The sequence below is a fragment of the Arachis ipaensis genome, chromosome B7 (assembly GCF_059453495.1).
Source record: "Arachis ipaensis isolate K30076 ecotype BB chromosome B7, ASM5945349v1, whole genome shotgun sequence".
NCBI classification, from domain to species: Eukaryota; Viridiplantae; Streptophyta; class Magnoliopsida; order Fabales; family Fabaceae; genus Arachis; species Arachis ipaensis.
Window position 1 is genome coordinate 96,405,225 of NC_142442.1, and position 144,179 is coordinate 96,549,403.

Below are 144,179 nucleotides of genomic sequence, written 5' to 3' on the forward strand. Positions count from 1 at the left end.
TTTCACCCACTTGAATGGTGTGTTGGATGGCGGTTTGGGGAGGGTGACCTCCCCACACTTAGATAATGCAAGGTCTACTTCATTAAGCTCTTCTTTAGTTGTTTCCACCTCTTTGCAAGCTTCTTCAATTTCAACATTTTCCCTTTTTTCACTTGGCTTGGTGTTGTCTTCAAGAACTTCATCTTGCCTAATGGGAGGTGATTCAATTTTGGATAGGAATTCATTGAGGAATGAATCCATCTCTTGATCAACCTCTTCATATTCTTCAATTTCGATATACACCAATTCAACTTTTTCCTCTTGGTAGCTCTCGTCCGATTCACTCTCTTTCTCATTGCTCACTAAGAGTATGGGAGGTTGTGCACATTCTTCTATAGTTTCAACTTCATGTCAAATGGAAGAGGATTCTATTGTAGAGAGAAATTCATCCATGATTGAATCCATCTCTTGATAAACCTCTTCCAAGTCTCCAATGACGATATGCCTTAGAGGTTGCGCACCCTCTTCAACATCAATATCAAGCTTCATGGAAGAGTGCTCCATGATGCTACATTCCCTTGGACTTTCAACATCTCCTAAGTCTTCAACCACTTCTTCCTTTTCTTCAATGATCATCGGCTCCCCCAATTTCTCTAGTACAAAATAACATCCCTCATTTCCCACCGGAGTTTCCAACCTCCCCTTCATGCTATGCTCTTCAATTGATTCTTCACATGTGGCTCTGGGAGCACCTTGAGTAGTCAAGCATTGGTAGGCTAAGGTATGCACTACCTTGGTCAAGTTAGTCACAAACTCTAGGATGTTCCTTTGCATATCTGCTTGTCCTTGAAGTAGCAAAGTGAGAGAGTCATCCATTGGGGCTTGGGGTGGATAGGAGGGTTTATCATTTTGGAGGGAGGGTTCATAGTAGGAAGGTGGTTCTTCTTGGTAAGGGTATGAAGATGGTGTGCATTGAGGTGGTTCTTCATAGTAGTCATGATAAGGTTGTGGTGGTTCCAAAGGTTCTTGCTCATAATGGTCATAAGAATATGGTAGGGGTGATTGGTTATGTGATGGATATGGATCATAGGAAGGTGTTTGGTAATGAGAGGCTTGTGAGAATGGTTGAGGTTCATGTTGAGGATAAGAGTCATAGGCATATGATGATGGTAGTTGATTATCACAAAAAGAGTCACCATAGCCATTGAATTGACATACATTAGGATGGTGATTATACCTATAAGTATCTGGAGGTTGTTGCCAATAGGAGTGATCAATTCCTTGAGGCTCCTTCCATCTTTGTTGGTTCCATCCATAATGAGTGTCATTATTGAAGTTCACATTTTCTATAACACAATTAGAACCAAACTCATAGCCAAAGTGAGAATTCACAGTGACAAGAGAAAATATGAAACAAAAACTAACTAGAAATAATGAAACAAAATCCTACAAATAGCAAAGCTATTTACAATATTCACAAATATACAATAATCAATAACACAACACGATTGCAATTCCCCGACAACGGCGCCATTTTGATGATATGACTTTTGTGTGGTCTAGAATTTCACAAATGAAATCTCGTTCAATATAGTTTCTAAACCAACAATAGTCCCTTCATACAAAAATTGTGTTTGTCACAAGTAACAAACCCCTAAATTTATAAACTGAAGTATTGAACCTCGGGTCGTTCTCCCTAGGAATTACAATAAAGTGTTCTTGTTATTGGTTATGGAGTATGTTTGGGGTTTTTTTGAGATTTTGGGCAAGAAGTATAAATGGCAAAGAAAATAAACTAACAACTAACAAAGCTCTTGGCTAGATATGAGAACTAGAAGTCCTATCCTAGTTATCTTCCTCAATTGTGATCATAAATTGTCCATTGCTACCACTTAGTTAACCTCTAACCATGGAGGAAAGTCAAGTGGATGAATCAACTTGATTCCACAAGTCCTAGCTGTAACGACCCAATTTTCAGTACGCCTAGGACATACCAGAAACTGAGTGCTACCAATTTGTCATCCTATATATTATCTATTATTTATTATATGAGCCTGATTCATTGTTAAAAGCGTAGTTAGTTAGCGAGGTAGTTTTTTTTTTTGAAAACATTTGGATTAATAGACGGAATCATTCATAATCAACTCACAGCTGATAATAGATAAAACAGTTATAAGCAACCACACATAAATACATCACAAGTAGCTAGCAACATTCAGTTATCCAGCCTTTATTAGAGTATAGACCTTTAGTTAGAACACCCCTAGGTATAGCTAGATAATAACTATATACATATACATACATATAACATCCCAGGTCCTGACCTGTTCAAGAGGTCCCTAGGCTGGCACCTAGGCTAGCCTAGACTCTATACTCACCTAGTCCCTCTAAACTACTAAAGCGAGGGAATGTACATTCTAAGTCTTCACAACTCAAGTCAGGTGGAACGTCATCAAAAGATAGAACATCATCTGCTACTCCTCTGCACGATCAGACTTTTCCACAGGACGTCTCTCTGGTACCTCATGAAGTATCCACAAAATAGGAATCTCGTACACATGATTTAGGTTAAAGTGCACATACGAAGGGGTGCAGACGTTGGCTGGTCTCACAGTATTTACATATAATCAGAGAACGATATTCACCCTAGACTCAGAAGACTATCTAGAGCAGAATCCTCTTCTTGCGAACGGTCATCAGCGAACTATGGTAAGGTACTCTTACTTCCATCTGAAGGGGGAAGGGAGAGAGAAGGGGTAAGAACTGGGGAGTTCTTAGTAGGGACGGGATTATTAATTACGTTCATTAATTCTATGTTGTTTAGCAGACTATTAGCAGAATACAAGGATGCAGTAATTAGAAAACACAGATAAGTAGAGAAGATAGAGAAAATAGATAGCAGAACACAAACAGAAGAATACAAGAAAATATCACAAGCGCAGAGAATGGAATACAAACAAGGAAAGCATACATTCATACCACAAACATAACAAAGGAAATGCGCAACCAAGTATGATGCATGTCTAGCCCTAGTGCGGGTAATGAGCTCATCTGTCAGTTACTAACCCACTCCCGACGTTATCCAGCAACCTCTGTCTGGATAAGGCTTTCCTATTGGCTATACCCCTGTGTATAGAAAATAACCCCTCTGCCACCACAGGGTCCACTACACGCAGGAAATAACACATCTGCCACTGCAGGGATGTACGCCGACACACCTTCTGTATACAGAAAATAACCCCTCTGCCACTACAGAAATGGAACAGGTGGTCACGGTACTTCTGTAGCAGGAAATAACCCCTCTGCCTTACAGAAATAAAATATGGATCTGTACCGTAGGAAAGAGTTCTCAGTGATCACACCATTATCTATCTGACTGCCTCACTGCAGCAGATGATCATACAAGTATATCTGGAGTTGCCTTAACGCAACAAATAAATAAACACATCTCTTAGGTTGCCTCAAGCAACAAATAAATATCTCTTGGGTTGCCTCAAGCAACAAATCATCACATAATCATTCTCATTATCATCATTCATCATCATTCTCATTATTCATCATCATTTTCACGTTTTTATGCAGTACCTCTTTCTTTCTCTGTTCAATCATACTGTACAAACTTTACATCTTTCACTTTTACAACATCTTAATTCAAAGCATTTCTCTTTATCACATTACTCTTTTCTCTTTGTCTTTTTACTTTGCTCTGATTACTCTTTTCTCTGTTTACTCTGCTCTGGTTACTCTGTTCTCTGTGTTTCTTTACTCTGCTCTGATTTCTCTGTTTAACGTATGTATTTAAAGCTTATGTAAATTTCGGTATGAATAGTTAGTCTGTCCCAAGTATAGGTTCATTAAGTCTATACTGAAACAGTTTAACTTTTCATATAATACCTAACCCTATTCGCAATTCCAGGACTAACTATGTTGCCCTAGTTCGTTCACTAGTCTCTGTCTGTTTTTCTGTCATTAAAACTTTACAGACTTTTTCTTCGATTTTTATCTTTTCTTCAACTTTTTATCTTTTATTTATCTTTGGCTCACTAATATGTTTTTACCAATCCCTAAGTGTTTTATGAAGGTAATTATGAGATTCTACGCTTAAAGTTATCTTTCTAAAGCTTTTACAGAAAACTGCCTTTTCTGCATTATTTTATAATTTTTATTAAAATATTATTTTTAATTAAATATTATTATTTAATATTTTATTTTTTTATTATTTTATCATGAAATTTTCGAAAATTAACTTAACTTTTACTTTTAACCTTTAAAATTCACTTTTTACCACCCGTAACTTTTAATATTTCTACTTTTACCACCCTAACTTTCAGAAATTACCAAATAACCCTCCAAACACCAAATTAATTACTTCCTTGCCCTTATATGAATCAAAAATGTGTTCTTCATTGTTCTTCATCACACTCAAAGTGTTCTTCATGTTCTTCATAAATTCTTCAGATTCTTTCTCTGTTTTTACCCGTTTTTCAGTCTTTTCAGCAACCGATTTTTACTATAATTCATAATAAATTAGCAGCCACTAAAACCCCATCTTTTCTACATGATTTCAACACATATTGAACCCCAATTTAAGCTTAGGGTTTTGTTTTTCCAGCTGCCCAAGAACATGAACTTTAAAGCTTGAATTTCATCAAATTTCATCAAAATTTCACCAAATTTTCACCAAGAATCAATCATATAAGCAACCAATTTTTAACACATCCAATTTATACAACATTCACAAAACTCAAACACAAATAATCAAGATTAATTTCGTGACACCCTACCTGGTTTTGCTGCTCCTAATTCGGTTAAACTTTCAGGTGGTCCTTAAGCACTTTTTCCTCCTAAATCACATCAAGAACAACTTTAAATCCAAAAACTCTCGACTGACCAAATCTCACTCAGTATGTTAGGAAGAGATATCTAACCTTAGACTTGCAGGAAATTCACGTTTCTTTGCCCTCAAGTCAAGTTAAGCATGATTCCTAAGGAAGAACATCAAGAAAACACATGTTTAAGCATGTTTCCTTGAAAACCGAATTGAAATGGGAGGGAGACAGCTATCTCACCTTATTTCCATCCTTGATAAGTTACATGGTTATGTAGAGGAAGAAGAGAGGATCATTTTGGTGAAATCGGAGTTTTGATTTGAGTTTTAGTTCAGAAGAAATCATGCTTTGAATATTAAGTGTTCATGAAAGTTTCTTTCTTTTCTCTCTTGTTATTTTCGGCCAAAATGATGAAATGAGACAGCCTTGGAGGTCTTGGGGGTGTAAGGTGAGTTGTGATTGGTTGGCTTGGAGGTGGATTAAAATAATATTAAAATATCTCTGGTGTACAACTACTAAAACTAGGTGTATCGGAAAACTCGTAAAAACATCTCTAAAAATTATTTTCTGAGCTACTAGCATAAATGACACTAGTAACATATTTATTATGAGAATAGTACATGTATAATGAGGCCTTAGCATTGCTAAATTCATCAGAGAGTGTTGGTGCTAAGCTGCACCAGTAAACCGTAAACCCGGTTAAACCGATTTTCTGTTCTTAACTAAAACTGACCAGGTAACCTTATAATATTATTCAAGAAGCTTCTAATACTAATATAATGATAATATCATCCTATTATCTCTCTTCTCTCATAAATCGAGTCCGGTTCGTCAAACTGAGACTATTTACAAAAAACCAAATCAAAACTTCTAACCGATATGGTTCAAAAACCAAGTTCTTCGTGACCGCGTTATCGAGATTGTCTCGAAAAAGGTTCTAACTTAAAGATGACATAATGACAATGAGGATTGAGATACTTGATGATATATCAAAGGTTTTCCCCTTACTGATCTTCTGGAGAAATCCGTACTTTTAGAAAAGATTTCGCGTTCTCGAAAACCGGGATTGTTACATTCTACCCTCCTAAAAGAAAATTTTGCCCTCAAAATTTCAGTTACCTGAAAATAGATAAGAGTAATCAGCTCTCATCTTATCTTCCAATTCCCAAGTGTGCTCTTCTTCTCTTCTTGGTTCCCATGCTACTTTGACTAAGCGAACACTCTTGCCTCTTAGCTGCTTATCACTTCTTTCTATGATCTGAACTGGTGATGCTTGATATGTCAAATCATTTTATAACTGTACTGTTTCTGGTTGTGAAACGTGACTATCATCAGGAACATATTTCTTAAGTTGTGAGACATAAAAAAAAAGCATCATGAAGGTTTGATAAATAAGGAGGAAGGGCTATTTGATAAGCTACTAGACCGACTCTTTTAAGTATTTGGAAAGGTTCTATGTATCGTGGGTTAAGCTTCTTAGTCTTAAGGACTCTACCTATTCCAATAATCGAAGTTACTTCTAGAAAGACATGATCTCCCTCACTAAGCTCTAAGGGTCTACGTCTATTATTGGCATAGCTCTTTTGACGGCTCTGTGCGGTCTGGATCTTCTGGCGAATCCCCTTTATCTTCTCAGTAGTTTCTTGCAATAAGTCTGGACCTAAGACACTAGCTTCTCCGTCATCATTCCAACACAATGGTGTCTGACATCTCCTTCCGTAGAGAGCTTCATATGGTGCCATCCCGATACTTTGTTGGTAACTGTTGTTGTAAACGAACTCGACCAATGGCAAATACCTATCCCAACTGCCCTGGTTATCCATCACACAAGATCTTAACATGTCTTCTAATGTCTGGATTGTTCGCTCTGATTGTCCGTCTATCTGAGGATGGTATGCTGTACTCATATGCATTTTTGTTCCTAAAACTTTCTGGAAAGCTCCCCAGAATCTGGAAGTAAACCTCGGATCTCGATCTGAAACAATTGACGAAGGTATCCCGTGCAATTGTACGATTTCTTGAATATATAGCCGTGCTAGCCTTTCTAAAGTATAAGAAAATGTGTTGATTCTGTTAACCTGTCCACAATCTCCCAAATAGCATCGTGTTCTGTTGAGGTCCTTGGCAATCCCGTGACAAAATCCATAGTGATCTGCTCCTATTTCCATTATGGTATTTCCAAGGGTTGCAGGGTTTCTGACGGTTTCTGGTGTTCCAACTTCACCTTCTGGTAGGTTAAACATTTTGAGACATAATCAGCTACCTCTTTCTTCAAGCCCGGCTACCAGAACATTTGTTTCAAATTCTTGATACATCTTTATTACTCTAGGATGCATAGAAAATATACTTTGATGAGCTTCTGCAAGAATCCTTTGCCGCAAATCTCCAGAGCTAGGCACATAAATTCTGTTCTTATATCTCCAGAGGCTGCTATAATCTAGTCTTACAGCTTCTGGTTCCTTTACTTTCATCCGTCTCAGCATCGTCATCATTTCTGAATCATGTGCTTGTGCTTGCTGAATCCTAATCTTAAAATCTGGTCTTATATGCAATTGGGCCAAACGGACTCCACTTGACGTCTCAGTCATAGCCAACTTAAGGTCCTCAAATTCCGCGAGTAACTTTTCTTCCTTTATCATCATCCAATAGATATTCAAATTCTTCCTGCTCAAAGCGTCTGCCACCATGTTCGCTTTTCCAGGGTGATAACTTAACTTAAAATCATAGTCCTTCAGGAACTCCATCCACCTTCGCTGTCGCATATTAAAATCCTTCTGGTCAAAGATATACTTTAAACTTTTGTGGTCAGAGAAAACTTCTAGTTGAGCGCCATACAAATAGTGTCTCCAAATCTTCAGAGCAAACACTACTGCAGCCAACTCCAAGTCATGCATCGGATAATTTCGTTCATGAGGTATCAGCTGCTGGGAAGCATAAGCCACCACATTTTTGTCTTGGATCAGCACACATCCAAGTCCTTTATGAGAGGCGTCACAGTATACTTCAAAAGGTATCTGCGGGTCGGGTAGTACTAATACAGGTGCAGTTGTTAACTTCTCCTTAAGCATCTTGAAACTTCTATCACACTCATCCGTCCAAACGAACGAAACTTCATTTCGTGTAAGGTAAGTCAGAGGTAAGGCTATCTGTGAAAACCCTTTAATAAACCTCCGGTAATATCCAGCAAGTCCGAGAAAACTCTGAACTTCTGTAACGATCGTAGGTGGTTCCCATTGCACTACTGCTTCAATTTTTGAAGGATCCACTACAATTCCTCCCTGTGATTTAACATGTCCCAAAAATGCCACCTTCTCTGTCCAGAACTCGCACTTTGATAGTTTAGCATATAACTTCCGAGTCCTTAGTATCTGCAATACAGTCCTTAGATGCTCTTCATGCTCTCTTTCTGTCTTCGAATAGATGAGAATATCGTCTATGAAGACTACTATGAACTGATCAAGGTACGGACGGAAAATACGATTCATGTAATCCACGAAAATTGCAGGAGCATTAGTTAGTCCAAATGACATAACCGTATACTCATAGTGACCATATCGAGTTCTAAATGCAGTCTTCGGTATATCTGACTCTTTCACTCGAATCTAGTGATAGCCCGATCGCAAATCAATCTTCGAAAACACAGTTGCACCTTTTAACTGATCCATCAAATCATCTATTCATGGAAGTGGGTACTTGTTCTTGATAGTAACTTTATTTAACTGTCGGTAATCTACACAAAGTCACATTCTACCATCCTTCTACTTTACTAGCAAGACCGGAGCTCCCCAAGGTGATGCGCTGGGACGAATAATTTTTTTTTCCAAGTAGCTCATTCAACTGCTTCTTCAACTCTGCAAGTTCCAGTGGTGACATCCGGTACGGTGCTATGGAAATCGGTCCGGTTCCAGGTACAAGTTCAATGCTTAATTCTATCTCTTGCTGAGGAGGAAACTCAGGTATGTCATCCAGAAAAATATCAGGAAATTCCTTCACCACTTGGATTCGTTCTAAGCTTAGTTCACTATCATTCGAGCTAGCCGCTAACAGAACGTACCCCTCACAATCACTCCCGTCTAATGCAACTCTTACAGAATTCCGATATAAAGTATGAGACAGAAATGGTTTAATATCTAAACTATCAGATGGAATAACAGCAGTTCTTTCATAGCAATCAAGGAAAACATGATACTTAGATAACCAATCTAACCCTAGAATAACCTCTAAACCACATAGAGGCAAACAGATTAGATCATGTATAAAAGTTCTGTTCCTAATAGTGAATGGTACTTGCAGGCACACTAAACTAGTCAAGGCATTTTGGGATGAAGGTGTATGGACAATCAGATCAAAGTTCAACTCAGAGAAATCTAGTCCCAACTCACGAGCAACAGTTAAAGAAACAAAGGAATGCGATGCACCCGAGTCATACAGTACAATTAGAAATTGATCTTTGACAATACACTGACCTTGGATCAGGGCGTCTGATTGTATAGCATCATCAGCAGTCATGGCAAACACTCGACCTTGTTGCTGGGTGATGGTAATTTTTGTTGAAAAACAAATTTTCCAAAACACCTAAAACTCAACGGCAAGTGTACCGAGTCGTATCAAGTAGTAAAACTCACTTAGAGTGAGGTCGATCCCACAGGGATTGATGGATCAAGCAACTTTAGTGGGTGATTAGTTTAGTCAAGCTAACATTGAGTGAATTGAGTGAAAATTTGAGAACAGAATGTAAAGTGCAGAGAATTTAAAGTTGCAGAAAGTAAATGTGCAGAAATTATAAAGTGCAGTAAGTAAAATTGGACAGAAACTTAAAGAGCAAGAAATGTAAATTGCAAGAATCTTAAATGACAAGAAATGTAAATTGCATGAAATATAAAGGGGAGTGGGTGCTGGAAATTAAAATTCAACAGGAAAGGGTAAATAGCAATCAAACAGAGAAGTAAAAGATGCAAAATCATGCAACAGATCTAAACAGAAAAGTAAAATGCCTTGAAGAATTTAAAAACAGAAAAGCAATGCTTAATTTGCAGCAATTTAAAAGTGGTTCAAGATCTCAGGAGTGGAAGAGACTAGAAAACAAGTCTAGATCTCAAATCCTTCCTTGATCCAACAAGACAATTACAAAAGAAATATGGAGAAGTAAATTGTAGAAGAAGAACAAGAGAAGTTGCAGATGGAGAATGAAAACAGAATTTCTTCTAATCTCAATCCAAAATTTCAAAACAAACAAGAAAACTAAGAAAGAAAGCGAAATGAAAGCTAAAGAGTGCACAACTCCCTATTGGAGCTAGCCTCCTCTTTTAATCGAGCTGGAATAGATGCCTTTATATAGGCTTTACAAAATGAAAATGAGATTGAAAGACAAATTACAATTAAATGAAATTCCTAATCTAATTGATCCTTGTGCCTTTGAGTGATGATGTGGGCTTTGCTTGCTTTGGATTTGAGGAGAAATGGGTTTGGTTGGCCTTGATTCAATTTGGAGAGGAATTGAATTTAAATGAAATTTTAGTTGAATTTTTGGCCCATGTGAAAGTTGCCATCAGGGGAATGCTCAGCTCACAAATTGAGCTGAGCATTGGTGCCTTGGTGAAGAATTGTTGCACGCTGCCCTCCCTGGACCGTGTCATGGTGCGCGCTCATGCTCCCTTGGCCCGTGTCATGATGCTTGCTTTGCACCAAGGAGTAGCGCTCAGCACTCCAAGTGAGTTGAGCATTGGAGCTTCCAAGGGGAGGTCTCAAGTTCAAGCCTTGGTGAAAGCATTTGGGGAGCAATTTCCTTGCATTTTCTTGAGTGGGAGCCCGATAAAGCTCAGCTCACAAAGTGAACTGAGCGCTCCTTGCTTGCTTTCCTTGTTTTTCCTTGTGTCTCCCCCTTCGAACCTTGGTGGAAGCATTGACTGATTTTTTTGCTTGTTTTTAGCCCTTAAAGATGCATCTCGTTCGTGCCCCAATTTCATGCCAAATATGGATTCCCATACATCGTTGGAAAGCTCTGAATGTCAGCTTTCCAACGCAACTGGAAGCACATCAATCGGACATCTGTAGCTCAAGTTATAGCCCTTTGAAGGAGGCATGATCATGCTCTGAGCGCCCATATTTTAACTTAGCCAAAATTTTGCTTTCCAAGCTCATTTTGCACTCTTGTAGCGCTCTGCTCACCTTGTGAGCTGAGCTTTGTGCTGATTGCCTATTTTCCTTTTACTTGGTCATGGGCCACGCTTTTTAGGCCACGCTTTCTTCTTTTCTTTTTTTCTTCACCTACAATTAATCAAAACAACCAATCAAAGTATCACCAAATTCACAAGGTTTATAAATCATTAAAAATCAATTAAATTTAGCTTAAACCTCATGATTTAGCATCAATTACATGGTAGTTGTTTGATTCAAAGAAGTCATGCATTTTCATTCCAAATTGCTTTCTTATGATGCAAGAAAGTGCATAAAACCTAATAAAAACAAAGAAAAAAGCATAGAAAAACAGGGATATGATGACATGTCATCACAACACCAAACTTAAACCTTGCTTGTCCCCAAGCAAGAAAAGAATCATGCGTTAAAGATTGACAATCCAAGGTAAGAAGAGTAGCAACTCAATTTTCATGGTAAGCTAGTTTTCTAAGCATGCTATAATCACAAAAGAAATGTAAATGATTGATTCTTCCATCTAGCTCAATTTGTGAAATCTTTCTCTTATATTTCTTCCTTGAAACAAGCTTTTGATTTTTTTTATTTAGCTTCTCCTTTTGGGTGCTTTGCCCCATGAGTTGATAACAAAGCTACAACTTCTAAATGCTTTGTTTTCAAGTATTACCACTTGATACATAAGCACCACAAGCATTTGATTAGAGGACTTCATTAAGCTCATTTTTCTTTTCTTTTCTTGACTCTCTAATCATTGATGCTCAGAGCCTTGAGCTTTGAGGGAGTGCTTTTGCACTTTGAGCCTAACCTTGACTTCTAAGTGTTTTGTTTTCAAGCATTTGGCTTGATACATAAACACCACAAGTACTTAGCAAATAAATTGCCATTGGTACTCAGAGCCTTCAGCTTTCTCATTCTTTCCCTTTTTCTTTTCTTGCTTTATTTGCTTTTTCAAGGTTTTCATGATTTTCAAAAGATTTCACAAAATTTCCTAGATGAAAACTTCAATTAAATAAAATCCAATGCAATTGAGCAACAATTAATCATACTAGCTATCCAATACTTGTATGCACATGCTAAATTCTTCTTTAATTCCTTGTTTGTTTATGATCATGATACTTTACTGCTTTAGGCTTTACAAAACTCAAGTTGGTAGTCATAATGGCATGGCAACATGTTACAAATCATCATTCAAGCTATGCTTATTCATACCACACATGCATACAGAGAATATAAAGACAATCATACAAAATAAAGTGCTGGAAACAAAGGAGAGGAAAAGGAACTTTACAACCTTATAGTCCATCTTCTCTATTGTTGTCATTTTCCTCTTATTCTTCCCTTTCTCTTGCCAAACTCAGAATGCTTGCTCATCCTCAAGCAACAATTAGAACAATGGCTATGGGGCTAAGATGGATCATGAATGTCTTATACAATGAAATGTTAGTAGCACATGTGTTTTAAGCAAGCAAAATTAAAGATAACAATCAAGGCACAAGAGACAGAGACATTTTGATTGCATAGATAAGAGGGTGTGCACAATACATTGCATAAAGAATAAGTGGCACACCAAACTTAGTGTGACACTTTCACTTGGAATCAATGCAAGTATCAGTAAAGATTTGAAGCAAATTGTGTTGCATAGCAACACCAAACTTAGAATGCAATCCTATGTCCATTTATTTGAATTAAAACCAAGCAAATGAAACTGTTATTTATTAAGTACAATCACCAAGCCAAGAATCTGTCATGAATAAGGCTCTCTTGGTAATGTATTAACAAACACAGTAAAGAAGCAAACTAAAATGAAAGCATTAAAAACAAAGAATTAACTAAAGTAAACAGACTAACAAAATATCAAACCAAAAGAAAATTAACACCGCAAAGACATTTGGTTATGCAGACAAGTGGTGTTGCTGAATGATTTGCATAGAAAAATAGGTGGCACACCAAACTTAGAATCTTGGTGTGTCACTTTCATTTTTTGATTTGATGCAATCATCCAAAAAGATTGAAAACAATGTGTTGCATGGCAACACCAAACTTAGAATGTAACCATATGCCAATTTATTGAATTTAAACAAAGCAAAGAAAGAAAACAAAGCAAGGAAGAGAAACATTACCTACTGTTGGCATGTTGTTCTTCACTTTCTTCCTCTTCTTCCAATTTGTTAAGAGGAATGACCTCAAGAGAGGAGAAGATTCAGCTATTGCCCCCTGTCTTGGTTTCCTCTCAGCAAGCTTTCTTTTGTACATGGCTTGACTGAGCTTGCTTGCTAGTGGTTTAGGGGTTGGATTGCTTGTGGTTGACCTCCTCTTGAATGTTGTCCTTGGTATTTTGGTCACAATCCTCTTCTCGGTGCTTTTGTTAATTGCCTTCACATCCTTGAATTCAAGACATGGTTGCTGTGTGATTTTTGGAGTGTTTCCTTCATTAAGGGCCTCTTGAACTGGTGGTTCCATGAGCCCTTCCTTCATGTGATTTTCTACTTCACTTGAGATTGGACGTCCTTGATTGTCCTCCTAAATTTCTTGTTCTTCCACTTCCTCTCCAACAAATTGGTCTTCATTTTCCTTGCTTAGTGGATCTGAGCATTTCCCCATGTTCTCCAATTGCTCATCCATCTTCTGAAGACGGATTTCTTGTTCTCTCCAGGATTGTTGTTGTTCCTCCATGAGTTGTTCTTGTCTTTTCAACAATTCTCTGGATTTTTGAAGGGGATCTTCATTTTGCTCTTCCACCTTCTCCCTTGCACTTAACAATTGGTTTACCAGCACTTCTATGTTTTCGAATGAATTCTCTTGCTCGTTCCAAGATATTTGTGCCTCCCTCTCATATTTTTCAAACATGATCTCAAGCTTTGAGAGGCCTTGGTTCGTGGAAGTTTGTGTTGAGGCATATTTAGGTGATGAAGAATTTTCAAATGTAGAAATGGGAGGTGAGGTTGGACAATCTCTTATGTGAGTTGACTGCTCAGAATTTGCAGTTTTTTGGTAATACTCCCAGCCACCATTGGAATAATGACTTGAATCATTTTGTGGTGGAGGAAAATATCCCATATGATTTTCTTTCTCATCTTTTGGTTCTGAAGCATGGCTCCATGAATTGGAGAGCCCAGAATTTGAAGTTTCTTGGTGATATTCCCAACCATCATTAGAGATTGGTGATGGTGGGTGATATCCCATAAAATTTGTTTGATCATAAGATGAGTTGAACTCCATTTGAATTTCGTAAAACACAACACCAATGAAAATTGAAATTACTCATATCAGAGATGAGAATTTCTTAGTAAGGCAAAAACTCAAACACCTTGGTTTCACTTTAAAACAGAGAACAAAAATAAAAAAATTGCTTAATCTAGACTTCTCACCCACTTAATCATTGTTGATCTAATCAATCCCCGACAACGGCGCCAAAAACTTGACGGTATTTTTTGTGGAAAAACAAATTTTCCAAAACACCTAAAACTCAACGGCAAGTGTACCGAGTCGTATCAAGTAGTAAAACTCACTTAGAGTGAGGTCGATCCCACAGGGATTGATGGATCAAGCAACTTTAGTGGGTGATTAGTTTAGTCAAGCTAACATTGAGTGAATTGAGTGAAAATTTGAGAACAGAATGTAAAGTGCAAAGAATTTAAAGTTGCAGAAAGTAAATGTGCAGAAATTATAAAGTGCAGTAAGTAAAATTGGACAGAAACTTAAAGAGCAAGAAATGTAAATTGCAAGAATCTTAAATGACAAGAAATGTAAATTGCATGAAATATAAAGGGGAGTGGGTGCTGGAAATTAAAATTCAACAGGAAAGGGTAAATAGCAATCAAACAGAGAAGTAAAAGATGCAAAATCATGCAACAGATCTAAATAGAAAAAGTAAAATGCCTTGAAGAATTTAAAAACAGAAAAGCAATGCTTAATTTGCAGCAATTTAAAAGTGGTTCAAGATCTCAGGAGTGGAAGAGACTAGAAAACAAGTCTAGATCTCAAATCCTTCCTTGATCCAACAAGAACAATTACAAAAGAAATATGGAGAAGTAAATTGTAGAAGAAGAACAAGAGAAGTTGCAGATGGAGAATGAAAATAGAATTTCTTCCAATCTCAATCCAAAATTTCAAATCAGACAAGAAAACTAAGAAAGAAAGCGAAATGAAAACTAAAGAGTGCACAACTCCCTATTGGAGCTAGCCTCCTCTTTTAATCGAGTTGGAATAGATGCCTTTATATAGGCTTTACAAAATGAAAATGAGATTGAAAGACAAATTATAATTAAATGAAATTTCTAATCTAATTGATCCTTGTGCCTTTGAGTGATGATGTGGGCTTTGCTTACTTTGGATTTGAGGAGAAATGGGTTTGGTTGGCCTTGATTCAATTTGGAGAGGAATTGAATTTAAATGAAATTTTAGTTGAATTTTTGGCCCATGTGAAAATTGCCATCAGGGGAATGCTCAGCTCACAAAGTGAGCTGAGCATTGGTGCCTTGGTGAAGAATTGTTGTGCGCTGCCCTCCCTAGACCGTGTCATGGTGCGCGCTCATGCTCCCTTGGCCCGTGTCATGATGCTTGCTTTGCACCAAGGAGTAGCGCTCAGCTCTCCAAGTGAGTTGAGCATTGGAGCTTCCAAGGGGAGGTCTCAAGTTCAAGCCTTGGTGAAAGTATTTGGGGAGCAATTTCCTTGCATTTTCTTGAGTGGGAGCCCGATAAAGCTCAGCTCACAAAGTGAACTGAGCGCTCCTTGCTTGCTTTCCTTGTTTTTCCTTGTGTCTCCCCCTTCGAACCTTGGTGGAAGCATTGACTGATTTTTTTGCTTATTTTTGGCCCTTAAAGATGCATCTCGTTCGTGCCCCAATTTCATGCCAAATATGGATTCCCATACATCGTTGGAAAGCTCTGAATGTCATCTTTCCAAAGCAACTGGAAGCACATCAATCGGACATCTGTAGCTCAAGTTATAGCCCTTTGAAGGAGGCATGATCATGCTCTGAGCACCCATATTTTAACTTAGCCAAAATTTTGCTTTCCAAGCTCATTTTGCACTCTTGTAGCGCTCTGCTCACCTTGTGAGCTGAGCTTTGTGCTGATTGCCTATTTTCCTTTTACTTGGTCATGGGCCATGCTTTTTAGGCCACGCTTTCTTCTTTTCTTTTTTTCTTCACCTACAATTAATCAAAATAACCAATCAAAGTATCACCAAATTCACAAGGTTTATAAATCATTAAAAATCAATTAAATTTAGCTTAAACCTCATGATTTAGCATCAATTACATGGTAGTTGTTTGATTCAAAGAAGTCATGCATTTTCATTCCAAATTGCTTTCTTATGATGCAAGAAAGTGCATAAAACCTAATAAAAACAAAGAAAAAAGCATAGAAAAACAGGGATATGATGACATGTCATCACTGGGTTCGCACTAGATTCTGAAAAAACTTTCTTTGGTACATCCTAGCTGTGTGTCCAGATTCCTCACAAGTAAAATAAGCATTCGTTCCTTACAGCATCCAAATATAACATAACCATAACCATGGAGATCATAACAGCTATGAGGATAGCTGTGCCTCGCATCGATTCGTCATTCGGAACTCGATTAAACTATGTCTATTCGCAGTCATTAAGGTCCTATCCGCACCAAAAAATCAACATTAAAGTGATCAGTCTTAATATTTCAAGTAAGGCACGAACATTCCCAAAATGAGCACTCATAGACATTCATGCCAAATGTATCTTAAAGATACCCTAATGGCGTGAGACACACAAGCAGATTATGTAATGAAGCATAGTCAGTCCACTCCCCAGGCTCTACTGGGAACGAACTGCTCTGATACCAAATTGTAACGACCCAATTTTCAGTACGCCTAGGACATACCAGAAACTGAGTGCTACCAATTTTTCATCTTATATATTATCTATTATTTATTATATGAGCCTGATTCATTGTTAAAAGCGTAGTTAGTTAGCGAGGTACTTTTTTTTTTTTGAAAATATTTGGATTAATAGACGGAATCATTCATAATCAACTCACAGCTGATAACAGATAAAACAGTTATAAGAAACCACACATAAATACACCACAAGTAGCTAGCAACATTCAGTTATCCAGCCTTTATTAGAGTATAGACCTTTAGTTAGAACACCCCTAGGTATAGCTAGATAATAACTATATACATATACATACATACAACATCCCAGGTCCTGACCTGTTCAAGAGGTCCCTAGGCTGGCAGCTAGGCTAGCCTAGACTCTATACTCACCTAGTCCCTCTAAACTACTAAAGCGAGGGAAAGTATGTTCTAAGTCTTCACAACTCAAGTCAGGTGGAACGTCATCAAAAGATAGAACATCATCTGCTACTCCTCTGCATGATCAGACTTTTCCACAGGACGTCTCTCTGGTACCTCATGAAGTATCCACAAAATAGGAATCTCGTACACAGGATTTAGGTTAAAGTGCGCATACGAAGGGGTGCAGATGTTGGCTGGTCTCACAGTATTTACATATAATCAGAGAACGATATTCACCCTAGACTCAGAAGACTATCTAGAGCAGAATCCTCTTCTTGCGAACGGTCATCAGCGAACTATGGTAAGGTACTCTTACTTCCATCTGAAGGGGGAAGGGAGAGAGAAGGGGAAAGAATTGGGGAGTTCTTAGTAGGGTCGGGGTTATTAGTTACGTTCATTAATTCTATGTTGTTTAGCAGACTATTAGCAGAATACAAGGCAGCAGTAATTAGAAAACACAGATAAGTAGAGAAAATAGAGAAAATAGATAGCAGAACACAAACAGAAGAATACAAGAAAATATCACAAGCGCAGAGAATGGAATACAAACAAGGAAATCATACATTCATACCACAAACATAACAAAGGAAATGCGCAACCAAGTATGATGCATGTCTAGCCCTAGTACGGGTAATGAGCTCATCTGTCGGTTACTAACCTGCTCCCGACGTTTTCCAGCAACCTCTGTCTGGATAAGGCTTTCCTATTGGCTATACCCTTGTGTACAGGAAATAACCCCTCTGCCACCACAGGGTCCACTGCACGCAGGAAATAACACATCTGCCACTGTAGGGATGTACGCCGACACACCTTCTGTATACAGGAAATAACCCGTCTACCACTACAGAAATAGAACAGGTGGTCACAGTACTTCTGTAGCAGGAAATAACCCCTCTGCCTTACAGAAATAAAATATGGATCTGTACCGTAGGAAAGCATTCTCAGTGATCACACCATTATCTATATGACTGCCTCACTGTAGCAGATGATCATACAAGTATATCTGGAGTTGCCTTAACACAACAAATGAATAAACACATCTCTTGGGTTGCCTCAAGCAACAAATAAATTTCTCTTGGGTTGCCTCAAGCAACAAATCATCACATAATCATTCTCATTATCATCATTCATCATCATTCTCATTATTCATCATCATTTTCCCGTTTTTATGCAGTACCTCTTTCTTTCTCTGTTCAATCATACTAAACAAACTTTACATCTTTCACTTTTACAACATCTTAATTCAAAGCATTTCTCTTTATCACATTACTCTTTTCTCTTTGTCTTTTTACTTTGCTCTGATTACTCTTTTCTCTGTATCCCTTTACTCTGCTCTGGTGACTCTGTTCTCTGTGTTTATTTACTCTGCTCTGATTTCTCTGTTTAACATATGTATTTAAAGCTTATGTAAATTTCGGTATGAATAGTTAATCTGTCCCAAGTATAGGTTCATTAAGTCTATACTGAAACAGTTTAACTTTTCATATAATACCTAACCCTATTCGCAATTCCAGGACTAACTATGTTGCCCTAGTTCGTTCACTAGTCTCTGTCTGTTTTTCTGTCATTAAAACTTTACAGACTTTTTCTTCGATTTTTATCTTTTCTTCAACTTTTTATCTTTTATTTATCTTTGGCTCACTAATATGTTTTTACCACTCCCTAAGTATTTTATGAAGGTAATTATGAGATTCTGCGCTTAAAGTTGTCTTTCTAAAGCATTTACAGAAAACTGCCTTTTCTGCATTATTTTATTATTTTTATTAAAATATTATTTTTAATTAAATATTATTATTTAATATTTTATTATTTTTTTATTTTATCATTAAATTTTCGAAAATTAATTTAACTTTTATTTTTAACCTTTAAAATTAACTTTTTACCACCCGTAACTTTTAATATTTCTACTTTTACCACCCTAACTTCCAGAAATTACCAAATAACCCCCCAAACACCAAATTAATTACTTCCTTGCCCTTTTATGAATCAAAAAGGTGTTCTTTATTGTTCTTCATCACACTCAAAGTGTTCTTCATGTTCTTCATAAATTCTTCAGATTCTTTCTCTGTTTTTACCCGTTTTTCAGTCTTTTCAGCAACCGATTTTTACTATAATTCATAATAAATTAGCAGCCACTAAAACCCCATCTTTTCTACATGATTTCAACACAAATTGAACCTCAATTTAAGCTTAGGGTTTTGTTTTTCCAGCTGCCCAAGAACATGAACTTTCAAGCTTGAATTTCATTAAACTTCATCAAAATTTCACCAAATTTTCACCAAGAATCAATCATATAAGCAACCAATTTTTAGCACAGCCAATTTATAAAACATTCACACAACTCAAACACAAATAATCAAGATTAATTTTGTGACACCCTACCTGGTTTTGCTGCTCCTAATTCGGTTAAACTTTCAGATGGTCCTTAACCACTTTTTCCACCTAAATCACATCAAGAACAACTTTAAATCCAAAAGCTCTCAACTGACCAAATCTCACTCAGTATTTTAGGAAGAGATATCTCACCTTAGCCTTGCTGGAAATTCACGTTTCTTGGCCCTCAAGTCATGTTAAGCATGATTCCTAAGGAAGAACATCAAGAAAACACATGTTTAAGCATGTTTCCTTGAAAACCGAATTGAAATGGGAGGGAGACAGCTATCTCACCTTATTTCCATCCTTGATAAGTTACATGGTTATGTAGAGGAAGAAGAGAGGATCATTTTGGTGAAATCGGAGTTTTGATTTGAGTTTTAGTTCAGAAGAAATCAAGCTTTGAAGATTAAGTGTTCATGAAAGTTTCTTTCTTTTCTCTCTTGTTATTTTCGGCCAAAATGATGAAATGAGACATCCTTGGAGGTCTTGGGGGTGTAAGGTGAGTTGTGATTGGTTGGATTGGAGGTGGATTAAAATAATATTAAAATATCTCTGGTGTACAACTACTAAAACTAGGTGTATCGAAACACTCGTAAAAATATCTCTAAAAATTATTTTCTGAGCTACTAGCATAAATGACACTAGTAACATATTTATTATTAGAATAGTACATGTATAATGAGGCCTTAGCATTGCTAAATTCTTCAGAGAAAGTTGGTGCTAAGCTGCACCAGTAAACCGTAAACCCGGTTAAACCGATTTTCTGTTTTTAACTAAAACTGACCAGGTAACCTTATAATATTATTCAAGAAGCTTCTAATACTAATATAATGATAATATTATCCTGTTATCTCTCTTCTCTCATAAATCGAGTACGGTTCGTCAAACTGAGACTATTTACAAAAAAACAAATCAAAACTTCTAACCGATATGGTTCAAAAACCAGGTTCTTCGTGACCGCGTTATCGAGCTTGTCTCGGAAAAGGTTCTAACTTAAAGATGACATAATGACAATGAGGATTGAGATACTTGATGATATATCAAAGGTTTTCCCCTTACTGATCTTCCGGAGAAATCTGTACTTTCAGAAAAGATTTCGCGTTCTCGAAAACCGGGGTTGTTACACTAGCCAACTCCCAAGGGAAAGACTAGCTTTAGTGGTATCCAAATCAATTAGCAACTTCTAATTATCAATCAACAAAGGAATTAGATAACTCAAGCGTCACTAATTACTCTACCAAAGCCAAGAGGAATAAAATCTACACTAAAATCCAACCAAGCATTTCATCAAACACTTGGAAGGTATTAAGGAAAAGCATAGTAAATGGATAACAACAATAAATTCTAACAACAATTATTGTAAGAAATCAATAACAACAATCAAAAGGAACACAATTATTATGAATTACCTCAAATTGCATTAAAACAAAATAGAATGAACAAAAAGTAGATCTACAAACAAAATGGGAGAAAGTAATGACAACAATGGAGGAATGATAAATGTAACAACAAGAAATTAAGAAGAAGAAGTAGAAGAAAGCATGAATTGAAACCTTGATCTAAGAACTAAACCTAATCCTAATCCTAATTCTAGAGAGAAGTGAGAGCTTCTCTCTCTAAAACTAAACTAAACTAGCCTAATGTGTGTGTGTATGTATGAATTCCCCCCAATCCTTCAATCCCTGGTCCTTTTGACTGTTTTCCCGCCAAAATTCCAGCTTCAAATGGGTCCAGAAACCCTTCAAAATCGCCAGGCACGAGTTTCATTAAAGAAATCACGTGCAGACTGCGACTCGTACGCGCATATCACGCGTACATATCCCTGGTCTATTTCGCGTGGTGCGCGCATGCGTCCTTAGCTGGGATTAATTCTTTGGCTTTTTATGCTTCTCTCCACTTGCATGCTTCCTTCCTCACTTCTTGGATCCATTCCTAGCCTTTTTTTCAACCTGAGATCACTAGTAAACACATCAAGGTATCTTATGGAATCAAGGAAGAATTAAAATTATCAAATTAAAGGCTTAGAAAGCACGTTTTTACACTTAAGCACAAATAAGGGAGAGATCACAAAGTCATGCTAATTCATTGGCTAAATGTGAGAAAAGGTTAGCAAAATGCTCTAAATCCAACACAAGATAAACCCTACATATGGGGTTTATCAACCCATGATGGCTGCTTCTATTGGCAAACTTTGTATGTCCAGACACGCTTTGTTGAATCTTTCCATGTAGTTGTGAAGACTTTCCCGATCTCCTTGCTTGATCCATAATAGGCTCGGGGCGTGTTTGGCTTTGTCCTTCTGGATGGAGAATCTGGCAAGGAATTTTTTGGCTAAGTCGTCAAAACTTGTGATGGATCTAGGAGGCAAACTGTCAAACCACTTATTTCTGTCTTTGTTAGGGTAGTTGGTGTGAGAAATCGTGATTCACACTTTTCACATCTTCGCACAACTAACCAGCAAGTGCACTGGGTCGTCTAAGTAATAAACCTTACGTGAGTAAGGGTCGATCGCACAGAGATTGTCGGCTTGAAGTAAGCCATGGTCATCCTTATAAATCTCAGTCAGGCGAATTCAAATGGTTATGAGGTTTTGATAATTAAAAGATAAATAAAACATAAAATAAAATAAAGTTACTTATGTAATTCACTGGTGGGAATTTTAGATAAGCGTATAGAGATGCTTTGTTGCTACTGAACCTCTGCTTTCCTATTAACTTCTTCCAACCATGCGTTACTTCCTTCCATGGCAAGCTGTGGGATCCTCTCAGTGAAAATGGTCCTCTACGGTTTCTGCACGGCTAACCAACTGTCGGATTTTTCGTCTCGAATGAAAAATACCAGGTACAGCTACCGCATGGCTACTCATCTGTTGGTTCCCGCTAGTGTCGTTATAGGATCCATTGATCCTTTTGCATACTGTCACTTGCGCCCAATATTCGTAGGTTTGAAGTTGGTCATAGTCATCCCTTCCCGGATCCTACTCGGAATACCACAGACAAGGTTTAGACTTTTCGGATCCCAGGAATGCTGCCAATGATTCTAGCCTATACCACGAAGATAATAATCTCACAGACTCGGTCCGTGTATTAGATACCCAAGAGAATATACTCCGACTGTCGTCCAATGACTATGTTGAACATCATGTAGACCTCTTTGTGGTTGTCAGGCACGCGGATCTTGGCTAAGCGAGTAATGAAGATTGGGTGATTGTCACGGGTCACCCCTTCATTCTGACTTAACTGAATTAAGTACGAGAGTATATCTTGGAGAAGAAGTAGGCATGAATTGAATAGAAAAACAATAGTACTTTCATTAATTCATGAAGAACAGCAGAGCTCCACACCTTAATCTATAGGGTGTAGAAACTCCACCGTAGAAAATACATAAGTGGAAAAGGTCTAGGCATGGCCGTGAGGCCAGCCTCCAAAATGTAAACAATGGTCTCAGCTCCAAAGTATGAAAACTCGATACAAATATAATAGTAAAAAGTGCTATCTATACTAAACTAGTTACTAGGGATTACAGAAAATGAGTAACTAAGTGCAGATAGTGTAGAAATCCACTTCCGGTGCCCATTTGGTGTGTGCTTGGGCGATGCATTGAAGCTTTTTCGTGCGTAGGCTGTTGCTGAAGTTAAACGCCAGCTTTGGTGCCAGTTTGGGCGTTTAACCCCAATTCTGGTGCCAGTTTGGGCGTTTTACGCCAAGATGTTTTAGGCTGGCTTTGGACGCCAGTTTGGGCCATCAAATCTCGGATAAAGTATGGACTATTATATATTACTGGAAAGCCCAGGATGTCCACTTTCTAACGCAAATGAGAGCGTGTCAATTGGGCTTCTGTAGCACCAGAAAAATCTATTTCGAGTGCAGCAGGGTCAGAATCCAACAGCATCTACAGTCCCTTTTCAACCTCTGAATCAGATTTTTGCTCAGGTACCTCAATTTCAGCCAGAAAATACTTGAAATCACAGAAAAACACACAAACTCATAGTAAAGTCCAGAAATGTGATTTTTGAATAAAAACTAATAAAAAGTAACTAAAACATACTAAAAACTATGTCAAAACAATGCCAAAAAGGGTATAAATTATCCGCTCATCACAACACCAAACTTAAATTATTGCTTGTCCCAAGCAACTAAAAACAAAATAGGATAAAATGAAAAGAATATACAATGAATTCTAAATATCAATGAATCTCATTTCCAATTACATGAGTGTGGCTAGTAGCCTTTTTGCTTCTGAACAGTTTTGGCATCTCACTTTATCCTTTGAAGTTCAGAATGATTGGCATCCGTAGGAACTCAGAATTCAGATAGTGTTATTGATTCTCTTAGTTCAGTATGTTAATTCTTGAACGTAGCTACTTTATGAGTCTTGGCCTTGGCCCTAAGCATTTTGTTTTCCAGTATTACCACCGGATACATAAATGCCACAGACACATAACTGGGTAAACCTTTTCAGATTGTGACTCAGCTTTGCTAGAGTCCCCAGTTAGAGGTGCCCAGAGCTCTTAAGCACACTCTTTTTGCTTTGGGCCACGACTTTAACTGCTCAGTCTCAAGCTTTTCACTTGACACCTTCACGCCACAAGCACATGGTTAGAGACAGCTTGGTTTAGCCGCTTAGGCCAGGATTTTATTCCTTTAGGCCCTCCTATCTATTAATGCTCAAATCCTTGGATCCTTTTTACCCTTGCCTTTTGGTTTAAAGGGTTATTGGCTTTTTCTGCTTGCTTTCTCTTTTTTTTTCTTTTTCTTTATATTTTTTTTGCAAGCTTTTCACTGCTTTTTCTTGCTTCAAGAATCAATGAGTTTTGCACACCCTCTAGGAGTTTTGCACTCTAATCACCATGAGTTCCCCATGCTCATTCTTCACTGTTGTGACTCCTGACTTTTTCAGAACCACCTGTATTGGGCTAACCCATTCACTATCCAAGATTAGATAGATGATGTCGGCTTCAAGCAGTCTGGTCACTTCCTTCTTGACAACTTTTAAAATGGTGGGGTTCAACCACCTTTGAGGTCGATGGATGGGCCTTGATCCCTCCTCTAAAAATATGCGGTGCTCACATTTTTGAGGGCTGATTCCTACTATGTCTGCCAAACTCCACCTAATAGCCTTCTTGTGCCTTCTCAGCACACTAAGCAGCTGCTCCTCTTTATGGGAAGTAAGTTCCTTTGCAATTATAACTGGGAGCTTCTGATTATCCTCAAGATAAGCATATTAAAGGTGGGGTGGAAGCGGCTTCGACCCCATTTTCAGCTCATGGCTTGGTACTTGATCATCCAGAAATATTAGAGGTGGCAAGGTGTCTTCAGTATGCTCAGAGGGTTTTCCCACACTTGCACCTTGCTCCTTGTGCATCTCTTCTACTGCCTCTTGGTTAACTTCAGCCATAGTCTCATTAATAATGTCACACTGGAAGATGGAGTGATCTTCCGGTGGTTGTTTCATAGCTTCGTCCAAGTTGAAGCTCACTGCTCTTTCGTTTATCTCAAAAGAATAGGTACCTGAGAAGGCATCCAGCTTAAACCACGAAGTCTTCAAAAATGGCCTTCCAAGCAAGATGGATGAAGGTCTCCCTGAGTCATTAGGGGGCATCTCCAGAATATAGAAGTCAATAGAAAACATTAGCCCATTAATGCTCACCAGGACGTCCTCCGCAATGCCAACCACTGAGATTATACTTTTATCTACCAAAATAAAACGTGCTGCCGACCTTTTCAAGGGAGGGAGACTCAAAGCATCATATACAGATAATGGCATAATACTAACCTATGGACCTAAATCACACATGCAATCAAAAAATTGTATACCCCCTATAGTAGAAGTTACCATGCACGGACCGGGATCACCACATTTTTCCGGTATAGCACCCATTAAAGCAGAAATAGAGCTACCTAAAGGAATAGTTTCTAAATCATGTGTTTTATCCTTATTCATGCATAAATCTTTTAGAAACTTAGCATACTTAGGTACCTGGCGAATAACATCAAAAAGGGGAATAGTTACTTCAACCTTTTTGAAGATCTCCACCATCTTGGGGTCTAGCTCCAATTGCTTCTTACTCCTCCTAGCAAGGTGTGGAAAAGGGATGGGTGATGAATGAAATTTGCCCGATGGTCTAGATTTCTTCTTATAGAAAAGAATTACTTCGTTGTAAGCATATCTCCAAACCAACAAACAATTCTCACATAAAAAATTTTGGTTGTCACATGTACAAACCCCAAATAAGAATTAACCGGAGTATTTGGACTCCGGGTCGTCTCACAAGGAATTGCAATAAAGTGAATGATTATTGGCTATGAAGGAACAAAGGGGTATGATTGATAAAGGGGTAAGGAAGTAAATGGACAAGAATTTAAATGACAAGAAGAGTAAATCATGCAAGTAACTAAAGAAAACAAGTAATAAAGGGAGACATTCAAGGAAAAGATTAGGAATATAGGCTTTCTATCCTAGTCATGCAATGATAAACAAGAATTTATCTTATTACGTCATCCCCGAAGATGGAGGAAGGTATCATGTTATCCTCATACTCGAAGAAAGTCTAATAAGACTAGCTAATCTCAATCCAAAAGTCCTAATCACCTACTAATTGAATTAGCAAGAGATTAGAGTCAATGGAAATCATACTAGCTAACAACTCTAGATCACCAACATAAGTTGGGTTTTCATGACTCAAGATTGCCTAATTACTCTTTCAAAGCCAAGAATGCTCAAAATCTACTCTAACATCCAACCAAGCATTTTGTCAAACACTTGGAAGGCATAAAAGGAAAGCATAATAAATGACAAGAAATATTAAAATCTACCAACAACCAATTGCAAAGAAAGTAAATCAACAACTTAATTCATCAATGACATAAACATCAACATCAAATTGCATTAAATGTAAACTAAATCCAACATGAGTTCATCATCACAAAAGAGTGTAAAATGAGAAATTAACATGACAATTAAGAAAATCAAGATGTAGAAAAGGGAAATTATAGAAGAAACAAGATGAGATCAAGGAATTAAACATGGATCTATGTCAATTTAACCTAATCTTAACCTAATTCTAGAGAGAAGAGGGAGCTTCTCTCTCTAGAAACTACTCTACATGATGCTAACACTTCAAACAATTGCTCTCCCTTTTCCCAAGCTTGAATTCTGCATGAAATAGCATTAGAAATGAGTTGGGGTAGGCCCAAAGTTCTTCAAAAATTGACCCCAGCGATTTCATCTTTAGTGGGCCACGATCAGCATCGACACGCACGTGTACATGGCGCGTGCGCGCCCCTAAACACGAAGCAACATATAACAAATTTATATCATTTCAAGCACCGGATGTTAGCTTTCCAATGCAACTAGAACCGCCTCATTTGGATCTTTGTAGCTCAAGTTATGGTCGATTGAGTGCGAAGAGGTCAAGCTTGACAGCTTTATGGTTCCTTCATTTCTTCATGAGTTCTCCCACTTTGCATGCTTTTTCTTCATTCCTTCCATCCAATACTTGCCTTATGAACCTGAAATCATTCAATAAACACATCAAGGCATCGAATGGAATTAAAGTGAATTAAAATCACCAATTTTAGGGCCTAAAAAGCATATTTTTACACTTAAGCACAAATCAAGGGAGAATTGCAAAACCATGCTATTTCATTGAATAAATGTGGGAAAACGTGATAAAGTCCCCCAAATTAAGCACAAGATAAACCACAAAATTGGGGTTTATCGAATCTCTCCACACTTAAACTAAGCATGATCATGCTAAAATCAAGAAAGAAGCAAAGGGTATCAACATTTATTCAATGCAAATTAACTACATGCAGCTATCTATCTAAATGCAATCTGTCTACATGAATGCATCTACTTGGTTAAAACAATCAATTCCCAAGAATACATATACAAGTACAAGGGCTAAAGCCAATAACAATCAAATCAACCCACAATTGAATTGAATCATTGAAAGATTTTACAAACTTGCAAGAAAAGATGATCGTGGGTGGAAACATGTAATTGAGCGATCGAACCCTCACCGGATCTGTATCCGCTCTAGGCACTCAAGTGTATGGGGTTGATTCACTCAATTTTCCCCTAAATTATGCTTTTCAAGATTTGTTTTTCATCTAACAATCAACAATTATTTCATGCATGCATATAAATATCATGAGGACTTTCACATAGGTTGTAATGGGGCTACGGTAAAGGTAGGATGCATAGGGTCAAGTGAGCTTGAAATTCGAATCTTTGATTAACTTAAACTTCCCACCTAATCTATGACAACCTATACAATTCTAAACAAACCTAGCTATCCATTCTTCACTTTTTCACACACTCATGCATTCTCTTTTTTATCACCACCCATATGCATTGACTTTTATTGAACCTTGCTTTGGAGAATTTTTGTCCCCTTTTTATTGTAATTCTTTTTCTTTGTGTATATATATATATATTTTCTTTTATTATTCTATATATTTTTTTTCAAACTAAATATATACAAGAACATCAATGCATGTGGTTTACATATGATTAAAACATGAGTATGTACCCAATTTCCAAGATTTTTCAACAAAAATATAAACACACTTTTATCTCTGCCCAATGTACCCAACTTTTCCAAAATCAAGTAATGAACACTCTCACTAGTCTAAGCTAATCAAAGATCCAAATTAAGGACATTTATTATTTTTCACTTAGGCTTGTAATATGCTACAATTAAGAACAAATGGGTTAAGCATAGGCTCAAAATTGGCTAACAATGGAAGATAAAAGGTAGGCTATTTGGGTAAGTGAGCTATTTGAACAATGGCCTCAATCATGTAAATGCATGTATACACAAAATAATGGACATAAAGAATCAAACAAATCAAAGATTATAATCATAGGAAGAGAATAATGTACACAAGAATGAAAATAAGTGGTTATATATGATGTAACCACACAGTTAAGGCTCAAAACTCACATGCTTGTGTTCTTAGCTAAAAAATCATGTTCCACAAAGTATATAATTCAAGCAAGTTCTAAAAAAAATTTTTTTTTCAATCAATTGGGGTGCCCTATAGATAAAATCCTTGGAAAATATCATGATTTTGACTATGCTTAATATATACATATGCAAAATAAGAAAATGCAACTAAAAATCCTAAAATAAAATACAAAAGTATTGGGATTAGAAACTTGTTACCCAAAAACGCCGAGTGGTCGGACGACCTCCCCACACTTAAAAGTTTACACTGTCCTCGGTGCATCCAAAGATGAGCAAGGGGGTACGGCGACTTTCCGAGTTGCCACCTTCATCTGGTAGGTCAACCGGTGTTGCGTGTTCTTTCTTCCGCTTCCATTTTTGCTTTTGGTGTATCAATCAAGAAAAATAAAATGAACACTGTAAGATGAGAAAATACAAAAGCAGGGAAGCGTGAATTATTGGAATGAGGTAAATCACTAGAATTGAGTGGGTGAATTGGGGTGACATTAATGAAAAATAGGTGTGTGGGTTCTAAAATTGCGCGTGGTTTAGAACACACACACACGCTAGTATAAAAAGCTATGTCACATTTACACAAAAGAAAGCATACACTTCACTCATTCTAGTGTGCTTGAGATACTTTAAAAGAATTGTAGGTTAGGGCAACCAAACAAGTAGAGAAGAAGCATAAAAGCATTCAAGCAATTAATCAAGCCATTGTGAAATTGGATAGTGCATGGACATTAATTGATGTTTAAGTGAATTTGGTGAACAAAATGGTTTAAAGAGCTCACACATCAAACAATGACACTTATTGAAGTTGTTGCAACACCTAAGTGACATAGAGGTGGAACACATGGATGCTATGAAACTTAAGAAAAAGGATATAGAAGTCAAAAATCAATCACATAGCAAGCATGGTCCACAAAGCTTAGAAAGCTCAAAGATATGTCGCTAGGTAAGCTTTCGGTCCAATTTCAAAACTCTACAATCTCAATGTATGAAATAAGTGATGTGAATAAGGTAAACCATAAACAAGCATCACCTAAAAAAATGCAATGATAATATACAATTGCCTAACAATAGATGATGAATGCATGGTAGCCAAAACATGCAATTCAAAGAGGTAAGATGCATGAAGGCAATGTAACAAGTACTTCGTATTCAAAAGTGTTGAACATGAAAAATTCCAAACCAAGTAACCAAATACAACCTCAACAAAGAAATCCAACAAGTACAATTAACAATAATGATGTTAAACTAACATCCTATCAGCAAGCAGCACCAGTAAACAGTAAACAAGATTAGTAATCCATCACTTATAATGGAAAACAAAAGTTAAACGAAAATTAAACTAACTAAAAGAAATAGTGTTACATGATATTTGGTAGTGTTGGATGATGTTTGAAGGGTGAAAAGAAAAGAAGAGAAGAGAAAAGAAGGAAAGAAATGGAAATAGGAGAAGAAAAGAAGGTGAGTGAAACAGGGCAATCCACGCGTCGCGTCACGTGCGCGTAAGCGTGGATTGATGAAATGGAAGCGACGCGTACGCGTGCATGGCAAAGCAGAGAGTCGGCGCGGACGCGCAAGGTACGTGTGCACGTGTCTTGGGGCACAAAGTTGGAACACTTCAGGCACAACTTTCGGGTGAATGTATGGGAAGTGGGAAAATCAATCCACGCATAAGCATGCATGACGCGTGCGCGTGGATGGTCGAAATTGCTTGATTCACGTGTACACGTGAAGCACACGTGCACGTGGATGGTGCTCTGTTTTTCAAAAGTTTTCTATGTTTTTGCACCAAACCAAGCATTCCAAACCTCCAAACAACTACCAAAACACCACAAAACCTTATTTAACACACTAAACTACCAAATAAACTTAACAAATCAATCAAAACATGAAATTAAACCTATTTTGCCAATATGTACAAAAGAGAAAAATGAAAGGATATTACCATGGTGGGGTGTCTCCCACCTAGCACTTTTGTTTATTGTCCTTAAGTTGGACTTATGGGGAGCTCCTCATCAAGGTGGCTTGTGCTTGAACCCATCCTTGAACATCCACCAATGCTTGGACTTCCATTGTGCTTCATCATTCAAGGTTAATAACCCCAAGCTTTGATGGAGTTCTTCACAAACCATAGGCTCCCAAAGTTTATCTTCCTTGTACGATATGGGATCCCACACTTTGTTTTCACACTCGTCCTTGCGTTGATCATGGTGATTTCCTCCGGGTGGCAAGTGAGATGAATTCTCATGAAGGCACCAAACTACCCTCCTAGATCCATCCAATTGAGCACTAGTCCAACCCTTGCTCCTTGAAGCTTCAACCATAATGAGCCTAGACTTACAACGCCAACCACTAAACATCCTCCTTTTATGCTTAATTCCACAAAGCGCCCTAAGTTGGCCATCCGTTTCAAGCAAACCACATTCAAGTGGGATTACAAAGCTAAGAGTTAGAAGTTTTACCCACTCAAATGAACGATTAGATGACAACCTAGGTGGAGGAGTTCCCAATGATCTTTACAAGGTGCGCTCTACTCCCGTCCATCCTCTCTTAGAGGCTTCCACCACCTGGCAAGGTTTTTCAAGCTTTACCTCTTACCAAGCTTCCTCAAGTTAAAGTTCTTCTTCTTCACCAATGTCCTCTAGCTCTTCCCCATCACTCAAATCATAAATAGGAGGTTGAGTAAAATCTACCTCATCATCAATTCCAAGTATGGAGGGGAAGGATTCCTCAAACTCAAAAGGATCATATGTTGATACGAAATCATCATAAATAGGAGGGCCGATTGATTGGAACACTTCTTCCAATTCTTTAATCACATTATGTCTTGGAGGTTGTGCACTCTCCTCCTTAACACTAATTTCGCACTCCATGGAAGAAGGCTTTTCAATTTGTACTTCCTCTATGTACTCCACATATCCTAAGGATCCGACCACTACTTCCTCTTGTTCAATAATCTCTACCTTCTCCTTTTGTTGCATTTCTTACTTTAACTCCTCTTCTTCACCTTGGAGCTTCAAGTTCACTCCCTCACTAAGCTCCTTGGTTGCTTCTTCACATTCCACAATGGAAGTGCCTTGATCGCATAGGCTTAGGCGGGATGAGACTATGTTGCCAATGGATTCTACAATGATAGCCATTTTTGCTCTTAACTCCTCAAATTTCTTTTCATCCCCCTCTTGTTGCCTTAAGATATGAGATTCAAGATCCCTTAATTCTAGCATAAAGGCTTCATCGGAGGGTTGTGGTGGAAGAGAGGGTTCATTGTTTGAGGGAAAGGTATTATAGTCGAAAGGTGGTTCATATTGGTTAAATTCTTGAGGTGGTGTGTGTGTACTTTGTGGTTCTTGGGAGTATTGGTGTTGGAATGGTGGTGGCTCTAAGTATGGTTCATACGGTGGTTGGTATGGTGGGTATGGGTAAGGATCATGTGGAGGTGAATGGTGGTACGAGGCTTGTGAGTATGGTTGTTGAGGGCTATGTTAAGGGAAAAGGGTCATATGTATGTGGTGGTTGTTGTAAGACCCGGTTAATTAACGGCTAATTAACCCATAAATGAGAATTTATTCTAGAAAGCCAAAAATGTTATTTTTATGGCTTAATATGATAGAGGAGATTGAGACAAGAATTTCAGTACCAATTTTATAGAAATCGGACCAAGATTGGACCGAACGGGCCAAACCGGTCCAACTGGACCCAAAGTGGGCCCTTGGCCCAACTAAACTAAACCAAAACCCTAGTTTTCAGCACTCTCTCTCTTCACAACACTCTCATTCACGCTGAAATGGTGGAGAGGAAGGGAAGAACACTCTCTCAAGTTCTATCTCTCACTTGATCTTCAAACCACCATAACTTTTGATCTAGAGCTCCGATTGCCGCACCGTTTACGGCCACACGTTCACTGCAGAGAGCTCTACAAAACCCATACAATCAATTTTGAGGTAAGCCACGTTTTTCTCTTCGAAATTCCAGCCCTTGTTTTCGAGTTTCATGGGTAAAATGTTGAGATTTTGGGTTCTTTGATGTTATAGGACCCAACTCTCTTGAAGGAGAAGGTTAATCTTGTCTCCTTGGACCTTGGGTGTGGTAAGATTCTCAATCCTAGTGTAATTTGTTGTTCTATGATGTTTGGGTATTGAGATGTTGTGTATGGGTATGATGATTGTGGCTTAGGTTGTGTATATGTGAATATTGGAGCTTGATTGGTGATTTTGGAAAGCTTGGAAGAGGGTTTTGTGTGATAAAATCTGTTCTTGGATGTATTGAGACCTTGAGAGCTTGTGGACAAGTGGTTTGGAAGTGCTCCGGTTGAGTGTGGGAAATCGGCTAAGGTATGGTTTCGGTTTCTCGTATCTAATATGTAATGTGGTAGGAAATACTTAGGCTAGAGGCCCTAAGATAGGCATTAAATTGTTGATGTTGTAGAATGGTTGAGATATATGATGTGATCATATATGTGATTATGAATATTGATGCCTTGATTGTGTGATATATGAGAAAGTGCATGTTGCGATATATGCTTGATGAATGATTAAGGTTGAATTGGTGGGTGGTACCATATCGATGGTGAGTATGATGTTGATTATGTATAATGATGGATGATTGGAAATGGTATTATTGGAAATTAGCATGAGGGAGGATGTATGACATGATATTGTGTTTGTCCTTTAGCGATTTGATTGAGAAGTGTTAAAAGGGGTTGGATGATGATTTTGGAAAATTTGGTAAAATGTCACTGTGTGAGTTGAGGATGGCTTGAGGTTGATTTTGGTACATTTTGACTGATTTCAAAGAAAAGGGATGAAATTGGCATGTTTTGATTGATTTTGAAAAGAGTTGAAAGTGGCTTGTTTTGAAAATGGCACTTTATGGTTTTGTATGAAAACATGGTTTTTGGGCATACTTTTTCGGGACATAACATGGACTACAGATCTCTGATTTGTGCCAAATCTATTTAGAAATGAAATTGGATCCGGGATGTCCATGCTGTTTGAAGAACGGGTGAAAAACGATTTAAAATGAGAAAGTTATGTCCGTCGGAAGATTGGAGGTTGAATCTGTGAATTCTGCAGCTTTTAACTTAGAAAATTTTTAGCAAAATGACCCCCCGCGCGTAGGCGCACTTGGCGCGTACGCACCGTTCTTCGAGAAAACACTATCCACGCGTGCGCGTGGTATGCACGGGCGCGTCGATGCACTGCACCAAATGCCCAGCTATTTCCCGAGAGTTGTGCCAGAGTTGTGCCAGTTTTGTGCCTGGGGCGCAAGAGCACCCACGCGTACGCGTGGTTGATCCTTGCACGTCGTTTGGCTATTCTTCAACCCACGCGTCTGCGCGTATGACGCTTGCGCGTCGATGAGATTTTGTGGCCATCCACGTGTGCGCGTGGAGTGCGCGTACGCGTGGCCCTGTTTTCATCCCAAAGTTGATTTTTCAGTTTTAAAAGCCAAATTTCATACTTCTAAGCCTCCGATCTCACCACTTATGTCTTGAATCATTATGATATGCCTAGCATGAGAAAAAGGGCTAGTGAATGTGGTAACTTGCGAGTGAAGCAAGGAGAAAAAATGAATGATCATTGAGGATCAAAGATGATTATGTGAGATACGGAGGATGGCGGTGGAAGTGCTTGTTGTGCCATGGGCCGAAGGGCCGTAATTGTTAATGAATTGGCTGGTTATGGATTTAACCGTGAGCCGGATGGCTAGATTATTGCCGTGTTACGGCGGAGCCATGATTATGGCTAAGTATGAATGCATATATGCTGTTGAATGAATTGTGAATGTTTGCACTTCCACCATCGGAGATGAGGGTTTCCCTGGGAGGAAGCAGTGGCTAGCCACCACATGCTCCAGGTTGAGACTCGAAGCTCTTTTGACCCTATGTCGTAAGTGTGATCGGGCACTGTGAAAGGCCCGGATGAGCTCGCCACCGTATATATTCACCAGTGAGGGTGATGGATATGGATTATTATTATGATCAAGTTTATGATGAGTATAACTCGAGTTGGGGATGCGCGATAGAGGGACAGTCCAAGGTTAGCTACCAGGACTTGTCGGGTTGGCTCTATAACCGACAGATGATATCATCAGCCACTAAGGACAGGCATGCATCATAAGCATACTACATGAATTGTTTGAGATTGCCTATTTGACTGCATATTACTTGCTAATTGTCTAAATGCCTTATTCGTTCCTATTTGTAAATCTCTTGTCTGATATAACTGTGTTTGCTATATTATACTCCTGCTGGTGGTTGGGAGGTTTGAAGGAATTGGAAAGGGAAGTATTAGTTAGACTGAAGAATCTTTAGTCAGTTGCCACTTATGGTTTAGCTTGTTTATAAGCTTTGATATTATCTGGAGGAAGTTCTAGGATTGCCTTCGGCTTTCCTCTATTATTATGTATTATATATGTGGAAGCTGTTACCGTGCTGGGGACCTCTGGTTCTCACCCATGCGGATTTTGTGGTTTTCAGTTGCAGGACGCAAGGCTTCTCGTTAAGGAATGCTGGAGACTTCTGAATTAGCGAAGACCCTTGTTCTCGGGACTCTGTTTTGATTTTTGATTTCTCTTAGATATTTTTATCTCCATTAAATAATACAAACTGTGATGACTCCTTCTAGAGGGGATTTTGGAGAATAGGTTTCTGTATTTGTGTTCCTTTGGGTTTCCTTTGGGGTTTTCCTTATTTTATTATATGTATATTGCTATGCTCGGACCGGTTATCTTCGCAGCCAGATTTTGAGTCTTAATATTCTTGTTTTTGACACTCTTTGTATATATATAATCTCGCGTTAACTTATCCCTGTTTGTTACGTTATCGATCGGAGTGTTGCACGTTCGAATTTCGGTTTTTGTTTACCCCTTTTTCTACAAAGGCTCCTAGTTATAATCAATTATTCATACTACTATACATACTAAATTTTTGTTTTAGAGGTCGTAATACCTTGCCATCTCTGAATTATGGCTTAAGCATAAGACTCTGTATGGTAGGGTGTTACATTATGGTATCAGAGCAGTTCGTTCCTATAGAGCCTGAGGGACAGACTGACTATGCTTCTGTGCATTCTCTGTATGTGTGTTATGTGCTGTTAGTATATCTGCTTGATATAATTGGCATAAACATTCATGAGCATGCATTTGGGACTTTGAAGCACTAGACTTCCGATATTGAGACTGATCAACTTAATATCGATTATTTGGTGTGTATAGGGACCAGATGGCGCCTCGTGGATGCGGTAGAGGCCGTGAGAGAGGTCATATGAATGCTCGTGCACCGGAGATTAACCCTAATAACCCTGTGAACTTTATGACTGTATTGGAGAACATGGCTGCTGCTATGCAAGCCACTGCTGAGGCTCTAGGTCAACAGATGAACAACCATGGTAATGACGGAGGTGGAGTTTAGGGTCCGATGACACTGGCAAACTTTTTGAAGGTTAATCCACCTAAGTTCAAGGGAACCACTAGCCCGACTGAGGCCGATACATGGTTTCAGGCCATGGAACGAGCATTGCAAGCGCAGGTGGTACCTAAAGGACAGCGAGTGGAGTTCGCTACCTATTTGCTCACAGGGGAAGCGTCGCATTGGTGGCAAAGAATCCGACGCCTCCTACAGCAGGGTGATGATTATATCACCTGGGATGTCTTCCAAGAGGAGTTCTATAAGAAGTACTTTCCGACTTCTGCCAGGACGGCCAAGGAGCTTGAATTGTTGCAACTGAAGCAGGGTACTATGTCCGTATCTGAGGATACTGACAAGTTTGAGGAGCTGTTCAGATTCTCTTGTATGTGTCAAGGGACTCCGGTGGAATATGAGGAATGGAAGTGTGTTAAGTACGAAGGAGGACTCCGGAGCGATATTTTCGGTTCGGTGGGGCCAATGGAGATTAGGACTTTCTCCGAGTTGGTGAACAAGTGTAGGGTTGCTGAAGAGTGTGTGAAGAGGGCAACCACTGAGAAAGGCAGTCACAAAGGATCATTTCCACAGAACCGAGGGAAGAGCTTTGCACCTAGAGGTCCGCCTTTCAAAAGGGGAGGTTCTTTTAGGAGGCCCAACAACAACTACTCCCAAGGGAAAAGGTTTGGGAAACAGCCTCAGAATGATCAAGCTTGTACTAGGTGTGGGAGTCACCACCCGGGAGTACCATGCAAGGCCAGATGGGGTTTGTGCTACAATTGTGGAAAGGCGGGGCATAGAGCCGCAAATTGTCCGGAGAAGCAGAAACAAGGTGCTGGGAAAGCACAACAGACTGGTCGGGTGTTCACCACCTCAGTTGTGGGTGCAGAGGGATCTGAGACACTCATTCGAGGTAACTGTGAAATGGCTGGTCAAACTTTAAATGCTTTATTTGATTCAAGAGCATCGCATTCATTCATCGCATTTGAGAAAGCCCATGAGTTAGGATTGAAGATCGTAACCTTAGGTTACAACCTAAAAGTATATAAAGCTACCCATGAAGCCATGATAACTAGGCTAGGATGCCCGAAAGTTTCATTTAGGTTCAAACAGTATGATTTTGTCCATAATTTAATCTGCTTACCAATGATCGATCTTGATCTTATTTTGGGATTGGACTGGTTATCTAAGAACCATGTCCTGCTTGATTGTTCTACAAAGTCGGTGTACTTTATGCCGGAGGATATAGAAGGGCCGATCGTGGTAAATAATTATTACTTGAATTCGATGATGGTGAACTGTTCTGGAATCGAATGTCAGGGTATCCTGTTGTTAACCGCGGGTGTTTCGGGTGATGACCAAAGGTTCGATCAGATTCCGATAGTGTGTGAGTTTCCGGAAGTGTTTCCCGATGATTTTGAGGAATTTTCACCTAACCGAGAGGTCGATTTTGCTATTGAATTGGTGCCTAGGGTGGGACCAATCTCAAGTGCTCCTTATAGGATGTCACCGTTAGAGATGGCCGAGCTAAAGTCTCAGTTAGAGGAATTGTTGGGTAAGAACTTTATCCGGCCAAGTGTTTTCCCGTGGGGTGCTCCAGTGTTACTGGTAAAGAAGAAAGATGGAAGTATGCGACTCTGTGTGGATTACAGGCAGCTGAACAAGGTCACCATAAAGAATAAGTACCCATTTCAAGGATTGATGATCTCATGGATCAGTTACAAGGAGCTGGGGTTTTCTCCAAGATCGATTTGCGATCCGGTTATCACCAGATAAGGGTGAGGGGTGAGGATATCCCTAAAACCACTTTCCAGACTCGTTATGGTCATTACGAGTACACTGTAATGTCCTTTGGGTTGACGAACGCTCCTGCAGTATTTATGGATTACATGAATAGAGTATTCCGTCCGTTTCTGGATAAATTCGTTGTTGTCTTCATTGACGACATACTAATTTACTCCAAGACTGAAGAGGAGCATGCGGAACACTTGCGGACCGTGTTGCAGATTTTAAAGGAGAAGAAACTCTATGCGAAACTGTCTAAGTGTGAGTTCTGGAAGAGTGAGGTGAAGTTTTTGGGTCACGTGGTGAGTAAGAAGGGAATAGCCGTAGATCCAACTAAGGTGGAAGCTGTGATGGATTGGAGGCAACCAACCACAGTAACCGAGATAAGGAGTTTTCTGGGTTTAGCTGGCTATTATCGAAGGTTCATCAAAGGATTTTCGCAATTAGCCTTGCCGTTGACAAAATTAACCCACAAAGAAACTCCGTTTGTTTGGACTCCTGAGTGCGAGGAGAGCTTTCAGACATTGAAGGAAAAGTTGACCACTGCACCTGTGTTAATGTTACCTGAGCCGAACGAGCCTTTTGAGGTGTACTGTGATGCCTCGTTAAAGGGTCTAGGATGCGTGCTGATGCAGCATCATAATGTGGTGGCGTATGCCTCACGACAGTTGAGACCTCATGAAGTTAGTTACCCTACGCACGATTTGGAACTCGCTGCGGTCGTGTTTGCCTTGAAGGTGTGGAGGCATTATCTCTATGGGGTTAAGTTCCAAGTCTTCTCCGATCACAAGAGCTTGAAATATCTCTTTGATCAGAAAGAGCTTAATATGAGGCAAAGGAGGTGGATGGAATTATTGAAGGACTACGACTTTGAGTTGAATTACCATCCGGGAAAGGCGAATGTAGTGGCGGATGCGTTAAGTCGGAAGTCGTTATATGCGGCTTGGATGATGCTTCAAGAGGAGAAGTTGCTCAAGGGATTCAAGAGCCTAAAAATTGGTGCTCGAGAAGTATCTGGAACTTTGTGTTTGAGCCGATTAGAAATCTCGAGTGATTTTAAGTCTGAGCTCCTAAAGGCTCATTAAAATGATGAAGCGTTATGGAAGGTGTTACCAGCTATCGAGCAAGGAAAACAGTGGAGAGTGTCGGAAGAAAAAGATGGGTTATTGGTATGCGAAATTGTTACTCTGAGGTTGTAAAATTTGTTGTTCGTTCTCTCCCTGGTAATGGCGCCAACAAACTGGTGCACAATACCATGGTCCAAACATAACTTCACAACTTCGCACAACTAACCAGCAAGTGCACTGGGTCGTCCAAGTAATAAAACCTTACGTGAGTAAGGGTCGATCCCACGGAGATTGTTGGTATGAAGCAAGCTATGGTCACCTTGTTAATCTCAGTCAGGCGGATATCAAATGGTTATGGAGTTTTTGAATAATAATAATAAATAAACAGAAAATAAAGATAGAAATACTTATGTAATTCATTGGTGAGAATTTCAGATAAGTGTATAGAGATGCTTTCGTTCCTCTGAACATCTGCTTTCCTGCTGTCTTCATCCAATCCTTCCTACTCCTTTCCATGGCAAGCTTTCTGTAAGGGCATCACCGTTGTCAATGGCTACATCCCATCCTCTCTGTGAAAATGGTCCAAATGCTCTGTCATGGCATGGCTAATCATCTGGAGGTTCTCGATCATACTGGAATTGGATTTACTATCCTTTTGCGTCTGTCACCACGCCCAGCACTCGCGAGTTTGAAGTTCGTCACAGCCATCCCTTCCCAGATCCTACTCGGAATACCACAGACAAGGTTTAGACTTTCTGGATCTCAGGAATGGCCATCCATGGGTTCTAACTTATACCACGAAGATACTAATAACTCGGACTCGGTCCCCTGTATTAGATATCTAAAAGATACTCATTCTAGCTTGGTTGCATGTAGAACGGAAGTGTTTGTCAGGCATGCGTTCATAAGTGAGAATGATGATGAGCGTCACATAATCATCACATTCATCATGTTCTTGGGTGTGAATGGATATCTTAGAAGCGGAATAAGTTGAATTGAATAGAAAATAGTAGTACTTTGCATTAAATCATGAGGAACAGCAGAGCTCCACACCTTAATCTATGGAGTGCAGAAACTCTACCGTTTGAAAATACATAAGTAATAATGGTCCAGGCATGGCCGAATGGCCAGCCCCCATGAAAGTCTAAGATAGCATAAAACTGATCAAAGATCTCTAATAAAATAGTAAAAAGTCCTATTTATACTAAACTAGTTACTAGGGTTTACAGAAGTAAGTAACTGATGCATAAATCCACTCTCGGAGCCCACTTGGTGTGTGCTTGGGCTGAGCTTGAATTTTACACGTGAAGAGGTCATTCTTGGAGTTGAACGCCAGTTTGTAACGTGTTTCTGGCGTTCAACTCTGGTTTGTGACGTGTTTCTAGCATTTAACTCCAGACTGCAGCATAAAAATGGTGTTCAATGCCCTTTTGCGTCGTCTAAACTCGGGCAAAGTATGGACTATTTTATATTGCTGGAAAGCCCTGGATGTCTACTTTCCAACGCCGTTGAGAGTGCGCCATTTGGAGTTCTTTATCTCCAGAAAATCCACTTTGAGTGCAGGGAGGTCAGAATCCAACAGCATCAGCAGTCCTCCTTCAACCTCTGAATCTGATTTTTGCTCAAGTCCCTCAATTTCAGCCAGAAAATACCTGAAATCACAGAAAAACACACAAACTCATAGTAAAGTCCAGAAATGTGAATTTAACATAAAAACTAATAAAAACATCCCTAAAATTAACTAGATCCTACAAAAAACATACTAAAAACAATGCCAAAAAGCGTATAAATTATCCGCTCATCACAACACCAAACTTAAATTGTTGCGTGTCCCCAAGCAACTGAAAATCAAATAGGATAAAAAGAAGAGAATATACTATAAATTCCAATATATCAATGAAACATAGCTCCAATCAGATGAGCGGGACTTGTAGCTTTTTGCCTCTTGAATAGTTTTGGCATCTCACTTTATCCATTGAAGTTCAGAATGATTGGCATCTATAGGAACTCAGAGTTCAGATAGTGTTATTGATTCTCCTAGTTCAGTATGTTGATTCTTGAACACAACTACTTTATGAATCTTGGCCGTGGCCCTAAGCACTTTGTTTTCCAGTATTACCATCGGATACATAAATGCCACAGACACATAACTGGGTGAACCTTTTCAGATTGTGACTCAGCTTTGCTAAAGTCCCCAATTAGAGGTGTCCAGGGTTCTTAAGCACACTCTTTTTTTTGCCTTGGACCTTGACTTTAACCGCTCAATCTCAAGTTTTCACTTGACACCTTCACGCCACAAGCACATGGTTAGGGACAGCTTGGTTTAGCCGCTTAGGCCAGGATTTTATTCCTTTAGGCCCTCCTATCTACTGATGCTCAAAGCCTTGGGATCCTTTTTATTTATCCTTGCCTTTTGGTTTTAAGGGTTATTGGCTTTTTGCTCTTGCCTTTTGGTTTTAAGAGCTTTTGGCTTTTTCTGCTTGCTTTTGTTTTTTACTTTTTTTTTTGCCATTTTTTTTCTGCAAGCTTTGTATTCACTGCTTTTTCTTGCTTCAAGAATCATTTTTATGATTTTTCAGATTATCAAATAACATGTCTCCTGTTCATCATTCTTTCAAGAGCCAACATATTTAACATTCTTAAACAACAACTTTAAAAGACATATGCACTGTTCAAGCATTCATTCAGAAAACAAAAAATATTGTCACCACATCAATATAATTAAACTAAATTCAAGGATAAATTCGAAACATATGTACTTCTTGTTCTTTTGAATTAAAACATTTTTCATTTAAGAGAGGTGATGGATTCATATTCACTACTTTAAGGCATAGACACTTAGATACTAATGATCATGTAATAAAGACACAAACATAGATAAACACTTAACATAAAGAAAACGAAAAACAAAAAATTTGAGAACAAGGAATGAGTCCACCTTAGTGATGGTGGCGTTTCCTTCTTGAGGAACCAATGATGTCCTTGAGCTCTTCTATGTCTCTTCCTTGTCTTTGTTGCTCCTCCCTCATTGCTCTTGGATCTTCTCTAATTTCATGAAGGATGATGGAGTGCTCTTGATGTTCCACCCTTAGTTGCTCCCAATAATTGTGTGGAGGAAAATGTATCCCCTGAGGTATCTCAGGGATCTCTTGATTTGCAGTCAAATGTTCCACCATTGAGCTATATACCCTTGAGATAAATCTCTCCATCTCCTATGACTTGGAGATGGAAGCTTTTGTCTTCCATTTCCTCTTTCTAGAGGTTTCTCTGGCCTTAGGTGCCATCAATAGTTATGGAAAAACAAAAAAGCTTTTGCTTTTACCACACCAAACTTAGAATATTGCTCGCCCTCGAGCAAGAGAAGAAAGAAAAGAAGAAGAAGATATGGAGGAGATGGAGGGATGTGTGTATTCGGCTATATGGGTGGGCTTGGGTGGGAAAGAGATTTTGACTTTTGAAGGTAGGTGGGGTGTATGGATGTGAGTGGTGAAGGGGTAATAGGGAAGAGTGTTTATTGGGAAGAGAGGATGAATATCGAGAAGTGGCAAGAATATGAGTGGAGGTAGGTAGGGATCCTGTGGTGTCCACAGATCCTGAGGTGTCAAGGATTTACATCCCTTCACCAATTAGGCATGTAAAATGCCTTTGCATGCAATTCTGGCGTTTAAACGCCGAATTGATGCTTGTTCTGGGCGTTCAACGCCCAGATGTAGCATGTTTCTAGCGCTGAGCGCCAGTTCTATGCTTGTTTCTGGCGTTCAGCGCCAGCTTTCCTCAGTGTGCATTCCTGGCGTCTGAATGGAAGGATGCTGGTTGTTTTGGGCGTTCAACGCCAGATCCATGCTCTGTTCTGGTGTTGAACACCAGCCAGATGCTCCTTACTGGCATTTAAACGCCAGTAAATCCTTCCTCTAGGGTGTGATTTTTCTTCTGCTATTTTTGATTCTGTTTTCAATTTTTGTATTTATTTTGTGACTCCACATGATCATGAACCTAATAAAACATGAAAGAACAATGAAAATAAAAATAAAATTAGATAAATAAAAATTGGGTTGCCTCCCAACAAGCGCTTCTTTAATGTCAATAGCTTGACAGTGGGCTCTCATGGAGCCACACAGGTGATCAGGTCAATTTTGTAGACTCCCAACACCAAACTTAGAGTTTGGATATGGGAGTTCAACACCAAACTTAGAGTTTGGCTGAGGCCTCCCAACACCAAACTTAGAGTTTGACTAAGGGGGCTTTAGTTAACTCTGTACTGAGAGAAGTTTACTGTGCCTCTTTTCCATGTTTACAGAAGGATGTCCTTGAGTTTTAAACACAAGGGAGTCCTTATTCAATTGAAGGACTAGTTCACCTCTGTTAACATCAATCACAGCTCTTGTTGTAGCTAGGAAGGGTCTTCCAAAGATGATGGATTCATCCTCATCCTTTCCAGTATCCAGGATTATGAAATCAATAGGGATGTAAAGGCCTTCAACCTTTACTAACACATCCTCTACTTGTCCATAAGCATCTTTTCTTGAGTTGTCTGCCATCTCTAATGAGATTTTAGTAGCTTGCACCTCAAAGATTCCCAGTTTCTCCATTATAGAGAGTGGCATGAGGTTTATTCCTGACCCAAGGTCACATAGAGCCTTCTCAAAGGTCATGGTGCCTATGGTACAAGGTATTAGGAACTTTCCAGGACCCTGTTTCTTCTAAGGCAATCTCAGTTGATCCAATGCACTTAGTTCATTGGTGAACAGGGGAGGTTCATCTCCCCAAGTCTCATTACCAAATAAATTGGCATTCAGCTTCATGATTGCACCAAGGAACTTGGCAACTTGGTCTTCAGTAACATCCTCATTCTCTTCAGAAGAGGAATACTCATCAGAGCTCATGAATGGCATAAGGAGGTTTAATGAAATCTCTATGGTATCTAGATGAGTCTCAGATTCATTTGGTTCCTCAGAGGGAAACTCCTTATTGATCACTGGACGTTGATAAACCCATATTTCATGAGTTCTTTTGTGCTTAATTAGAGTGATTTATTCAACTCTTCACCTACTTATTCACATTAATTGCATGGTTTTACTTTCCCTTCCTTATTATGTCATGCTGTGGAAAGCATGTTTCCTAAGCTTTAAAAATTAATTATTTTTAATTACCTTTATTTCCATTCGATGCCGTGATTAGTGTGTTGAGTAGTTCCAGATTTTCTAAGGCAAAATGACTTAAAGGATGAAAAAGGAAACATACTAAAATGGAAGGAGAAAGCAAAACGGAGCTTTAAAGAAACTGGTATCCACGCGATCGCATGGATGACGCGATCGCGTGCCAAGCACGAATCAGCAGCGACGCGGCCGCATGACTGATGCGACCGCGCGTCTTAAGCAGAACGCATATGACGCGGTCGCATGACTGACGCGACCGCGTGACAAGGAAAAGCTCCGAATGATGCGACCGCGTGACCCACGCGGACGCGTGACAGAGGCCACGCACCAGAAATTACAGAATACGCCCCCAGCGAATTCTGAAGCCCTTTTTGGCCCAGATCCAAGTACAGACAGCATAGACCAGAGGTTATAAAGTGTGGGAATGCTTCCATTCAAAGGGAGCTCACATATTTTTACCTTTCAATGATTTAGATTTAGTTGAGAGGGAGATCTTCTCTCTCTCTCTTTTAGGATTTAGGATTTCTTCTTGTTTTAAGAGTAACTCTGGATCCCAGGTTCTATGTTCTTTTAGTATTACTTCTATTTATTTATTCCAACATTTGAATTGATTATTATAATTTGATTTATGAATTCTCTCATGTTACAGACTGTTATTTGAATTAATGATAATTGAGGTATTTTCAGTTTATGATTGTTCTCTTTGATTTAAGTTACCATTGCTTCCCATCTAAGGACTTCTTTATCATTCCAACAATTTTACTTTTCCCCTTTTGGTTCTGGTTAAGAATTTAGTAACTCAACAGTTATTAAACTCAGCATAATTAATAATCATTATCTTACTAATTGAGCTGAACTTAAATAATCCCAACCTTTTCTGAGGAAATAATTAGGATTCGAAAATCAATTTAATTAGTCCCTTGACTTTCCTTTGCCCTGGTGAAGGTTGACCAAGTGGAGTTTAGATTCAACTTTCATTATTGTTGAGAGAGATAACTAAGTTGGACCTCTAATTTCTCTACCCTGCTAAAAGTTGCTTTACAGTTATTATTTATTCTTAATTGCCATTTAATTCACTCGTCATTTAAATTACTTGCTTCTCACCTTCTAAACCCCGATTACAACCTTTATAGCCAATAATAAGAACATACTTCCTCGCAGTTCCTTGAGAAGACGACCCGAGGTTTGAATACTCGGTTAACAATTTTTAAAGGGGTTTGTTACTTGTGACACCCAACACGTTTGTGCAAAGGGATTTTTTGCCGGTTTAGAAACTATATCTGTAACAACCCTGATTTTCGAGTATATGAGATCTTTTCTGAAAGTACGGATTTCTCCGGAAGATCAGTAAAGGGAACACCTCTGCTATATCATCAAGCATCTCAATCCTCATTATCATTATGTCATCCTTAAGCTAGAACCTCCTTTGAGGCAAGCTCGATAATGCAATCGCGAAGAACCTAGTTTTTGAAACGTATCGGTTGGCAGTTTTGATTCTGATTTTCGTAAATAGTCTCTGTTTGACGAACCGGACTCGATTCTTGAGAGGAGAGAGATAATAGTATAATATTATCATTATATTAGTATTAGAAAATTCTTGAATGGCATTATAAGGTTACCTGGTCTGTTTTTGTTAAAAACTGAAAATCGGTTTAACCGGGTTTACGGTTTACTGGTGCAGCTTAGCACCAGCACTCTCTGATGACTTTAGCAATGCTAAGGCCTCATTATAATGTTCTATTCTCATAATAAATATGTTACTAGTGTTATTTATGCTAGTAGCTCAGAAAATAATTTTTAGAGATGTTTTTACGAGTGTTCCGATACACCTAGTTTTAGTAGTTGTACACCAGAGATATTTTAATATTATTTTAATCCACCTCCAATCCAACCAATCACAACTCACCTTACACCCCCAAGACCTCCAAGGATGTCTCATATCATCATTTTGGCCGAAAATAACAAGAGAGAAAAGAGAGAAACTTTTATGAACACTTAATCTTCAAAGCTTGATTTCTTCTGAACTAAAACTCAAATCAAAACTCCGTTTTGACCAAAATGATCCTCTCTTCTTCCTCTACATAACCATGTGATTTATCAAGGCTGGAAATAAGGTGAGATGGCTGTCTCCCTCCCATTTCAATTCGGTTTTCAAGGAAAACCATGCAAAACATGTGTTTTCTTGATGTTCTTCCTTAGGAATCATGCTTAACTTGACTTGAGGGCCAAGAAACGTGAATTTCCAGCAAGTCTAAGGTGAGATATCTCTTCCTAACATACTGAGTGAGATTTGGTCAGTTGAGAGTTTTTGGATTTAAAGTTGTTCTTGATGTGATTTAGGAGGAAAAAGTGCTTAAGGACCACCTGAAAGTTTAACCAAATTAGGAGCAGCAAAACCAGGTAGGGATTGACGAATTTAATCTTGATTGATTGTGTTTGAGTTGTGTGATTATGATATGGTTTGGTTATGCTTGAAATTGATTGTTTATATGAGTAATTCTTGTTGAAATTTTGGTGAAAATTTGATGAAATTTGATGATATTCAACTTTGAATTTGTGTTCTTCATGGCTGCTGGAAAAACGAACCCTAGACCTTAAATTGGGGTTCAATTTGTGTTAAAATCATGTAGAAAAGATGGGGTTTTAGTGGCTGCAAATTTATTTTGAATTATGGTAAAAATCGGTTGCTAAAAAGACTGAAAAACGGGTAAAAATAGAGAAAGAATCTGAAGAATATACGAAGAACACGAAGAACACTTTGAGTGTGATGAAGAACAACGAAGAACACCTTTTTGATTCATAAAAGGGCAAGGAAGTAATTAATTTGGTGTTTGGGGGGTTATTTAGTAATTTCTGAAAGTTAGGGTGGTAAAAGTAGAAATATTAAAAGTTACGGGTGGTAAAAAGTGAATTTTAAAGGTTAAAGGTTAAAGTAAAGTTAATTTTCGAAAATATATTAATAAAATAATAAATAATAATAAAATATTAAATAATAATATTTAATTAAAAATAATATTTTAATAAAAATAATGAAATAATGCGAAAAAGGCAGTTTTCTGTAAAAGCTTTAGAAAGACAACTTTAAGCGCGGAATCTCATAATTACCTTCATAAAACACTTAGGGAGTGGTAAAAACATATTAGTGAGGCAAAGATAAATAAAAGATAAAAAGTTGAAGAAAAGATAAAAATCGAAGAAAAAGTCTGTAAAGTTTTAACAACAGAGAAACAGAAAGAGACTAGTGAACGAACTAGGGCAACATAGTTAGTTCTTGATTTGCGAATAGGGTTAGGTATTATATGAAAAGTTAAACTGTTTCAGTATAGACTTAATGAACCTATACTTGGGACAGGCGAACTATTCATACCGAAATTTACATAAGCTTTAAATACATACGTTAAATAGAGAAATCAGAGCAGAGTAAAGAAACACAGAGAACAGAGTAACCAGAGCAAAATAAAGCGATACAGAGAAAAGAGTAATCAGAGTAAAGTAAAAAGACAAAGAGAAAAGAGTAATGTGATAATGAGAATGATTATGTGATGATTTGTTGCTTGAGGCAACCCAAGAGATGTGTTTATTCATTTGTTGCGTTAAGGCAACTCCAGATATACTTGTATGATCATCTGCTGCAGTGAGGCAGTCAGATAGATAAGGGTGTGATCACTGAGAAACGCTTTCATACGGTACAGATCCATATTTTATTTCTGTAAGGCAGAGGGGTTATTTCCTGCTACAGAAGTACCGTGACCACCTGTTCCATTTCTGTAGTGGCAGAAGGGTTATTTCCTGTATACAGAAGGTGTGTCGGCGTACATCCCTGCAGTGGCAGATGTGTTATTTCCTGTGTGCAGTGGACCCTGTGGTGGCAGAGGGGTTATTTCCTGTACACAGGGGTATAGCCAACAGGAAAGCCATATCCGGCTAGTAATGCTGGGTTACGTCGGGAGCGGGTAGAAACCGACAAATGAGCTCATTACCTGCACTAGGGCTAGACATGCATCATACTTGGTTGCGCATTTCCTTTGTTATGTTTGTGGTATGAATGTATGCTTTCCTTGTTTGTATTCCATTCTCTGCACTTGTGATATTTTCTTGTATTCTTCTGTTTGTGTTCTGCTATCTATTTTCTCTATCTTCTCTACTTATCTGTGTTTTCTAATTACTGCTTCCTTGTATTCTGCTAATAGTCTTCTAAACAACATAGAATTAATGAACGTAAATAATAACCCCGACCCTACTAAGAACTCCCCAGTTCTTACCCCTTCTCTCTCCCTTTCCCCTTCAGATGGAAGTAAGAGTCCCTTTCCGTAGTTCGCTGACGATTGTACGCAAAAAGGGATTCCGCTCTAGGCAGTCTTCTGAGTCTAGGGTGAATATCGTTCTCTGATTATATGTATAACTGTGAGACCAGGCAACGTCTGCACCCCCATTCGTATGCATACTTTAACCTAAATCCTGTGTACGAGATTCCTATTGTGTGGCTACTTCATGAGGTACCAGAGAGACGTCCTGTGGAAAAGTCTGATCGTACAGAGGAGTAGCAGATGATGTTCTATCTTTTGATGACGTTCCACCTGACTTGATTTGTGAAGACTTAGAACGTACTTTCCCTCGCTTTAGTAGTTTAGAGGGACTAGGTGAGTATAGAGTCTAGGCTAGCCTAGGTGCCAGCTTAGAGACCTTTGAACAGGTCAGGACCTGGGATGTTGTATGTATGTATATGTATAAAGTTATTATCTAGCTATATCTAGGGGTGTTCTAACTAAAGGTCTATACTCTAATAAAAGCTAGATAACTGAATGTTGCTAGCTACTCGTGATGTATTTATGTGTGGTTGTTTATAACTGTTTTATCTGTTATTACTTGTGAATTGATTTTGAGTGATTCCGTCTATTAATCCAAATGTTTTCAAAAAAAAAAAATACACCTCACAAATTAACTACGCGTTTAACAACGAATCAGGCTCATATGATAAATAATAGATAATAATTAGGGAGACAAATTGGTAGCGCTCAGTTTCCGGTATGATCTAGACATATTGAAAATTGGGTCGTTACAATATCTACAACGCAACCGTTTCTATGAATTTCTTTACTGGTAGAAAACCCGACGTCAAAATGCACCGTTGCCGGGGAATTGCTAACGTGTGCCTTATTATTGGTTATTGTAAATATTTTTCTTTTGCTTGTTTATTTACTTTTGTTTTTCCTTTTTTATCTTTATTTGCTACTATGAACTCTCACCCCTCTCGCTTTGAGTTTGGTTCTAATATTATTAAAGGAAATAGAAGTTACAGCAGGAATGTGCATCAAGGTCAGACCAATCAAGGATGGATGGATCCAAGAGGATCTAATCAACCCTTTTGGCAGCAACACCCTCCGAGATATCCTGGACAGAGACCATTCTACCGTGCATACCCAACTAAGACATGGTGGACAACCTTGTAATTACCAACAAGCCCCACCCCGTGCATATGAACCATCTTTTCAACATAACCTCGAACCACCACACTCACAAGCTTTTCTTCACCATTCGCCATCATATGATCCTTCCTTACCCCAATACCAATCCAATCGTTCCCAATCATCACCACTTTCCTTTGTATCATGTCCAAGTCTGGCAAACCGCAAAGCAAAGGATCGCCTAAGGGAAACAGTAATTAAATTTTAAACAACCATTCAACAACTGGAGCAAGCACTAATTCAATGGGTCACTAGGAGCTCAAATATAAAAGGATCAACCACAGCTCCATGTGGATCCGATGAAGAGCGTAGCATGAAAGAAATATTAGAGACTCCAGTGGACAAGACAGAGAATGAATTCGTACTAGAACAAGTGGAAGAAGCTGTCATTGTTCAAGAAGAAGAGTTGGTTGAAGATCTAGGCGATGCTGAACTTCCTTGGGAATCCAGAATTGAGGAAAACTCCATCCAAGATGCCACAGTTAATGCTAAGGAGGATACCGTACAATCTCCAAGGCAAGTCGTTTACGAAGAATCAGACGGAATAATCCAAGAAGCAAATTTCCTTGATGATGATAGTCACAAGTCTAGTTCTCCTAGTGATGAACTTGCGTCCGCAAGTGAATTCTCTGAGATCGAAGAATCTTCCCCAAGTGAATATGAAAGTGATGCGGAGGTAGATTTCTCTCAACCTCTAATCTATAACTCGAGCGATGAGGAAGACATAGAAGACTTTGACCAGGATACAGATACAATTGAAGATCTTTGCAAGGAAGTGGAAGAATTCACAGAAGAACACAAGGAAACGGAACTTGCAGAACCACCAAAAACACCTATCCCAAGGCCATTACCACCCAATACAAGCTTCAAGTGGGTACAATTCTTAACTTATAATTTTACTTATTCACTTGAATATGGTTTGCTTGAAACAGATGGCCAACTCAGAGCTCTCTGCGGCTTTAAGAGTAAGAGGGAATTGGCTCGTACTCAGAACTGGTACACCAGGTTCAATAAGGTTCCACGCTTCACCTCGAAGTACACGGATTGGTATCATGCTCAATTGCATGGATCACGGAGAACGTTTGGTCGCCACGGTGAGATTCTACTTTTTAACCCGCCCGAATGGAAACTTGCAAATCAAAACGAAGGCGAATCTAAAAACACAGCTTGGGATCATGGATTATATTCTGACATTCATCATCCCGGGAGGCTGAATATCGGTTTGAAGCTGCTCAGAAGCTTTACATGCCTAGTTTGGGACCCCGGAGGCTATTGGCATTCCAAGCACTGGTGGAGATTTTTGGACGAATTTAAACACAAGCCACCATAACAGGATACTCTTCCAATGTCCAACTTAAGGACTTTAACAAAAAGTGCTAGGTGGGAGACAACCCACCATGGTATGGTCGCCTCTTTTTCAACTTATTTATTGTTAATTGCTTTCATTTTTCCTTTTTCATTTTAATTTATTAAACCTGGAATCATGCATAGCATTCATGTCCATCACTGCATCCTGTATTTTTCAGTTAAAAAAAAAATGGGTGCACGACGCGACCGCATGCCCCATGCGATCGCATCATATCGCGAAAAACACCACCCATGCGACCGCATGACTCACGTGGCCGCGTGATATATATATCGGTGTAAGGATCCAACGAACAGAAAGTTGGGCTGGAATCGTGTGGCCCTTGTGCGTTTCGCACAAATTAGCCCACGCGATCGCATGCCGCATGTGATCGCGTCACTTACCAAATACCAATCCCACGCGACCGCGTTAGCGACGCGATCGCGTCGCATGGATTGCACATCACCCCAAAAGGAGATAGAGAGTTGCGCTAAAACGGCGCTGGAGTCGTGTGTTTAGCACAACTTCCAGCAACGCGATCGCGCGACCCATGCGATCGCGTCACCCTTCTTTCCTCCCTCTCATGCGATCGCGCACCCCACGCGATCGCGTCACTCCCGTTCTCATCCCAACCACGCGACCGCGTGCCCCACGCGACCGCGTGCCCCACGCGGCCGCGTGGATTCGAAAATATAACCCCCCCAGCCCGCGAACCCTATCAATCGCGAGCCCCCTCTCACCCCCAACCCTCTTCTCCCTCTCTGCTCCCTCTCCCTCCAACCACCACCCAGCACCACCCAGCCGCCACCGCCGGCCACCCAGACGCCGCCGCCACCCCGTACGCCGCCGCTCCAACCCCCTCCCCTCCCTTCTTCTCCCTTCCTCCTCTCCCCTCCCCTCTCCGCCACTGCCTCCGCGACCCCCCCACCACCGGCACCCAGCCGCGCCCCCTCCCTCTCCGCCATCCAACCACACCCCCCTTCTTCTATCACCAACCCAAAACCCTCGCCGCCACTGCCCCCTCAGCCACCACCGCGTCGCCGTGCACCACCATCGTGCCGGACGCCGCCGCCGCCACCTTCTTCCCTGTTCCACCTCTTCCGCTTACCAGGTTCCGCAACACGCAACCTTTTTATCCGTTCGTCACTTTTCTGTATTTTTTATTCCGTTTATATTCATAATTAGGATAGCTAGACTTGCATGTTGTAGTGGATTTTTAGGTTGTTAGGTAGCTTAGGCTATGGTTAGTGGATCTAGGTCTGTTTACTTGCACTGTTCTTACTTCTGTTTTATCCTATATGCAAATCTGTTGCTGCTATAATCATGTTTCATATGCTGCTTTCTTGTATGTTGCTGCTGTTTACATTGAGTTTTTATGTTTATTTTATATCTATGTACATGCAGCTTGATTTTTTGAATTCATATGAACTGATATCATTGCTGTTTATTTTCCGGGACAATCCAATTTTAGCCGGAATGCTGCCCAAATTTTTTGAAAATTGTTTTCATTCTAGTTTTGGTTTGGCAACTCTATTTTACTCTACCTCCCCCAAACCATTTCATGAATGCTACGGGCCACTTTCTTATCCTCTTTTGCTTTTCTGGTTCATCACATGCATTTGTGATTCACTGATTCCAATTTCTGATTTCTTTATTTCTATTCGAATCAGCATCACCCTGTTTTCTTTATTCAATTATGAGTACTTCTATTCTTACCTGTGAATCCTTGTTATATGGAATTTTTCTATGCCACTTACCTTCCTAACTCACTAATTTTAATTTACTAATTTCTTTTTCAAATCCTAACCATACTAACCCTTTTGATCTCTTTTCTGATTATTTTCACTTTCCTCTAACTTTCTAACCATGGCATATTGCTTATTTTTTTTTCCATTTAACATAAATTCAATCACATTTCATATACTCATTTTCCTTATTTTATTTCTCCTTTGCCACTTGAAGTTTCCTTTGTTTAGACTGCCTATTTGCTTTCCTATTTTTTTATCCATTCCTGGTTTTCTGTTTTTCAGGATGTCTACCTCACAGAGGAAAGGTAAAGGCAAGGCTACTGGCAAGCGTAAGAGAGGAGATTCCTCCCAGTCCATCATTTCTCTAATGCACGATTCCTCATGGCGGGAGAAGAATTTCACACAGCAGGAAAAAGCTGACCAGCTGCTCCCTTCGACTGATCCTATAAAATTTGCAAACCGGTACTGTGAGCTGAAATACCCGACTTTTGCAAATTCCAGAAATCTATACCTGGAACGTACCTTGAAGATTCCAGAAGCCCTCCAGCAATACACTACTGAGAAAATCAAGCAAAGGGGTTGGTTCTTTCTGGAGAGATCACTGACAGAGGTCAATGCATCTTGGGTCTGGGAATTTTATTGCAACTACTACCTTACTATCCTAGATGCAGTGAACCTGAGTGGAAAGCAAATTCTGGTCACTGAGGAGGCCATAGAGACCATTCTCCAGCTCCCAGCCAAGTCCGATCAGCCAGATGGTTTTGCACAGGCTGAGGAGGACATGGGCCATATGCAGTTTGATTGGGATGCTGTGAAGGCAAGGATAGCTCTCGACCTTGCTGTTCCTTGGGAGATGGGTCAGAACCCCACTATGCCTAGAGGGATCAAGAGAGTGTACTTAAATGATGAGGCTTGGCTATGGCATCAGATCTTGAGTAATTTTGTGATGCCGAGTACTCACGAGACGGAGATCCCGGCTACCATGATCACCCTCCTTTGGTGTGTGCTGGAGGGTAAGGACATTTATCTGCCTCGTTTTATCCGGCATTATATAGCCTGGGCCCACGTCCGAGGCACCCTCCCCTTTCCTTACCTGGTTACACGGCTAGGCCGTCAGGCTGATGTGCCTTGGGAGGATGCCGATGAGTGACCACCAGCAGCGGACTGCAGGAAGATCATCCAGCACAGGAGGAACTTCCTTGTCTTGGGCTACAGACCACCACCTGTCACTGCTACTGATGAGACAGCCCTTCCGTCTGCTGGACCCTCTTCATCCACAGCTGCCCCAGCTGCCACTGCTGCCACCACTGCACCTCCACCCGCCTCTGCGCCAGTTTATCGCCTCGTACACCGTCTTTTCTGCCAGCTTGATCAGATGGAGCGCCGTAACAGGCGCCGGTATGAGAGATTGGAGCGCCGCAGCAGGCGACGCTATTCCCATCTGAAGCTGATGATCAGACAGGGCGCCGACATCCCCTCCGAGCCCGGCACCCCTTCAGAGCCATCAGAGGAGGAGGAGGATGAGCACGAGCAGGAGACTCATTTCCAGGCGGAGACTCATCAGCAGGCAGCCACAGAGCAGACTGCCTCGCATCAGGAGGTTATGCCCCAGATTGAGGCTGCAGCTCCGGAGATCCCGATCTAGTCAGTCTCCCCTTTACAGCAGCCAGACTCTCAGCCCACCACCGCCAGAGAGACCCCAGTAACCATCCCTACCAGTGATGACACTCCTTCATACCCGGCTTGATTGAGCATCGAGGACGATGCTTCATTTTAAGTGTGGGGAGGTCGCCATCTCTGGCGTTTATTTTGGTGAACTACTACATACTTTTTCTTTTATTTTGGATGTTTTTCTGTATTTTTCTCTTTTTCTTTTATTGTTATTTTTTGAGTACCTATGCATTGCTACTTGTGTATTTTACTCTATTTTCTGCATTTTGCATTTTTTTTGTTCATATTTGAGTTATTTAGTTTATTTTAGTTATTTAGTTTAGTTTGCAATTCTGATTTATTAGTGGATTAATTAGTATAGTTTACCCTTTTTAGCATAAGACAATATAGTTTAAATAAAAAAAAATATACAAAAAGGAAGTAAACTATAAACTTTAACAGAATCAAAACAACCCACACCTTGTATATATAGCATTACATGTTAGTTGACAACATTTCATCAAGGAGGAACATTAAAACTTTAAAAGCTACCCTAAATAATTTTTTTTAAGAGAATAATGGGAATTTTTAACTAAACCTGCATACAATATATAAATGATATATGATGCTTGAGTTAGAGAACACACAGCCTGTGAGTCTTGAGCTTAAATTGTATGGTTGCATTCAAACCATAATTTCATTTCCGTGTGTTACATTTCTTTTTATTCTGATGTTATTTCCTTTGCTTTAATCTATATGTCCAATTATAGAATATAGAATAGATAAATACCAAGAGAATGATTGAGGCCATCATTTGATTTTAGCTCACTCACCCCCAAATTAGCCTGCCTTTTACATCACCCTTGTTAGCCCCCTTGAGCCTATTAAAACCCCTTTATTCTATTTAGCCAAATTACTAGCCATAAGCAGAAAAACAAAAGAAAATCCCAAGTGAATCCTTGGCTAGCTTAAGATAGAAAATCATGAATAGAGTTAAATGTGGGAAACCTTTTGGGAACATGGATGATAGAACCAAAAAGGTAGAAAAAGTAAAAAGGAATAAAATAAAATTTGGGAAGTATGCTCATGAGAAAATCTAAGTGATTTAATTATCATGTGCATTAAAAAAAAGTTATTTTTCAGCATCTAAATAAGAGGGAATACAAAAAGGAAATTCCCCAATGAAAATAATGCACATGGAATAAAAAAATAAATTAAAAAGTGAAACATGAGCATGTAACAATAAGTGGGAAATATGGGAAAATAGGTAAAGAAATTTTATTTTACTAAATATGTATGTTAGGTGAGATCTTAGTCTAATTAAGGATTCACTTATTAGCTCACTTAGCCTTATACATATATCCTTACCCTTTGCCTTGACCCCATTACAACCTTAATTAAAGACCTCATGACTTTTTGGTATGACTATATTCTATAATTGTTGATTGGTTAGATGAAAAACAAAGTTATAGAAAGTAAGAATAAAAAGAAAAATAGAGTGAATAAACCCAATAAACACTGAGTGACTAGAGAGTAAACACAAAATCCAGTGAGGGTTCTATAACTCATCAACATATATCTGTGTTTATATTTACTAATTGTTTTGCAAGTTTGTACAAAGTTTTCTTTCCCATCTCATTTGCTAAAATGCTTTATTATTTAAGGGTTAGCTATATATATATATACATAACTCCTTGAGAATGTAAATTAACTTAGCTACATGTAAGCTTTATATATGAGTAGATGAACTAGAATTGCATGACCCATTAGGTAGATGCATTTAGCATAGGTTGCATTTCATAACATTCCATCACTTTAACCTTAATTATTTACCTTGGATTTAGCATGAGGACATGCTAGTGTTTAAGTGTGGGGAGGTTGATAAACCCATATTTCATGAGTTCTTTTGTGCTTAATTAGAGTGATTTATTCAACTCTTCACCTACTTATTCACATTAATTGCATGGTTTTACTTTCCCTTCCTTATTATGTCATGCTGTGAAAAGCATGTTTCCTAAGCTTTAAAAATTAATTATTTTTAATTACCTTTATTTCTATTCGATGCCGTGATTAGTATGTTGAGTAGTTCCAGATTTTCTAAGGCAGAATGACTTAAAGGATGAAAAAGGAAACATACTAAAATGGAAGGAGAAAGCAAAACGAAGCTTTAAAGAAACTGGTATCCACGCGATCGCATGGATGACGCGATCGCGTGCCAAGCACGAATCAGCAGCGACGCGGCCGCATGACTGACGCGACTGCGTGACAAGGAAAAGCTCCGTATGACGCGACCGCGTGACCCACGCGGACGCGTGACAGAGGCCACGCACCAGAAATTACAGAATACGCCGCCAGCGAATTCTAAAGCCCTTTTTGGCCCAGATCCAAGTACAGACAGCATAGACCAGAGGTTATAAAGTGTGGGAATGCTTCCATTCAAAGGGAGCTCGCATATTTTTACCTTTCAATGATTTAGATTTAGTTGAGAGGGAGATCTTCTGTCTCTCTCTTTTAGGATTTAGGATTTTTTCTTGTTTTAAGAGTAACTCTGGATCCCAGGTTCAATGTTCTTTTAGTATTACTTCTATTTATTTATTCCAACATTTGAATTGATTATTATAATTTGATTTATGAATTCTCTCATGTTACAGACTGTTATTTGAATTAATGATAATTGAGGTATTTTCAGTTTATGATTGTTCTCTTTGATTTAAGTTACCATTGCTTCCCATCTAAGGACCTCTTTATCATTCCAGCAATTTTGCTTTTCCCCTTTTGGTTCTGGTTAAGAATTTAGTAACTCAACAGTTATTAAACTCAGCATAATTGATAATCGTTATCTTACTAATTGAGCTGAACTTAAATAATCCCAACCTTTTCTGAGGAAATAATTAGGATTCGAAAATCAATTTAATTAGTCCCTTGACTTTCCTTTGCCCTGGTGAAGGTTGACCAAGTGGAGTTTAGATTCAACTTTCATTATTGTTGAGAGAGATAACTAAGTTGGACCTCTAATTTCTCTACCCTGCTAAAAGTTGCTTTACAGTTATTATTTATTCTTAATTGCCATTTAATTCACTCGTCATTTAAATTACTTGCTTCTCACCTTCTAAACCCCGATTACAACCTTTATAGCCAATAATAAGAACATACTTCCTCGCAGTTCCTTGAGAAGATGACCCGAGGTTTGAATACTCGGTTAACAATTTTTAAAGGGGTTTGTTACTTGTGACACCCAACACGTTTGTGCGAAGGGATTTTTGCCGGTTTAGAAACTATATCTACAACGCAACCATTTCTATGAATTTCTTTACTGGTAGAAAACCCGACGTCAGACGTCCCAGGAGGTCTTTCTCCTTGGGATTCATGTCCTCCCCTTCCTCCTTGGATTCGGCCATGATGGTTATATCAATGGCCTTGCACTCTCCTTTTGGATTTTCTTCTGTATTGCTTGGGAGAGCACTAGGAGGGGTTTCAGTGATCTTCTTACTCAGCTAGCCCACTTGTGCCTCCAAATTTCTAATGGAGGACCTTGTTTCATTCATGAAACTTAGAGTGGCCTTAGATAGATCAGAGACTAAGTTTGCTAAATTAGAGGTATTTTGTTCAGAGTTCTCTGTCTGTTGGTGAGTGTATGATGGAAAAGGCTTGTTATTGCTAAACCTGTTTCTTCCACCATTATTAAAGCCTTGTTGAGGCTTTTGTTGATCCTTCTATTAGAGATTTGGGTGATTTCTCCATGAGGGATTATAGGTGTTTCCATATGGTTCACCCATGTAATTCACCTCTGCTATTGCAGGGTTCTCAGGATCATAAGCTTCTTCTTCTTCAGAAGATGCCTCTTGAGTACTATTGGATGCAGCTTGCATTCCATTCAGACTCTGAGAAATCATATTGACATGCTGAGTCAATATTTTGTTCTGAGCCAATATGGCATTCAGAGTATCAATTTCAAGAACTCCCTTCCTTTGAGGCGTCCCATTACTTACAGGATTCCTCTCAGAAGTGTACATAAACTGGTTGTTAGCAACCATGTCAATGAGTTCTTGAGCTTCTGTAGGCATTTTCTTTAGGTGAATGGATCCACCTGCCGAAGTATCCAATGACATCTTAGCTAATTCAGACAGATCATCATAGAATATATCCAGAATGGTCCATTCTGAAAGCATGTCAGAAGGACACTTTTTGGTCAGTTGCTTGTATCTCTCCCAAGCTTCATAGAGGGATTCACCTTCTTTCTGTCTGAAGGTTTGAACATCCACTCTAAGCTTACTAAGCTTTTGAGGAGGAAAGAACTTGGCTAAGAAAGCCGTGACCAGCTTATCCCAAGAGTTCAAGCTATCTTTAGGTTGAGAATCCAACCATATTCTAGCTCTGTCTCTCACAGCAAAAGGGAAAAGCATGAGCCTGTAGACTTCAGGATCTACTCCATTAGTCTTAACAGTGTCACATATCTGCAAGAATTTAGTTAAGAACTGAAAGGGATCTTCAGATGGAAGTCCATGAAACTTGCAATTTTGTTGCATCAGAGAAACTAATTGAGGTTTAAGCTCAAAATTGTTTGCTCCAATGGTAGGAATGGAGATGCTTCTTCCATGTAAATTGGAATTAGGTGCAGTAAAGCCACCAAGCATCTTCCTTGCATTATTATTATTTTCGGCTGCCATCTCCTCTTCCTTTTCGAAAATTTCTGTAAGGGTGTCTCTGGATTGTTGTATTTTAGCTTCTCTTAGTTTCCTCTTCAGAGTCCTTTCAGGTTCAGGATCTGCTTCAACAAGAATATTCTTGTCCTTGCTCCTGCTTATATGAAAGAGAAGGGAACAGAAAAATAATAATAGGGATCCTTTTTACCACAGTATAGAGGTTCCCTTGTTGTGAGTAGAAGAAAATAAGAGTAGAAGAGAAATGAAAGGAGAATCCAAACAGAAGGGTGAGGAGAGCAGAGATATGAGATGCAGAGAAGTGTTAGTAAATGAATAAATAAATAGAAGAAGAAGGGAGGTGAGAGGATTTTCGAAAATTAAAAATTAAAATTTAGAGTTAAATTTCGAAAATAATTTTTGAAAAAGGGTTAATGATTTTCGAAAAATAAAATCAAAAATTAAAATAATTAGTTAATTAAAAAGAAATTTTGAAAAAAAGGAAAGTATTTTCGAAAATTAGAGGTGAAAAGTTAGTTGGGCAGTCTTACTAAAGATAAGAAACAAACAATCAATTAGTTAGTTGAAGGAGATTTGAAATTCAAATTTTTTTTTAAAAAATAAGAAGATAAGAAGTTAGAAAAGATATTTGAAAAAGATATGATATGAAGAGGTATGATTAAAAAGATATGATTTTGAAAAAGATAAGATAAAAAGATATTTTTGAAAAGATATGATTGAAATTAGTTTTGAAAAAGATTTGATTTTTAAAATCACAATTAATGACTTGATTCACAAGAAATCACAAGACATGATTCTAGAACTTAAAGTTTGAATCTTTCTTAACAAGTAAGTAACAAACTTGAAATTTTTGAATCAAAACATTAATTATTGATGATATTTTCGAAAATATGATATAAAATTAAGAAAAAGATTTTTGAAAAATATTTTTAAAATTTTTTAAAATAATTAAGAAAATTGAAAAAGATATGATTTTTGAAAAAGATTTTGAGAAAGATAAGATTTTTAAATTGAAAATTTGATTTGACTCATAAGAAACAACTAAATTTTAAAAAGGGAAAGGTATTTTTTTTATTTTTGAATTTTTTAATGATGAAAGAGAAAAACATGAAAAAGACTCACAACATCAAAATTATGAATCAAAACATGTGATGCATGCAAGAACACTATGAATGTCAAGATGAACACCAAGAACACTTTGAAGATCATGATGAACATCAAGAACTTATTTTTGAAAAATTTTTAAGAAAAGAAAAACATGTAAGACACCAAACTTAGAAATTTTTAATGCTTAGACAATATGAATGCAGGAATGCATATGAAAAACACTATACAACACAAAACAATATAATATGAAGATCAATCAAGAAGGTTTATCAAGAACAACTTGAAGATCATGATGAATGCAATGCATGAATGCATTTTTTTCGAAAAGTGCAAATGGAGATGCAATTGACACCAAACTTACAATTGACTCAAGACCAAACAAGAAACACAAAATTATTTTTGATTTTTTTTTATTTTATTAATTTTTTTTGGATTTTTGTATATTTTTTTTCGAAAAATATATAGGAAAAAAAATAAGAAATTCAAAAATTTTTTTAATAAGAATTCCAGGAATCTTTCAATGTTAGCCTAAAGCTCCAATCCAAGGGTTAGACATGGCTTACTAGCTAGCCAAGCTTTAGAAGATACAAGTCAGGCATATAACAGCTGATACTTCATCCAACTTCATATACATGTCTTTTATGTTGACAAGTGGAAGCCTCAATCCAAAACAATTTGGATATGGCTTTATAGCCAGCCAGGCTTCAACATGTTACCATGAAACTCTAGAATTCATTCTTAAAAATTTTGAATAATTTTTGAAAACAAAGGAAAAATTTTTTTTTTGAAAGATTTTGAAAACAAATTTTTTTTTTTGAAAATAAAACAAAGAAAATTACCTAATCTGAGCAACAAGATGAACCGTCAGTTGTCCAAACTCGAACAATCCCTGGCAACGGCGCCAAAAACTTGGTATGCGAAATTGTTACTCTGAGGTTGTAAAATTTGTTGTTCGTTCTCTCCCTGGTAATGGCGCCAACAAACTGGTGCACAATACCATGGTCCAAACATAACTTCACAACTTCGCACAACTAACCAGCAAGTGCACTGGGTCATCCAAGTAATAAAACCTTACGTGAGTAAGGGTCGATCCCACGGAGATTGTTGGTATGAAGCAAGCTATGGTCACCTTGTTAATCTCAGTCAGGCGAATATCAAATGGTTATGGAGTTTTCGAATATTAATAATAAATAAACAGAAAATAAATATAGAAATACTTATGTAATTCATTGGTGAGAATTTCAGATAAGTGTATAGAGATGCTTTCGTTCCTCTGAACCTCTGCTTTCATGCTGTCTTCATCCAATCCTTCCTACTCCTTTCCATGGCAAGCTTTCTGTAAGGGCATCACCGTTGTCAATGGCTACATCCCATCCTCTCTGTCAAAATGGTCCAAATGCTCTGTCACGGCATGGCTAATCATCTGGAGGTTCTCGATCATACTGGAATAGGATTTACTATCCTTTTGCGTCTGTCACCACGCCCAGCACTCGCGAGTTTGAAGTTCGTCACAGCCATCCCTTCCCAGATCCTACTCGGAATACCACAGACAAGGTTTAGACTTTCTGGATCTCAGGAATGGCCATCCATGGGTTCTAACTTATACAACGAAGATACTAATAACTCAGACTTGGTCCCCTGTATTAGATATCTAAGAGATACTCATTCTAGCTTGGTTGCATGTAGAACGGAAGTGTTTGTCAGGCACACGTTCATAAGTGAGAATGATGATGAGTGTCACATAATCATCACATTCATCATGTTCTTGGCTGCGAATGGATATCTTAGAAGCGGAATAAGTTGAATTGAATAGAAAATAGTAGTACTTTACATTAAATCATGAGGAACAGCAGAGCTCCACACCTTAATCTATGGAGTGCAGAAACTCTACCATTTGAAAATACATAAGTGATAATGGTCCAGGCATGGCCGAATGGCCAGCCCCCATGAAAGTCTAAGATAGCATAAAACTGATCAAAGATCCCTAATACAATAGGCAAAAGTCCTATTTATACTAAACTAGTTACTAGGGTTTACAGAAGTAAGTAATTGATGCATAAATCCACTTCGGGGCCCACTTGGTGAAAACCCTAGTAACAATTGCAAAACCATGCTATGTCATTAAATAAATGTGGGAAAAGGTGATAAAGTCCCCCAAATTAAGCACAAGATAAATCACAAAATCAGGGTTTATCAATGGGAATGGCTTCTCTCACAGCATGATCTTCCTTAAATACTCCATTCCTTGGTTGAGCAACTTCTTCTTCAATCGCATCATGTACCTCATCCTCTTCTTCAACATCTTCTATCTCAACAACATCTTCAACTTGAATGTCTTCTCTTGAGCTTGGCTCCTCGGGACTCCTCTCTTGTAATATGGTTTCAGACCTCAAAGTGATGGCATTAATTCCAGCCTTGGGATTGGGTAAAGGTTGAGAGGGAAGTGCACTAGAGCTTGAAGGTTGATTGTTCGGGGTAGAAGGTGGTTCTATGCAGGATATAAGAGCTTGTAGAGTAGAGGTAAGACCGGTGATGCTAGAGTTAATTCTATTCTGAAGGTCTTTTTGTCCTTGCACAATAGAGCGAAGCATCTCATCATTAGAAGAAGAAGGAGGGTAGGTGATTTGAGGGGCTTGTGATTGGTTGTTTTGAGGCGCTTGAGCTTGCGTTTGTTGACGTGTTCGGTAACTTTGGCCTTGGTTCTGCTATTGGTAGGGACGATTTTGTTGATACCAGTTCTGCTGATAGTTGTTGTTGTTCCACCTCTGATTTCCACCATTGTCTCTGCCTCCTTGATTGTAGTTATCCCTCTATCCTTGGTTGGAATTATCTCTCCATCCTTGGTTGGGTTTGTCTCTCCATCCTTGGTTAGAGTTGTCTTGCCAACCTTCGTTGTAGTTGCCACCTTGGTTATAATTACCGCCTTGTTGATAGTACCCTTGATTCGGGCGGTTGTAATAAGGGTTGGTGGCCGCCAAGGTGTTATCCTCTTGTTGGAGTTGTGGACATTCATCCGTGTAGTGAGAATAGCAAGCGCATATTCCACACATTCTCTGAGGGACCAACTGTTGACATGGTTGTTGTGGAGGGGGCTGAGATTGTTGTTGATTGAGCTGGAGCTGCTTCAGTATATTGGTCATCTCTTCCAGAGTCTTGGTGAGAGCAACAGTCTCACTACTAGAGGAAACCTCCGTAATAGCCTTGGGATGGTTGTTCCTATGCCTTGCATTTCGGGTAGACTTAGCCAGATCGGTGATCAGTTGCCACGCTTCTGTCACCGTCTTGTACTTCGTCAGATAGCCATTACTTGCAGCATCTAAGATGGTCTAGTCTTGAGGCTACATGCCTTGGCAGAAATAGCTAATCAACACCTTGTATAGAGTCTCTGATTCGCCTTGGATGATGCAGGAAATTTTCTTCCTCAGTCTATCTCCAACCTCTGCTGGAAAGAACTTGTCCAGGAATTCTCTTCTGAGCAAGTCCCAATTAGTAACAATAGCTTCCAGTTGAGTGTAGAACCACTCCCGTGCCTTTCCCTTAGGCAGTAGATTAATCAATGCAGTCTTCAGTTCAAAATCCGTAGCCAAATTCGGATGATGCGCTTGATATGGTTGCAGTGTAAAGTCCAGAGCTCCTGCTTCCTGGAGAGTAATCCTTCTAGGCTCTGCCATAGTACCTGCACTTAAATAAACAAAATCAGTTGAAGAGGAGCCAGTTTCTTCCTCAAATAACACTTCAAACTCAGCTTCAGCTAAGACTAGTGAATTGGTAGAAACCCCTTCACCACCATCGGAAGCTAACCGATGCCGAGCTCGCCTAATACGTGAAATAGTTTTTTCAATATTGGGATCAAATGCGGCTAAGCTCGGATCCGGTAATGAACGCGTCATTCAACGGAAGAATCATAGAGCTCATGGTAATAAAATATAATAAGAAAATTAAATTATAAAACTACTACTAATAAATAGAAAACACACCAATAAAAGAATAAAAATAAAATAAAAAAATGAAATTATGTAAATATAAAAATATTTACACCAACCAATAATTTAGCACACTGTTGCAACTCCTCGGCAACAGCGCCAAAAATTGACGGGTGGAAAAATGTCGGTTAAGAAATTCTAGTAAAAACTGCGTTGTGAGTACAGTCTTAACCGACGAAATCCCCACTGTCAATTTAGAAGATGTCACAATTTAAGAATTAAATATTGGGAGTATAATTCCCAGGTCGTTTCCCAAAGAGTTGACACAGAGGTGTAAATTATTGATCAGGAATTTTCTGAGAAATTTTTAAGGCTGAGAACGGGAAAATAAATACCAAAAATTCAAGCAGTGAATAATAGCAAGAGGTGTTATGTATTTGAAATAGAAGGCCTTGGCTAAAAGAAGATTAATTAGAGTTTCTATCCTTGTTGACTTTCCCAAGCATAATAGTAAAAGGTTGTTACTTTCACTCAGTTATCCTCATGCAGTTGCAAAGGAAGGTTAAGTGGTTATACTAACTCTGATTCACAAGTCCTAATCCCTTCCTAGGAAAGGATTAGAGTTAGCGAAAAGTGAGTTAGCCAGTAGTTTCCAATTACAGATTAATATTTGAGTTTTTCAACTCAAGGGGTCCCAATTAATCAACTCCCAAGCCAAGTTGAGAGTTTTAAATCATAACATGAATGCCATTTTCAATCAACATGGAATAAAAATAAATATGAGACATGGCAATTAAAATAAATTATAAAAGACAATTTTAGTGCTGATAATTAATTGAAGGAAATCAAACATGAAATGAAATTAAATGTAAAAATTGTTCATTGCATTAATAAATTCTAAAATCAATAATATCCATATATGACCACGAGCAAATTAAATGGAAAACAAAAGAGTAAAGTATTAGAAAAGCAAACTATAATGATGGAGACATTAATCGAAGGTAGTAACTCTCTCAATATCCAATCCAAAAGCATAAAACTAAAAATCTAAGAATGCGAAGAACCCTAGAAGAAGTAGTGTTTTTTTCTCTAGAATTTCCAAAAACTAAAAAAACTAAAGTGAAAGTGAATATGTCTTGAGTCTCTGCTTGCCCCCTGGCTCTAGTTTATATTTCTGGGTCGAAAACTGGGTCCAAAATCAGCCCAAAATCGCCCCCTGCGAGTTCTGATCAGTGCAGTACTTGACGCACGTCATGCGTATGCGTCAGTCACGTGTACGCGTCGCTGGGCTTCTGCGCTTGTCATGCGTACGCGTCAGTTGTAACACCCTAATTAGCATAAGCTCTACCTCGCATCGTAAAGCCAAGGTTAATCAGAGGTTACGAAAGTTCTAAGCTCATACATAATATACATAGAAGGAATAGTATAATCTAGAAGCCCAATGAAAGATATAGCTCAAATTTTAGATTTCAAAAGTGCAAAACGTACTAACGAAGCTACTATCTTAAGGCACAAAAAACAGATAAGATACAACAAAAGATAAGTATATAATATCATAGGAAACTAGCCACGGCTCATAGAGTTTAAGCCGGCTAGCCATATACAAGTATACAGAACCATACAGAAACTTGACAGTTTAAAAACAACTTATACAAGTTTTTCTCTCGTAATACAAGCCTCTAGGCAAAGACAAAATACAAAAAGAGAGATGTATTTATAAGATAAACCAAAAAGACTTCAAAAGAATCCAAGATCCTCCGCTTCTGTCACCATCCAAAGCAACTCACCGAGGTGGGTTGCGACCTGCATCTGAAAAACACAACAGAAATATGGTATGAGAACTAGAGGTTCTCAGTATGGTAACAGTCCCCAGTGATGTAGGATATAAGACCCCAGAACGCCAAAAGCAATCTTAGACTTCATATCCATCACAAGATTTCAAACTTAAAGCATTCTAGTTAGACGATTAAATTTTGAGTGATAAGCAGCAAGGAAATGTAAATGACATGAAAGAAAAAAAAAGCAATAAAGTGCAAGAAAGTAAATGGCATGGAAAGTAAGTACAAGAAAGTAAAGTGCTGGAAATGTAAAGTGCAGAAAATGAAAATAGCCATAAAGTAAATAAAAGAAAGAAAGATAAAATGAACATCGGGATCAAGAGATATTGCATTCTCCGGATTAATTGATTTCATCTCATCTTCAATCATGCAACTCATTGACCTCTTGGCAATCATGATTGATTGAACCCCAATTCCTTGGTGACTCGATCTATTAAATCATGATCAATAGCCAATTCCTTGGTCAAATTGCTCATGAGAAGAGATGAAGAATGGTCCCTGATTATACCATACATCATCATAGGTGCAAGTAGAGGGAGGATTATATGTCACCATATCCAAACACCAAAACCCAGATTCTACTCAAGTGTGAGAAGGGATTTCTAGCATGGTTTCATGTTTCCTTTTCCAAGATTCCCATGAAACCCATTTTGCATTCAACCTCTTTTCCAAGATGATTGAACACTAACATTAAAACAAAATTCCTTCTAGCAAATCAAATAGAAGATGAAAAGAAGATGAAGAATAAAAACAATCAATCCATTGAAAAATAATAGAGCTCTCTTTCCCAATGGAAAGAGTTAGTAATTCATAACTAAAACATATTTACAAAAGTAAGAAAGAAAAGAAAGGAAGCTGATGGTGAACAGAGAGGGTCCGAAGACTCCCCCAATCCAACATACCTAATTCTATGAAACTAAGGCCTTTAAATAGGCTCTTCTAAATTACAAACTTAAATGAAATTAAAAGCAAATTACAATGAAATGAAAATAAACTATTCTAGATGCTTCCTATGGCCTTGATTGATTGATAAGTGTGGCTTAAATGACAGTTGGAGTGGGCTTGATTAATGGTTGGGGGCTGCAGGGAGAAGTTGGCGTGTGGTTTCAAGTGCCACTCCCACTTGATTTTTCACTTTGGATTATGACCCACTTTGAATGCTGAATAGATGGAGTTTTTTGGGCCTCAAATTGAATGTCCACTATAAAGTATTATATATTGTTGAAAATTCATGGATGTTAGCTTTCCAACGCCTTTGGAATCAACTCATTTGGACCTTTGTAACTCAAGTTATGCCCATTTGAAAGTGAAGAGGTCAGTCTGTCAAGTACCCCAGCGTACAACGCCCACTCTCTGGCGTGCCACGCCCATATGTTATGAAACTGGCGTGCCATGCCCACTCTTTGGTGTGCCATACCTTCAATGATGCACAAAATCTTCCTCTCTAGCCATTAGAACTGGCGTGCCACGCCCAGAACCTGGCGTGCCACGCCCATTATAAAAATAGAACTAGCATGCAACACTTTCAATATCAAGTGGCACGCCCAACTTTTGCAATGCCGAAATAATGGCCTTTTTTACCTCTATTTTTAATGTCCATTGATGCGCGGAAATTTGCGTCTCAACAAATTTGCTTTCGGCAAGTGCACCGGATTGTCGTCAAGTAAAAACTCACTGTAGAGTGAGGTCGAATCCCACAAGGATTGGTTGGTTGATCAATGTTAATTGGAGAATTATACTAGTTGAGGGAAACCAGAATTTAATTGGGATTGCAGAAAGTAAAATTAGCGGGAAACTTAAATTGCAAGAAAGTAAATGACAGAAATTAAATTGCAGGAAATTAAATGACAGAATCTTAAATTGCTGGAAAGTAAATGGGAATGGGGAATTAGCATGAAATGAAAGAAGCAGAATATAAAAGAATGGGTAGATCAGAGATGGGGATTCATTGGGTTCAGGAGATGTATAATTCTTCGGATCAAATTTATTTTCATCACTTCCGCAATCAATGCATTCATTGATCTCGTTGGCAATCTAAGTGATTAGACCCCACTTCCTTGGAAATCTAATCTCTCTAAGCATGAACAATTGCCCAATTCCTTGATTTAAGTGTTCATAGGAAGAGATGAAGTTTGGTCACTGATTATACCATACAAATTCATAGATTAAAGTATTGGTAGGATTACATGTAACTATATCCATCCAACCCCCAACCTAATCCAATGTGAGAAAGCAATTCTAGCATAATCTCCTCATTCCTCTCCCAAGGTTCCGAGGAAATCCAATTATGAATAGCTTCTTTCCCAAGATAACTATCCAATTGGATGAAGATCGAAAGCTTTCTAGTAAAATCAAGAGAAAACAAAGAAGAAGATGAATGAAAACTAATATTGATCCATTGAATTTACACAGAGCTCCCTAACCCAATGAAAGTGGTTAGTTGTTCATAGCTCAATTCAATTTACAAAGAAAAGAAAATGCAGAAAAGTAAGAAAGTACAAAAGGAAAAATTGCAGAAAAACAAACTACATCAAACTAAAGGAAAAATTTCAGAGGAAATGAAAATCAGGGTCTGAACCACCAGAGCCCCTTCAGGGCCTCCCGGGAGTTCCTCTAATCTTCAACAATTCTTCTATTTATAAACATCTTCTCATCTTCAATTGGATCAAGTATTTGGATGTGGGCCTTGGCATTGATTGAAGCAATGAGGAATGATTCTTAGTGATGGGCATTGGCAACTAACCTTCATATTTTGTATAGGTGCAATTTGGAATTGAATTGGCTTTAACGTTGGTGATCATGTTTGAGGGCAAACGTTGAATCAAATGCCGCTTCGAAAATTCAGTTTTGCTTGCTGTCATTGGTGTTTGACTCAACGTTGGAGGGCCAACGTTCTGCTATTCACGTGTACGCATGACCTACTCATATGCGTGAATGGTCAAATTTGCCATTTCACGCGTGCGCGTGGTTGGGCTGAAAAAGTATGTTCACGCGTACGCGTCATTGACGTGTACGCGTCGATACAAAATTTCCAACTCCCATTTTTGAAATCTTATCGCGGACGTTGGAGTCTAGCATTTGAGGCAACATTGGCCACCAACGTTCACACATCCACGCGTGCGCGTCACCTACGCTTGCCCGTGGATGCTAAATTCTCAAATTCCAAATCTGAATGTTTCACATCAAGCCTTGAGACGTCACTTTGTCCTCTTGTCAACGTTGCCAATTTGATACCCACTATAGACTATTATATATGGTTGGAAAGATCTGACTGTCAGCTTTCCAACCCAACTGGAATCACTTCCATTGGACATCTCAACTCAAGGTATACTCCTTTGAAGGGGATAGGGTCATTGGCGTCGGTGTGCAACGTTGGAGGCAACGTTGGACCTCCAACATTTACACCAACGTTGGGAATATTGCCAGATTCGGAAGCTCAAACATGATGTCCACTCCATACTATTATATATTATTGGAAATCCCTGAATGTCGACTTTCCAATGCCGTTAGAAGTACATCATTTGGAACTCCACAGCTCGAGGTATACTCCATCGAAGGTGCAGAGGTCAGCTGGCCTTACTACAGGTTGGTACCATGTTCCTATATGCACTTTTCGGGGCAGTTTTCTCCCTCAATTTTAGTGTCACCATGTATTTCCATATATTCTTTGAACACTCTCGATTCCTACTTTCCAATGCTTTTGGAATCACCTCATTTGAAGCTCTGTAGCTCAAGTTATTCTTGTTGGAAGTATACCCCTTCAGGCTGTGGGGAGCAACATTTCCAGCAACGTTGGAGCACCAACTTTGGCTCCAACGTTGCTTCCCTTTGCCTCCTTTCATGGCTTTCTTGTTGCCTTTTTGCCTTTCCTTTTCTTAGGTTCCTTTCCACCTATCATCAACCAAACAAATACATCAAAGCTTTGCTATAGTCATAAGAATTTGCCTCATTCTTAGCACACAAGTAATTATGGCATAAATCTCATGAAAATGCACAAAATTAACAATGTTTGATTGAATCAAGACAAGCATGAATTTCTCATCCAAATACTTACTTATTGCCAAAGAAATGCATGAAACTACTCTAAAACAAACTAAAAATGGCTTGTGAAACTAGCCAAGATGCCCTGGCATTACAACACCAAACTTAAATCTTACTTGTCCTCAAGCAAGTGATAGAACATGAAAATACAAGAGATACAAGTCCTTATTCAGAGAATTCAAATCCTTGGTTCATGGAGTTTCATGCATGGCAACTTAGGTTCATGTTCATGCTGGTTTCTAGGCTCTCATATGCTCTTGAACTCTCAGTCTATTGCCTTCTATGAGACTCTTATTCTTGATCTTTAACTTCTCTATTTTTATTTTCTTTTCTTCTTTAGAGCTTATTGCTTTCTATAGCTAAGTGTTCTGTGTTGAGACAACTCTTTAGGATAGGCTTTCAGCCAACACTCCCAAACCAGTTGGTTCAAGGTGCTAGGTGTTGAAACACCCCTAAGGACTTAATTACCCAAGTCTCTCCTCAGAACATACACACCACAGGCACATGGTTTGTTATTTTCATTCCTTAGACCTTGGTGTCCAGCACCTCTTTGGATTGCTAAATGTTTTGTGACAAGGTTGCTCTTGATAGTGGACTTTCAGTTGACAATCCCAAGTTAGTTAACCCAAGTTGTCAAGTGATGAAGCACTCCTAAGAACTTACTCATCCAAGCAGATCCTTGCACAAAAACACCACAGACACATGCCTTAAGATCCAAACTATTGGTGCCTAGCTTTATTTCCTTCTCTTTTCTTTATTTTTCATTCTCTTTTTCTCTTTTTAGGATCTTTATTAATTCATTTAAGTCTCATAGAATAAACTTCAAGATCATAATTCAAGAGATATCTTAGCCCTTCACCTTATTGATGAACCAACTTAGCTAATAAATACCACCACAACACTAGGACTTTATTCTGCACATTGGATTTCACTCTTGTCTTTCACAGCAAATTCTCATAAACTCTTTTATTAAGCTCAAGGACACAGCATACAATTCAAGCATAGTGAAAATAAAGCAGGTACTTAGACTAGCAGCCCAAAATTAACAATAAGCAAGACAAACAAAGTGTAAAGGTTTATGAAAACAGGATACAATCATACTTCCAATTTAAGCACTACAAATCTGAGACAGTTAAGTACAATACAACCTCTTGGTGTCTTCTTGTTTCTTTTTTGTCATCATTATCCATAACTTTTGCATCCTTCTTTGTCTCCTTGGATGATGGTGCATAGTTTTTTCCAAGAGATTGATTGAATTCCTGTAAAATGATTGGAAATTACTTGTTCCCCAAGCACTTGAAAAACAGTTAGCATGCATGCATGTATGCTTGTGAATTCCTGAACTCAATTTGGTGTGTGAACACCAAACTTAGTTCCTTGCCTAATGTAGCAAATTGAATACATGTAGAAACCTCACATGCTTTTATTAAGAAAACAACTATGAACTAGAGAAAAACAAACTAGGAACTAGAAATTAAACTATTGTTAAGTAGTTTCCCTGATTGGTTGGAGCTAGTGACTAGTCATGCTGAGGGTTACAATGTGTTCTTTAATGAAATCTTTGGTGGAACACCAAACTTAGAATTACACATTCACCCTTGAATTGTTTTGGTGTGGAACACCAAACTTAGCTCCTTGCAATATAGAGAGATATACTTAACTCTTTTATTGAAACAACTATGAAAAGAAACTACCTCTGGTTGGGTTGCCTCCAAACAAGCGCTCTTTTAATGTCATTAGCTTGACATTTTGGTCATGAATTTCTTCCTCTTCTTCCAGTTTATTAAGAGGAATGACCTCCAGTGGAAAAAGGAGTCAGTTGATGCCCGTTGTTGTGAGTGCTTCCTTCCAGCAAGCTTTTTTTTGTGATTGCCCTGAGAGAACTTGCTTGTTGGATCAGGAGTTGGATTGTTCTTTGACCTTCTCTTCTTCATGGATATGGTCCCCTGTTTCTCGGTCACAATCCCCATTTTGGTGCTTGTTTCTATTGCCTTCACATCTTTGATCTCAGAACTTGGGTGTTGTTGGACAATTCGAGCATCTTTTTCATCAAGAGCTTCTTGAATTGGTGGCTCACTTGGTACAAGGATCTCTTTCACTTGCTCTATCAATTCCTTAATTTCACCCTCATTAAGCACTTCTCCACTCCTTAGACTGATGGCATGATATTCTTCCCCTAGCCAAGGGAAGACATTGGTTGATTCCTCAACAAAATATTGTGCCAATTGTCTCATTTGCTCTTCCTGATTTCTCCTTGAGATCTCCACATCTTCAATCACCTCTCTTATATTTTGCACTAAAAACTCACTGAGTTGGGCAATGAAGCGGTATCTCTTGGAGAGTTCTTCTATTGCAACTTCTAGGAGATTTTGTGGAGGTGCATTGGTTGGACAATTATGGGATGTTAGTCCTTGATACATGGGGTATGCAACATTAAAATCCCTTCCCAAGTCAAAATTTCTACAGTTGTCATAATAATATGAACTATATTGTGGCTCTGGGAAGTACCCCATTTCAGCTTCTTGATGCTCCCACCCACCATGAGCATAATAACTTGAATCATTCTGTGGTGGTGGAAAGTTTCCCCTGAAATTTGATTGACCGACATATGATGGATGCTCCTTTTTTTCCTGCAAAAAGCTTTGTCTCAAATAATAATCACCAAAAGACATTGGAGTTTCCATAGTGAGGCAATATCACAAACAGCTAGTGGTTAGTGTGGTAACAAGTGAATGAGCAAAGAAAACTAACTAAAATTGCAGAAATTAGCAGCAACAAACTGAAAGAAAGACTAATTAACAAAGAAAAAGAAAAATTGCTCAATCTAGTTATCCTCCAATTCAATAATTGTCAATACAAAACCAATCCTCGGCAACGGCGCCATAAACTTGATGCACGAGAATTTGCCTCTCAACAAATTTCCTTCCAGCAAGTGCACCGGATTGTCGTCAAGTAAAAACTCACTATAGAGTGAGGTCGAATCCCACAGGGATTGGTTGGTTGATCAATGTTAATTGGAGAATTATACTAGTTGAGCGAAATCAGAATTTAATTGGGATTGCAGAAAGTAAAATTGGCGAGAAACTCAAATTGCAAGAAAGTAAATGGCAGAAATTAAATTGCAGGAAATTAAATGACAGAATCTTAAATTGCTAGAAAGTAAATAGGAATGGGGAATTAGCAGGAAATGAAAGAAGCAGAATATAAAAGAATGGGTAAATCAGAGATGGGGATTCATTGGGTTCAGGAGATGTATATTTCTCCGGATCAAATTCATTTTCATCTCTTCCGCAATCAATGCATTCATTGATCTCCTTGGCAATCTTAAGTGATTAGACCCCAATTCCTTAGTAATCTAATCTCTCTAAGCATGAACAATTGCCCAATTCCTTGATTTAAGTGCTTGGTGCACGGAATTGTGATCACACCTTTCACAACTCCAGTACAACTAACCAGCAAGTGCACTGGGTTGTCCAAGTAACACCTTACGTGAGTAAGCGTCGATCCCACGGAGATTGTCGGCTTGAAGCAAGCTATGGTCATCCTGTAAATCTTAGTCAGGCAGATTCAAAAAGTTATGAGGTTTTGATAATTAAAGGATAAATAAGACATAAAATAAAATAAAGATACTTATGTAATTTATTCGTGGGAATTTCAGATAAGTGTTTGGAGATGCTTTGTTGCTTCTGAACCTTTGCTTTCCTATCATCTTCATCGAATCATGCGTGCTCCCTTCCATGGCAAGCTATATGTTGGTGGATCACCATTGTCAATGGCTACCATCCGTCCTCTCGGATGAAAAATACCACGTACGATTTCTGCACGGTTAATCAACTGTCGGATTTCTCGTCTCGGATGAAAAATACCAGGCACAGCTACCGCACGGCTAATCATCTGTCAGTTCCCACTTGTGTCGGAATAGGATCTCTCTATCCTTTTGCACACACTATCACTGCGCCCAACATTCATGAGTTTGAAGCTCGTCACGGTCATCCCGTCCCAGATCCTACTCGGAATACCACAGACAAGGTTTAGACTTTCCAGATCTCTAAAATGCTGCCAATTGGTTCTAGCCTTTATCACGAAGGTTCTAATCTCACGGATTCGAATGCTCTGTTGTTAGGAGAGGCAAGTCAAATCCGTGAATCAGAGACATAAGCGATTATACTCTAGCTGTCGTCCAATGACTACGTTGAACATCACGGATTCGAATGCTCTGTTGGCTAAGTGAGTAATGAAGATAGTGGGTGATTGTCACGGGTCACCCCTCCATTCTGACGTAACTGAGTTAAGTACGAGAATATATCTTGGAGAAGAAGTAAGTGTGAATTGAAAGAGAAACAATAGTACTTGCATTAATTCATGAAGAACAGCAGAGCTCCGCACCTTAATCTATGAGGTGTAGAAACTCCACTATTAGAAAATACATAAGAGAAAAAGGTTTAGGCATGGCCGAATGGCCAGCCTCCCTAAAATGATCCAAAAGTCCAAAAGATCTCCCATACAATAGTAAAAAGTGCTATTTATCCTAAAGTAGTTACTAAGGATTACAGAGAATAAGTAACTAAGTGCAGATAGTGCAGAAATCCACTTTCGGGGCCCACTTGGTATGTGCTTGTGCTGAGCATTGAGCTTTAGATGTGCATAGGCCTTTTCTAGAGTTAAACGCCAGCTTGGATGCCAATTTGGGCGTTTAACTTCAGTTCTGGTGCCAGTTCCAGAAAATGGTCTCTGGCTGGCGTTTAAATGCCAGTTTGGGCCATTAAATCTCATGAAAAGTATGGAATATTATACATTGCTGAAAAGCCCAGGATGTCTACTTTCCAACGCAATTAAGAGCGCGCCAATTGAGCTTCTGTAACTCTAGAAAATTCACTTCGAGTGCAAGAGGGTCAGAATCCAACAGCATCTGCAGTCCTTTCTCAGCCTCTGAATCAGACTTTTGCTCAGGTCCCTCAATTTCAACCATAAAATACTTGAAATTACAAAAAAATAGACAAACTCATAGTAAAGTCCAGAAATGTGATTTTTGCATAAAAACTAATAAATATATAATATAAAGTAACTAAAACAAACTAAAAACTATGTAAAAATAATACCAAAAAGTTTATAAAAATTATCTGCTCATCAGTGCTCATGGGAAGAGATGAAGTTTGGTCACTGATTATACCACACAAATTCATAGATCAAAGTATTGGTAGGATTACATGTCACTATATCCATCCAACCCCCAACCTAATCCAATGTGAGAAAGCAATTCTAGCATGATCTCCTCATTCCTTTCCCAAGGTTCCGAGGAGATCCAATTATGAACAGCTTCTTTCCCAATATAACTATCCAATTAGATGAAGACCGAAAGCTTTGTAGTAAAATCAAGAGAAAACAAAGAAGAATATGAATGAAAACTAATATTGATCCATTGAATTTACACAGAGCTCCCTAACCCAATGAAAGTGGTTAGTTGTTCATAGCTCAATTCAATTTACAAAGAAAAGAAAATGCAGAAAAATAAGAAAGTATAAAAGGAAAAATTGCAGAAAAAGAAAGTACATCAAACAAAAGGAAAAATTGAAGAGGAAATAAAAATCAGGGTCTGAACCCCCAGAGCCCCTTCAGGGCCTCCCGAGATCTCCTCTAATCTTCAACAATTCTTCTATTTCTCATCTTCAATTGGATCAAGTATTTGGATGTGGGCCTTGGCCTTGATTGAAGCAATGAGGAATGATTCTTAGTGATGGGCATTGGCAACTAACTTTCATATTCTGTACAGGTGCAATTTGGAATTGAATTGGCTTTAACGTTGGTGATCACGTTTGAGGGCAAACGTTGAATCAAACGCCGCTTCGAAAATTCAATTATGCTTTCTGTCATTGGTGTTTGACTCAATGTTAGAGGGCCAACGTTCTGCTATTCATGTGTACGCATGACCTACCCATACGCGTGAATGGTCAAATTTGCCATTTCACGTGAGCGCGTGCCGTACGCGTGCGCGTGGTTGGAAAGTAATACCTTACGTGAGTAAGGGTCGAATCCCACAGAGATTGTTGGTTTGAAGCAATCTATGGTTATCTTGTAAATCTTAGTCAGGAAGTCAATTATGTTTATCAATTGAATTGTGAGTAACCAGTAGAGCATAAATTAAAAGTTACTTGTTGTGCAGTAATGGAGAATATGTTGGAGTTTTGGAGATGCTTTGTCTTCTGAATCTCTGCTTTCCTCTGTCTTCTTGTTCACGCACGCACGTCCCCCTATGGCAAGCTGTGTGTTGGTGGATCACCGTTGTCAATGGCTACCTTCCATCCTTCCAGTGAAAACTACGCTCACGCGCTCTGTCACAGCACGGCTAATCACCGGTTGGTTCTCGATCCGGTTGGAATAGGATTTACTATCCTTTTGCGTCTGTCACTAACGCCCAGCCTTCAAGAGTTTGAAGCTCGTCACAGTCATTCAATCCTTGAATCCTACTCGGAATACCACAGACAAGGTTTAGACTTTCCGGATTCTCATGAATGCTGCCATCAGTTCTAGCTTATACCACGGAGATTCTGATTAAGGAATCTAAGAGATACTCATTCAATCGTATATAGAACGGAGGTGGTTGTCAGGCACACGTTCATGATTTGAGGAGGGTGATGAGTGTCACAGCTCATCACCTCCATCACAGTTAAGCGCGAATGAACATCTTAGATAGGAACAAGCGTGTTTGAATGGAAAACAGAAACACTTGCATTAATTCATCGAGACACAGCAGAGCTCCTCACCCCCAACAATGGGGTTTAGAGACTCATGCCGTCAGAGAATACAAAGTTTAGATCTGAAAATGTCATGAGATACAAAATAAGTCTCTAAAAGTTGTTTAAATACTAAACTAGTAGCCTAGGGTTACAAAATATGAGTGGACTATGATGGATGATGCAGAGATCCACTTCTGGGGCCCACTTGGTGTGCTGGGGCCCACTTGGTGTGTGCTGGGGCTGAGACTTTAAGCAATTCACGTGCGGAGGCCATTTGTGGAGTTGAACGCCAGTTTTTATGCTAGTTTGGGCGTTCAACTCCAGTTTTTGATCCTTTTCTGGCGCTGGACGCCAGAATTGGGCAGAGAACTGGCGTTGAACGCCAGTTTACGTCGTCTATCCTTGTGCAAAGTATGAACTATTATATATTGCTGGAAAGCCCTGGATGTCTACTTTCCAACGCAATTGGAAGCATGCCATTTCGAGTTCTGTAGCTCCCGAAAATCCACTTTGAGTGCAGGGAGGTCAGAATCCAACAGCATCAGCAGTCCTTTTTCAGCCTGAATCAGAATTTTGCTCAGCTCCTTCAATTTCAGCCAGAAAAATACCTGAAATTATAGAAAAATACACAACTCATAGTAAAGTCCAGAAATATGAATTTTTCCTAAAAACTACTAGGAATAGACTAAAAACTAACTAAAACATACTCTAAACTATATGAAATTATCCCTAAAAAGCGTATAAAATATCCGCTCATCAGCCTTCTGATAGGAAGGATTCATACCGGTTTGGAATTCTACAAAAAAATTTTGTTGTTAGTATAGTCCAAACCTAGTCAATCCTCAAATCAAATTAAATTTGAGTTGTCACAAGTACAAACCCCAATAAGAATTAACCGAAGTATTTAGACTCTGGGTTGTCTCACAAAAAATTGCAATGAAGTGGTCAATTATTGTCTATGAAAGGACAAGGGTTTTTGTTGATAAAAGGGGTGATAAAATAGATGACAATAAAAGTAAAGAGAGCAATTAAAGTAAGCAATTAATAAAGAGAGACATTCATGGTAAGGATTGAGATCATAGGCTTTCCATCCTAATCACTAATAACAATAATTAACAAGAATTTATCATATTTCGTCATCTCCAATATTGGAAGAAGGTGTAAGGTATCTTCCATGAGAGAATGTCAAACAAGACTAGCTAATCTTAATCCTAATGTCCCAATCAACTCACTAATTAAATTAGCAAGAGATTAGAGTCAATGGAATTAATATTAACTAACAACTCTAGATCACCAATCTAAATTGGGTTTTCATGACTCAAGATTACCTAATTACTCTTTCCAAACCAAGAATGCTAAAGGTCTACTCTAAAGCCCAACCAAGCATTTTGTCAAACACTTGGTGGGTACAAAAGGAAAGCATGGCAAAAGTACAAGAAAGATAAATCTACCAACTACCAATTACAAGAAAAGTAAATTCATAAATCAATTATCAATAAAGGAAACATCAAACATCAAATTTCATTAAATGTAAACCAAATCCAACATAGAACATTCATGAACATAAAAGAAACATGAGAGTAAAATTAACACTATAAACCATGAGAATGAAAGTGTAGAAGCAAGAAATTGTAAAGAAAATAAGATGAAATCAATAATCAAAACCTAAATTGCTCCCCCTAAGATGGAATTAAGCCTAAGAACCCAAATTCTAAAGAGAATAGGGAGCTTCTCTCTCTAGAAACTAACCTACATGATGCTAAGCTACAAAACAATTGCTCCCCCTTTGCTTGGACTTCAATTTTACTGGAAATACACTCAGAAACAACTTGGATTTGGGCCTGGGCAGCTCAGAAATCGCCCCCAGTGTTTTGCCTTTAAGTGGGTCACGTGCGAGTATCAGCGCATATGCGCCATGTGCGTGTGCGCGTTGATTGGCTGTTTCTTTATCCGCGCATACGCGTCATGTACGCGTGCGCATCTCTATGCGAAGTCACTTCTGCGCGCATGCCTTGTACGTTTACGCGTCAATCGATGCATTCCCAATTGTTGTTTCCTCGTGCATTCTCTACTTTGTATGCTTTTCCTCTCATTTCTTCCATCCAATACTTGCCTTATGATCCTGAAATCACTCAACAAACACATCAAGGCATCGAATGGAATTAAAGTGAATTAAAATCACCAATTTAAGGGCCTAAAAAGCATGTTTTTACACTTAAGCATAATTAAAGGGAGAATTACAAAACCATGCTATTTCATTGAATAAATATGGGAAAAGGTGATAAAATACCCTAAAATAAGCACAAGATAAACCATGAAATTGGGATTTATCAAATCTCCCCACACTTAAACTAAACATGTCCTCATGCTAAAATCAAGAAAGAAGCAAAGGGGTATCAACATTTATTCAATGAAAACTAACTAAATGCAATCTATCTATATGCAATCTCTCTTCATGAAATCTATCTACATGAATGCATCCACTTGGTCAAAATAAATCAATTTCCAAGAATACATATACAACCACAAGGGCTAAGGCAATAGCAAACAACTCAACCCACAATTGAATTGAATCATTGAAAGATGTTACAAACTTGCAAGAAAAGATAACCATGGATGGAAACATGTAATTGAGCGATCGAACCCTCGCCGGATGTGTATCCGCTCTAGGCAATCAAATGTATGGGGTTGATTCACTCAATTCTCCCCTAATCATGCTTTTCGAGATTTGTTTCTCATCTAACAATCAACAATTACTTCATGAATGCACACAATTATCATGAGGACTTTTTAATAGGTTGTAATGGGGGTAGGGTCAAGGTAGGATGCATATGGTCAAGTGAGCTTGAAATTCGAATCTTTGATTAACTTAAACTTCCCACCTAACCTATGACAACTTATACAATTCTAAACAAACCTAACTACCCATTCTTCACTTTCACACACACTCATGTATTCTCTTTTTGATCACCACACATATGCATTGACTCTTATTGAACTTCACTTTTGGGCATTTTTGGTCCCCTTTTTACTGCTTTTCTTTTTTTTTCTATATTTTTTCTTTTTCTTCTTATATATATATATATATTGTTTTTTTTTTCTCTTTTTTTTAACTAAAATATATACAAGAACATCAATGCATATGGTTTACACATGATTAATACATGAGTATGTACCCAATTCCGAAGATTTTTCAACAAAAACGTAAACACACTTTTATCTCTACCCAATGTTCCCAACTTTCCCAAAATCAAATGATGAGCACACTCACTAGCCTAAGCTAATCAAAGATCCAAATTAAGGACATTTATTATTTTTCACTCAGGCTTGTAATGTGCTACAATTAAGAACAAATGGGTTAAGCATAGGTTCAAATTGGCTAACAATGGAAGATAAAAGGTAGGCTATTTGGTTAAGTGAGCTATTTAAACGATGGCTTCAATCATATAAATGCATGTGTACACAAAGTAATAGACATAAAGAATCAAACAAATCAAAGATTACACTCATAGGAAGAGAATAATGCACACAAGAATGAAAATAAGTGGTTATAGGATGTAAGCACACAATTAAGGCTCAAAACTCGCATGCTTATGTTCTTTGCTCAAAACATGATCCACAAAGTGTATAATTCAAGCAAGTCCTAAAATATTTTTTCAACCAATTGGGGTGGTGCCCTAGAAATGGATTTCTTGGAAATTTTCATCATATTGACTAAGCTTATTCTAATGCAAGGTTGTGATTTAGAAAACTAAGAAAAAAATTTCTTGGTTTACCCCTTTTCCAATCAAAGAAGAATTCATATGCAAAGAGGATCAACTAGGTTTCAACAATCCACAACATTTTTCCAATTCACAACTAAAAGGGCTAAAACAACTATATAATAAAAATCCAACCAAAATATGGACTGTATACAATCTAAGGTGTATATTGCGACAACTAAGATAAAGTAATCCCAAGATAACAAATATATACAATAATCTCAGAGTAATCTCAAAGATAAAGTGCAAAATGAAATAAAGTAGCAGAGATTAGAAGATAAATATCTGAAAGTTCACCACACATGTGCTATCCACCGGTCACGAACGGTGACCTCCCCACACTTTAAGATGAAGCATCGTCCTCGATGCTACTGTTGAAGCACGGGCTGGGGGTCAACAGGCGCGTCGGCCTGTGGCTCAGGCTGATGCTGTGGCTGTGGGTCCTCAGGGAGCTGCTGAACCTCTGTGGTGGCCTGTGTCTCTGGGGGTGCCTCCTGCTGAGTCAAATCCTCAACATGCTCCTCCTCCTAATCCTGCTCATCGGAGGCGGGAGAGTCTGGAAGAGGAGGTAGCTCAATGCCCTGTGATACAAATACCTGGTCTATGCGATTGAGACGTCGCATGATACGACACTCGCTGCGCTCTATGAAGCGAGATAGGTGCTGTACAAGCAGGTATGTAGGCTCAAGTGCTGGTGGTGGTGGCAAAGGTGCTGCGGCTGCTGAAGCAGATGAGGTTCCTACTGCTACTATGGAAGATGAAGGCTGAGCTGCCTCCACCACTGCTCTAGATCGAGAACGGCGTCTGGGTTGAGGCTTCTCGTACACCCACCCACCCCACGGAATAGTAGCCTCATTATCATCGTGATCTGGGGGTGGTGGTGTCACGTCATCGTCCCTCCAAGGGACATCGGCTAGCTTAATCATGTTGGTGACCAATGTAGGAAATGGTAGTAGGCCACGGATATGTGCTCGCCACATGCTCTGCCTGATCAACCAGGGAAAGTCTACCCCTTTCCCCTCCATGACACAGCCAATCAGAACCAGCATATCCATCGGAATCTCGAAAAAATGAGTGGTGGGCAGGACATAATGGGCGAATATCTGCTGCCAAGTCCTAGCCTCTCTCGATAGATAAGTGAATAGCATCCCCTTGGGCTTCTTGTTGCTAGAATCCATCACCCAAGGGGCGTCCGATATGGCAATCACGCGCTTTAATGCCTCATAATCAAAGGTCATGCAGTGGATAGCTATCTCTACCTGCTGATAGGTGCATGTGTCACCAGTACGAGGTCAGCAAAGCAATGCCTCCACAATAGCTGCCTCAGTAATCAAGACCTTCATACCCCGTAGGTGGACTGAATCAAGAGTTACGCGAAAGAAGTTCCAGTAGAACTCCTTCACCCACGAAGTGTTTATCCTTCCCAAATCCCTATCAACAAAGTCTAAGCCCAATTCCAGAATACGGGTATTGATGGCACGTCTCACGTCGTTGGGAGGGACCAATTTCTTCTTAACGTTTAGATTCATCTTCCGATATTTAGGGAAGCGAAGCTCACAGTAGAGATTGGGAAACTTGGTTGGGTCGGTGGATGGTAGCATCTGATTCTCTTTATCCACGTCATTCAGCGGATTCTTAGCATAGTTGGCATAAGGGGAAGGGGTAGAGGCTTTAGAGCGCTTTCTCTTCTTTGAGGTAGTAGCTATGGCTTTTTCTTTATCCGACATCCTGAAAATAGATGTGATATGATATGAGCAATCAGCCAAGTAGATGTATAGCACTCAAGGTAAGACATATTCATGAAGTGAGTGAAGAAAAGAGAATTCTTGGAATGCAAGTAACAAAATTCAAAGGTCTAACAAGGCCACAAACCAAGAATTCAAGTCACAATTGCACAATGCTTTGTGTATTAAGCTCAAGAAACGCCATACCCAAAAGAATGATCAAAAGAGTGAAGTTAAAAACCAAAAAGAGAAGTTAGTTGGTTAATCAAGTTAGAAGTTAGAAAGCTGGATCAAAGATTAGTGGTACGACGGTTCTTAGCTCAATTCAAAAGAAAAGCACAAAGTATGGAGAATAAGCATACTCACATCCATGAGAAATATGCAGTCATTGATGATGAAATATGAAATATTTGCATAGAAGCATATAAATGGGAAGTAAATCATCAATCAATGTCATGGTCACGCAGTTTTGCAATAATTGGTGTTGAAAGAGTAAAATATGCATTAGTGTAACCGAAGGCAACTTGAAAACTATTTTGAGTTAAAAAGGATTGCACTAGTGAATGCACCAAACATTGCAAGTGAATGAACCATATTTAAGGAGTTCAAGTTAAGGTCAATCGGTAAGCTCAGTTTGAGTCCAAAGTCATTTGACTTAACTTGAATCATGAAAGCACATGAAGTTTCAAATTAGTAAGTTAGGCAAGGTATTATTTGTCACAGAAATTCGACAAACAACACCTTGAACTCACTATGTCAATGCATATCACGGAAATGCCAACCATAGTATCCTAAGAATTGAACTTGTTAAAGTCAGGCAAAACTCAATTTGAAAAGTGTCAAAATCAAGTCTTAGGTTGCAAGTTAAAAACAAAACAATTTTCTAGAAATTTGGGCAGCATTCCGGCAGTAAAGCGGATGTTCCCAGATAGCATAAAGCAGCGAAAACAGGTATATAAATCCAGAAATGCAGAAGCATGACATGAGCATGGATTACGTATAGTAGGGCAGTACCAAACATAGTCAAATAATGAAATTTAGCAAGCACCAGTCAAACTCAACATAGCAGTAAAACAGAACATACAAAACAGAGCATGCCACTCATCATTCAGCATGTAACATTTGAACAAGTAAACACAAACGGTGCACTTATCAGGCCTAGAATCTTCTAACCATATCCTAACTACCTAACAGCATATATCTCTATCTAACCTAACATGCAAGGATACCTAATTAACTAATCTACTCTAATCATTAAACAAAACTAATAAAACAAAGTAGAAACAGGGCAATAGGAAACCTAGAAACAGGGCAGAAGGAATGAACCACGAAATGAAAAGGGAAGGTGAATGCGCGTAACTGGTTGATGCGGGCATGGGCGCGGACGCATACGGTGCGCGTCTGCTCGGGAGAGTTGGGCCAGAGGCACAAAAGTGGCCCAGAGTTGGCATAACTCTCGAGTCTTTGGCCTGGGATGCAAAAACGCATCGACGCGCACGCGCACTGTGTGCTTGCGCGTGGATGAGTTGGGCGATGATGGGACACGGAGGCTCCAGGTGCACCTACGTGTGGTTAGGGAAACACAAAGGGACGCAGACGCGCCATGTACGCATCCGCGTGGCTTAAAGCCCAGAGTTGGCCCAAAAGTGGCACAACTCTCTGGTCCTTGACCCGGAGAGCGCGAAATGCACAACCGGCACGTGCGCGCACTATGCGCTTGCGCATGGCTTCTCTCTCTCTTCTTTTCTTTTTTTTTTTCTTCAAAAGCACCAAGAGCTCAAAATCCTTCTATCCTTCTCTAAGACTCAAAAACCAGCTAAAATGGAAAACCAACCATATTTTTGAAATTTTTGAGGATTTTCCAAATGATTGGAGGAAACTTGCAATCCAAGCAAAAACTCAAATTCAAAGAATTATTCTTATTTAAAGCATAGAATGTATAAACAACTTAGCTAGCAGGGCAAAATATACTAAGGGGGTAAGGAAGCTATATACAATGGAACCCAATTCATTCATTCATTATATCTACAAGAGAATGGAAAGAGTTTACCATGGTGGGGTGTCTCCCACCAAGAACTTTTAGTTTAAATCCTTAAGTTGGACATTTGGGAGACTTCTTGTCAAGGTGGTTTATGCTTGTATTCATCCTTGAACCTCCAAGAGTGCTTGTCCTTCAATCGGTCGTCATAAGTTCCAACCATCTTCACCAAGCTTGGGTGAGGTTCTCTCCAAGATATGAGCTCCCAAAATTGGTTTTCATGTTGTGATCCAGGGTCCCATATCTTATCTTCGCACCCATCTTCTAGTTGATCGCCTTGATTCCGTCCGGGTGACAAGAAAGCCGAATTCTCATGAAAGCACCAAACTACCCTCCTAGACCCATTTAATTGAGCACTACACCAATCCATGCTCTTCAATTTTGAGCTTCTGACCATAATGAGTCTAGATTTACAACGCCAACCACTAAACATCCTTCTCTTTCGCTTAATTCCACAAAGCGCCCTAAGTTGGCCATCCGTCTCAAGCAAACCAAATTCAAGTGGAATAATAAAGATAAGAATTAGAAGTTTTACCCACTCAAATGAAAGATTGGATGGCAACCTAGGTGGAGGGTGATGACAAGTCATCTTAGCCTAGTTTCACTAGCCTTTTTCTTTTGTTTTCAATTGAATTATGCACTTTCTTGAGCCATAAGCAAGCCAATTGGGTAGATTTTCATGCTTCCTTTGATTTAATCAACCATAGATGAATTAATGCAATTTCATGAGGTTTTATGCTATAATTGTCACATATTATGAAAGAATGAATATCTCATGATTTTGAGCATAGCTTTGATGTGTTTGGTTGATTAATGATAGGTGAAGAAAGCTTGGAGAAAGGTTGAAGCAAGAAGGAATGGCTAGGAGGAAGAGAGGACAAAAAGTTTGAGCAAAAGTTTGCCTCAAACGTTAGCTCAAACTTTTGGAGTAATTGAAAACGAACCAGGGAGCAAAAAGCTTGACCAAAAGTTTGCCTCAAACTTTTGGGCAAACTTTTGGGCAAAAAGCTAGAGCAAAAGTTTGCCTCAAACTTTTGTTCAAACTTTTGGGCAAAAAGCTTGAGCAAAAGTTTGCCTCAAACTTTTTGGCAAACTTTTGGCATCACAAATCAACACCCTGGAGAGCAAAAGTTTGCGCCAACGTTTGCCTCAAACTTTTTGGCAAACGTTGGCGCATGAACAACACACCCTGGAGAGCAAAAGTTTGCGCCAACGTTTGCCTCAAACTTTTTGGCAAACGTTGGCGCCATGAGTGTGCAAGGGGAGGCCAACGTTTGAGCAAAAGTTTGACCCCAAACTTTTGCCCAAACGTTGGTAGCAGCAAAATAGGGTGGCTGATGTGAAAAGTTTGAGTAAAAGTTTGCCTCAAACTTTTACTCAAACTTTTACTCAAGCTTTCATGATTCCAAACCCGGTTCACTTCGGTTCTTCTCCAAACTCCAAGAGCAATCAACCAAGGCCTTTATCAACCCAATTCCATCAAGAGCAAAGGCCCAATTGAAGGCTTGAAGACCATTTGAAGAGAGTGTATAAATAGCATAGGATTTAAGTTTTTCAGAGAGCTTTCCTTTTAGTTTTCATAGGAGCTTTCTTTTCGGCTTTGATTGGGTAGTTTTGTAGAGAGCTCACTTTTACATTCGAGCATTGTTATTTTAATTCAAGAGAATTGGGGAGGAGAATTGATCTCTCTTCTTCCTTGTTCTTGCCCAGCACTCTTTAATTTTCTTGCTTCGGATCTTGGGTGGAGAATTGAAGAACTTCTGTTTCAATCTCACCTTGGGATCTTGTTTAATTTTCTGCTTAATTGAATTTCAGTTTCTGTTACTTGCTCTCTCATCTACTTTCTCTGTAATTTACATTTCCTTTGCAATTACTCTTGTTGGATCTAGGAAGGCGTTGAGATCTAGACTTGGTTATCTAGTCTCTTGAGTCCTGAGATCTGGATTTCCCATTTTCAATTCTCTGTTCACTGCTTTCAAGCTCATTTACATTTCTGTTTTAAGATCCGGTTCAATTCAAGTCATCCTTTACTTCTCTGCTTGTTGCAATTTTACTTTTCTTTGTTTAATTTCTGCAAATCCAATTCCCAATTCCCTTTACAATTCAAGCCATTTACATTTCTTGCACTTTAAGATTCTGCAATTTACATTTCTTGCGTTCTAAGTTTCTGCCATTTAATTTCTTGTTCTTTAAGATTCAGCACTTTAAATTTCAGTTCTCTTTAATTTCATGCAATTTACCCATTCCCTTTACTTTCTATGCAATTTAAATTCTGCAAATCATAAATCTCTCAACCAAATCTTGATTCGCTTGACTAAATCAACCACTAAACTAAAATTGTTCAATCCTTCAATCCCTGTGGGATCGACCTCACTCCCGTGAGTTATTATTACTTGATGCGACCCGGTGCACTTGCCGGTTAGATTTGTGTGTTTGGAATTCGTTTTCCAAAAATACACATCAAGTTTTTGGCGCCGTTGCCGGGGATTGATTTAGATCAACAATGATTAAGTGGGTGAGAAGTCTAGATCAAGCATTCTCTTTATTTTTGTTCTCTGTTCTAAGTTGAAACCAAGGTGTTTGAGTTATTGCCTCACTAAGAAATTCTTTCTCTATGACATGAATTTCAAATTTCATTGATGTTTACAAAATACAAATGGAGTTCAACTCATCTTATGGTCAAACAAAATTTTATGGGATATCACCCACCATCACCAATCTCTAATGGTGGTTGGGAATATCACCAAGAAACTTCAAATTCTGGGCATTCCAATTCATGGAGCTATGCTTCAAAACCACAAGATGAGAAAGAAAATTATATGGGATATTTCCCTCCATCACAAAATGATGCAAGTCATGATTCTAATGGTGGCTGGGGGGAGCAAAACCAGAAAACATTTGAGAACCCATATTTCACTTATCAAGAGCCATCTTCACTTGAACGTACCTCCAATTCACTTATGCAAAATTGTCCAACCTCACCTTCCAGTTTTTCATCTGAAAATTTTTCATCACTGGACTTTGGCTCCACACAAAATTCTTGCCAAAGCTCACCACCCACACAAATTTCAATGAACCAAGGCCTCTCAAAGCTTGAGATCATGTTTGAAAAATATGAGAGAGAAGCACAAATATCCTGGAAAAGCAAGAAGCTCTCTCCAAAAATATGAATGAAGATTTAGAGAAAATAAGGAGGAGCTTAGAACCACTGAGCAAGAAAAATGAAGGCCAATTGATGGATATGAAGGAGAAAGTGGAAGAGCAAGATAAGGAGGCCACTGCACCAAGTGAACTTTCAATAAAGAATGAGGTGGTTGAACCTGAAACTGCACTTGAGATGACAAGAGCACATGGCAACTCACAACTCTCACAAACCTCCCTGGACCAAAACGCCTCAACACTTGAATCTGTGATCGAGAAATATGAAGAGGAGATGAAGAAATATTGGGAAGATCAACAAACCTCCTCCATGAAAGAGCTATTAAAACAAATGTTGAGTGTAAAAGAGGAAGTGGAGGAGCAAGAAAGTGAGGAAGTCATTCCAAACTCAAGTGAGGCAGAGAAGTACATAAAGGAGGAGTTCATGGAACCACCAATACAAGAGACTCTTGATGAAAAGAAGACTCCAACAATCACACAACCACCAAGACTTGGATTCAAAGAAGTAAAGGCAATTAACAAAAGCACCAAGAAGAGGATTGTGACCAAGATACCAAGGACAACATTCATGAGAAGGTCAACTGCAAACAATCCTCCCCCTGATCCAGCAAGCAAGATCAATCAAGCCAATTTCACAAGGAAGCTTACTGAGGAGAGACCAAGACAGGGGGCAATAGCTGAATCTTCTCCTCCCTTGAGGTCATTCCTCTTAACAAACTGGAAGAAGAGGAAGAAAGTAAAGAACAGGTACACAGTAGGTACATTTCTTCTCCTTGCTTTGTTTAAATTTCAATAAATTGGCATATGATCACATTCTAAGTTTGGTGTTGCCTTACAACAAATTGTTTTCAATCTTTTTGGATGATTGCATCAAATCAAAAATGAAAGTGACGCACCAAGATTCTAAGTTTGGTGTGCCACCTATTTTTCTATGCAATGAATCCAGCAACATCACTTGTCTGCATAATCATATTGCCTTTTACAGTGTTATTTTTCTTCTTAGTTGGATAATTTTTGTTTTCTCTTTGTTTCATTTATTTACTTGTTTTTAATGCTTTCCTTCATTAACTATTTTTGTTAATACATCACCAAGACATCCTTATTCATAACAGACTCTTCATTCGGTGATTGTATTTAACATATAACAGTTTCTTTTGTTTAGCTTTAGTTCAAATAAATTGACATATGGTTGCATTCTAAATTTGGTGTTGCTATGCAACAAAATTTGGTTCCAATTCTTACAAGATACTTGCATTAATTCCAAGTGAAAGTGTCACACTAAGTTTGGTGTGCCACTTATCTTTTATGCAATGTATTGTGCACACCTTCTTATCTATGCAATCATAATGTCTCTGTCTCTTATGCCTTGATTGTTATCTTTAATTTTGCTTGCTTGAAACACATGCACCACTAACATTCCATTGTGTAAGATATTCATGATCCATCTTAGCCCTATAGCCACGGTTCTAATAGTTGCTTGAGGATGAGCAAGCATTCCGAGTTTGGTATGGGAAGGAGGAGAATGGGAGGAAAATGACAACAATAGAGAAGATGAACTACAAGGTTGTAAAGTTCCTTTTCCTCTCATTTATTTCAAGCACTATAAACTGCATGATTGTCTTTACCTTCTCTGTATGCATGTGTGTATGAAAAGGCATAATCTGAATTCTAAATTGCAACATGGTGCTGTGCCATTATGATTACCAACTTGAGTTTTGTGAATTCAAAAGCAATAAAGTATCATGATCATAAACAAACAAGGCATTAAAGAAGAATTTAGCATGTGCATACAAGAATTGGAAGGCTAGTATGGTTAATTGTTGCTCAATTGCATTGGATTTTATTTAATTGAAGTTTTCATCTAGGACATTTTATGAAATCTTTTGAAAATCATGAAAACCTTGAAGAGGCAAATACAATTAAAGCAAGAAAAGAAAAAGGGAAAGAATGAGAAAGTTGAAGGCTCTGAGTACCAATGGCAATTTATTTGTTAAGTTCTTGTGGTGTTTATGTATCAAGCCAAATGCTTGAAAACAAAACACTTAGAAGTCAAGGTTAGGCTCAAAGTGCAAAAGCACTCCCTCAAAGCTCAAGGCTCTGAGCATCAATGATTAGAGAGTCAAGAAAAGAAAAGAAAAATGAGCTTAATGAAGTCTTCTAATCAAATGCTTGTGGTGCTTATGTATCAAGTGGTAATACTTGAAAACAAAGCATTTAGAAGTCGTAGCTTTGTTATTAACTCATGGGGCAAAGCACCCAAAAGGAGAAGCTAATAAGAAAAGCAAAAAGCTTGTTTCAAGGAAGAAATATAAGGAAAAGATTTCATAAAATGAGCTAGATAGAAGCATCAATCATTTACATTTCTTTTGTGATTGTAGCATGCTTAGAAAACTAGCTTACCATGAACATTGAGTTGCTATTCTTCTTACCTTGGATTGTCAATCTCTATTGCATGATTCTTTTCTTGCTTGGGGACAAGCAAGGTTTAAGTTTGGTGTTGTGATGACATGCCAACATGTCATGTTTTTCTATGCTTTTTCATTTGTTTTCAATAGGTTTTATGCACTTTCTTGAGCCATAAGCAAGCCAATTGGGTAGATTTTCATGTTTCCTTTGATTCAATCAACCATGGATGAATTAATGCAATTTCATGAGATTTTATGCTATAATTGTCATATATTATGAAAGAATAACAAACTCATGATTTTGAGCAAAGCTTTGATGTGTTTGGTTGATTGATGATAGGTGAAAAGAGTTTTGAAGAAGGTTTAAGAAAGAAGGAATGGCTAGGAGCAAGAGAGAACAAAAAGTTTGAGCAAAAGTTTGCCTCAAACTTTAGCTCAAACTTTCGGAATAAGTGAAAACACCCCAGGGAACAAAAAGCTTGAGCAAAAGTTTGCCTCAAACTTTAGCTCAAACTTTTGGGAAAAAAGCTTGCGCCAACGTTTGCCTCAAACTTTTTGGCAAACGTTGGCACCACACCAACACACCCAGGGGAGAAAAAGCTTGCGCCAACGTTTGCCTCAAGCTTTTTGGCAAACGTTGGCGCCACAAGGCATACAAGGGGTATACTTCCAACAAAAATAACTTGAGCTACAGAGCTCCAAATGAGGTGATTCAAAAAGCAATGGAAAGTAGGAATCGAGAGCTTTCTAAGCATATATGGCACTGCATGGTGGGCACTAAAATTGAGGGAGAAAACTGCCCCGAAATGTGCATAAACGAACATGGTGGCAACTTGCAGTGAGGCCAACTGACCTCTGCACCTTCGACGGAGTATAACTCGAGCTGTGGAACTCCAAATGATGCGCTTCCAAAGGCATTGGAAATTAGATATTCAGGGCTTTCCAATTATGTATAATAGTATGGGGTGAACAATGCGTTTGAGCCTCCAGAACAGGCGTTTTCAACCACGTTTGAGGCAAACTTTACCTCAAACGCTGCACACCAAAGCCAGCGACCTTGTCCTCTTCAAAGGGGCATAACTTGAGTTGTAGATGTCCAATTGAGGTGATTCCAATTTAGTTAGAAAGCTGACATTCAGAGCTTTCCAACCATATATAATAGTCTATAGTTGGCATGAAATTGGCAATATTGACAAGAGGACAAAGTAGCACCCCACACATGCACTAGGGGGCCAACGTTTGAGCAAAAGTTTGACCCCAAACTTTGGCTCAAACGTTGGTAGCAGCAAGAATGGGCCAGCTGGTGTAAAAAGTTTGAGTAAAAGTTTGCCTCAAACTTTTACTCAAACTTTTACTCAAGCTTTTAAGATTCACAACCCGGTTCACATTGGTTCTCTCTCCAACTCCAAGAGCAATCAACAAGGCCTCTATCAACCCAATTCCATCAAGAGCAAGGGCCCAATTGACACCACTCAAAGGCACAAGAGATAGTTAGAATAGAAATTTCATTTTAATTGTAATTTGTTTTGAATTTCATTTTCATTTTGTAAAAATGCCTATAAATAGGTATCTGTTTCATTTTATTTGAGGAGGCGAGCTCCACTAGGGAGCATTAGGAATATAGAACTCTCTCTCTTTAGTTTTTCTTTTTGTTTTAAATATTGGGTTGAGAATTGAAGAAATTCTGTTTCAATCTCACCTTGAGAATTCTCTCTGTTTTCTTCTTCTGCAAACTTTCAAGTGAATTGTGATTTGAATCAAAGTTCGTTTCATCGCTTTTATCTTTAATTTTCCTGCATCTTGTTTGCTAGCGGATCAAGGAAGGAATTGATATCTAGACTTGTTTTCTAGTCTCATTGATTCTCTGAAATCTTTACTTGTCTTTTTTAAATTTCACAATTGAGCTAAGCTACTTTCTGTTTTGATCCTTCAAGTGACTCTCTACTTCTGTTTGAATTTCCTGCACTTTTGTTCCTCTGTATTTTACATTTGAGCTACTATGATCTGAATTTAATTTTCTTGCACTTTAAATTTACTGTCGCTTATTCTCAAGATCTCTTTGATTGCTTGCTTTATTGCTTTCTTTAATTTTCAGCACCCACTCCCCTTTAATTTCATGCAATTTACATTTCTTGCAATTTAAGATTCTTGCAATTTACATTTCTTGCTCTTTAAGTTACTTGCAATTTTACTTTCTGCACTTTATAATTCCTGCAAATTTACATTCTGTTGGCTTCAATTGTCACTCAAATCACTCAATGTTAGCTTGACTAAACTAATCACCCACTAAATTTGCTTGATCCATCAATCCCTGTGGGATCGACCTCACTCCCGTGAGTTTTATTACTTGATGCGACCCAGTGCACTTGCCGGTGAGTTTTGTGTCGGATCGTTTTCCGCACATCAAGTTTTTGGCGCCGTTGCTGGGGATTGATTAGATTGACAATGATTAAGTGAAGTGGAGATCTAGATCAAGCACTTTTTCTTTTCTGTTTCTTTAATTTTTGACTAACTCACTAACTGTTTGAATTTTTGCTTAAGCTAACTCAAACTTCATTCTAGCAATAGATTGAAGTGTCACTGGTTTTTGTGTGTTTCTTGTGTTTTGCTTGTATGTCAGATACAAGAAGAGAGATCCCTACCTTTTAGGAAACTGACAAAAGAATCCTCCGAAGGCTAAGAAGAGAAGCAAGAGAAAAAAATGTTGTTGGAGAGGAAGAATCAGATGAAGAATATCATGAATTGGAGGAACACTTAACAAATCCAACAAATCCACCAGTGAGAATGGCCAACAACAATGGTCAACCCCAGAGGAGAGTCTTGGCTTCATATACACTTGCTAATCCAAGGCATTGTGGGAGTAGCATCCTTACCCCAAATGTCGATGCAAATAACTTTGAATTGAAGCCCCAACTCATCACCTTGGTGCACAACAACTGTTCCTATGGAGGAGGCCCCTTGGAAGATCCAAACCAGCACCTATCCACCTTCCTGAGGATATGTAACACAGTGAAGACCAATGGTGTGCATCCTGACAGTTACAAATTGCTGCTATTTCCATGTTCCCTCAAAGACAAAGCCACTCAATGGTTGGAATCCTTCCCAAGAGACAGCATCAACAACTGGGATGATCTGGCAACCAAGTTCCTTGCCAAGTTTTACCCACCTCAAAGAGTTATTAGATTGAAGACTGAAGTACAAACATTCACACAAATGGATACTGAACCCTTGTATGAGGCATGGGAACGATACAAAGCTCTAATCAGGAAGTGCCCTCCTGAGATGTTTAATGAATGGGATAAACTCCAAAATTTCTATGAAGGACTGACAATGAAAGCTCAAGAGGCACTTGACTATTCAGCAGGAGGCTCAATGCAACTCATGAAGACAGCTGAAGAGGCCCAAAATCTCATTGATATGGTGGCAAATAATCAATATTTCTTTGCTCATCAGAGACAACGCCAGCCATCACAAAGGAAAGGAGTGTTAGAAATGGAAGGGGTTGACACCCTCCTAGCTCAAAACAAGATAATGTAGGAGCAGATTCAACAACAATTTGAGCAGATGGCTAAAAAGATTGATAGCTTGCAAGTTGCAGCAGTGAATACAAGCCAACCATCAACCAAATGGGGGCAAAATGAAGAAAACCAAGAAGATCAGCAGCAGAAACAACCTCAATATGTGCATAACCAAAGCTCCGGCCAAAACGAAGTCTTTGGTGACACCTACAATCCATCCTGGAAGAACCATCCAAATCTCAGATGGGGAGATAACCACACCCACAGCCAGCAACCGTGGCAGAAAAACTCAAACCAAAACAACTCAAGAAACACAACTTACTCAAACCACGACCAGCAAAACACTAATAATAATCAATACAAGAAACCACAAAATACATATCAACCACCCCACCACAATCCACAAACTCATCAAAATAACATTTCCGCACCAACATCTAACCCCCAAAACTACCACACTACCCCTACAAATAACTTCCAGCAACCATATTCCACCCCCATCATACCACCAATAGACCATCATAAAAGTAGAATTTCAAGTCTTGAGGCAGCCATACAAGCAATTGCTCAGTCCACTCAAAGCTTGGTCAAAGTGCAAGAGAGAAATGAAGCTACCATGAAGAGCCTTGAACGACAAGTGGGACAATTGGCCAAACAAGCTGAACGGCCAACCAATGTTCTCCCAAGTGATACAATCTCCAATCCAAAGGACAAAGGAAAAGCTACAAAGTGGGAGGAGTGCAAAGCAATCATAGTGGGAAGTGAAAAAACTAGGGAGAAGGAAGCCATCAATCAAGAAGAACACAACAAAGAAGTTCCACAAGAAGAGACAGAAGAGAAAAGTGAAGAGGAGAGAAAGACCAAGAATGCAAAAAGCTCAAAGAAAGATGAGGACATCCTTGAAACACAGCTACAAGAAAAGAAGGAAGGGGTGAAGCCAGATGTCCCCAAACTTTCGTACCCTCAGAGGTTCAAAAAAGAAAACGAGGATAAGCAATACTCAAAATTCCTGGATATATTCAAGACTCTCAGCATCAATATTCCTTTCTTAGAAGCACTTGAACAGATGCCATTATATGCCAAATTTATGAAAGAAGTACTCACAAAGAAAAGATCCCTGAAGGAAGGACAGATTGTTGAGATGACAAAGGAATGTAGTGCTATCCTCCAAAGAGAGTTGCCAGAGAAGAAAGATGATCCTGGGAGTTTTTACATACCTTGCACCATAGGAAATATAACAATTGAGAAGTCATTTTGTGACCTCGGTGCAGGTATAAACTTGATGCCTTTGCCTCTACTGAGGAAACTTCAAATTTCTGAGCTGAAGTCCACACGAATAGTTCTCCAAATGGCTGACAAATCCATTAAGCAAGCACTGGGAGTTGTGGAGAATGTGTTGGTAAAAGTGGGAAAATTCTTTCTCCTAGCTGATTTTGTCATCCTGGATATGGATGAAGACCCTAACACTCCCATCATACTGGGGAGGCCTTTCCTGGCTATGGGCAGAGCATTGATAGATGTTGAAAAAGGAGAATTGTTGTTAAGAGTGCATGATGAGCACCTAGCATTCCATGTTTTTAAAATCCTGCATGAGCCCACTCAAGAAGAAGATTGTATGAAGGATAAGGCCAAGGATCAAAGCTTGAAGGAGGCATTCAATGAGTTAACTCCAAGACTTCTACATCCATGCTTGAAAGAAGTAGAGATGGTGCAACAGACCAAAGAAATCAAGGAGGAACTAGATCCAAAACCCCCATATGAGAACCTCAACATTCCAGATAAAGAACCACCAAGGCATGAATCATCTCTTAAGAAAGAAGAGAAGAAGAAGAGGCCAAAAGGGTGGAAAAACAAGAAAATCCCCACTGAAGGCTTTTCACCAGGGGATAAAGTAGTGTTAAACACACAACCAATGAAGGTGTCCTCACAATCATCTGAATGCTATACTGTGAACCGGATCCTTTCACTTGAACACCTAGAGATCATCAAAGAGGAGACCGGAAGAAAGTTCACAGTAAGAGGAGAAAAGCTGAGGCACTATGATTTTCAACCTCCATGATCAAAGAACAAGATGTCAAGCTAGTGACATTAAAAGAGCGCTTGTTGGGAGGCAACCCAACCTGAGGTAGTTTTCTTTTCATAGCCTTTTCAATAAAAATGTTGAATAATTGGTATGCATTGCAAGGAGCTAAGTTTGGTGTTGCACACCAAAACAATTTAAGGGAGAATGAAGGATTCTAAGTTTGGTGTTCCACCAAAACCTCATTTAAAAGCACATTCTCACCTCCTGCACAATACTAGCTCTAAGTAATCAAACAGGTTATTCACTTACTTAACTGATTTCTAGTTTTAATTCCATAACCTTTAGTAAGGAAACAAGATTTTACATATAGTCAACCTGTTGCATCAGAGGAAGTGGCAAGGAATTAAGTTTGGTGTTCCCACACCAAATCAAACCCAAAAGCCACACTCAATTCATGCATACTAACCAGTCACCTAAGGGCTTGAGAAGCAAGCAACTTTTGAGAATTGTGCAGGGAACTCACTACCATTTGAAGACACTATGCATCATAACTCAAAAGGGCACAACAGAAGGAAGGACAAAGGAACTGCAAACCAATAGGTTGTATCTACACTTAACTCTTACTGTTGAAAAATGCTTTAACTTGTGTCTTGCTAAAGTGTTCATCTAGTACAAGTAGAATCACTCTTAAAATAAGTAAGCTAGCCTATGTGTGTGCTTGTGTGTTTACTTTCACTGAACAAAAAGCATGCTTTGTCCCCTGCATCTTTAATTCAATAAAAGAAATGTTTGAATGTGAAGTGAGATAGTTCTCTGTTAGATAGAAGTACAATAAAAGTAAGTGGTGGTATGAATGTGTGATTATATAATAGCTCACTTTTAGTGAATAAAAGAACTAGGATGTCTCCCTCTAAGTAGAAAGTGGATTACTGTCTATGAATCTCAATCAAATAAAAGTCCTTGGTTGAAAAGAAAAACAAAAACAAAAAGAGAGAAGAAAAGCCAAAAATGGCAACAGAACAAAAGAAAAACAAAAAGAAACAAAGCTAGACACCAATAGCTTGAACCTTAGAATATATGCCTGTGGTGTCTTTGTACTAGGATCTGCTTGGATTATTAAGCTCTTTGGAGTGCATCAACACTTGGTGACTTGGGTTAACTAACCCGGGATCATCAGCTGAAAGTCCATTATCAAGAGCAACCTAACTACAAGGCATTTAGTAGCCCAAAGAGGTGCTGGGCATCAATGTTCTAAGAAGGAATGTGAGCCAAGTGTCTATAGTGAATAATGTGTCAAGTATAAAGAAAAGGAAATGAACTTGCTACACATGACACTCAAATAAAGCTTATGAACAAAATAATAGCCAAGGATAAAGAAATAATGAGAGGTCATAGCAGTATGTTACTTGAAGCTTGAAGGAGACTTTCTAGGCTTAAGAGTCAATAAGAGGTGAGTGTTTACATATCCACATAAAACCCCATGAACTACCAATAACACTCTACTAGCATGAACATCCTCTTCCATTTCATTCTTTCTTCTCAATAAATCATTTCTTGCTTGGGGACAAGCAAGCTTTAAGTTTGGTGTTGTGATGACAAGTTATCTTAGCCTAGTTTCACTAGCCTTTTTCTTTTGTTTTCAATTGAATTATGCACTTTCTTGAGCCATAAGCAAGCCAATTGGGTAGATTTTCATGCTTCCTTTGATTTAATCAACCATAGATGAATTAATGCAATTTCATGAGGTTTTATGCTATAATTGTCACATATTATGAAAGAATGAATATCTCATGATTTTGAGCATAGCTTTGATGTGTTTGGTTGATTAATGATAGGTGAAGAAAGCTTGGAGAAAGGTTGAAGCAAGAAGGAATGGCTAGGAGGAAGAGAGGACAAAAAGTTTGAGCAAAAGTTTGTCTCAAACTTTAGCTCAAACTTTTGGAGTAATTGAAAACGAACCAGGGAGCAAAAAGCTTGACCAAAAGTTTGCCTCAAACTTTTGGGCAAACTTTTGGGCAAAAAGATGGAGCAAAAGTTTGCCTCAAACTTTTGTGCAAACTTTTGGGCAAAAAGCTTGAGCAAAAGTTTGCCTCAAACTTTTTGGCAAACTTTTGGCATCACAAATCAACACCCTGGAGAGCAAAAGTTTGCGCCAACATTTGCCTCAAACTTTATGGCAAATGTTGGCGCATGAACAACACACCCTAGAGAGCAAAAGTTTGCGCCAACGTTTGCCTCAAACTTTTTGGCAAACGTTGGCACCATGAGTGTGCAAGGGGAGGCCAACGTTTGAGCAAAAGTTTGACCCCAAACTTTTGCCCAAACGTTGGTAGCAGCAAAATAGGGTGGCTGATGTGAAAAGTTTGAGTAAAAGTTTGCCTCAAACTTTTACTCAAACTTTTGCTCAAGCTTTCATGATTCCAAACCCGGTTCACTTCGGTTCTTCTCCAAACTCCAAGAGCAATCAACCAAGGCCTCTATCAACCCAATTCCATCAAGAGCAAAGGCCCAATTGAAGGCTTGAAGACCATTTGAAGAGAGTGTATAAATAGCATAGGATTTAAGTTTTTCAGAGAGTTTCCCTTTTAGTTTTCATAGGAGCTTTCTTTTCGGCTTTGATTGGGTAGTTTTGTAGAGAGCTCACTTTTACATTCGAGCATTGTTGTTTTAATTCAAGAGAATTGGGGAGGAGAATTGATCTCTCTTCTTCCTTGTTCTTGCCCAGCACTCTTTAATTTTCTTGCTTCGGATCTTGGGTGGAGAATTGAAGAACTTCTGTTTCAATCTCACCTTGGGATCTTGTTTAATTTTCTGCTTAATTGAATTTCAGTTTTTGTTACTTGCTCTCTCATCTACTTTCTCTGCAATTTACATTTCCTTTGCAATTACTCTTGTTGGATCTAGGAAGGCATTGAGATCTAGACTTGCTTATCTAGTCTCTTGAGTCCTGAGATCTGGATTTCCCATTTTCAATTCTCTGTTTACTGCTTTCAAGCTCATTTACATTTCTGTTTTAAGATCCGGTTCAATTCAAGTCATCCTTTACTTCTCTACTTGTTGCAATTTTACTTTTCCTTGTTTAATTTCTGCAAATCCAATTCCTAATTCCCTTTACAATTCAAGCCATTTACATTTCTTGCGTTCTAAGTTTCTGCCATTTAATTTCTTGTTCTTTAAGATTCAGCACTTTAAATTTCAGTTCTCTTTAATTTCATGCAATTTACCCATTCCCTTTACTTTCTATGCAATTTAAATTCTACAAATCATAAATCTCTCAACCAAATCTTGATTCGCTTGACTAAATCAACCACTAAACTAAAATTGCTCAATCCTTCAATCCCTGTGGGATCGACCTCACTCCCGTGAGTTATTATTACTTGATGCGACCCGGTGCACTTGCCGGTTAGATTTGTGTGTTTGGAATTCGTTTTCCAAAAATACACATCAGAGGGGTTCCCAATGATCATGATAAAGCACGCTCCACTCCTGTCCATCCTCTTCTAGAGGCTACCATCACTTGGCAAGGTTTTTCAAGTTTCTCCTCTTGCCAAGCTTCCTCAAGTTCACATTCTTCTTCACCAATTTCTTCTATCTCTTCCCCCATCACTCTCATCATAGATAGGAGGTCTAGTGAAGTCTACTTCATCATCAAGTCCAAGCATATTGGGAAAGGACTTTTCAAACTCGAAAGGGTCATATGTTGATGCGGAATCATCATATATAAGGGAGCTTGTTGCTCGGGACACTTCTTCTAACTCTTCACTCACAATATGCCTTGGAGGTTGCACATCCTTCTCAACATTACTTTCTAGTCCATTGGAAGAAGGCTCAACAAGATCATCAAGGGGATTGATCAATGTGGACAAAAAATCACTAATGATGGAATCCACTTCTTGATCAATTTCCTTCAACTCTCTATCTACTTCTGCAACATCACTCTCCTCTTTAACATCCCTTCTAAACTCCGTGGTAGAGGGCTCTTCAACTTGAGATTCCTTTATGTGCTCAATATATCCTAAACATCCACCCACTACTTCCTTTCGTTCACTAATCTTTACCTCCTCCTCTTGTTGCACTCCTTACGTTAACTCCTCTTCCTCACCATGGAGCTTCAGGTTCACTCTCTCACTAGGCTCCTTGATTGTTTTTTCACATTCAACAATGGGAGTACTTAGGATTCATGAGCTTAGGTGGGATGTTAGGTGACTCACGACTTCTACCGTGCCAGCCATCTTTGCCCTTAACTCCTTAAACTTATTTTCATCCTCCTCTTGTCACCTTAATATATGAAATTTAAGATCTCTCAGTTCTAACATGAGGGCTCTATCGGGAGGTGGTGGTGGAAGAGAGGGTTCATTGTTTGAGGGAAGGTTATTGTAATTGGAAGGTGGTTCATATTGGTGAAATTCTTGAGGTGGTGGGTGTGGACTTTGTGGTTCTTGGGAGTATGGGTGTTGGAATGTTGAATATGGGTTAGGATCATATGGAGGTGGATGGTGGTAGAAGGCTTGTGGGTATGGTGTAGGGTTATGTTGAGGAGGGGGTTCATATGCATGTGGTGGTTGTGGGTGACAATCACAATAAGGGTCATCACACACATTGGATTGGTATGCATTAGGATTAGGATTATACCCATAAGAGTTCGGAGGAGGTTGTTGCTAAGAAGGTTGTCCATAAGCTTGGGGCTCCTCCCATCCTTGATTTCCAAATCCTTGATGCACATTGACGAACTGATTTCCTATCGGTAAAGAAATTCACAAATATATGATCGCGTTGTAAGTATAGCTTCTAAACCAATAGAAAATCCTTTCGTACAAACGTTTGGTTGTCACGAGTAACAAACCCCTAATAAATTGATAACCAAAGTATTTAAATCTCGGGTCATCTTCTCAAGGAACTGCAGGGAGGTGTTCTTATTATTGGTTATGAGTCTTGCAAATTGGGGGTTTTTTAAAATAAGGAACATGTAATTTAAATGACAAGAAAAATAAATAAATGACTATAAAATAAACTCTTGGCAAGGTATGAAAGTTCGGAAGTCCTATCCTTGTTATCCTTATCGATGGTGATGAGAATTGAGTTTTAATCCCACTTAGTTAACCTTTATTAAAGCAAAGGAAAGTCAAGTGAACTAATTATTTAGATCCTCAAGTCCTAGTCAATTCCTAAGAAAGGAATAGAGTTAGTGGAATTCAATTCAATTAGCAAAAATAACAATTATCAATCACGATAAGTTTGATAACATAAGAGTCTCCAGTTAATCAATTAAAGCCAAGAATACAAAAAGCTAATTAAAAATCATAAATCTGAAATACCTCAATTTAATTAAAAAAAGAAATTCCTAACATGAATGGTTTGTAAGCCAATTTGGCAACATAAGTAATCAACAAATAAAAGCATTAAAGTATCTAAAAGTAAAAGAGAAATATAGAGTAAAAGGAATATTGAACCTATGACTGAAGATGAATTGAACTAAACTAATAGAAATCCTAAATCCTAATTCCTAATAGAGAGGAGAGAACCTCTCTCTCAAAAAACTACATCTAAACTATGAAAAGTGAATAATGGAAGACTTCTTAATAGCCTCTAATCTGAGTTTTCTGGGCCGAAAACTGGGTCAAAAGGGTTTCAGAATTCGCTGGGGGCGTTTTCTGCAGTTTCTGCACGTGGCGTCTGTCACGCGTCTGCGTGGGTCACGCGGTCGCGTCATCTAGGAGTTTTCCTTGTCACGCGTTCGCTTTGGTCACGTGTACACATCAATTGCGTTCTGCTCAAGGCACGCGTCCACGTCAGTCACGCGTTCGCGTCGCTGCCTTTTCGCGCTAGGCACGCGACCGTGTCATCCATGCGTTCGCGTCGCTGCCCTTTTCTTCAAAACTCTATTTTTGTGCTTTCCTTCCATTTTTGGATGTTTCCTTTCTGTCCTCTAAGCCATTCATGCCTTGGGAGATCTGAAAATACTTAACACACAAATCACGGCATCAAATGCTAATAAAGGGTAATTAAAATTAATATTTTTAAAGCATAGGAGACATGTTTTTCACATATATCACAAAATCAGGAAGGAAAACATAAAACATGCGAATAGTATGAATAAGTGGGTAAATAGTTGATAAAAACCACTCAATTGAGCACAAGATAAACCATGAAATAGTGGTTTATCAACCTCCCCACACTTAAACATTAGCATGTCCTCATGCTAAGCTTAAGAGAACTAAAAGAGTGAAAGGGAATGATGAAATGTATGAAATGCAATCCTATCTATATGAATGCAACTACTTGCAAAATGTTTCTACCTACTTGGTTAAAAGTAAATAAGTCCTCCAAGACAAATATGAATCAAATTCCACTAATTCAAATTACACAATAAAAGACAAGTAAACTTGTAAGAAGATAGCTCATGAAAGCAGGGAACATATAATTAAGCACTGAACCCTTACTGGTAGTGTATATCACTCTAACTCTCAAGTGTCTAGGGTCAATCACTCTACTCTTCCCTAGTCATGATTTCTCAACCTTGTTCTTCATCTAACCAATCAACAAATATTTAGTATACCATTGCAAACATCATGAGGTCTTTTCAGGGTTGTAATGGGGCTGAGGTAAAGGTAAGGATATATATATATATATATATATATATATATATATATATAAAAGGCTAAGTGACCTAACAAAGTGAATCCTTGATTAGTCTAAGATCTCACCTAACATATACATACTTTATATAATTTAAAATCCTTTACCTAGCTACCCAAATTTTTCCCACTTTTGTATTACATGCTCATGTATCAAACTTATTTTTGAATTTTGTCCCATGTGCATTGATTCTTTTTATTTTGCATTTGGGGTAATATTATTTTTCTCTTTTTTTTTTTGTATCCCCTTATTTAATTACTTAATTTTTTTTTCAATGCACATGGTAATTTAATTATTTTGATTTCACATGAGCATGCTTCCCAAATTTTCAAATAACTTATTCAATTTAATTCCCTTTTTTTTCTATCATCCCATGTTCCCATAAAATTCCCCATACTTAAATTATACACAATATCTATCTTAAGCTAACCAAGTATTCAACTTGGGATTTTTATTTTATTTTTCTGCTTAAGGCTAGTAATGTGGTTATGGAATAGAGGGGGGTTAAAAAGCTCAAAGTGGCTAACAAGGGTGACATAAAAGGGTAGGCAATCATATGCAAGCATGTAAATACACTAAATAATGGACATATAGAATGGAACAAAGCAAATATTACAATTATAGAGAAGAGAACACACAAGAATAAAAATTTTATGGTTAAATAATGTAACCATATAAATAAGCTCAAAATCTCACAGGTTGTGTGTTCTTAGCTTTTTAAACTATGTTCCAAATACAACTTCAAACAAATTTAACACAACAATTTTGATTTAAATTAGTGAATTTTTTTAAAAAATATGGTCTTAGAAGAAACTCATTACTTTAACCAAGAAGTAGCTAAATGCATAAAATCAAACAAACATGCAATTAAACATGCAAATGCAATAATGAACAAACAAAGAAAATAAAACAATGGTGTTGGAAAGAAGAAAATAGCTAACCCATGGAGATTGGTATCGACCTCCCCACACTTAAAGATTGCACCGTCCTCGGTGCATGCTAAGATGTGCAGGTGGATGGGTTGCGAGCTATAACTGCTATTATTTCTCTAAAGATTATGCAGACAGATTAGCTTGTCTCCCTATTAAGAGGCTTTTCTTCTCCCTTCGTGGTGGCCATCCTGAAAGAAGAGGAAAAAGAAGAAAAGTAACCCAAAAATAAAGATAGAAAATAAATAAAATATGGGTATTAATGCCGAATAATAAGGGTCTCAATTACATGGCAGCTATAACATGCAAGTGAAAAAATAGTAGAAGTACATGGTAAATCAAGAGTGCAAAAATTTGCAACAATGGGGAAGAGAGTGGGTAGGGAAAGATAATATAAATTCAAGTCAATGCAAAAGTAATACAGGTATAAAAGATTGGCATTGATTAAAATAATATTACCTAACCAGAATAACACAAGTCACTAAGAACCCAAAATAATTCAAGAGAAAATGCAACAGTTAAATAAGAAAATTTTAACACTAAAGGAAAAATAATTAATTTAGAAAAGAAAATAAAAATATGCACAAAATTAAGATGTAATGAATGAAATATGCAAATAAATTAAGTAAAATAAAATGAAAGATAAGAAGAATCAGAAGGGAAAGAAGGGAAGAAGAAGTAAGTAAGAAAGGAGGGAGGAAAAATTAGGATTGGGGAAGAAAAGATAAGATTTTTGGCGCTGATTTGGATAAGTTGTGCGGCGCAGGCGACGCGGACGCGTGAGGGATGCGGTCGTGTGGTGCGCAATAAGGTAAGGTGACGCAGACGTGTGGGTCACGTGATCGCGTGGCCTGATATGTGCGATTGGCGCGAGTGCAGCCTCGTGTTTGCGCAACTCTCTATTGTAAATGCGTATTGCCAAAAATCTGGGTGACGCGATCGCGTCAATGGCCTTTCTTTTTAAAAATGATGCGAATGCGTGGGGCACGCGTTCGCGTGGTAGGGCTTGTGCTTCTAGCATGGTTCTAGCCCCACTCCATCATAACTTTCTGCCATACACCACTTTACGTCGATTTCACAGGGCCACGCGTTCGCGTGGGTGACGCGGATGCGTGGGAGGCATTTGTCCCACATGACGCGGACGCGTCAGCGACGCAGTCGCGTGGATCAATTTGTGCCAATGGCACGCCTCCAGCCACGCTCTCGCGTGACTCTCTGTTCAATGCTCTTATCTTCAAAACGCACTGGTGACGTGGACGCGTCAGCGACGCTACAGCGTTGCGTGGGATTTTTTTTTTATGCCGGATGCAAAATGCAATGATAGTGTGGATGCTATGAATAGTTCCAGGTTCAATGAAAATAGAATAAAATAAAACTTAAAAACAAACAAAACAAAATAAAATTAAAATTGAAAAAAGAAACGATCATACCATGGTGGGTTATCTCCCACCTAGCACTTTTAGTTAAAGTCCTTAAGTTGGACATTTGGGGAGTCCTTTGTTATGGTGGCTCATGTTTGTACTGATCCAGGAATCTCCACCAATGTTTGTAATTCCAATGGCCTCCCAGATCCCAAACCAAGCGCAGAAAGTCTTCAAGCAAGTTGAAGCAAGTGATAGGGCCCCAAGAATGTTGATTTTTAGACTGAATTCCAGAGTCCCAAACTTTGCTTTTACACCCTTCTTCTTGTTGATCATCATGATTCCATCCGGGTAGCAAGCAATTGAAATTCTCACTGAGACATCCAAACAGCTTCCTAGACCCATTCAATTGAGCTTTACACCAACCTTTGCATTTAAACTTTGATCTTTCCACCATATTGAATCTTGCATGACGACTCCTACCACTAACCATCTTCTTCTTACGCTTAATGCCACAAAGAGCTCTAAGTTGACCATCCGTCTTCAGTAGCCCATATTCAAGTGGGAAGGTAAAGGTCAAGGATAAGAATTTTACCCACTAACCATCTTCCACTCCCTTGTGCTCTTCCCTGATAACTTCCACCTCTTTGCAAGCTTCTTCAATTTCAACCTCTTCCTCTTGGTAGATTTCTTCCAATTCAATCTATTCTTCATTACTTTCCAAGGGCATGGGAGGTTGTGCTTCTTCTTCTTGAATCTCCATCTCTTGATTGACCTCTTCCAAGTCGTTAACCATGACATGCCTTGGAGGTTGTACACCCTCCTCAACATCAAATGCAACTGTCTTGGAAGGAGGCTCTATGTCTTGAGCCTGTTCCTTGTTAGGATGTTGCCAATTTTATGGGTAACTTTTTTTTTACTTTTATCGTTGTGAGCGAGGGAGTAAAATAAATAAGCACACACTGATAGAAATAATAAGGAAGCACAAAGAAACATATAACTCAACTAATATTATACATCATGTATACTATAACAAAACATATAGCGTTAACAAAAGATTAAGTCAGTTTACATCCTCGTCATCCTACGTAACTAATATATACACGACACTCCCAGGGCCTGGCCCTTACAAAAAGCCGCTAAGCTGGCACCCAGGCTAGCCTAACCACTATATACCTCCTAGCTCTCGGGTGTACTAACACAAATGAGAGACTAACTAACAGATAATGTTAGACTAGAGTGTCATCAAAAGAATTCCCCTATTGCTGTCAGACTATATCTACACGTGGTCGATCGGAAGATCTTCAAGAGGCTCATCCATCTCCTCATCTTGCTCTATCTCTATCTCAGGATCCTCCTCCTCCTCATCGTCCGTAGCTGCAGCTATACCCTCAGATCTACCAGAAACACTGCTGTCACTATGTATAAATCATTCGCGAGCACAGGTCCGTTCGTGTAAATAGGAGCTACCCTATCGTCCGGTAGTGTCGGCTCAACAGGCTGTGGAAAGTCTAGGATTAGCTCAGGGGAAAAGTCCCACTTTGGTGGAATCATAGGTACATAGTCACCAGCTAACTCGGGCTCATCAGGTATGATAGGCTCAGGTGCCGCCTCATTCAAGGGTTGAGCTGGTATAGGGTGTCCAGTATTATCGAGAAAAGGATGCCCAGGTGCGTCAAGGTGTAACCAGGATAAGGGAAAGTTGTAAGGAGCATCGTGGTCAAAATGTAGGATATACAGAGGATGTTGGAAGGGACAGTTTTGTAACGCGTAACGTCTCATACGAGGCTTTGTACTCAAAATGTATTAACCATAGTATACTGGGTCCTTATAAATGTAAAGGTCTTTGACTTCATAGAATATCACGCCCGTTTTCCATCTGATGGGGGAGAAGAGAGAAGGGGGTAAGAACTGGGGAGTTCTTAGTAGGGCTGGGGTTATTAGTTAAGTTCATTAACAGAATTCCGAGAAGCAGTGAACAGAAGAAATAGATAACTAGAGAAAACAGAAAGCAAAACACAAACAAGAGAATACAAGAAAACAAAACACAGACACAATGAATAGAATACAAACAAAGAAAGCATACATTCAAACAACAACCATAACAGAGTAAATGCGCAACCAAGTATGCTGCATGTCTAGCCCTAGTGCAGGTAATGAGCTCATCTGTCGGTTTCTACCTGCTCCCGACGTAACCCGAAGCAGCTGAAACGGGTATGGCTTTCCAGTTGGCTATACCCCTGTGTATAGGAAATAACCCCTCTGCCACCATAGGGTCCACTGTACGCAGGAAATAACACATCTGCGACTGCAGGGATGTATGCTGACACACCTTCTGTATACAGGAAATAACCCCTCTGCCACTACGGAAATGGAACAGGTGGTCACGGTACTTCTGTAGCAGGAAATAACCCCTCTGCCTTACAGAAATAAAATATGGATCTGTACCGTAGGAAAGCGTTCTCAGTGGTCGTACCACTATCTATCTGACTGCCTTCACGCAGCAGATCATCACATAATCATTCTCATTATCATCATTCATTATCATTCTCATTATTCATCATCACTTTCACGTTCTTATGCAGTACCTCTTTCTTTCTCTGTTCAATCATACTATACAAACTTTACATCTTTCACTTTTACAATATCTTGGCTCAAACCATTTCCCTTTATCATATTACTCTTTTCTCTTTATATCTCTTTACTCTGTTCTGGTTTCTCTTTTCTCTGTATCCCTTTACTTTTCTCTGATTACTCTTTCTTCTGTATCTATATCACTCTTTTTCTCTTTATCTCTTTACTTTACTCGGGTTACTCTGTTCTCTGTGTTACTTTATTCTGCTCTGATTTCTCTGCTTAACGTATGTATTTAAAGCTTATGTAAATTTCGGTATGAATAGTTAGCCTGTCCCAAGTATAGGCTCATTAAGTCTATACTAAAATAGTTTAACTTTTCATATAATACCTAACCCTAGTCGCAACTCAAGGACTAACTATGTTGCCCTAGTTCGTTCACTAATCTCTGTCTGTTTTTCTGTCATTAAAACTTTACAGACTTTTTCTTTGGTTTTTATCTTTTCTTTAACTTTTTATCTTTCTTTTATCTTTGCCTCATTAATATGTTCTTACCACTCCCTAAGTGTTTTATGAAGGTAATTATGAGATTCTGCGCTTAAAGTTGTCTTTCTAAATCTTTTAAAGAAAACTGCCTTTTCCGCATTATTTTATTATTTTTATTAAAATATTATTTTTAATTAAATATTATTATTTAATATTTTATTATTATTTATTGTTTTATTAATATATTTTCGAAAATTAACTTTACTTTTACTTTTAACATTAAAATTCACTTTTTACCACCCGTAACTTTTAATATTTCTACTTTAACCACCCTAACTTTCAGAAATTACAAAATAACCCCTCAAACACCAAAATATTTACTTCCTTGCCCTTTATAAGATCTAAAAGGTGTACTTCATTGTTCTTCACCACACTCAAAGTGTTCTTCGTGTTCTTCATAAATTCTTCAGATTCTTTCTCTGTTTTTACCCGTTTTTCAGTCTTTTCATCAACCGATTTTTACCATAATTCAAATTAAATTAGCAGCCCCTAAAACCCCATCTTTTCTACATGATTTTAACACAAATTGAACCCCAATTTAAGGATTAGGGTTTGTTTTTCCAGCTGCACTCAAGGACATGTTTCATAGCTTGAATATCATCAAATTTTATCAAATTTTCACCAAAATTTCAATAAGAATCACTCATATAAATCATCAAGAATAACTCATATAAGCAATCAATTTCAAGTATAACCAAACCATATCATAATCACACATCTCAAACACAATCAATCAAGATTAAATTCGTCACACCCTACCTTGATTTGCTGCTCCAAATCCGGTTACTCTTTGAAGTGTTCTTAAAGCACTTTTTCCTCCTATAACACATCAAGAACAACTTTAAAACTCTAAACCATCAACTAAACGAACTCCAGCAGCATCTTAAGAAGGTTATCCTCACCATAAACGTGCAGGAAATCAAAGATCTTTGGACCACAAGTCAAGCTAAGCAAGAGATCTAAGGAAGAACATCAAGAAAACACTTGTTTAAGCATGTTTCCTTGAAAAATGAATTGAAGAGGGAGGGAGACAGCCATCTCACCTTATTTCCAGACTTGATATGTTATATGGTTATGTAGAGGAAGAAGAGAGGATCATTTTGGTGAAATCAGAGTTTTGATTTGAGTTTTAGTTCAGAAGAAATCAAGCTTTGAAGATTAAGTGTTCATGAAGTTTTCTCTCTTTTCTCTCCTTTCAATTTCGGCCAAAGGGAGTAAATGACCAGCCTTGGAGTGTCTTGGGGGTGTAAGGTGAGTTGTGATTGGTTGGCTTGGAGGTGGATTAAAATAATATTAAAATATCTCAGGTGTATAACTACTAAAACTAGATATATCGACACACTTGTAAAAACATCTCTAAAAATTATTTTCTGAGCTACTAGCATAAATGACACTAGTAACATATTTATTATGAGAGTAAAACATGTATAATGAGGCCTTAGCATTGCTAAAGTCATCAGAGAGTGCTGGTGCTAAGCTGCACCAGTAAATTGTGAACCCGGTTAAACCGATTTTCTGTTTTTAACTAAAACTGACCAGGTAACCTTATAATATCATTCAAGAAGCTTCTAGTACTAATATAATGATAATATCATCCTATTATCTCTCTTCTCTCATAAATCAAGTCCGGTTTGTCAAACTGAGACTATTTACGAAAAACCGAATCAAAACTCCTAATCGATACGGTTCAAAAACTAGGTTCTTCGTGACTGCGTTATCGAGCTTGCTGAAAGAACTGAAGATTGATGGTTTAGAAGTTATAGTAGATTCTCGTTGTGAGTATAGTTACTAAACCAAGCAATCAACCTTTCTTACAAACGTTTTGGTTGTCACAAGTAACAAACCCCTTTAAAATTGATAACCGAGTATTTAAACCTCGGGTCGTCTTCTCAAGGAATTGCAGGGAAGTATGTTCTTATTATTGGTTATGAGTTTGTAAATTGGGGTTTTGGAGTTTGGGCAATGGGCACAACTATATTTATAAATTAAAGTAATAAAAAAAATAAGAGATTTTATATAATTAAATAAAAAGCCTTGATTAGGAGAGATCAACCGGAAGTTCTATCCTTGTTGGATTTTTTTCTCAAGATTAATTGATAATTGAAGGTTACTTCTACTTAGTTATCCTTTACCAAGTAAAGTAAAAGGAAGTCAAGTAATTTGGAAGTCTACTTCTATTCACAAGTTCTAATCCTCTCCCTTGGGAAGGATTAGTGTTAGTGACTAGAGAGCCAGCCAACGATAAACCCAATTACAATTTAACTCTTGAGTAATTCAACTCAAGGGTCTCCGAATATTAATCAACTCTAAAATTAAGTTAGGATCCAACTTAGAACATTAATTAATAACAAACAATAGAAGAAGTAATAAATCTGAAATACCTCAATTATATTAAATAAAATATTCAAATCGTAACATGGAAAAGTTCATAAGCCAATTAGGCAACATAACTAATACAAGCATTAAAGTATTTGAAAATAAGAGATAAATATAAAGTAAAAGAAATATTGAACCTGATGAAGAGTTAAATCCTAAATCCTTTAAGAGGAATCCTAATCCTAAAACCTAAGAGAGAGGAGAGAACCTCTCTCTCTAAAAACTACATCTAAATTATAAAATTGTGAATGTGAAAGCATCTCTATGAATGGATGCATTCCCCAACTTTATAGCCTCTAATCTGTGTGTTCTGGGCTGAAAACTGGGTCAAAAATAGAGTGATTTCTGTTACGTCCAGGTCGCGGAAAAGTGACGCGGAGGCGTCGTCCACGCGTTAGCGTGGATTGAAGTTTGCAGATGCGACGCGGGCGCGTCATTCACGTCTTCGCGTCACCTAACGTTGAGGCAGCTATATATATCAAATCAAAGCCCCAGATATTAGCTTTCCAATGCAACTGGAACCGCATCATTTGGACCTCTGTAGCTCAAGTTATGACTGTTTGAGTGCAGAGAGGTCAGGCTGGACAGCTTTAGCAGTTCCTTCAGTTTCTTGTATTTCTTCCACTTTTGCATGCTTCCTTTCCATCCTCTAAGCCATTCCTGCCCTGTAATCTATGAAATCACTTAACACACATATCAAGGCATCTAATGGTAATAAGAGAGGATTTAAACATAGGAAACTTAAGGCCAAAGAAGCATGTTTTCAATCAAAGCACATAATTAGGAAGGCAAATGTAAAACCATGCAAATAGTATGAATAAGTGGGTAAAGAGTTGATAAAAACCACTCAATTGAGCACAAGATAAACCATAAAATAGTGGTTTATCTACCTCCCCACACTTAAACATTAGCATGTCCTCATGCTAAGCTCAAGAGAAACTATAAAGGGGTGAAGAGGAATGGTAGAATGTATGAAATGCAACCTATCTATATGAATGCAACTACATGCAAAATGTTTCTACCTACTTAGTTAAAAGTAAACAAGTTCTCCAAGACAAATATAACTCAAATTCCATTAATTCAAATCATACAATAAAAGACAAGTAAATTTGTTAGAAGATAGCTCATGAAAGCAGGGAACATAGAATTAAGTACTGAACCCTTACTGGTAGTGTATATCATTCTAACTCTCAAGTGTCTAGGGTTAATCACTCTACTCTTCTCTAGTCATGCTTTCTAAACTTTGTTCTTCATCTAACCAATCAACAAAAATTTAATGTACAAATGCAAACATCATGAGGTATTTTCAAGGTTGTAATGAGGCTAAGGTAAGGGTGAGGGTATATATATATATGGCTAAGTGAGCTATAAATTGAATCTTTAATTAACCTGAACTTTCACCTAACATACATATACTCTATATAATTCTAATTCATGCCTAGCTACCCAAAATTCCCACTTTTGCATCACATACTCATGTATCAACTTTTCTTTTTAATTTATCACATGTGCATTGATCTTTTATTATTAAGCTTAGCATTGGGGTAATTTTGTCCCCTTATTTATTTACTTATTTATTAAAATTTTTTTTTATGGATTTTTTTTTTGGATTTTTTTTAACATGAAAATAAACATAGCTTATAAATGCACATGGATTTTTAAATTTTTTTTATAATTTCACATGAGTAGGTACCCAAATTCCTAATATTTTATCAAAGTAAAAACATAACACATTCCCTTATTCACCCATGTTCCCACAGTTTTCCCAAACTTAATTGTTACACAATCCCTATCTTAAGCTAACCAAAGATTCAATTGGGATATTTAACTATTTTTCTGCTTAAGGCTAGTGATGTGGTAAAATATAGAATAAATGGGGGTTTACAAGGCTCAAAGTGGCTGACAAGGATGATTTAAAGGGTAGGCTTATTCGGGATAAGTGAGCTAAACAAGTAATGGCCTCAATCATATGCAAGCATGTAAATACACTAAATAATGGACATATAGAATGGAACAAAGCAAAGATTGCAATTATAGAGAAGAAAACACACAAGAATAAAAATTTTTGGTTAAATCATGTAACCATGTAAATAAGCTCAAAATCTCACAGGTTGTGTGTTCTTTGGCTCAAAAATCATGTTCCAAATACAACTTCAAACAAATTTAACATAAATTTTTCAATTTAAATTAGTGAAATTTTTCAAAAATAGGGTCTTAAAAGGAAACTTATTATTTTTCGACTAAGTAGTACTTAAATGAAAACAATCAACTACACATACAATCTATTATGCAATGCAACAATGAACTAATAAAGAAAATAAAACATTGGTGTTGAGATAGAATTGTAAGTAACCCATGGAGATCGGTATCGACCTCCCCACACTTAAAGATTGCACCGTCCTCAGTGCATGCTAAGATGTATGAGTGGACAGGTTGCTTCAACTGATGCTTTTCTCATCAAGGAATGTGCGTAGGAACTTGTGTGTCTCTCCCTTTTTAGAAGTTTTTTTTTTCCCGTCTTCGGTGGCCAACCTGAAAGAAGAGAAAAAAGAAGAAAAGTAACCCGGAAATAAAGATAAGAAAAATAAATAAAATATGGGTTGGTAATGCCAAATAATAAAAGTCTCAATTACATGGTAGCTGCAACATGCAGTGAGAAAACAGTAGAAGCATACGGCATATCAATAGTGCAAGATTTGCAACAAAGTGGGGAAAGGGTGTGGGTAATGCAAAATAATGTAAGTGCATATCAATGCAAAAGGAATATCAATATTATAAAAATTAGCATTGACTTATGAATAATAATACCCAATTAGAATAAAACAAGTCATGAAGCACTAAGATAATACCAGAAAGATATAACAGTTGAATAAGAACATTTGAATACCAATGGTAAAATAATAAATTTAGAAAAGAAAATAAAAATATGCACAAAATTAAAATGCAATGAATGAAAGTATGCAAATAAATTAAGTAAAATAGAATGAAGGTGAAAAGGAATGAGAAGTGAAAGAAATAAAGTAAGAAAGAAAGAAGAAAAGATAGAAGAAATTAGGATTAGAAAAGAAAAGAGAAGATAATTGGTGCTGATTTGGATGAGTTGTGCGGCGCAGGCGACGCGGACGCGTGGTGCGCGATAAGGTCAGGTGACGCGGACGCGTAGGGCACGCGATCGCGTGGCCTGATTTGTGCGATTGACGCGAGTGCACCCTCGCGTTCGCGCAACTCTCTGTTCGAAACTCTTTTTGCCAAATTTTTGGGTGACGCGGTCGCGTGGTTGACGCGATCGTGTGGATGACCATTTTTTTGAAAATGACGCGGATGCGTGGGGCACGCGGACGCGTGGGGCACGCGTTCGCGTGGTAGGGCTTGTGCTTCTAGCATGGTTCCAGCCTCATTCCAGCCCAACTTACTGCCATACACCCGTTTACGTCGATTCCACAGAGCCACGCGTTCGCGTGGGTGACGCGGACGCGTGGGAGGAATTTTTCCCACATGACGCGGACGCGTCATCAACGCGGTCGCGTGGATCAATCTGTGCTAGAGGCACGCCTCCAGCCACGCTGTCGCGTGACTCTCTGTTCACTTTTCTTTTTCCCAACGCACTGGCGACGCGGACGCGTCAGCGACGCTACCGCGTCGCGTGCGTGTATTTTTTTATGCAGTATGCAGAATGCAATGCTAATATGAATGTTATGCAAACCTCGGGTCGTCTTCTCAAGGAATTGCAGGGAAGTATATTCTTATTATTGGTTATGAGTTTGTAAATTGGGGTTTTGGAGTTTGGGCAATGGGCACAACTATATTTATAAACTAAAGCAATAAAAATAAATAAGAGATTTTATGTAATTAAATAAAAAGCCTTGATTAGGAGAGATTAACCGGAAGATCTATCCTTGTTGGATTTTTTTCTCAAGATTAATTGATAATTGAAGGTTACTACTACTTAGTTATCCTTTACCATGTAAAGTAAAAGAAAGTCAAGTAAGTTGGAAGTCTACTTCTATTCACAAGTTCTAATCCTCTCCCTTGGGAAGGATTAGTGTTAGTGACTAGAGAGCCAGCCAACGATAAACCCAATTACAATTTAACTCTTGAGTAATTCAACTCAAGGGTCTCCGAATAGTAATCAACTCTAAAATCAAGTTAGGATCCAACTTAGAACATTAATTATGAACAAACACTAGAAGAACTAATAAATCTGAAATACCTCAATTATATTAAATAAAATATTCAAATCTTAACATGGAAAAGTTCATAAGCCAATTAGGCAACATAACTAATACAAGCATTAAAGTATCTGAAAATAAGAGATAAATATAAAGTAAAAGAAATATTGAATCTAATGAAGAGTTGAATCCTAAATCCTTTAAGAGGAATCCTAATCCTAAAACCCAAGAGAGAGGAGAGAACCTCTCTCTCTAAAAACTACATCTAAATTATAAAATTGTGAATGTGAAAGCGTCTCTATGAATGGATGCATTCCCCCACTTTATAGCCTCTAATCTGTGTTTTCTGGGCTGAAAACTGGGTCAAAAATAGCCCAGAAATCACTCCCAGTAATTTCTGTTACGTTCAGGTCGCGGAAAAGTGACGCGGAGGCGTCGTCCACGCGTTAGCGTGGATTGAAGTTCACAGATGCGATGCGGGTGCGTCATTCACGCGTTCGCGTCACCTAACGTTGGGGCAGCTATGGCAAATTATATATCAAATCGAAGCCTCAGATGTTAGCTTTCCAACTCAACTAGAACTGCATCATTTGGACCTCTGTAGCTCAAGTTATGACCGTTTGAGTGCAGAGAGGTCAGGCTGGACAGCTTTAGCAGTTCCTTCAGTTTCTTGTATTCCTTCCACTTTTGCATGCTTCCTTTCCATCCTCTAAGCCATTCCTGCCCTGTAATCTCTGAAATCACTTAACACACATATCAAGGCATCTAATGGTAATAAGAGAGGACTTAAACAGAGGAAACTTAAGGCCAAAGAAGCATGTTTTCAATCAAAGCACTTAATTAGGAAGGCAAATGTAAAACCATGAAAATAGTATGAATAAGTGGGTAAAGAGTTGATAAAAACGACTCAATTGAGCACAAGATAAACCATAAAATAGTGGTTTATCAACTACCTCGGAAATGGTTTCAGCTTAAAGATTACATAATGACGATGAGGATTGAGATACTTGATGATATATCAAAGGTTCTCCCCTTACTGATCTTCCGGAAAAATCCGTACTTTCAGAAAAGTTCTCGCATACTCGAAAATCAGGGTTATTATAGATAGGAGGGTTCATTTGTTGGGAGAAAGGGTTCATGGTAGGAAGGTGGTTCATCTTGATAATGATAAGGAGATGGTGTATATTGAGGTGGTGGTTCACGAGAGTAATTGTGTTGGAATGGAGGTGGTTCTATGTATGGTTCATTTGGCTCATAAAGTGGTTGGTATGGTGGATACGGGTTAGGGTCATATGGAGGTGAATGGTGGAAAGAGGCTTGTGAGTATGGTGGTCCAAAGTCATGTTGAGGAAAGGGTTCATAGGCATATGGTGGTGGTTGTTGATAGTCCATTGGAGGTGGTTATTGCCATGAGGGTTGATCAAATCCTTGTGGCTCCTCCCATCTTTGATTGTTCCAACCTTGATGCCTGTTCTCATTGTAATTTCCTCTTCCTGCAACATAATTGTAACCAGAATCATAGCCAAAGGGGTGAGAGTTCATAGTAGTAAGAGAAAATAGAAACAAAAACTAACAAAAAGAAAATATTTTGAAAAAAATATAATTTTTGAAAAAAAAAAAGATAAGATAAGATTTTGAAATAGATATGATTTTTTTTTTGAAAAAGGTTTGAATTTTGAAATTTAAAACTAACATAAGATAAGATAAAAAATTTTAAAATAAAAATCTGAATTTTTTTTTTTGAAAAATATTTACAATAACCAATAATAAGGCACATGTTTGCAATTCCCCGGCAACGGCGCCATTTGTAACGACCCAATTCTTAATATGTCTAGATCATACCGGAAACTGAGCGCTACCAATTTGTCTTCCTAATTATTATCTATTATTTATCATATGAGCCTGATTTGTTGTTAAAAGCATAGTTAATTTGCGGGGTATATTTTTTTTTTGAAAACGTTTGGATTAATAGACGGAATCACTCATAATCAATTCACAAGTAATAACAGATAAAACAGTTATAAACAACCACATATAAATACATCACAAGCAGCTAAGAACATTCAATGATCCAGCCTTTATCAGAGTATAGACTTTTAGTTAGAACACCTCTAGATATAGCTAGATAATAACTATATACATATATATACATACAACATCACAAGTCCTGACCTGTTCAAGAGGTCCCTAAGCTGGCACCTAGGCTAGCCTAGACTCTATACTCACCTAGTCCCTCTAAACTACTAAAGCGAGGGAAAGTACGTTCTAGGTCTTCAAAACTCAAGTCAGGTGGAACGTCATCAAAAGGTGGAAGGTCATCTACTACTCCTTTACACAATCAGACATTGCTATAGGACATCTCTCTGGTACCTCATCAAGTAGCCACACAATAGGAGTCTCGTACACAGGATTTAGATTAAAGTTCACGTACAAACGGGTGTAGACATCGGCTAGTCTCACAGTATATACATATAAACAGAGAACGAGATTCACCCTAGATCAGAAGACTATCTAGAGCGGAATCCTCTTTGCAGAACCATCATCAACGAACTACGGTAAGGTACTCTCACTTCCATCTGAAGGGGAAAGGGAGAGAGAAGGGGTAAGAACTGGGGAGTTCTTAGTAGGGCCGGGGTTATTAGTTAAGTTTATTAATTTTGTGTTGTTTAGCAGATAAATAGTAGAATAAAGAAAAGCAGTAAATAGAAGATACAGATAAATAGAGAAGATAGAGAAAACATATAGCAGAATACAAACAAAAGAATACAAGAAAATAACACGAACACAGACACAGAAAATAGAATACAAACAAAGAAAGGATACATTCATGCAACAATCATAATAGAGAAAATGCACAACCAGGTATGATGCATGTCTGTCCTATAGAGGCCATGAGCTCACGTGTCAGTTTACACCCTGCAGCCTGACATTACCTAAGAACCAGTTTTAGATATGGTTTCCCTTTGTGTCCTTAGTGCATATGTGTCGGTGGTAAGAATACCACTCCTTCGTGACTACCGGAAGTCGGTGCAAAGCCCAACCCCATAATATACGCACAAGGGGAAACAATGATCCTCGGTTTGTGGGCGTCCCCGAGATCAATTCACAAACAAAACAATGATCCTCAGTTCGTGGGTTTCCCCGAGATCAACATACAACAACAAACATGATCCTCAGTTCGTGGGTTATACCCGAGATCAACATACAACAGTTCAATTTTCGGTAGGTGAACTTCGGCCTATAGAAATGGCACCTCTGTAAGTGAACTTCGGCTTACAGAGATGGCGCCCCTGTAAGTGAACATCGTCTTACAGGTATCACAACTCTCTGTAGGTGAACTTTGGCCTACAAGAGCAACACCCTGAGATACACAATTGATATTCACTGCAGGTGAACTTCGGCCTACAGGAATAACAACTCACTGTAGGTGAACTTGGGCCTACAGGACCTCTAGGGCCAATGGAAAAGCAGCAGATGAACATACAACAGAACATCATGCCGCAAGGCTTAACTCTTTATTCTTATACTCTTCTCCTCTATTCTCTTTGTTATATTACTCTTTTCTCATTGTCTCTTTACTCTGCTATGATTACTCTGTTCTCTTTGTCTCTCTACTCTGCTCTGATTACTCTGTTTTCAGTGTCTCTCTACTCTGCTCTGATTACTCTTTTCTCTGTATCTGTTTCCTCTGCTCTGATTACTCTTTTCTCTATATCCCTATTACTCTTTTTTTTCTTTATCTGTTTACTTTATTCTGGTTACTCTGTTCTATGTGTTACTTTATTCTGCTCTGATTTCTCTGCTTAACGTATGTATTTAAAGCTTATGTAAATTTTGGTATGAATAGTTAGCATGTCCCAAGTATAGGTTCATTAAGTCTATACTGAAACAGTTTAACTTTTCATATAATACCTAACCCTAGTCGCAACTCAGGGACTAACTATGTTGCCCTAGTTTGTTCGCTAGTCTCTATTTGTTTTTCTGTTGTTAAAACTTTACAGACTCTTCTTTGGTTTTTATCTTTTCTTTAACTTCTTATCTTTCCTTTATCTTTGCCTCACTAATATGTTCTTACCACTCCCTAAGTGTTTTATGAAGGTACTTATGAGATTCTGCGCTTAAGGTTGTCTTTCTAAGGCTTTTACAGAAAACTGCCTTTTCTGCATTATTTTATTATTTTTATTAAAATATTATTTTTAATTAAATATTATTATTTAATATTTTATTATTATTTATTATTTTATTATTAATTTTTCAAAAATTACCCTACTTTAACTTTTAACCTTTTAAAATTCACTTTTTACCACCCGTAACTTTTAATATTTCTACTTTAACCACCCTAACTTTTAGAAATTACCAAATAACCCCTCAAACACTACAATAATTACAACCTTGCCCTTTTTAAGATATAAAAGGTGTTCTTCAATGTTCTTCATCACACTCAAAGTGTTCTTCATGTTCTTCATAAATTCTTCAAATTAAATTAGCTGCCACTAAAACCCCATATTTTCTACATGATTTTAACACAAATTGAACCCTAATTTAAGGATTAGGGTTCGTTTTTCCAGCTGCATTCAAGGACACGTTTCATAGCTTGAATATCATCAAATTTTATCAAATTTTCACCAAAATTTCAACAAGAATCACTCATATAAATCATCAATTTCAAGCACAACCAAACCATATCATAATCACACAACTCAAACACAATCAATCAAGATTCATTTCGTCAAACCCTACTTTGATTTGCTGCTCCAAATCCGGTTACTCTTTGAAGTGTTCTTAAAGCACTTTTTTCTCCTAAAACACATCAAGAACAACTTTAAAACTCTAAACCATCAACTAAACGAACTTCAGAAGCATCTTAGGAAGGTTATCCTCACCTTAAACGTGCAGGAAATCAAAGATCTTTGGCCCACAAGTTAATCTAAGCAAGAGATCTAAGGAAGAACATCAAGAAAACACATGTTTAAGCATGTTTCCTTGAAAACCGAATTAAAGAGGGAGGGAGATAGCCATCTCACCGTATTTCCAGTCTTGATATGTTATATGGTTATGTAGAGGAAGAAGAGAGGATCATTTTGGTGAAATCGGAGTTTTGATTTGAGTTTTAGTTCAGAAGAAATCAAGCTTTGAAGATTAAGTGTTCATGAAGTTTTCTCTCTTTTCTCTCCTTTCAATTTCGGCCAAAGGGAGTAAATGACCAGCCTTGGAGTGTCTTGGGGGTGTAAGGTGAGTTGTGATTGGTTGGCTTGGAGGTGGATTAAAATAATATTAAAATATCTCAAGTGTATAACTACTAAAACTAGGTATATCGGAACACTTATAAAAATATCTCTAAAAATTATTTTATGAGCTACTAGCATAAATGACACTAGTAACATATTTATTATGAGAATAGAATATGCATGATGAGGCCTTATCATTGCTAAAGTCATCAGAGAGTGCTGGTGCTAAGCTGCACCAGTAAACCGTAAACCTGGTTAAACCGATTTCCTATTTTTTTTACTAAAATAGACCAGGTAACCTTATAATATCTTTCAAGAAACTTCTAATACTAATATAATGATAATATTATACTGTTATCTTTCTTCTCTCATAAATCGAGTCTGGTTTGTCAAACTGAGCCTATTTACGAAAACTAGAATCAAAACTCCTAACTGATACGGTTCAAAAACTAGGTTCTCCGTGGCCGCATTGTCAACCTTGCCTCAAAATGGGTTTTGGCTTAAAGATGACATAATGACAATGAGGATTGAGATGCTTGATGATACAGCAGAGGTTCTTCCCCTACTAATCTTTTGGAGAAATTCGTACTTTTAGAAAAGATCTTACGTACTCGAAAATCGGGGTTGTTACACCATTTTGACGAACTAATTTCCTACCGGTAAAGAAATTCACAAATATATGATCGCGTTGTAAGTATAGCTTCTAAACCAACAGAAAATCTTTTCGTACAAACGTTTGGTTGTCACAAGTAACAAACCCCTAAATAATTGATAACCGAAGTATTTAAACCTTGGGTCGTCTTCTCAAGGAACTGCAGGGAGGTGTTCTTATTATTGGTTACGAGTCTTGTAAATTGGGGGTTTTTTAATATAAGGAACAGGTAATTTAAATGACAAGAAAAATAAATAAATAACTATAAAATAAACTCTTGGCAAGGTATGAAAATTCGGAAGTTCTATCCTAGTTATCCTTATCGATGGTGATGAGAATTGAGTTTTAATCCCACTTAGTTAACCTTTATTAAAGCAAAGGAAAGTCAAGTGAACTAATTAGTTAGATCCTCAAGTCCTAGTCAATTCCTAAGAAAGGACTAGAGTTAGTAGAATTCAATTCAATTAGCAAAAATAACAATTATCAATCACGATAAGTTTGATAACTCAAGAGTCTCCAGTTAATCAATTAAAGCCAAGAATACAAAAAGCTAATTAAAAATCATAAATCTGAAATACCTCAACTTATATTAAATAAAGAAAATCCTAACATGAATGGTTCGTAAGCCAATTTGGCAACATAAGTAATCAACAAATAAAAGCATTAAACTATCTGAAAGTAAAAGAGAAATATAGAGTAAAAGGAATATTAAACCTGTGGCTGAAGATGAATTGAACTAAACTAATAGAAATCCTAAATCCTAATTCCTAAGAGAGAGGAGAGAACCTCTCTCTCTAAAAACTACATCTAAACTATGAAAAGTGAATAATGGAAGACTTCCTAATGAATGGATGCATTCCCCCACTTTATAGCCTCTAATCTGAGTTTTTTGGGCCATAAACTGGGTCAAAAGGGTTTCAAAATTCGCTGGGGGTGTTTTCTGCAGTTTTTGCACGTGGCGTCTGTCACGCGTCCACGTGGCTCACGCAATCACGTCATCTGGGAGTTTTCCTTGTCACGCATTCTCTTCGGTCACGTGTACGCGTCAATTGCGTTCTGCTCAAGGCACGCGTCCGCATCAGTCCCGCGTTCGCATCGCTGCCTTTTCGCGCTAGGCACGCGGCCGCGTCATCCATGCGTTCGCGTCGCTGCCCTTTTCTTTAAAACTCCATTTTTGTGCTTTCCTTCCATTTTTGGATGTTTTCTTTCCGTCCTCTAAGCCATTCCTGCCTTGGGAGATCTGAAAATACTTAACACACAAATCACGGCATCGAATGGTAATAAAGGGTAATTAAAATTAATATTTTTAAAGCATTGGAAACATGTTTTTCACATATATCACAAAATTAGGAAGGAAAACGTAAAACATGCGAATAGTATGAATAAGTGGGTAAAGAGTTGATAAAAACCACTCAATTGAGCACAAGATAAACCATGAAATAGTGGTTTATCACACATCCTCATTGATGCTTCCATTTCCTACAACATAGTTTGAACCACGCTTGATAAACCACTATTTTATGGTTTATCTTGTACTCAATTGAGTGGTTTTTATTAACTCTTTACCCACTTATTCATACTATTTACATGGTTTTATATTTCCTTCCTAATTATGTGTTTTGATTGAAAACATGCTTCTTTGATCTTATATTTGCTTATTATTAATCCTCTCTTATTACCATTAGATGCCTTGATATGTATGTTAAGTGTTTTCAGATATTATAAGGCAGGAATGGCTTGGAGGATGGGAAGAAAGCTTGCAAAAGTGGAAGGAATGCAAGAAGTTGGAGAAATTGCTAAGCTGTCCAGCCTGACCTCTCTGCACTCAAATGGCTATAACTTTAGCTACAGAGGTCCAAACGATGCGGTTCTAGTTGCGTTGGAAAGCTAACGTCTAGGGCTTCGATTTGATATATAATAAGTTATAGTTCCCCTGACGCTAGGCGATGCAACCGCGTGATCCATGCGGCCACGTCGCAGTGACGGAAATCCAGCATGGCGAAATTAGAAACCAGCGAATTCTGTACTGTTTTTGACCCAGTTTGCGGCCCAGAAAATACAGATTAGAGGCTATAATTGGGGGAATGCATCCATTCATAAGGAGGCTCATAGAATTCATAATTTTAGGAGTAGATGTAGTTTTTAGAGAGAGAGGTTCTCTCCTCTCTCTTAGGATTAAGATTTAGGATTTCTCATAGTTTTAGAGTGACTCTCAATCCCAAGTTCAATGTTCTTTTATTTCTTTTCTCAATTTTGTTTATAAATCTCTATGTTTAGATTGATTTTCCATTTAATATATTTTTGAGGTATTTCAGACTTATGATTGCTCCTTTTTATTATATAAATAATTTGGATTTTTCTCTTTTGGCTTTGGTTGAGACCTTGGTAACTCTTGAGTTATCAAACTCATTGTTGATTAAAAATTGGAATTAATTTGTCCACTTAACTTACCTTCATAGTTAGAGGTTAATAAGGTGGGGGAAGAATCCAATTCTCATCACAATTGATAAGGATAACTAGGATAGGACCTCCAGTTCTCCATACCTTGCCAAGAGATTTTATTATTGTTAATTTATTTTACTTGTCATTTAAATATACCTGTGCACATTGCCCAAACTCCAAATTTCTCAAACCCCCAAATTTACAATCTCCATAACCAATAATAAGAACATACCTCCATGCAATTCCTTGAGAAGACGACCCGAGGTTTAAATACTCGGTTATCAATTTTAAAGGGGTTTGTTACTTGGGACAACCAAACGTTTGTACGAAGGGATTTTTGTCGGTTTAGAGACTATAGCTAAAACGCAACTATTTTTATGACATTCTTTACTGGCAAAAATCCCAACGTCAAAATGGCGCCGTTGCCGGGGAATTGCAAACGTGTGCCTTATTATTGGTTATTGTAAATATTTGCTTTTTTTCTTTGTTTTTATTTTTATTTTTACTTTTTTTTGCTTTTTCATAAATTAAAAAGGTTATTGGTTTTTATTTTAAAATTTTTATCTTATCTTATCTTATTTCAAAAAAAAAAATTAAATTTCAAAATTCAAATTTAAAAATTTTCAAAATTCAAATTTAAAAATTTCCAAATTTCAAATTTCAAAAATTCAAATTTCAAAAATTTAAAATTCAAAATTTCAAAATTTCAAAATTTAATTTTCAAATTAAAAATTTAAATAACCTTTTAATTTCAATTTGTTTTTATTTTTAATTTCTATTTACTATGAACTCTCACCCCTTTGGCTATGAGTCGGTTACAATTATGTTGCAGGAAGAAGAAATTACAATGAGAACAGGCATCAAGGTTGGAATAATCAAAGATGGGAGGAGCCACAAGGACTTGATCAATCCTCATGGCAACAACCACCTCCAATGGACCATCAACAACCATTCTGTGATGCATACCAAGGCAATGGCTATGGTGAGCACTCTTTTAATTATCAACAACCACCACCATATGCCTATGAACCCTTTTCTCAACATAACTTTGGACCACCAAACTCACAAGCCCCTTTCCACCATTCACCTCCATATGACCCTAACCCTCAACCACCATACCAACCACCTTATGAGCCATATGAACCATATATAGAACCACCCCAATTCCAACCCAATTACTCCCAATCACCACCACTTTCCTTTGTATCATGTCCATGTCCAGCAACCCAAGAAGCGGAGGATCGCCTAAGGGAAACAGTAATTAAAATTCAAACAACCATTCAACAACTGGCGCAAGCAATGATTCAATGGGCTTCTAGGCGCTCAAATATACAAGGATCAGCCACAGCTCCATGTGGACAGTCTAGTGAAGAGCGTAGCATGAAGGAGATACCAGAAACCCCAGTGGACAAGACAGCGAATGAATTCGTACTAGAACAAGTAGAAGAAGCTGTCATTGTTCAAGAAGAAGAGTTGGTTGAAGACTTAGGAGATGCAGAACCTCTATGGGAAAGTCCAGTCATAGAACCCCCTTCCAAGACGTTTGAAATTGATGCTAAGGAGGGTGTACAACCTCCAAAGCATATCACAGTTAAAGACTTGGAAGAGGTTGATCAAGAGATGGAGTTTCAAGAAGAAGAAGCACAACCTCCCATTCCCTTGGGAAGCAATGAAGAGAAGATTGAATTGGAAGAAAGCTAACAAGAGGAAGAGGTTGAAATTGAAGAAGTTTGCAAAGAGGTGATAATTATCAGAGAAGAACACAAGGGAGTGGAGCTTGCAATTTCATTAAAAATACCTCCCCCTAAGTTGCCATCATCCTTCACAACATTCAAGTGGGTAAAATTCATATCCCGTAGCTTTCTAATCCCATTTGAATATGGGCTACTGGAGACGGATGGTCAACTTAGAGCTCTTTGTGGCATTAGGAGTAAGAGGAAGATGGCCAGTGGTAAGAATCGTCCTGCAAGGTTCATTATGGTTGGAAGCTTTCAGTTTAAACGCAAAGGTTGGTATAAAGCTTAATTGAATGGGTCTAGGAAGCTGTTTGATAGCTGCAGTGAGAATTCAAATTACTTATCACCCGGCTGGAAAAATACAGATCCCGACAAAAATGGGTGTAAAAGCAAGGTTTGGGATCCTGGAATCTGTTCTGACATCCAACACCCCGGGAGCCTAAGAATCTTTTTGAAGCTGCTAAAGGGTTTTACATGCCTAGTTTGGGACCCCGGAGGTTACTGGAATCACAAACACTGGTGGAGATTCCTGGATGAGTTCAAGCATAAGCCACCATAACAGGAAGCTCACCAAATGTCCAACTTAAGGACTTTAACTAAAAGTGCTAGGTGGGAGATAACCCACCATGGTATAATCATTCCTTTCTCAATTTTAATTTTATTTAGTTTTGTTTGTTTTTGAAATTTTATTTTATTTTATTATATTGAACCTGGAGTTTTGCATCACATTCATATTAACACTGCATTCTGCATTTTTCAGATTACAAAAAAAAAAAGCGAGTATGCGACGCGACCGCATCGGCGATGCGTCCGCATCACAAGGAGATGGGAGACAATATTAATATGAACAGAGAGTTTCGCAGGAGCAGCGCTGGAGGCGTGCCAATGGCACAAATCACCCCACGCAACCGCGTCGCAGACGCGACCGCGTCATATGGGAATAATGGCCTCCCACACGAATGCGTCACCCACGCGGCCGCGTGACCTGAAATCGGCGTAAAAAGGGTGCATGGCCGAAAGTTGAGCTGGAGTTGGGCTGGAATCGTGCTGGAAGCCCAAGCCACACCACGCGAATGCCTGCCCCACGCGTCCGCGTCATATCCCCATGATAGCCACTCACGCGATCGCGTCCCCCACGCGATCGCGTCACCCAGGATTTTGGCAATACTGAGTTTTGAACAGAGAGTTGTGCGACCGCGAGGCTGTACTCACGCCACTAGCACAAATCGAGTCACGCGATCGCGTGCCCCACGCGTCCGCGTCACCCAACCTTATCACGCACCACGCGACAGCGTTACTCACGTGACCTCGTCGCCAGCGTCGCACAACATATCCAGATCAGCCAATTTTCTTATCTTTTCTTCTCTAATCCTTATTTCTTCTATCTTTTCTTCTTTCTTCTTTCTGTCTTACTTTATTTCTTTCCCTTCTCATTCTTCTTATCTTTATTTTATTTTATTTAATTTATTTGTATACTTTCATTCATTGCATTCTAATTTTATGCATATTTTTATTTTCTTTTCTAAAATTATTGGTGTTCAAATGTTCTTACTCAACTGTTATATCTTTTCTGGTATTATCTTGGTGCTTGTGACTTGTTTTATTCTGGTTAGGTAATATTATTTAAATCAATGCCAATCTTTTACACCTGTGTTACTTTTACATTGACAAAAATTTATATTATCTCTTCTTACCCACACTCTCTTCCCTATTGTTGCAAATTTTTGCACTCTTGATTTGCCATGTACTTCTATTGTTTTCTCACTTGCATGTTGTAGCTACCATGTAATTGAGACCCTTATCATTTGGCATTAACCCAACCATACTTCATTTATTTTCTTATCTCTATTATTGGGTTACCTTTCTTCCCTTTTCTTTCAGGATGGCCACCAGAAAGAGAACCGGAAGATGCTTAAAAGGGGAGACAGACAAGTCCATCTGCACAATCCTTAGAGAAAAGCAACAGTTGAAACAACCCGTCCACCTGCAAATCTCAGCATGCAACGAGGACGGTGCAATCTTTAATTGTGGGGAGGTCGATACCGATCTCCGTGGGTTAGTACATCCCTGTCTCAACACCAATGTTTGAATTTTCCTTATTAAATTAGTTGTTGCATTTGCATGTTTAATTACATGTTTGTTTGATTTTTGCATTTAGTTACTACTTGGTTAAAATAATAAATCTCTTTTTAAAATCCTTTTTTTGAAAAAAAAATTTCACTAATTTAAATAAAAATTTTTTATGTGTTAAATTTGTTTGAAGTTGTATTTGGAACATGGATTTTGAGTCAAAGAACACACAACCTGTGAGACTTTGAGCTTATTTACATGGTTACATTATTTAACCATAAATATTTTATTCCTGTGTGTTCCCTTCTCTATGATTGTAATCTATATTTTGTTCCAACCTATATGTCCATTATTTAGTGTATTTACATGTTTGCATATGATTGAGGCCATTATTTGTTATTAGCTCACTTATCCCAAATAAGCCTACCTTTTACATCACCTTTGTTAGCCCCTTGACCTTTTAATCCCCTCTTGTTCTATAACCACATTACTAACCTTAAGCAGAAAAACAAATTAATTATCCCAAATTGAATCTTTGGTTAGCTTAAGTTAGAGATTGTGCATCAATTAAGTGTGGGGAAATTGTGGGAACATGGGTTGATAAGGGAATGTATCATGTTTCTAATTTACACTACAAGAAAAAAGGCCTATGGCCACGCTTTTTTCTTGCCACGCTTTAAAAGCGTGGCCAAAAAAGTGGTCAATGGCCACGCTTTTATGAGGGTGGCGATAGATTAGAGATTTGGCCACCTTTTTTTTGCCACGCTTCAAAAGCGTGGCGAAAAGGATCAACGGCCACGCTTTTATAAGGGTGGCAATTGATTAGAGAAACGGCCACGTTTTAAAACTGCCCCGCTTCAAAAGCGTGGCCATAGAAAGCAACAAGGACGTTTTAAAAGCGTGGCGAAAGGGTTTCATTAAGGCCACGCTTGGAAAACGTGGCCATATCCTGGTCCTCTTTTGGCACGCTTTAAAAGCGTGGCCAAAAGGTTTTTTTCTGCCACGCTTCGAAAGCGTGGCCGTAGAGAGAAACAGTTACGTTGTAAAAGCATGGCAAGAGGGTCCCCAACCCATTGACACCAACCCAACCCGCAACCTGGCCCGCAACCCGGTCCCCAACCCGTTAGACACTAACCCTAATCTTCTTTTCCCTTCGAAACCACACTCGCCTGGAAGAGCTCCTTCGCCCTTCGCCCTCGTCACTGTTCATACTCTTCATACTCTTTATCTTCTTAATCTTCATCTTCTTCTTCATACTCTTCATCTGTCTGTTCACCTTCAAGCTCCACCAAACATGGGCGACGGCAAGGTATCCGCGACGCTCTCTTCTCCTCCAAGCCCTCCGATTCCAAAGGTATGATCTCTTCACCAAACCCTAATAAGCCCAAAGAAAGCTTCAGGACTACTCTCTCACTCTCAACTCGATCTTACGCTGTCACTCTCAACTCCTATCTCTCAACCCTGGAAGAGCTCAGATCCCCGCCGTCACCAGCACCGTCCTCGCTGCGCCATTAGCCTCCCCTCTGCCTCGTCTCCCCCTCGTCACTAGGGTTGCCCTCCTCGCCGATCTCCTCTGCATCGTCAGTTTCGTCTCTCTCTGCTCCCAACGCTAACTGCAATGTAAGTCTCCTCAGTCAGATCTGTTCTCTTTGTACTTGATTTCTCCCATGGATCTGATCCTATGTTAATTTGTTGTTTTCTTATTTATTGACCTGCACTTAGGGCTGACGACGAACCCATTGATCAAAAGAGATATCTCGAAGACTCTTGCAAACCAAAGTGTGTCAAACCATTACTTGAATATCAGGTATGGATTCCCTTATTTTTGTTGCTTTTTCTACAAGATGGCTTCTGGAATGGCAGAATAGATAGATTCAAAGATTTAGGACAAAATGGTAAAACAGTACTAGGAAATGAAATGCTTATATTTTATACCTTAGGTTCTGCCTTCTTATATGGATGATGTGAGTTGGTTATAATTTTTTACTGAACCATATAATCTAGAAACAAACAAGAGATACCACCATTCTTTCATTCTGTTCTTCAATTGCCTTCCTTTTTCTTCCTTCTGTGCAGAGGGTTGCCATGGCGATTTCTCCATCTGGTATAAACCCGGCAGTTGGCTCAAAACTCTCTCCTGGTTCTCCAGAGGCTCTTACACTAGCCAACTGGATCTGCTGCAATTATAGGCAAGTCTGCATCTGTTGTATTGTGTTCAAGCTTTATTGTTGAATATTCATTCTTGAAAAGTATCTAATGATGCCCTTCACTTTTGTGTTCTTTTTCCTTCTAATAATAGTTATTATTTGGGGGCAGAGTTGCTGAGATTTGATTCTCTCATTGGTGAGTCAGTGCTTAAACATTTGTGGCATCATCAGGATGCCATTTTGTGTTATTCTTTGAAGGTATGGCAGATGTTTTGTTCATAGTAGAGTTCATCATTTCCATGAAAGCCTTTAATTTAAGATATATATGATTCTCTGTCTGGATCGTAGTCGGTGCCGGTGTTTATCTTTGCAAACCAGGCTGGCCTTGACATGTTGGAAACAACTTTGGTGGCTTTACAAGACATCACATGGGTATTTAGAAGAAGGTAATTCATTAAGTCTGCAAAATTATAACAATGAATCTTTCTCTAAGTGTTGTTTATGTATATTCAACTTTAATTTGTGGGAAATGGGAATTGTTTCTTTAATTAACTGTTCTGTTTCTTTGTTTATCAGTGCCTTGTATTAACTCCATCTTGTGAAGGCAGAGAAAGCTAGAAGATATATTCCAAAAGAATTCAAATAGGTTGAAGCTTTTGGGTAGGTCCAATATTGTAATTTCCTCTCTTTAAATGCAGCAATTTATTTATGGGTTTGAGTCTTTAGGCAATTTGTAAATATTGAATCCAAGAAAAGTCGTCAGTTTGGAAGACTAACTATTACTGACGTGAACTCAGGGATATTTTTGTTTGATGTCTTCTGATTTGCATTTTAATCTTTACAATGATGGTTGCCCGATGTCCAGTGTTTCTCCGCGAGCCCAGAGCCACTACTAGACCCTGTTTTACTGTGCACCCACCCTCTGCTACCGTCGCTACCCCAGCGCAACCACTAGGCCGCCACCGTGTTGCTCCGGCCATTCACTCATCATCATCAATCTTTCCCTTCCTTTCCCCTGTTCCAATTCCCTGCTTCCCAGGTTCCCCTTTCATCTCATTTAATCTGGTTTAGCTCATTCTGTTTAGCTTGTATAGTTCAACTAATTTAGTTTAGTTGAATTAGGTGGTTAGAGAATCTGGACTGGTTAGTGGATGTAGGTTTTGTTTTGTTTACTGCTGCTGTTTGGAATGAATTTGTCTTTCCTCTGAATGTTGCCCTGGATGAACTTGTTTATTGTGCTGTTTTGGTGTTAAATTCTGGACTTGTGATTGCTGTTTATTGTATTTTTTTTCCATTGTCCAAAATAGATACTGTGAAAGTGTTACTGTTTCATTAATTTTTCTTGGTTTGTTGTTGCTGAGTGCTGCTTTGCTTGTTGCTTGGTCCATATTATATGAACTGCAATGATTTCAGTTTGTGGAACTGGTTAAGTCATATGAATTCTGTTTGCTGCTTGCTTGAACCTCGAAAACATGCTATTTACTGCTGCTGTTTAATAAACAATTGCTTCTGTTGATGATTCTTTCTTATTTTGAGTTGTGTCTTGAACGTTCTGAATCCTGACACCAAAGTTTGATAATAATAATAATAATAATAATAATAATAATAATAATAATAATAATAATAATAATAATAATAATAATAATAATGTGATTTTTCTTGTAGTATCATTGATTAGCATGTCAGATCTCCTTTTTTGAGTTACTAATGTTCAATTGTAATCAATTTCAGGGGGCCAATATTCTTGTAGATAATAAAGGTTGCATTAAACTTGCAGATTTTGGGGCCTCCAAACAAGTTGAGCTGGTAATCTAAGTCTTCTTTACTTCTCTACTATAGTACTATTAGATATACTATTTTGACTGTGAGGATCTTGTATCTGCGTATTTGTTTGATTTAGGAGTTATTTATAACATAGTCTCGATTTTGTGTTTCTATTAATATCTTAGTTATTTATAACTATCTTTGATGTGCATCATATTCATTACTTCACATACAAAAAGAAAAGATAATTGATATTCATTATTCATTATGATACAAAGAAATCGAGCTAGCTAGTTCTAAATTTCTAATAGAAAGAGATGGAACTGCTATAGTTTTGCGATGGGGTTGCAGCTCTTATGGAGCACATAGGTTCATAATACACTTAATCTGAGCACATTGCACCATCAATATCTCAACCAATCATGTTTATTTCTGAAGTTTGAAGATTATATTAAAAAGATAATGACACTTGATCATTATGAGTTAGAGATACAGCATTATAAATCATTAGATATCGTTTTTGTTGGTTCAATTTGTTCTTGATATTTTGCTGCAGGCTAGTATTAGAATGGATTACTTGAACGTGCACAAAGTGGAGTAGTTTTAGGTTGATTCTGATCTTTTACCAGGTATTTAGGTTGATGATCATCTCTATTAGTGTAATTTGATATATTATGAGCAGTTCTAACTTGTATTGTTTTTGTATTTTTCTTCGGTTTTTAGTTTTGGAATTTGAACACGAAATTTATTTTGTATTTGAGTATTAGTTTTTTAATGTATAAAACAATTATAGTAAATTATATATGTCACTAACTATAGTTTGATTTGTCTTGTAATAAAAATTGCATACTCTGTTTGATTTGTAGGTTTGGTAATAAAAAAGGATTGAAAATTTATATTGTGTAGTAATGAAGATCAAGTAAGGAAAATAAATATTATTTTTTTTAATTTAACAAGGCTTTCGCCACGCTTTTAAAGCGTGGCTGTATATCTTTGCTATCGCCACGCTTCCAAAGCGTGGCCGTATCTCTCCCTATCGCCACGCTTCTAAAGCGTGGCCGTATCTCTCCCTATGGCCACGCTTCTAAAGCGTGGCCGTATCTCCCGCATATGGCCACGCTTTAATGGGTGGCCAGTTGTAAAAAGCGTGGCAAAAGAAAAAGCGTGGCGATAGGTCACCAAAAGCGTGGCGATAGAGCAACCGCCACCCTTTGATAGGTCACCCTTTCAAAAGCGTGGCGGTAGCTCAAAAAGCGTGGCGAAAAGCTATCGCCACGCTTTTTCAGCTTTTCGCCACGCTTTAAAAGCGTGGCAATAGACGTGTTTTCTTGTAGTGTTATTTGAATATTGGGAATTTGGGAACCTACTCATGAAAAATCAAAATAGAAAAATAATGGAAAATCCATGTGCATTGATAAGTTATGTTTGCTTTTATGATTCAAAAAAAAAAAGAGAAAGAAAGAAAAAGAAAAAGAAAAAAAATATTCAATAAATAAGCAAATAAATAAGGGGACAAAATTACCCCAGTATTAAGTTAATGAAAAATCAATGCACATGTGACAAAAATTAAGGAGAATTTGGTACATGAGTATGGGAATTATACAAAAGTGGGAATTATGGGTAGCTAGGCATGAATCTAAAAGTATATAGAGTATATGTATATTAGGTGAGAGCTTAGGTTAATTAAAGATTCAATTTATAAAGCTCACTTAGCCATATATATACCTTTACCCTTACCTTAGCCCCATTACAACCTTGAAAAGACCTCATGATGTTTGCATTGGTACATTAAATTTTTGTTGATTGGTTAGATGAAGAACAAGGTTTAGAAAGCATGACTAGAGAAGAGTAGAGTGAATAACCCTATACACTTGAGAGATTAGAGTGATATGCACTTCCAGTGAGGGTTCAACGCTTAAATTCTATGTTCCCTGCTTTCATGAGCTGTCTTCTTACAAGTTCACTTGCTTTTTATTGTATGATTTGAATTAGTGGAAATTGGTTTGTATTTGTCTTGGAGAACTTATTTACACTTAACCAAGTAAGTAAAAGCATTTAGCATGTAGTTTTATTCATAGGTTGCATTTCATACCATTCCTCTTCATCTTTATAGCTTCTCTTGAGCTTAGCATGAGGACATGCTAGTGTTTAAGTGTGGGGAGGTTGATAACCACTATTTTATGGTTTATCTTGTACTCAATTGAGTGATTTTTATTAACTCTTTTCCCACTTATTCATACTATTTGCATGGTTTTATATTTCCTTCCTAATTATGTGTTTTGATTGAAAACATGCTTCTTTGATCTTATATTTGCTTATTATTAATCCTCTCTTATTACCATTAGATGCCTTGATATGTGTGTTAAGTGTTTTCAGATATTATAAGGCAGGAATGGCTTGGAGGATGGGAAGAAAGCATGCAAAAGTGGAAGGAATGCAAGAAGTTGGAGAAATTGCTAAGTTGTCCAACCTGACCTCTCTGCACTCAAATGGCTATAACTTTAGCTACAGAGGTCCAAACGACGCGGTTCTAGTTGCGTTGGAAAACTAACGTCTGGGGCTTCGATTTGATATATAATATGTTATAGTTCCCCTGACGCTAAGCAACACGATCGCGTGATCCATGCGGCTGCGTCGCAGTGACGGAAATCCAGCATGGCAAAATTCGAAACCAGCGAATTCTGGACTGTTTTTGACCCAGTTTGCGGCCCAGAAAACACAGATTAGAGGCTATAAAGTGGGAAAATGCATCCATTCATAAGGAGGCTCATAGAATTCATAATTTTAAGAGTAGATGTAGTTTTTAGAGAGAGGTTCTCTCCTCTCTCTTAGGATTAGGATTTAGGATTTCTCTTAGTTTTAGAGTGACTCTCAATCCCAGGTTCAATGTTCTTTTATTTCTTTTCTCAATTTTGTTTATGACTCTCTATATTTAGATTGATTTTCTATTTAATATATTTTTGAGGTATTTCAGACTTATGATTGCTCCTTTTTATTATATAAATAATTTGGATTTTTCTCTTTTGGCTTTGGTTGAGACCTTGGTAACTCTTAAGTTATCAAACTCATTGTTGATTGAAAATTGGAATTAATTTGTCTACTTAACTTACCTTCATAGTTAGAGGTTAATAAGGTAGGGGAAGAATCCAATTCTCATCACAATTGATAAGGATAACTAGGATAGGACCTCCATTTCTCCATACCTTGCCAAGAGATTTTATTATTGTTAATTTATTTTACTTGTCATTTAAATATACCTGTGCACATTGCCCAAACTCCAAATTTCTCAAACCCCCAAATTTACAATCTCCATAACCAATAATAAGAACATACCTCCCTGCAATTTCTTGAGAAGAAGACCCGAGGTTTAAATACTCGGTTATCAATTTTAGAGGGGTTGGTTACTTGTGACAACCAAATGTTTGTACGAAGGGATTTTTGTCTGTTTAGAGACTATAGCTAAAACGCAACAGTTTTTATGACATTCTTTACTGGCAAAAATCCCAACGTCAACGCTCATAGCCAAAGTGATGAGAATTCATGGTGAAAGAGAAAATAGAAACAAATTCTAACAAGAAACAAAGAAAATCAAATCCTAAAACTAGCAAAAACTAACAAACAAACCCAAAGATCAAGCTATTCACAATATATACAATAGCCAATAACATAGCACTATTGCAAGTCCCTGGCAACGACGCCATTAATTTGATAGGAAGGATTCATACCGGTTCGGAATTCCACAAAATAATTCCGTTGTTAGTATAGTCCAAACCAATAGTCAATCCTCAAATCAAATTAAATTTGAGTTGTCACAAGTACAAACCCCAATAAGAATTAACCGAAGTATTTAGACTCTGGGTCATCTCACAAGGAATTACAATGAAGTGGTCAATTATTGACAATGAAGGGACAAAGGGGTTTTGGTTGATAAAAGGGGTGATAAAATAGATGACAAGAAAAGTAAAGAGAGTAATAAAAGGAAGCAATTAATAAAGAGAGACATTCATGGTAAGGATTGAGATCATAGGCTTTCCATCCTAATCAAGAATAACAATAATTAACAAGAATTTATCTTATTTCGTCATCTCCAACATTGGAAGAAGGTGTAAGTTATCTTCCACGAGAGAAAGTCAAACAAGACTAGCTAATCTCAATCCTAATGTCCCAATCAACTCACTAATTAAATTAGTAAGGGATTAGAGTCAATGGAATTAATATTAACTAACAACTCTAGATCACCAATCTAAATTGGGTTTTCATGACTCAAGATTACCTAATTACTCTTTCGAAACCAAGAATGCTCAAGGTCTACTCTAAAGCCCAATCAAGAATTTTCAAACACTTGGTGGGTACAAAAGGAAAGCATAGTAAAAGTGCAGGAATGATAAATCTACCAACTACCAATTGCAAGAAAAGTAAATTCATAACTCAATCATCAATAAAGGAAACATCAAACATCAAATTTCATTAAATGTAAACCAAATCCAACATAAAACATTCATGAACATAAAAGAGACATGAGAGTAAAATTAACACTATATACCATGAGAATGAAAGAGTAGAAGCAAGAAATTGTAAAGAAAACAAGATGAAATCAATAATCAAAACCTAGATCTAAGATGGAATTAAGCCTAACAACCCTAATTCTAGAGAGAAGAGGGAGCTTCTCTCTCTAGAAACTAACCTACATGATGCTAAGCTACAAAACAATTGCTCCACCTTTGCTTGGACTTCAATTCTGCATAAAATACACTCAAAAACAACTTGGATTTGGGCCTGGGCAGCTCAGAAATTGCCCCCAGCGTTTTGCCTTTAAGTGGGTCACGTGCGAGTATCGGCGCGTACGCGCCATGTGCGCATGCGCGTCGATTGGCTGTTTCTTCATCCGCGCGTACGCGTCATGTACGCGTGCGCGTCTCTATGCGAAGTCACTTCTACGTGCGCGCCCCCTGTACGCTTGCGCGTCCATCGATGCATTCCCAATTCTTGTTTCCTCATGCATTCTCCACTTTGTATGCTTTTCCTCTCATTTCTTCCATCCAATACTTGCCTTATGAACCTGAAATCACTCAACAAACACATCAAGGCATCAAATGGAATCAAAGTGAATTAAAATCACCAATTTAAGGGCCTAAAAAGCATGTTTTTACACTTAAGCATAATTAAAGGGAGAATTACAAAACCATGCTATTTCATTGAATAAATGTAGGAAAAGGTGATAAAATCCCCTAAAATAAGCACAAGATAAACCACGAAATTGGGATTTATCACCTTCAGCTATCTCATTCATTCCCTTTTTCTTTTTCTTGTCTTATTTGCAATTGCTTCTTCAAGGTTTTCATGATTTCAAAAATTTCATAAAATGTCCTAGATGAAAACTTCAATTAGACAAATTCAAATGCAATTGAGCAACAATAGTCATGCTAGCTTCCCAATACTTATAAGCTCATGCTAACTTCTTCTTTAATTACCTTGTTTGTTTATGATCATGATTCTTAATTACTTTGAACTCACAAAACTTAAGATGGTAGTCATAATGTCATAGCACATGTTACAATTCAGCAATCAAGCTATGCTTAGAATGATTGCTTGTCCGTAAGCAATAAATAAAACAGTGGTGATGGGGTTTATGATGGGTCATGAGTGTCTTACACAATGAAATGTGAGTAATGCATGTGATCAAGCAAGCAAAGATAAGGATACAATAAGGGCACAAGAAGTAAAAACAAAGACAATGTGATTTCATTAATAAGTGGTGTGTGCATGGTACTTTGCATGAAAGGTAAGTGGCGACACCAAACTTAGTATGACACTTTCATTTTAGAATGAAGCAAGTACCCAATGAAGAATGAAAATCCAATTGTTGCATGGCAATACCAAACTTAGAATGCAATCATATGTCAAGTTATTGAAAGCAAACTACGTAAAGAAAGAAAATGTTACCTACGGTTGGGTTGCCTCCCAACAAGCCCTCTTTTAGTGTCATTAGCTTGACATGTTATTCTCAACTTTCTTCCTCTTCTTCTAGTTTGTTAAGATGAATGACCTCAAGGGGAGAGCAGAGCAAGTTGATGTCCCCTGTTTTGGCATCTTCCCAATAATCTTTCTTTTGTTATTTGCTTGATTTGCTTTGCTTGTTGGGGCAGGGGTTGGATTGTTTGCAGTTGACCTTTTCTTCTTCATGAATGTAGCTAATTGTTTCTTGGTCACGATCCTTATTCTAGTGTTTTGGTTGATTGCCTTCACTTTTTTGTTTTCAGAACTTGGGTGTTGTGAGATGGTTAGAGTATCCTCTTTATCAAGAACTTCTTAGAATGGTGGCTCTCTTGGTACAAAGATCTCTTCTTCTTGCTCTACCAATTCCTCATTTTCACCCTCATTAAGCACTTCTCCACTCCTTAGACTGATGGCATGATATTCTTCCCCTGGCCAAAGGAAGACATTGGTTGGTTCATCAGCAAAATGTTATGCCAATTGTCTCATTTGCTCTTCTTGATTTCTTCTTGAGATTTTCATATCTTCAGTCACCTCTCTTACATTTTGCCTTAAAAACTCATTGAGTTGGGCAATAAAGAGATATCTCTTGGAGAGTTCTTCTATTGTAAATTATAGAAGATTTTGTGGAGGTGCATAGGTTGGACAATTACGGGATGATAGTCCTTGAAGAATGGGGTATGCAGCATTAAAATTCCTTCCAAAGCCAAAATTTTTGTAGTTGTCAAAACAATATGAACTATTTTGTGGCTCTGGAAGGCATTCCATTTCATTCGATTGCTCATACTCTATCATTCCTTGGTGATATTCCCAGCCACCATTAGGATAATGACTTGAATCATTTTGTCGTGGTGGGCAATATCCCATATGACATTATTGATCAAAATGTGAGGTAGACTCCATTCTTAGTTGCAAAATGCTCTGTCTCAAACAATAATCACCAAAAGAAATTGGAATTCCCATTGTCACAGATAAGAGATTCTTAGTAAGAAAATAACACAAACACCTTACTAGCAATAAGAAAAGAGAAATAAAAGAATAAAGTAAATGACAAAAATGAAAAAAAAATGTCTAATCTAGGTAATCAACCAACCGGTAGTTTGTTAATCATAATTAATCCCCGGCAACGACGCCATAAAACTTGATGAAGAAAAATTGAATTCGCACAAACTAACCGGCAAGTGTACCGGGTCGTATCAAGTAATAAAACACACAAAGAGTGAGGTCGATCCCACGAGGATTAACAGATTAAGCAAGGAATAGTTGGTTAATTATTCTAGTTAGACGATTCAATTTTGAGTGATAAGCAACAAGGAAATGTAAGTGACATGAAAGCAAAGAAAAGCAACAAAGTGCAAGAAATTAAATGGCATGGAAAGTAAGTACAATAAAGTAAAGTGCTGGAAATGTAAAGTGCAAAAAATGTAAATAGCCATAAAGTAAATAAAAGAAAGAAATATAAAATGAACATTGGGATCAAGCGATATTGCATTCTCCGGATTAATTGATTTTATCTCATCTTCAATCATGCAACTCATTGACCTCTTGGCAATCATGATTGATTAAGCCCCAATTCCTTGGTGACTCAATCTCTCAAATCTTGATCAATAGCCAATTCCTTGGTCTAATTTCTCATGAGAAGAGATGAAGAATGGTCCCTAATTATACCACACATCATCATAGGTCCAAGTAGAGGGAGGATTATTTGTCACGATATCCAAAAACCAAAACCCAGATTCTACTCAAGTGTGAGAAGGGATTTCTAGCATGGTTTCATGTTTTCTTTTCCACGGTTCCATGAAACCTATTTTGCATTCAACCTCTTTCCTAAGATGATTGAACACTAACATTAAAACGAAATTCCTTCTAGCAAATTAAAGAGAAGATGAAAAGAAGAAGAAGAATAAAAACAATATCCATTGAAAAATAATAGAGCTCTCTTTCCCAATAGAAAGAGTTAGTAATTCATAACTAAAAGATATTTACAAAAGTAAGAAAAAAAAGAAAGGAAGCTGATGGTGAACAGAGAGGGTCTGAAGACTCCCCCAATCCAACATACCTAACTCTATGAAACTAAGGCATTTAAATAGGCTCTCCTAAATTACAAACTTAAATGAAATTAAAAGCAAATTACAATGAAATAAAAATAAAATATTCTAGATGCTTCTTGTGGCATTGATTGATTAATAAGTGTGGTTTGAATGAGAGTTGGAGTGGGCTTGATTGAAGGTTGGGGGCTGCAGGGGGAAGTTGGCGTGTGGTTTCAAGTGCCATTCCCACTTGATTTTTCACTTTGGATTATGACCCACTTTGAACGCTGAATAGATGGAGTTGTTTGTGCCTCAAATTTAATGTCCACTATAAAGTATTATATAATGTTGGAAAGCCCTGGATGTTAGCTTTCCAATGCTCTTAGAATCAACTCATTTGGACTTCTGTAGCTCAAGTTATTTCCAATTGAAGGTGAAGAGGTCAGTCTGTCAAGTACCCTGGCGTGCCACGCTCACTCTCTGGCGTGTCACGCCCATATGTTATGAAACTGGCGTGCCACACCTTCAATGATGCACAAAATCTTCCACTCCCTAGAACCTGGCGTGCCACGCCCATTATGAAAATAGAGCTGGCGTGCCACGCCTTCGATATCAAGTGGCACGCCCAGCTTTTGCAACGCTGAAATAATGGCCTTTTTCACCTCTAGTTTTAACGTCCACTCTAAAGTGTTATATATCGTTAGAAAGCTCTTGATGTCAAATTTCCAACTCCACCAAAATCAGATCATTTGGACCTCTACAACTCAAGTTATGTTCCTTTAAATATGAAGAGGTCAGGCTGGTAACTCTACAGTGGCGTGTTTTTCTCCTTGTGATTTTGGGGTCAATATCTTCCTTAATTACAGTGTCCATCATAGAGTGTTATTTATGGTTGGAAAGCCCGAGATTTCTACTTTCTAATGAAACTGGAATCACCTCATTTGGAGTTGTGTAGCTCAAGATATCTTCATTTGAATGAGAGGAGGTCAGGCTGGCATATGCCCCGTCGTGCCATGCCCAATGCTTGGCGTGCCACGCCCATAGTGGGGCTCAAAATCACTCCTCTGGAAGTTAAGCCTGGCGTTCCTCGCCCAAAACACCAAGTGGAATGCCCTCTTTGAGACATGGCTTCACAACTTGGCATGCCACGCCCATAGCAGCAAGTGGCACGCCCTCTTTGAGACTTGGCTTCACAACGTGGCATGCCACGCCCAGAGCTCCAAGTGGCACGCCCATTGTGTTGTGTTAAGCAACCCTTCTCTATTTCATTGGCCTGGCGTGCCACGACCAGAGCTCTGAGTGGCACGCGAACTTTCTTTGCTTCTTTTGTGCTTTTTTTTTGCTTTTTTTTCCCTGAAATTCAACACAAACCCATTTCAAAGCAATGTACCATAATATTTATCATTTAGTTCATGAAATTGCATTGATTAATGAGATTATGCTCTTTTTATGGTCCTTTTAGATAAGAAAAAAGGTGTAAATGATGCAAGTCATCACTTGGGCCCAACTTGGGCCCGGTCTAACCCGTTATTTTAGCTCGTTTGGCCCAACTTCGGGCCAAACCTTTAAAATTAACGCCTGGTTTTCAACTTCTAATATTTTTCTAGGGTTTTTGATAGTTTTCGCTTTTTCTCATGCGGTACTGGGCAGACTTGAACCGGTTCAACTGCTGGTTTGCGGTTTTTCACAGTTTTTCGCATAAACCACATTTTCTGACTCAGAAAGACCCACTGAGTCCAAAAATCACCTTTAAATCCTCAAATTCTCTCTCTAACTTTTTGAAATATAATTTGGGCAATATTAATTACTTAATTAACCGGTTGATTAATCGCGGTTCTTACATCAGTCACGTGTACACGTTGCTGTATGTTGCGCCAATGTACGTGCACGCGTCATTCATGCATGCGCGTCGCTCCTCGCTGCTCAACTTCTTAGTTTCTTGTATTATTTCCATTTTTGCAAGCTTCCTCTCCATCCTCTATGCCATTTTTGCCCTATATAGCATGAAAACACTTAACACACAGATCACGGCATCGAATGATATAAAGGGAAATTAAAAATATATAATTTAAAGGCTTAGGAAGCAAGTTTTCAATCATGGAACAAAATTAGGAAGGATATGAAAAACATGAAATTTCAATGATTAAGTGTGAGATTAGTTGACACAAACCACTCAATTCAATCCAAAATTCATCATAAAATAATGGTGCATCAATCAGGTTAAGTGCATAAAGGATAAAGACGGGGAGATGTTGGCTCAAGAGGAGAAGATCAATGAAAGATGGAAGAGCTACTTCTACAAGTTATTCAATGAAGGACTGAAGACTCGTAATGGCCCAACTCTCAGCATATCATGATCATACTAGAAGCTAAACGTGACCAACTTTTTTCCCCATACGTAATAATATTTAATAAATATAAACATATTCATTGTTAACACCTCGCAACTTTACGAGTAATTTATTTTCTTAAAAGCAATAGTAATTAAAAGTTGCATACATTCAATGTAATGAGGAGTAATAAACCCACACATATATAGAACAATAGAACGCAGTATATAAAACATCACATTATAATACACATCATGATACAAGAGTAGCTCAGTTAAACAAGTACAGGACTAAGATACAGCATCTCTCAATTAGTGACTCATATAATATACATATATGTACATAAGATGTCTAAGGGTCTGGCCTGTCCAAAAGCCCTTAAACTGGTACCCAGGCTAGCCTAAATCTATGACATGACTATTCCCTTTGAGCATACTAGCAAAAATGAGGGAAACACTCTAACATACCGTAGTTAGACTAGACGTCTCTAAAAGTCTCCTCGTTTCTGATCTAAAAGTCCCTCACAGAAAATCATTGGGCAGGTGGTGCTGCCCAATCGCTGGTAGCTCATCTGGCTCATCATTGCCAGAAGAGATATCTACGATCTTAGGGTCCTCCTCAGGTTGCATCCAAGAAAGAGGAAAGTCAGAGGGTACATCGGGATCGAAGAAAGGTGTACTAATAGGGTGCTGAAAGGTCTACCACGTACTACATAATTACGTACATGAGGTGCTGCACAAGAAATATAATACTCGCAGCCACGCATTGGGTTATCGTGGATATAAAGATGATTAATCTCGTAGAGCAGGACTCTCGTGTTCATCTGAAGAGGTGTAAGGGATAAGAACTGGGAAGTTCTTAGTAAGGTCAGAGTTTACAGTTAAGTCCATTTATAATGTCCATGACCACATAACCATGAATAAGTTCAGACAAATATATATATACATAATAATAGTGTAAGCCAAAACACAAATAATTGAACAAACAAAAGGCATATGCACAATCACACTCAATATGCAGTCACACAGTCATGCGCAAACAAGTATGATCCATGTCTGGTCCTACTACAGGTAATGAGCTCATTTGTCAGTTCGACCCGCACCCGACGCAATCCGACCCTCCAAGTTAGATAAGGCCTTCCCAAAACTTAATCCCAGATTAAGTACCGCATACCCTCTACCAAGTACTCTTGACTTGTAGGACTGGTATTTGCTCAAATCTCAATATACCGCATGTATGCGAGTCAGGCCTCTACCAAGCATTTAGCTTACAGGGCTGGTACTCTCTTTATCGCAACCTGTCTGGGAAGCAACAGCACAATACAAGCACAATATTCTCAAACATCGCCCGAAGGATCATAAGTCACATATAACCATACTTTTCATCACTTAGAAATCATCTTTATCATCTCTCCAACATCATAAATCAAGAATCACAACATCACAGTGAGCTCATTTCACAATTCTTTTTATACATCACAACATCACAACAGCACACTGCTATATATCTTTTAACTCCTTTTCTTTCTAACATGATTACGAGTTCTAAATTTTGTTTCATTATTTTACGTACTTCTATACCTTTTCTTATACCTTTCATTAGGTATTTAGTAAATGGAATTAGGGAATTCTGGACTTAAAACGGCCTTTTTATCAATTTTTTATTGTTATTAATAAATTAATATTATTAATAAAATAACATTTTAATATTTTAATATTAAAATAATAATATTTTATTCAACTTTGAAATATTGCATTTTTACCACCAAACTTTTTAGAAATTGCATTTTGACCCCCTTAACTTTTAATATTTGCACTTTGGCCCTTCAACTTTTTCTTAATTAACTTTCAATCCTAAACTTTTTAATAATTATGATTTGACCCCAAAATCATCAAAAACAAACATTTTCCTTATCTTTCAACAAGCAAAAATCATTCTTTTCAAATGTTCATTAGATTTCCACTTAATTTTCAGCTAGCTTTTTATTCTTTTCAGTAACTGATTTTTACCCGATTTTCACCAAACTAAAGAGTAATGTTTCATCCATCAAATACACATCAAACACACATTAAATATCTTGAATAGTGCCTGAAAGGCCATGTTTTCCAGCAACAACAACAGCAACTTGATAGCCTTTAATAACTTGATTTTCAAGCATTAAAACAACAATATCTCATGATCAAATCGTCGCACAAACACTCAAAATCAAGCCTCAAGCAACAAGATCTGATTTCACACTTCAAGAACACAACAAATCATTTATTAATTTACCAAATATTACCTCCTTTGCAGTGGCCAAAAGTTGAACCAAGAACAAGCTTCAAAAAGCACTTTTATGCCTATTTTAACATAAAAAAAAAACTTTAGAACCATATGACCCATGAAGGTTGAAGCTTCATGATGATGAAAAGAAGGATTTCCTTAACTCAAGATAGCTAGAAATCATGTTTTCTTAGAGCTTATGGTGAGTGAATTAGAGATCCTAAGAAAAAACATGAAGAAAACATGATTAGCTTGATTTTCCACGATGGCCGAATCTTCAAGGAGGAGGAGCAGCCATCATACCTTGATTTACCCCATGAAAATTGACAAAGAAATGAAGCGGAGGAAAAGGTGAACACTTTTGTCGGATTAGATTTTTGATAGGGGTTTTACTTTGAGAAAGAATGCAGAGAGAAGCTCAAGCATCCATGGAAGTTTTCTTGATTTTCTCTCATGGAATTTTTGAATTCTAGCTTGTCTTGGAAGAAAAGTTGATGGTAATGATGAGCTTAGGGAGCGTGGGGTCAGGATAAGGTTTATTCTAGATTTTTATGTAAAAATATCTCAAAAAAGGATAATTACTAAAGCTAGATGTATTAGAACGCAAGTGTTTCTTACTTTTCCCTTAAGAAGCCTTTGCTTGGAGAACAAGAAAGGAAACATGTGGTGGCTAACCCTGGGAGATCCACATGTCATAGGGTGATGACTCATCAGAATTTAATAATAAAATTTCATTTTGAAGATAATTACTAAAATTAGATACGTCAGATTACACTACTAAAGGATAAACATGAACTTTACTAGTATAAATGATACTAGTAACAAGATAATCTTGAGAATAAAAGATAAATGATGAGGCATTAGCATTGCTAAGTCCATCTAAGAATGCCGGTATTATCCATTACCGGTAGATTTCTAGCTCAGTTATTATATTACTAAACATAGATCAACATTAACCACAGCAGAGGAAATAATAATATAATATTTTGAATAAAATAATAATATATAAATATTATATTAATATAATTTTCTCTGGAAATTTGGGACCGCCTCATCAAAATGAGACTAAACATGAAAATCAGAATTTTGAAATTCAGATCCGAAGTGGCTAAAAAATGCAACTTTTCGTGATGTGCCTACTTAGATTAGGAGAGGAGTCTGGTGCAGTCAAGCTGCTGAATTGGCAGCTAGATCACATAACACTTGTGCAGCAGAGGTGCTTATATGCACTACAATTCCGAAAAATTCCATAAAAATTATGTTTGATCCCGAAAAAGCGTCGTTTCTTTAGGGTTAGGCTATTACAAGACTCTTCCGAGCCTTGGTCGGTTATGCTCGAGGGAAGAAAATCAAAACTTCGACTACTATCGAAGGATTCGAGACTTCAAAGTAAAAGAGGCTCTAAAGCAGATGAAAAATAGCAAGGCAGTAGGACCCAATAATATCGGGATTGAAGTTTGGAAGGGCCTTGGAGAGAAAGGTATCAATTGATTAACCAAGCTTTTTAATGAGATTTTAAGGTCTATGAAGATGCCAGATGAGTAGAGAAAGAGCACCTTGGTACCTATCTACAAGAATAAAAGGAATATACAATATTTCAGAAACTATAAAGGGATCAAGCTTATGAGCCATACCATGAAACTACGGGAAAGGGTGATAGAACGGAGGCTGAGATAAGAGACACAAGTAACAAAGAACCAATTTGGTTTTACGCTAGGCAGATCTACTACTGAAGCGATATACCTATTAAAAAGGATGATGGAGAGGTTTCATAGTAATAAAAAAGATCTACATATGGTATTTAT

At 38.1% G+C, this 144,179-nt stretch overlaps 1 non-coding gene across 1 annotated transcript; it reads left to right on the plus strand.

Annotated features, from left to right (window-relative positions):
• Window positions 1-58,359: 58,359 nt before the first annotated feature.
• LOC148553445 (small nucleolar RNA R71) lies at window positions 58,360-58,467 on the plus strand. Its single transcript, XR_015893136.1, has one exon. It is a non-coding gene; the product is annotated as a small nucleolar RNA R71 (small nucleolar RNA).
• The last annotated feature ends 85,712 nt before the right edge of the window (window positions 58,468-144,179 follow it).